Source organism: Molothrus aeneus, chromosome 13 (assembly GCF_037042795.1).
Source record: "Molothrus aeneus isolate 106 chromosome 13, BPBGC_Maene_1.0, whole genome shotgun sequence".
Taxonomy (NCBI): Eukaryota; Metazoa; Chordata; class Aves; order Passeriformes; family Icteridae; genus Molothrus; species Molothrus aeneus.
In genome coordinates, this window is record NC_089658.1 from 12,077,161 (window position 1) to 12,193,114 (window position 115,954).

The 115,954-nt window shown below is 41.8% G+C and overlaps 1 protein-coding gene across 4 annotated transcripts; it reads right to left on the reverse strand.

The window, feature by feature from the left end:
• Positions 1-12,676: 12,676 nt before the first annotated feature.
• On the reverse strand, positions 12,677-108,119 carry ARNT2 (aryl hydrocarbon receptor nuclear translocator 2). Of its 4 annotated transcripts, none has more exons than XM_066559182.1 (20): positions 108,008-108,119; positions 83,276-83,387; positions 77,578-77,625; positions 74,550-74,594; positions 71,833-72,046; positions 69,772-69,985; positions 53,476-53,578; positions 51,439-51,504; positions 50,969-51,054; positions 43,921-43,997; positions 41,816-41,950; positions 40,955-41,029; positions 36,854-37,005; positions 31,055-31,127; positions 30,774-30,897; positions 27,248-27,344; positions 24,569-24,707; positions 21,980-22,145; positions 19,569-19,705; positions 12,677-17,203 (listed from the first exon to the last, which is right to left on the reverse strand). In XM_066559182.1, exons 1-20 carry the CDS (start codon positions 108,036-108,038, stop codon positions 17,105-17,107), a joined length of 2,193 nt encoding a protein of 730 aa, XP_066415279.1. In that variant the 5' UTR covers positions 108,039-108,119; the 3' UTR covers positions 12,677-17,104. The 4 variants fall into 4 exon arrangements, with proteins under 4 accessions (XP_066415279.1, XP_066415277.1, XP_066415280.1 ...); XM_066559180.1 differs by having other exon boundaries at positions 27,248-27,347; XM_066559183.1 differs by lacking the exon at positions 108,008-108,119 and adding an exon at positions 89,348-89,494 and having other exon boundaries at positions 27,248-27,347.
• Positions 108,120-115,954: the final 7,835 nt, after the last annotated feature.

The following is a 115,954-nucleotide window of genomic DNA, read 5'->3' on the forward strand; positions in this document are numbered from 1 at the left end:
TTGAGAAAAATGCTACTTTCTTCCCAACCCCCCCACCCCAGGAAATGACTCAGTTCTAGAGAAACATCCAAAAAAAAAAAATCAGTTTGTCTGTTAGTGTAAAAATCAATTAAGAAACCCCAAAACACGATATGAGCAGCTGGCTTGGCTGAATGTGTCCCCTAGCTGTGGTCTTCCATTCTCTTGCCTGTTTCTCCTTTGGCCTCCTACCCCACAGCTGTATCTGCTCTGCTCCCTCTCCTTCCAAGTGCTACTTCTTCTAACAGATCGGTGCTACTGAGTCATGAAAAGGCCGGGCTCCTGCTCTTTCACCTCATCTCCTGCTGTCAGAAGCGCCTGTGGAAATGCCTCTCCCAGCTCTCCTCCTCCTTCCTCAGCCACAGCCCCCGGCACTCGACCTGCAGTCATCTCAGTCCTGCAGGAGTTCAGGACAGAGCCAGGGCTGCTGCCAGCAGACTACTGGGAACAGGATCTTCTTCCCAGTTTGCCCTGAGGCCATGATTTGCCTGTCCCAGCAGCAGGCTGCCTTAAGCAACTATTTGCTGGTTGTATTCCATGGACATATCCTTTAAGCCCCATGATTTTCATGGCCTGATAAACAATGCAAATATTTTCCATGATCACTACCCACCCAACATTTTCAGTCTTGGCCATCCATCAGCCCCACACAAGCCTGAGCAGGATCACACCAGTTCCTATGGATCACCATGCTCCCACACTGTGCTGTGGCTGGCTGTGCAGGGATAGCTGTGTGTAACTCATGTAGCCAGCACTGCTCCACATGGCTCCCTTGGGAAGGGGCTGCCCTGGCCCAAAAGAGACCTCTGGGAGCAGGCTGGGTCCATGCCAAGTTTGGCAGCTGCCCCAGCAGCTGTAGCTGTAGACCAGGGCAGCACATCAGGGTAATGGTCAGGGGTAATGAGCTCGTAGCAAAGTGTGAGTGTGCATCTGGTGAGGATCACAGGGCTGACTTCATTTCCTTCCTCCTGGCTCCCTTGCCGTGCTCTGCCCGGACATTTGTCCCAGGCCTGGCTCTTATCCAGCCAGTACCTAGTTTCATCAGGGCAGAGCCACAGATAGTACTGGCTTCCCAAGGTGTGGGACAGCTAGTAATCACTCCAGTGAGCCTTTGTGAGAACGTTTTCTTTCTCAGGAGCCACCAGGTCTCCTCAATGGCATCTGGAGAACATCCAGAGCTGACGGAGCAGTGAACAGGCGCTTCCCTGTTATACCTGCCTGAACTGGAGACCACAACCAGTAAAACAGAGAGGAAGATTTCCAGTCCCTTGGCCCATGAGGCTCTCTTAAAAGCTGGAGACAGGAAACATTATCTGTAAAGCACTGATCAGTATTTGTACTGTGGTGGCTCTGGAGGTTCCCACTGACATCCTGCTCCTGTTATTCTGGGCACAGCCACCAGATTGAAAACAGTCCTGACTGCAAAGCCTTTGCAGTTGAACTCCCCTATGTGAATAAACCAGACCTGCCCTACCAACAGACCTGCAGCTAAGGGCTTGGCTCTTCCTTTATAGCCAGGACCACCAGTGATCTGCGGACCCTGCCCAGCCTATTCCAAACCCAGTGTACCCATCCCCAACCTGGAGGATGCTGAGTACTTGGAAGGACAGCAGCAAAGCTGAAGGAAATGCAGTCACTTTTCCTCCCCAGTAGCTCCTCATTTGATGGATGGTTTTACCCTTAACCCCACCACCTTTAGTAATTACCACAGGTGACAATGTGAGACAAACACCAGAGCTGGGAGACAGACAAGGTCCTTGACTCAAGGTCACAGCAGGCAGGTCCACAGCACAGACAAGGGCTGTACCAGGTCATCTGAAACTCAACCCTGTGCCCAGTCAGCTGAGCAGCACCACCTTTCATGCTTTTTCTTCTTATGTTTAAATGACAGAAAAATTGTTTCATCAAAGTAATTTCAAGGGGTTTTCAACTTGGAATAAGACGCTTCCAAACAGTGCAGACCTGCCTGTCTGGAACAGAGTGCTTCTTGTTCTTGAATGGTAAAGATGAAGTTAATTGCCAGGAAATGGAAACTGTGCTTTAATATCTTGGCGAAAGCATATATGGTGAAGAGCTGTTTGCTCTGCTGGACTTGCAGTGTTAATAACACACATGTGTCTGCTGGACTCTGTGCCATCAGGAGTCAGCAGGAACTGGATGACCTGCGTGGTGTTGGATCAATCATTAATCAAAACCCAGCCGAGCCCAGGATGATGCAGTGAGGAGTTGGCCAGGACAGGCAGAGGGATGTGCAGAAGGATGTGCAGAGGAATATACAGAGGGATGTGCAAAGGGGTGTGCAGAAGGACATACAAAGGGATGTGCAGAGGCTCTCCCCAAACCAAATGCTGCCTTCCATCCCTGCAGGCAGCGTCAGTGTGAGGCAGATCCTGCACACACACAGACCTGGGACTGCCTGGATCTGGCATCTGGACTGAAGGAAGACACCAGGGCAGAAATACCTGACCTTGGGATCAGTCAAGTACATGCATTAATTAATAAACGTACCAAAGTGCTTATCAGTTCCTCATTAGTAAAGATTATTCTCCAATGTCTGCACCACTTGCAAACCTGGAACTGGCTGGGTTTGTTCCTCCCTTATTCTTCCCAGGAGGTATACGTGCAGTCAGCACTATTTAACCATTCCCAGGAAGAGATGAGCTTTCCTGAAAGGAAATCAGTGTTTCATCTCCACCCAGAAAAATCAGCAGGACTGGACAAAACCCACAGTCCTGTAAGTAAGCCCAGGGGCACAGCTAGTGAGCAAGGCTTGTACAAGCACTTTTGGTCCAGATGAAAGGTTCATGAAAAAAGACTTAAGCCTGTGAGTTTCCGTACTTCGAGTGTGAAACAGAGGACGCCCAGCCTGGTTCTGCTCCCCCTGATCTCTTTCTTTCCCCTTGGCTTCCTGCCATTGTCTTTGGCAGAGCTAGGATGGCTGTGGGAGCCCAGGGAAAAGGGGAGTTTTCTTTTCTTGCCCATCAGAGCAATTATTTGTAGCCCTTTTAGGTATTTTCCAGCTCAAGTGGAGCTCAAGTGTCCATATACACACAGACATATGTGTACACATTTATACATGCACACACACCTACTTTAGATATATATTCCTGCCTGTGCACGCATTTTTATGGTGACCTTGGTCCATCAGAAAGTGTGTCAGACTCATTTCTACCATGCTCATGTAATTCCATCAGCAAGCATTCAACTCCCAACCTTTTTCCTGCAAAATTATGACGCAGAAGGACAGGATGAACACACCATGGGAGTGTAGCCAGCGCAGTGCTGCCTTACACACTGACACCACCACATGAAACTGGGGGGTAATGGGTGGCCAAACTGGTTTGATGGCTGTGTAACACAGCTTGTCACAGCTCAGCTCCTAATGTCTGTCCCCATCCAGGAAGGACTTTGAACACCTACATGACTTTTGCAACAGTGTGCCTTTAGGCCAGGCTCTGGGCTCATCAGGGCTTTGCTTAGTGCACCTGAGTGCCCTGAAGCAGCTTTCAGCACCCCCCATCCCCTTCTGGCAAATCCTGGAAGAAGTTCAGCCCCTGGAAGCTGTTTCATTTTGTGGCAGCAGCTCCAGTCCCCTCCACTGCCTGTACACACCATGTTTTCATGTCACAAACACATGTCCTTCCTGGGCTTTTCTATTGCCTGGAACATGCTGGGTGCTGGAGCAGGTCCCTGTAACTGTAGACTTTTATTCTGCTGAGGTTGGTTTTTCCTCCCTTTCCCATTCCTGGGACAGGCCTAGGCACCTGGATTTCATTAGTTTTGGTGCTCTGCTCTGGATGTGCAAAAGCAAATTCTGGTTTGAGAAGAACTTTTTGCTTTTCACATCTTGCTTTGCAGAAACTACTGTTTAAAGAAAAATGTTTTCTCATCCAATGTCATCACCGGTAATGCTGAAAGGCTGCTTTCAGCCTGACGGAAAGTGGCCTCAGGGAGACCTCAACACCTGCTAAAATCCTGCCCTGAGCTGAGGCCTCTGCAAGACTCCTCCACCACAGTCCTCGTCAGCAGAATTCAGAGCCAGTCCATCACCTCGGACAGCTTACAAGGCATCTCCTCCTCCAGCCCCAGCATCAGAGAGAGTGGAGGAGCCCCGTGTGAGAAACTCAGGTCTGAGGGACCCACCTGCAGCCTCACACAGCTGCCAACAGCTGCCTGCTCAGGACAGGGCTGCTGGAGCAGCTCCTGGTGAGCCCAGCAGGATCCCCAGCTCACACACTCCATGCGGGGCTCCACTCCCATGCTCAGCTCATCCTCACTCTTGGAGTGTGGGAGAGACCCAGAGTTGCCCACCCAGGGAGGAGAACACCTCTGCTGGTGCACTGAGGCAAGGTAAGAGGTTAATCCACATCGTTGCTATCACTGTCATCTCCAAATCTCTATGCATGGGGCAGGTACCACACTCAACACATCCACAGAGGCATTTTCTCACCCACCGGGTGGGGTCATCCCCTGGAGAGAAACCCAGCCCAGAGAGGGCCAGGGATGGGAAAGGGAAGGGCAAGGAAGAAGGGGGAAATCGTGGAAGCAATGGTCCCAGCAGGAAACCCTGATAAGAAATAAGTCATGAGAACTCCCTAGCCATGATTTGCTCTGTGAGAAATATCCGCTCTCAGCATTGCCAACCCGGGCGTTTTCTTTAACATCCAACACTGAAACTTTCTTCCTGCCTTTACCAGGCATTCCTGCTTCATTAGAACACCTGGAATTTCTGAATCATCTGTGATTTCTTTCCCTGTGACAGAATGCCTTTTGATTTCTATTATCCACTGCCCAACATGATAGCATGAGTGGGGATTGCAGGCTCCAACATGGTCCCCTTGAACAAAGGATAAAATAATTCCTTGTCAATGCTCAGAACCCCAGCCTGAGATGAGCTGTACTTTTTGCAGTGCTTGGCTCATTACTTACTGCTGTCATTCAGACTCCAGCCTCAGAAAACCTCTGTGGACCTTGAAGACTGTCAGACAAGTTTGCTGCAGGTGACACAGCAGGTGAATGTTCCTCTTTCCTGTTGTCACCGTGCAGTCAGCAGCACAGGAACAGTGTTGGATCTCCAGCCCTGCATGGGTCCACCTTCCTGGGGAACCTGGCTCTGCATGCAATTGCTGGAGAGGAAGAGAAAGTACTACTGATAAACACTGCAGAAACAACATGATACATATGTGAAAGCAAAGCTGAGAGCCAGAGGCTGCTCCTGTGGTGAGAGTCATTCCCATCCTGTAGAACAGAGTGTGGAGCAGTGGGATCAGGGAAATGCTGTCACTTAGCAACTGCATTAACACAAGAACCAGAACCAAACTGTCTGAAGTGAAAAATGTCACTATTTTTTTGGTGCAGCTGTGCCCACATGCTGGAGCAAGGGAAGGGATTTGAGTCCTGGGATGCTGGTACCACCTACACAGCCAAGAGAAGGGCCCTTAACAGTGAACAAGGGACTGAGGACAGCAGTGGTGTTCCTCTTAAGATGTGAGTCCCACTACAAACTGAAACATTTTGTCAGAGGAATCAGCTCATTCAGGTTCTGAGGCACTTCACTTACCCAAACCTCTGCTTTTATTCTCAGAGTGGTAGTAGATGGCAACCCATCCTCTGTTCTTTCTAACAAAACACAGCAAAAATTTATTGTATTGGATGCTGCTACAACTGCATTTGGGAGGATGGGCCACATTAAATACATCCCTTGTTCTTCTGCACCCTGCAATGCACAGACAGAAAAGAGGCATTTTAATAAAAGAATAAAGATCACTTGTTGGGTGGCTGGCTATGTCCTACACCAGGCAAAGTTTTGTCTTGTCATGACACAGGCAGAATGAGAAAACACAACATTGAGCATTGTGGGTGCTCAGAGTCATTAACTGATAGCTTTGATTCTTACAGCAATATATTTTTAAGCAGGAGTAGGTGGTCATCAGCTGAGGAAATCTCATAAGGTGAAAAGAAGTGCCTTTCCTACCTGCCATATGGACACCAACCCATCTGCCCCCAAAACCAGCTCTCAAGTCAGGAACCAGGCTGGAAAGCAGAGTCTGGTAGAGAGGAAGAAACTCAGTGTTCCAGGGAAAATGAACTTGGTCATGTCATCCATAGCCCCAGACAGCAACATTTTCTGTAATGCTTTTGTTTTTCATTTCCTTACTTTTTGTTTGTGAAAATATCACGCTAGAGGAGGGATTTAGGATTTGTGCTTACAAATAAAATAGACTATAACTTGCCTAATGGGAGCAGTTCAGTTTTACACGGTTGTCTCTTGACATGTTTACACAGCTGGCCAGATACCATTAAAACATATTTTCTCAGGAGGCAGTGTGGTCTAGTGGAATGAGCATGGGCTGAGCAGTCAGGAACTCCCACGTTGTAATTTTGGGTCACCAGTGGTTTGGTTTGGTGCACAGAACCATCTAACCCCTGTGCATGTCAGTGTCCCAAAATGACACCTCATTTGGGAGCGTGGTGCTGAAGATCCACATGGGGATCTTAGGGAGAGGATAAGAGCCCTGATGTGGCACACAGAGTGAGAAACACACAATTAAAGACTCTGGAGGGATGGCTTGGAGATGCTTCTGCATCTTCACCTCTGGTGGGTTTGGCCTGGGCAGTCCCTGAATCAGAAAAGATGCACCTGACACGGTTCTGTGCAGGCTGTCCTGATCCAAACTGAGATCATCCATGAGCACTCATCCATGAGCACTCATCCATGAGCACTCTTCCCAGCAATGAGCAAAACCTTGGAGAGACCCCCAGAGTTTTGCAGATCCTTAGTGAAGTGAAAAAGTCAACAAGCAGCAGAGATGACTTTCAGCTCAGGAATATGAATGGCTAAAAACCATCAGTCTCCAAAAAGCTGATGAGCCTATCAAATACCACATCTGAACAGGAGCTTGCACAACAATAGGATTTTAACTACCATGGAATGACTGGCTCTAGTTCTAGATCAGGTGGTTAAAAATCAAATAAAACCTAAATTGATATAATTGATAGTTCAATGATACTGAACTAGGGCCTACACAGATAACACCACTGAACTTACGGCCTTCCTTCTTAGATTCCTTCAATCCAGGATATTTTTGCCACAGCATCAAGGTTACAGGCAGCCTTCACATCTGTCCTACAAACTGCATGGACACCAATCCACAGTTCTGGGTGATGATAATGGAATTAATCCTATAGGAAAACATTTTAGCTGGTAGCTAAATTGTGATCTTACCCATTAAAGATCCTCCTTGTTTACTTCTCCCACTGGTCACGTCTGGCAACTGCTGTGTTTGTGCTTGACTGCTGTTAAAAAGGGTTTTATTTGATGGGATATTGGAGATTCTCCAGAAAAAACAATGGTCCAAATGAGGTAACAACTATTGTACTACATCAAGATGGTCTCTCCTTTCTCGGTGTCTCAGGGCCTGTAATAAAAAGTTGCTTGCAGAATTCAGGGACTGGCAATGCTGACAGACTCTGTCTGGGCTTTTGTCAGCAACCTCAGGAGACTTTTGTCAACAGCTTGAATCATTTTAGAGGAGAACTGGTCTGCTCTTTAAAGGATGGGTGTGAGAACAGCTCAGCAGCAGAAGGTCTGACAGGTGATGTGGCACAGAGCACTTTCTCAGGGCTTCTGGATATGGGGAAAGGATGAGTCAGTGGGTGAGGAGGTGGTCACAGCCCGAGGCTTATGGCCATGGATGTTCAGTCCTGGGCCAGCTCTGCCTGCCTGAGGAGGCCACATGGACCTTTCAACTGGCCCAGGGTCAGTGACCACGTCTGGGTCCCTGTGCTTCTCTGACCCTGTGGCTGTGCTGAGGGCTGGAGCTGACCCCACTGAATCCCAGGAGCACTGGAGGTACAGCACCACATGGACCTCCAGGGAAAGCAGGGCTCTCCCCAGCTTGAGACCTGGCCAACCAAGGCTCTGTCCAGCCAAGGATGGAGACAGCAGGACCTTTTCTCACAAACTCTCTGATAGAAGATGTCCAACTTGCCCCTCCTGCACACTCACAGCTGTGCTGCAAAGCCCTGCTGTGACCTGTGTGATTCAGCAATCAGACCTGCTCCTCCTCCACTGCCCAGCTCCGAGTCTGGTGAGGAAACAGAGGAAGCTGGAAACCATTTCAGTGGCATTTCTGGGCACAGTTGAGAGAAGTACCATTTTTACCTCCATTTCATAGGTGACAGGGAATCAACAAATCTGACAAGCAGCATTTAGTTTCTCAGAGAAACATTTTCTCTTCTGGATGGCAGACTTAAACAGCAAAGAAATTTGTGCCTTCAGGGTATCTTTAACCCAATTTTAGAACCTCCTGGAAGTCAGAGCTATTAATGGACTTGTTGCTGGAAGCTCAGCTCCAGTGTTTTAAATGGCTGTGAAACATGCTCCTGATGGGAGAACAAGCACAAAACCAAGAGGAAAACAGGAATCTGTTATCTGATATTCCCACCCCTGCTCATAAAGTTCTCTTTTTCAATGCTGGAGTCTTGGCTGGTGTTAAAGAGAGTCTTGTAAAATTGCCTTGACACCTTATCAACATTAGTACAAAAATCCACCCACCCTTCACCTACATGGTGGTGCAAGGGACAAAATGGGGATTTTACAAACATGTCAAATGAAATCTCTTTCCAGGACTCAACAGTTCTGCAATGAAGTGTTGTGTATCTATAGTGATCTATAAATATCAAATGTCATCTTTCATTGAATTAAGATTTTTGCCTTTTAGTAGCCTTATTTATATAATTGACACTTGCTTCAGTGGGTTTGCTCCAGTATTTCATTACCAGCTGATATATCCAGGTCAGCCTTGGCAGGTTAGTGCAGAACCCCACTCCCTCAGCAGGATCTGAAAATTTAGGTCAATTCGCATAACTTTGATGAACCTTTAGAACTAAAATGATTAAAGTGACAACTTCCATTGATTCCCTGCTGAGGTCTCCAACTTTAAATCACAGAGGTCACAAAAAATATGTGAAGAATCTAAATAAACTCCTATTCAGAACTCCATTAGATTAAGCATCTCTGTGCAGTGGGGGGAACAATATGGCTTAAAGGAAGTGCACAATGCTTTAGAGTTTCTCAATAATTAAAACTTCTCATAGGAATTTCACAAATTTCACTGAATACTTTTTTTTTCTCAACCTCAACAAATGCAGTTTTTAAACAGACAAATGCAAAGATAAGCACTTCAAGCTACCAAAGTATCAATTCTGCAAATTTTTCACAAAACTGCAACCATCTACTTTCAGGGTTTCATAGATTAAAATTGTTCAGTCACAGGGCTTGGTAGTTTTCCATGCCATATCAGAATGGATGTAAACATTCAGTGCTTGAGCTTTGTGGGTACAATGACAAAGATCCCTTCGTACGTCACCAAATAAATCATCAGGCAGGAACTTCTCCTGACTACACAGGACAACCACGATGACACATGGGCTTGGTATTGAAGAGGCCATGACTCCCTGACACTGCACAAAATCACTGTCCCAGCCCAGACCTTCTTTCACTATAGCATCACTTTTTCCATTTTGGAACAGAAGCTGAGCAGTCACACACTGGAGAGCACTGGGAGGAGGCCCAGGAATGCAATCCCACCTCTGCAAGCTCTGCCAAGGGGACACTGTGGGAAGGTGACAAGCTGGTGTTTCCAGGTACCTCTTATGCAGATGAGCTCCATGTCATTCCCATTTCCCAGAGCAGAGCATGCTGGAGCAAGCTGACTCCATCTGTCCCTCACATGCAGGGACCAGCCTGAATTACCTCAACCAGCTCCAAATTTTCAGAGTACTCTGTGCTCTCTTGGAGGCTGGAGAAAGCAGCAGCAGCTAACATAAGAAGGAGAGGACACATCCACTAACAGTCCCATTTAAAAATGAAATACAATTTAAATCAGCAGCAGCAGCACTGCAGTGTTGCCTCCTGATGACTTTTGCTCCAAATTATGTGAACCAGAAACAATGTAACATTTGTTTGAGTGTGATTTGCATGAGGGAAGGAATCCCACAGCATTTACAATACCTCGGTGAGTCAGGCTTTCGTATCCCTGGTCCGTCACATCCAGGAGGTGCTGAGGAGAGAGGAGGGCTGCTTCTGAGACAATTCCACTGGACAAACTCCTCCACTGAGTGGGCAGTATTATCACTCAGCCTTTGCCCCCTGCTCTGTGCACTGCAGTGAAGGCAATGGGTTGTGTTTACAATTGCCAGGGCTTCTCTTGTGTGTTTATTTAGCAAATTGGAGGCCTCAGACAACAAAGCAAACTCAGGTCTTCAAAATCCTTGCTCCTCAGTGGCAATGGATCTGTCAGGCCACTAATTCCAGTGCTAAATGGAAAATAACTATCCTGTGATTTTATTTTGTAGACTGAAGCCGCTTCCCATCAGGGCCACACACAGAACTGCACTGAGCTCCAAGGGAAGGGTCATCAGCCACAGCACAGCCAAGGATGGACAGCGACTGGGGGAGGCTCTGAGAGCCACCCAAAACATGCTTGGGATGACAGAGTGCACCAAAGTAGTTCAACCTTGCACTGCTTCTTGTTTTTAAAAATGTTCCAAGTATTTAAAACTTCACCTTCCTAACTGGAAAGAGGTGCTTGTTATTTTTAACAGGCAGCAGCAGGACACCGAAGTGTTGGGGGTGTGTGTACTGGGGAAAGACCCAAAGCTGCAGTGGGGCTGTCCTCTGTCCCCAGGCTCTGTCTGCACAGCTGTCATTGCAGTGCTGTGGGTACAGCCCTTACCCTTTTGTCTGCAAAAGCCATGGCAATGCACTTCTGCATTGTCCAGGGTGAGCCTAGCAGTGACATTTTTTTCAACTGGGTCCCAAATGGCACATTTTGTATATCAGTATTTAGTGCCAGTCTATAATTAGAAGATAATTTTTTCCAGAGCTAATGAAAAGATGCCCTAGCAACCCCTGGATATGATCCCAAGTCCATTAATACAGCTCAAGTGATTCCATTTCATTTTATGTGGGACAGACCACAAAGTTTGAAGAGAGATGCTGCCAAGTATTTTCAACCAGGAATATGCTGAAACTTGGTAAAAAAGAATGGAAGAATTCATCCTGTATCTGTCCCTCTTATATACAACCTGTGGAGAGAAACTGGGAAAATTAAATGAGTAATACCTCCTGAACCATGATAGTATTTTGATAGAAATAAGGCTAAGAAATAGCTCCCATGTAAAAATAAAGAAAAATGTATTTCTATCACCATAATGAAGACCCAACCTGCTGTTATGATTCATTAGTGCCAGCTGATAGAGGCAAAGACGGTGAGCCTGAGCTGCATTTCATCCCTGCATGCAGCCTGGGCAGATTTCTGCCATGGTGTCCTGCTGAGACCATCAGTGACCATCAGCCACCAAACACGTGGCTCCATTCCACACCCAGCATCTCCAAACCCAGATTCTACACCAAAACCAGCACCTCTCAGCACTCCACACCCAGCTGTCACCACAGTGCCCAGAAGTACACTTGATTTAGCACGTGAGAGCACAGCTAATGATGACCCACATGAAAAGAGTGCTGGGAGGGATCTTAAAGCAGCCCAACCACACTGTACCCTGCTTGGCATGGGTGCAACACCCACTCTGTGTGTGCCTTTCTGTTTGGATAATGTTCTTCAAAAGCAACTGCAAGCCTATTAAACTGCACTGGAAAAGCAGCAAAGAGCTGCCAGGATGAAAGTGGCTGCACTTCCAAATGGGGCTCAAGGTCTGGCACATGCCTGTTCATCAGAGATGCTCACCAGCACCTGAGCAAATGCCAGGAGAACATCACTTCATTGAAAACTCAATTTTCACAGCAAAACAGCACGAATGGCCCATTTTCACTGAGCAACCTGTGTCTCTGGGATGAACACAGTGAGCAGAGCCCAGCAGAGCGGGGGGGCTGGTGGCTGCATCTGATTAATCCCATCCCAGTGCCCCAGTTCCCTGCCAGGTCCCAGCAGAGCCCTAAAAATGGAGTATGAGCTGTGGAAACACCACCTACCCCATGCCAGGAATGCAGGCCTTAGAGCAATGTCCTCAGCTCCTGCCATGGCACAGTCACCAGCTTCTTGGATTCATGAGCAAGGTAAGTCCTGCTCACAAAGCATCAAGTAGACAAAGAAATAACAATATAAATGCAATGAGGAACCACGCTGAAAAGCAAATGTGCCTTACATAGGCAATCTGAAAAGGTCACCAGAATGTTTGTGGCAAGGATACAAGTATTTTTTAACTTTGAACAATGGGACCAAAAGGTAGACAAGGAAACCACTGTGATACCACCCCAGGCAGTGAATAAATACTGCCCCAGACCATGAATTAGCTCCAAACCAATTGTGCTCTAATGAAATCCTCTACAATACAGCCACCAATTCACACACCTCAGCGTCATCAGTAGAACAGGCTGTTAATTAATGTTTTTCTGGAACACTTTTAAAAGTTGAGCTCTCAAACTATCATTCTTCTCCTGCTCCCTCTGGACAGCCTTTACAAGGCAGATAAAAGAGGAACATCTTGTCCCCAACCACACAGCACCGGAGGAGATTTCAAAGACAAAGATCAATGCCTCATCTTCTGATTTTTGGCATGGATCTTATAATCCAGGGTTATTTCTTACTTGACAATTCCCAACAGCACATTTTACTTATTTACAGAAAGACAGGAATTAACAACAGCTCATGACATTTTTATTTTAATGAAATTTAAAAAGGCAGTTATTAGTTATACATACACACAACTGATTCTGTACTTGTTAGTCATAAATATAGAACATTCAGAAGTACAAAATACACTTTATCCACAGCACAATTTCACATCAATATGAAGAGTTTAAACAGATACGTAACCAAGTGCCTAACAATGACAGAAGCCCATTTTTGGAGTTGTTTCCTTTTTTTCTTTCTTTTCCCTTTCTTTTTAAAAGACCATTAATCTACACAAAGTAATCAGTGCCCACAGTCATTAGTTTCATGAAATGCACTCTGGTTTAGAGTAGGAGAAGTCTGACCTTTTAAAGACAATTAGATGCCATCACCTTTTCTTTGCTCCATTAACAGCAACAAGCCCAAGCCCACATTCTCTTCTTCTCACAGTTAACAACTGTGAAAAATGGGGCTCTGGCAAAAATCACCTGAAGCCAAACTTGAGCACTGCCAGGAAAAGTGAAAATATCTGAACTAGAAATTAGTCCACTCGATACCTTGCAAACAAAGAGCAACAGCAGTATGACACCAATAAGGCATTAATGACAAAATGGCTGTATTATTCTTGAAAAAAGAGTACACCTATGTATAAAAATATATGTCATAGCAATTGGGTAAATCCAACACTATTTAACACTGTGCCAAAAGTAATTAAGAGTTAAAAAGGCAGTTCTGCAAGAAGTATTTACAGTTTCATACTGTACTTCAAAAGAAAAGAAAAGGCAACAAAGCTACAAATGGAACTATCTGGTTAAAGCATCACTGTAGGTACTGCCAGTAGCACTTGTACAAGTAATGTGATGGAGTCTTGGATTGTTCTTCTGAATAAATGAATATAAATATTTTAGTATCTAAAACTGTCTCAGTCTACATGTCTGCTCCTTGAAATAACTCACCCAGACCATCACTATTTGCAGTTTCCTGCTCCATGAGTTTAAAACCCAGAAAATTCAGTTTCAAGAAACACTGTGTTTGCAACAGTTCAATCAGAAATCACAGCTTTATCTCCAGCTTGGAAAAAAATCCACAAAAGGAATGAGAAATCCACCACCTATGAAATTCTGGAAATTAGAAGCCAAAGTGCCAACAAAGCTACACCGACAGCACGTAATAAAAACATCAGCATTCCCAATGCACCTTATAACTGCAGCTACAGGATAAGCTAAGTAAGGAAACACAAGATACAGCACAGCCAAGGCTACACAGCTCTGTCAGCCACAGCACCTGGAGGGCTGCTGGGGAGGAGCAGGCAGGACACAGAGGGGCCAGGGCAGAGCCCTGCAGCACGAGCAAAGCCTCACCTGCAGCAGCAAAGCCTCACCTGCAGCAGTTCTGCCTCAGAAGCACCAAACTGCCAAATTTGTGGATTGCTCCCTCCTCGTGGCTGGGAATGGCAGCCCCACACCTCCCACCTGGGCTGGGGGAGATGGGGTGGCCAGGAATGGCAGAGGAGCAGGGCAAGGGTGGAAATGCCAAGAGTAAAGGCCTGGCTTGGGATGGCACAATAGAAACAGCTGACAGGGAAAACCCAAACCTGGCACTGCTCACACTGCCCTGGACAGAGCAGCCATCACCTTCCCCAACCAGAAAGGAGCCCACAAGGTGAGGAGCAGTCCATGGTCTGATCCCTCAGGCATACTGACTTAAAAAAAAAAAAAACCAAGAAAAAGAGAGATGTGCTTACATTTCTTCTAACAGAGCACTTTGAACTGCACAACCAAAATCTGTACACGGGAAGCCTTCTTCAGTAGTAAAAAACCCACAACACACTGAGGAAGTTATCATTGCTGATGTCAGGAGAAAGAAAATGACTTTAAAAACCTTATTTTTGAATTGAATTCAGGAAGTAAAATAAACTATAAATATACTCAGAGCAGTTTGCTGGGTAAAATAAAACACAGGAACAGCACTTTCTTGCTGAATTCATGATTCACTTTATGGAGAAATTCATAAAAATTTCAGAAGAACTGACACTTTTCATGTCAAGCATCTTCTGTGGAGAGACACAAACTGCTCACCTACTGCTCCCTCCCTCATAAGCAGCCCCTTTCAAAACCCTGCACAGACAATGAGCACCTCACTCACTGGTGCAGCATCCAGGCACCTCTTAGAGACACCAGTGAACTTCACAGCAGAACTTCCTTTGCCTCTCCAATTCCATGAGCAGTCATTCATTTGAACAGCATGAGGGGAAAGGGGGATGGCTCCAAGAGAATAAACATCCATGTATTTAAAAGCAAAGTGCATAAGCACATGGCTTGCTCACCTAAGATGGTATTTTCCAGATCTCTGGGGGAGAAGAGATAGGAAGATTTTTGCTTGTTCTCAGCGTGATTTGGTGAGGCAAGTGCAGACCAGGAGATCTGAGGCCTCTCCAGTACCTCATCTAGAGATATACAAAACTGTCCTAAAAAAAAAGACTCCCTAGCCCCACTTGCACATAGGGTAAGAGATTGATCCCAGATTTAGTGAGAGAAATAGTAAGGAGGACTCTTCCTGGCTACTGAACACAACGTGCTGATCTGGGAGAAGGCTGGGACAGCAGTGTCAGATGGGCACAGCCCCATCTGTGCCAGCCCTGTCCCTGGGCCAGGCTCACCTGAACCCTGCCTGGCCAGAGAGGGCTGTGGGGCAGGGCCTGCCTGCTCCCCAGGATCTCACCCCAAAATATGGACTGTGGTGATGTGCACCCTGTCCCCACTCAGACACACCCCAGAATTCTAGAGGGGCTACGAGAAGGCAGAGCTTAATCTTGTGAAGTCTAAGAATGGCTGCACACACTGAGATCTTCTGGATGGGGGCTGTGCCCTGGGGCTGCTCTTTCCAGGTCCTTATTGGCCCCTGAACGTCCAAAAGCTGAGGAAAGCTGCCCCTTCCTCTTCTGCACCCAGCCTCAGAGGTTATGAACAACCTGCATGCAGGAACTTGGGGCTTTGTAAGTGATTCTTTGTGTTCCCATCCCAGAAGAAATGATCAGGATAAAATCCTTACAGTCCAACCTCTGTAACTCATCATGCATATAAAATACTGAACAAAAAGATTCCTACCACATCTCTCATGAAGACATATGGCAGGTGACTTGCCCAAGAGGAAGGTGATCAACTTACCTCTGTGGAAAAGCATACAGCATTCAGAGCAGTCAAGAGTCCTCAACAAACCTGGTACGCTGAAAATCCCATTTTTAACAGAACAGGGTTAACAGAAGCATTTGCTTGGGAATCCAAGCAAAAATTCAAGTTATCACTGTGTATGCAGTGGACAATAGTCCAATCAATACCTATTACCAACTCACTTTAAAAAAATTATACACTACAAAACCATCTCACTGCTTGCAGCAAATGAGCTTGAACAATTTCCTTGTAACAGGCCACCACCTTCCACTGTTAAAATGTGAGGTTTCACAGTATAAAAAGTACTTCACAGAAAGGAAATGCAGCTAATATAGAAAATGCAATCTCAATGTGTTTACAGTCATTTTTTAAGAGGCAATATTTTTGGGAAAGCAAGAACAATAATAATTAAAGCAGCCAGTGAGAAATGTACAAGGTTATAGGCCTCAATTCAGTGCAAAACCAGACCAATAGCTTATGTAAGAAAATGTTTGTTCTGAATAGAGAACCACCTGAATTAAAAGTAAGAACACCTATGTGAAGTGATGGAGAGTCTCAGGATATTCAAACCCTTCACATACATCATCAACCTTTCAGTACACTCCAGAATGGACCCTTTGTAAAGGCAAAAGAAACCAGTACAGGAAATCACTTCATACAGCACAACATATACATAAAGTACCAAAATGTACACACATTCAAGTTTAAGTTAGAAAAGGCAGAGCTGAATCTTCTGGTGAGAGAGGCCTACATTATGTTGCTTAATCTCAACATTTAAAGTGACCTAAAACCTACAAGACTCAAAGAAAACAGAATATTGTGTCTGCTTCCAGAAACTTAAGCTTAAAGCAAGGCATCAAAATGGAGCGGTAGGCACTGTAACGAGACATGACCTTACCTTTTCTCTGTTAGTCTTTGTTACTTTGTTATCTATTGAAAAATTACCATTCAAAGGAAATATTATGCATCATTCACATTCAAATATTTGAGACTCAGAGATTTAAAAAAAAAAAAACAAGCAAAATTTTTATCTCTGAGGTAGATGACAATAAAAAAAAAAAATAACGGAGCTATCAATGACCACTAACAAGTGCTGGAGCTCCTCTGTTGGCACTGGTGCACCCCAAGGAGGAGAGAGCAAGCCCTACACCACTATCTGAAACGTGAGAAATGTGTCCTCTGGTTTAGTAGCTTCTACAGAAATGCAACACAGAAAAAGCAGCGCCAAAATTACACTGAAATGGCCTTGGAGAAGAAGAACTTCCATTTCTGCTTCACAAGCTACTCGGAAAATGGTGGAAACATGCCCAGGTCAGCAAAATCTTCAATGTTGTAATTGCCAGTACCCTGTGTGGGATCCCCAGGCATCGGCAGCATGTCCTGCACGATAAGGAAAAATCAAAGTGAAGTCTCACTTGCCAACACATTATCCAGACACAAACTGTTTCCTGTTCATCTTCTCAGTGTAAAACCAGAAAAGGCCAAGTTTAGATAAATAAGGTGAAAACCAGACCTGTGCAGAGGGCTGGGCTAAGGTTTATGTGCTACTTATGTTTTGCTGGAGCATTTCTGAACAAGAGGTGGGACTTAAGCAGGTCAGAAGTTTCACTCCTCTGAAATAAAACACATTTGAACTGCCTCCTTCTCCTCCCAGACTGAAACAGCTCCTCTTGGAATGGGAGCTACATATGGAGAGAAGCAAACTCTCTTGGTTTCACTCCATGGGCAGTGTACAACATCTCACACACTGGAGGCTCCAGCTGTGTCAGGATGGGTTTGGGCAAGGTCTCACTTCCCACCAGCACTCTCTAGGTGAACACTGCTCTGTGGAACACTCAAGACTAACATCACCCCAGCTAACAAGGTGCCCAAGCAGCCTTCATGGATGTACAGAGGCAGAGGAAATAGCAGGAACTTCTCAGGAGAAATGGGATTTCGTGGTAATTGCTCTCACGTGTCTTGAGCCAAGTGAGGTCTCTGCAGGAGGCTTCAAAAAACACTCAACCTTTCCTCTCAGCTGGAGACTGCAGCCACAGGGAGAAGATATCCCTTGCTGGGAAAACCAGAGTTTACACTTGCTTTTCCTCAGTCCTTACAATAATAAACTCTTACCACAAACCCAAGTCTTGCCAGGGATGGCCCAGTATCCTCACAATAAAACAAAACCAAAAAACAAGTAAGAAAGCTCACAGGATCTGCTCTGTGAAAGAACTGAGAGCTGCTGCGTACTGGGAAGTTCCTCCAAAATAAAAACTGATTAAAATACATCCAAAATCTTCACAGCATCCTTGCCAATGTGGTGAGAGAGAGAGACTGTGAGCACAACTGGCAGTGTCTGAGCTGCCAGGGTCAGCCTTCATCTTCTGACCAAAACATGGATTTATTTGATGTTTTCCCACACTCTCTCCCAGCCAAGGGGAGGCTGTAGCTGCTCCCTCCCGTCTCCATTTCCATCTCTGAAGGCATTTCTGCTGCTGGGGCCTCTGTGGCAAAGTCTCCTCAGGCACAGATCCAGCAAGGTCTCCTCTTGAGTCTGCCTCTCTCCTTAAGCCCAGCTAACCCAGGGCTGACTTTGGGCACAATCCAAGCAACTTCTTGGAGGCCTTTAAACTCATCCAAGTTTCTTATTCCATCCAGCTATTTTCCTAATTTCCTCCAAACACACGCTCACCTCCAAGAGCTCTGCAGATGAGCCCAGCTCTCCTTTTATCCCATGGTCTTCCTTGCCACTAACTTCATGAGAAATTTGTAAAGAAACAAGCAAGACATTGCTTGGAGCCCCATGTCTCTGCTGGCCATCAAACCATGCTGCCATCAGCTCCACTGGAATTACCCTGAATATCCTCTTGGAGAGCAATTAACCTTTGCTAACACAAAGAGATGCAACAGACCAATCTTGCCTGGGCCCTGGGCTAAGAGCACACAGACATGCAGTTATTCCAGATGATGGGCTGTTGTTTGATCTTATGTGAAAGCAATGGTTCATCCACACAGGAATATTCCCATGCTCACAGCTCTTCTGCAGCATTCTTGCACACGAGCCCAGTCTTGCAGGTGAATTTACTTTCCAAAAGACAAGGAGGTGCCCCACTTCTAAACCTTGCTTGGGGCTTGAACTGTCTCTCCTGCATTTATCTGCATTGTTTTCTTGTAAACTGTCTTCTTCATCTAATTTAAAAACCAGTTATACAAGGACAGATATGTTATTAGTCAACTTACGAAGTCGTACTCTATAGTAGAGCTTTGCTATCTGTAGTCAAGACTCAGAATTATAGTTAATTAGATAGTTGAAGAGGATTGTTTACCCCCATCTGGTATCTGACTGGGTTTAACCTTAAAAAAATATTGTCCACTATCTTCTGTGCATTATCAGACTCCTTTCCTGCTTGAACTGTCAAAGAGAATGACATTGATATCTAATTGAACTTGAGCTGTCAGAGGCCAGCACCAGGATAAGAAAGACATTCCACTTGGGAATACTTCATGAGGTCTCTGCAAAAGATGAAAGCCCAAAGTATGGGGTGCAAAAGAGAAGGGAAAACAGCATTCTACTTCAACAAAGATGCTGCTGTGTGGCAGAAACCCAAACCACCTCAGTAGCTAAGGGCAGCTGGAAGCAGTGCAGGGTTACGGCAGCACGCAGCAGCAGGGAAGGGCTGCAGGCCCTGCTGCACCTGATCCTCAAGGGCCATGGCTCTAACTCAGACTGAGATGTGATCAGAGGGACCCTGGGCTCTCTGCTCACCTGGAACACCTCGGTCTGGTTGGGCTGTGGGTGTGAGTGCTGCTCGCTGCTCTGCTGGTTGTGGTGCTGGCTCTGCCACTGCGACCACACCTCGGACGGTCTGCCCTGGAACTGCCCGCTGCTCTGGCCTCCTTCAGCTGCAAGAAAAGGCACAAGTCAGGGAGCAGCTCCTCCAAAACACCTGCCTGCTTTGGGGCAGCATCCACCAGTGCCTGGATTTGTAAAGGAGCCTTGGAGAAAGGCCCTGGGTGACACCAGCCCTGCGAGGAGGAAGCTGGAGGGAGTTCTGAATTCTTGTGGAGCAGTGGCTGCACAGTTTGGTACTCATCTAAGAAGCATGTAAGCAGATCCAGGACTTTTTTAAGCAGATGTAGAAACAGTATGATCAACAGACAACAGACTTACTGATTAAATACAGGCATTGCTGGACTGTCCTGTCCTCCAGTGATACATCTGCAAAGTGATTCACTTAATATGCAGTTCATAGCAAATTATTATTCTGTCAATATGGTGATACTTTCCTAAAAGTCTCATGCCATTTAAATTTGACAGAGTAACATGAATAGCAAGGCTTCATTGTAAATACAGTTTAAATGATGATTTCAAGGAGATTAATTTCTTCTAAATGGTCCACCAGAAAAAAAGCATGCTGCCACACATTAATTTGGTTACCTATTACACATACATTTTTCATGAGTACAGTAACACTTAAGCTGGACTCATTTTACCCTGCATTTCTACAGACTGCCACTGAATTATATTTTTGGATAATTTTCCATTCCTTAGTTACAGTATCTCCTTCTAAGAACTAGCATTTTAGAAAGCTTGCCACCAGGCTTCTGCTTTTCCTCCAAATATTTCTTCCTCTTTTTTCTTGTTAATGTTTGTCTCTATAAGTGCTCCAGCTATTTTTGCCTGTTTCCCTCTCACAGCAGAGGATCAAGCTGTGCATGTCTGGTTCTTCCTGATCACCAGCATCCTCTGCCAAGGGTGCCAAATTTCCTGTGCCAAACTTCCACACCTGTGCTATGCCAAGTGTTTGATAGCCAGACTCCAAATCACGTCAAATCAGCCACTACTCACAGTCATGACTTCAGAAAATACAGACACACATATTTAACCCAATCCCTTTGGCAACTAGCTAAGCCATGCAAAACAGATAAAGGGAAGGTTTTACAGGAAAGTAAACAGGCTGCAGTGATGCATTTCTATCACATCCAAAGTAGATGATTACAGTTCTTCCCTCACTGACATTACCACAACCAGTAATTCAGCTGACTCAAAAACCCTGCGGACATTTTAAGAGCCAAAATAAAATTCATCTAAGTTCCCCTTTAAAAGCAAGCTGCAAGTTTGTTTTGTTTTATTTCCCCTCAGAACAACACATTGAAATTAAGTGAGTGAAGCAAATGATGCTTCTTTTCAGCAGAGCAGCTCCTGCCAGCCGGCCCTCGAAGCCGCTCGTCTCCGTCGAGGCTGGGTTATTAATAGCACCCAAACTGATGTAGGTCAGGAGATGTTTCTCATTAAGTGAAAGGGTTCTTGCCAAGTAGCTTAAGCCTGAAATACAAGACTGTCTCATAAACAAATGTACAATGCCTGGTGGAAAAGGAAATGGAGGGAGGAATAAGCTGTGTGGGAAGAGCTCCATCCCAATGTCCTTTTTCTAGGCACAGGTCTGTGCCAGGTCTGTTGCCCAGGGACAGGAGCACACAACACACACCAGCACACTGCTACCCGTGCCTTTTGGGATCGCACATTATTATCACCCTGTATATTTTCATGGAATCCATTATATATTTTGAATACTATTCTGGTGGAGTGCAGAAAACTTACCAAGAGGTTACCTACTGGGTCACGGTCTGAAAGCCACCAAATTGGCACATAATGGGAAAAGAAAACCATTTCAAAACATGGTACCTACTCTGATTAGGTTGGTAGCACTGGGGCTACAAAATAAATCCCATTTTCAGCCAAACTACAATGTGCAATTGTACAAGTGCAAGAGGAAACCACCATGAAGAAGATAAAAAATGAAAAAAAAAAGCAAATTGAACCAGTTGACTACAATTTGGGAGCATGGTTACTAGTCATATAAAAAAATTTTGAATCTTTCAGGACACCATTTACTGGGGGGGAAAAAAAAAGTTCCCTCATACCATAAAATGACAATATTTTGAAGTGTGTTGGATGTGGAGGAGATGGAGCATGGAGGGAAGAGGTCAGTTCTGTCCTCTCTACTCAGCAGCAGAAAGCAAAACCCTTTCACCACCTGGGCTTCTCAACTGACCCACCAGAAGAAAAATAAAAACCAATTTTTACTGATTAAATATTGGAAGATTTTTAATGGAGTTAATGCTGAAGAGTTTCATTTCTACGTGCATTTCTGTGTTACACCATTTAAAACTCACCAAAGCCTGCACCTCGGTTTGCTAAGCTGGAGTAGGCATTCCCACTTGGAGAAGAGGTGGCTGGGCTGGACAGGGGGCTGTAAGATGATGGGTCAGCTGGGTAGGTGTGACTTGTTCCAATGCCAAAGGGAGATGACTGAGCCTTGCCAGACTGAGATGGAATTTGCTGAGGAACAAAGCGTAAAAGAAGGAAAAAGTTTTATTGTTGGGGAACAGCACAGCAGAATCACTTTTTTCAACATAAAGCAAAGACTAAATAAACTCTATGGATGCCAACAGGCACGTTTCTCCTGTCTCAGCTGTATTTCATTTCTGTCCAAGCCAGGTTACTGCTGCAGAAGGAATACAACAGACTATAAACCAACACCTACAGCTCTCCTGCTCATTAGCTCACAGGTACTCTGTATCAGAGCTATTTGGAAAACCAGGATTTCTTTTACCAGTATTATGAGGATTAATCTCAAACTCAACAGGTATGAAGGGTTCATCTTTATTTTCCAGGGTTATTGATTTTGCAGTGCCACAGTGAAATCAGTTATCTGGATGTCCTGCAGGACACATGCAGGTCTCAGATGACCAGAGTCTCCAGTGCTTGGGACTAAATGACTGAAGAAGTTTCAAAGCTAATGAGCTGCTTTCTCTCCCTGCCTATGAAATACAGGCAGCAGTTACTTTGCTTTGTAAAGGGTGAATCACCAAGTCCTGGCAGAAGGGAAGAAACAGTCTAACAATTGCTTTAATTGGGCAGCTGAGTTAATTTAAAAGTACTAAAATCCAGCTTACTGCCATTTCACCTACGTAACAGCTCTATCAGAGGATCTCCCAGAATGTTACACAAATGGTTAAACACTGCAGAGGCTACTTTGAGACATGTACAACTGGTACACCGGGACTAAAGGGAATGAAGTGTTCCATCCAAAGTCAAGGTGCACAGGCAGAATCTGACTACAAACCATTTCCCATATGATAAGTAAGTCCAGCAGTCCCAAGAAAAACTCACTGCCTAACCAAGGCCACAAACAGAAATTGAATGGTGATTATATCTCTGGATATCTGCAATGATGTGCACTGTTACTGGCAATCAGTGCATGCAAAGGAAGCTGCTCTTCCCTGGAAGAGAGGGACAGGGAGCAGAATGAAGCCCCCACAATCCAAGAGGAAAAGGTCAGTGACCTGCTACACCCCTCAGACACACACACAAGTCCGTGGGCTGGGCAGGATCCATGCAAGGGCACTGAGGTAGCTGGCAGCAGTGCTCACTGAGCCACTTCCCATCACTTCTCAGCAGGAGAAATTCCTTCACCAAAAGGGCTGTCAAGAACAGGAAGAGGCTGCCCAAGGAAGAGACTGAGTCACCATCCCTGGAGGTGTTTAAAAGATGTGTGGATGTGGCACCTGGGGATGTGGGTTAGTGGTGAAATTGGCAGCAGTGGGTTAATGGATGGACTTGAGGACCATAAAGGTCCTTTCCAAACTTAATGATTCTGACTTTTGGTCAAATGCAGGGAAGCTGGGGGAGCGAAATATATCCCAACAGGCAAATAACATGTGGAAGATGCTATTAAGTCTTCAGTTCAGTTCCAAGCTAAGAAACTGTATATTTCTGAAGGTTTCCACAATGGCAGTGAGAGCTCAGCATCTCACTTTTGCAAGGCTTAGCTCCATTTTACTTTATTTAAGATGGAAGAATTAATTCCAATTTCCTTACACTCACATCCAAACTCGGTTGACTTGGACAGAATTTGCACAGTAAGAGGGATGAGTAATTTGTTTTAGTAATTTTCAGCACCTTCCATATCATTTGAAGAAATGTTGTGACTGGATTTCATTAACCAGGTGTGACAGAGAACCATGACACTCTGAGGGCCGGGAATAATCAGTGATTAATGTGGAAACAATTCACTTATTGGAAATTCATTTAGTGACCACCCTAACATGCCATTCCAGCCTGCCAAACATTGAGAACTCAGGAGGGATTAAGAGCAGCATTATTAAGATCAAATTAATTTCATATTACTTGTCTTTTAATAGAGTTTTGAACCATTTTTAACAGTTACACAGAACAAGTGGTGATTTGTGGGCTAACACTGACAAGCACAGTGCATCTGATGGAGGTATGTGCTGTTTCCTCCAGCACACAGCAGTGTGAGCTACACTGGCCAGTGCTATTGAAGGGGCACCAGGCTGAGCAGCCTCTGCTCCCAGTCCATGCCTGGGTTTGCACCTGCCCCTTCTGCCCACCCTGATAATGGTGGGTGACACTGCTGGGTGCAAGGTCCTGGCCCAAGAAAGATTTAATTCACAGGCTTAATACAACAGCAGAAGATCTGTCCTTCTTCCTTCATCCAGTGCACACATAAAACAAATGCAGGACAAGACCTTCCAGCGGGGTTTGGGTCAGTGCAGCCACTGCCATCATCCCAAACCAAGAGCAGCTACACATAGGGCAGCTGCTCACACTGCCACACCTCCACCCCAACCACACATTAATGCCCCTAAAATCAGAAATGGGTTGACTAACACTTCTGTAAACACCACAGAGATGCAAATCTTTAATGCCCATGACAATAAAGGACTAGAAATGAGTACCTGTCCTGGAAATGGTGGGCGGTTTCCCGTCCAGGCCACCTGGCCCTGGTTGAGCTGCCGCGATATCTGAGTCAGGTTCTGGCCTGTTGAGGAGGAGGACTGGATGTCGTTGACACCAGGCACATGCACTACAGATGAACTAAGGGTTCAGAACACACACAGAGCCTCATTTGTAGGGCCTATTCTCAATGCACAGATTGTATCTTAGATAAAGAAATACTGACAATACATTAAAGATAATTATTCAATCTGTCTTGGTAAGAAAAATGACTGAGAACTGTCACAAAACTATGAAACATACTGGCATTCTAAATGTCACTCCTAATAGACACAGCAGGCAAAATTATTTTGAATTAGACTTCAGTAATCTCTTGGAAAGGGCTTCTAAGAATACAGTCCCACACATGGTGCATACACACTTAGCCTGACACCAGTTTAACATTTAATGCATAAAAAAATCCAGCTTGCAGAGAGTACTGCAGGTATTTCATCACAAATTTGTGCTAAAAGTCAACAGTATTTAAGCATTTGCTTAAATGCCATTCTAAATGAAGATGGGCACAAAAGATGATACTTATAGGCACTTCCTTATTTGTTTCCTGCCTAGGAAATGAAGAATTATGTGCTACATATTAAAAATAAGGGCTTTTAATTCCTTTTTTCACCAACTGATGCTAAAGAAGAACAGGCAATTATATACCCAGACAAAAGAATAATCAAGACAGGAAGTTAAACTCATGGAGTAAATTTGGAACACTAATAATAATAAAAATAGAATTTTTAAGGAACTTTTTAATATGTTAGCTGTTTCCTACTTACTGAATTTCACTACAGAGAAATACCCAGAAATTAATTATAGGAAAAATTATATGAAGCAACTGCTCCACTTTACCATTTTATTTTCATGGAAGTCTTGAGCAATGGAATCTACACAACTACACATTGTGACTGTACTTTTATATATAAAACCATATTTTTTACACGTCATATATAAATGAATAGAAATGAAGACAGCACACAAAACCACTTTTGTGGATTCACTGAAACAGCTTGTTCTTTTCTCCAATCCCATCCCTATTGTTTATTTTCACAATCTTACAGAGAGAGAAGAACGCAGATTGGAAAAAGAAGTAAACAAGGCTGAGCAGAGAGAAAAGCAGGGATCTGAATCCTTGGAAAAGGCTGACAGAATCCCTCCCAGAGTGCAAGCAGAACGTGGCAGGCATTTGAATATGGGAATTGTTATTCTGAATTTCTTACTGCCTAAAAGCAAAGTGTATGTTTAGAAATTCTTTGTAGAGTTTTCTAATTTCTAAAAAAATCTGGTTTATTTTTATTTTGTACTTTCACAGAGTCTCCAAAGAGGGAAATGCAGACCAGAAAGTCCATCTAAATCTGGCTGGAGCACACAGCAGCTGCTGGGGAGGGCTGGCCCTACTGCCAACACCTCTCAGCTGGACTGGCAAGCCCCATCACCTAAGGAGCTTGGGCTGTATCTGGAACTGTACTTTGAAAGCAGATTTCTGCAGAATAGTGCCTAGAGGCTGCCCAGCTCAGTGACTGAACATGCCAGGCTGGAGATTATACAGAGGACAGTGCACTGAGGGTGGAAGTGCTGGCAGAAATGCAAGCCATTACTTGATGTAACAGAATAGCAGTAGGAGAAAAGCTACAGTTAAACATCAGGAATTAGCAAAGGAAATGAACAGAACACAAGCCAAACCCCCCAGATGGCAAGTCAGTTACCCAGTAATACACAATATCCAATTAAAAGACATTTTAATTTACTCTCATATCTCCCCAAGTTATACTTGATTTTAATTTGACAAACCACACTCACAGGGATCTTATTTCTCTTCACTGAGATTATTAGCAATTATGACTTTAAGAGCACATTGGTTTAAATAAAATCAGTGTTTGCCAATGTTTCCCAGTTCAAGGAACTGGCAGGTTCTGAGTGGCTGCTCCTTCAGTTTCACAGCCTTGGCTGGTTTGGACAGGAGAATGGAACTCCAGTAAGACAGTGGTGATACCACAAGGTGCTAAGGTCGACATGACTGCTGTTACCACACTCTCCAAAAGCAACTGGAACCTGTATGGCCAGCTGGTGGGCAATGACACACACTTACAAGAACTCAAAAATGCCTTGGAACATTCCAGAGCACCCCCTTACATGTATTTGGAAGCTGCCTTAGAAAAGTATTGATGCCCTTGTCCCAGTCCTCACCTGGGACTATGGATGCAGGATCCCTCTGTTCCCTTTGATACCCACATCAATGCCCTTCAGCAGGAGCAGTGACAGCTGAAGTGCAAAACAAATCTCTGTACCCTCCTAGCTTGGTTGAATGTTCCTCAGATCTCTGACCCTGTCCTGTCACCTCTCAGAGTTACTTCCCTCCAGAATTTGTTGCTGCTCCTTAGCTTTTTTCCAATTACAATATCACAGCAAAAAGCACCTACTTACCAGCCAATATTTTTAAGAGAGATACCCAAATCATCTCAGCTTGTAAGCCCAACCTAAGTGCTGAAACATCACCACAGTGAAGTGTACACAAAGTAAAATTCATTCATGTAAAGGAAGCTCTTGCACTTTGGGCTGATTTTGTTTCCACAGTACTGCAGGGGGACAGTTCCCCCTCTCAGACAGGAACTGACACATTCAGGATCTGCACCAAATACCTGAAAGTCTTTCCCGAGTGTCCTGGCTGAAATGGGCTTCCCTGGGAGTAAAGCTGCTGGTTCCCTGCTGTGGATGCAGAGGCCATCATTTTTTTATCTGCTACAAGAGAAAAACACATCACAGAAAAATAATTAATTTAGGGGCTGAGATAATGAAGGAAAAAATATTTAAAGACAATTGTAATGTATGTTTTCTTCCCTTCTTCAAGCTTCATGAAGAAGCCCTGTGGAACACATTAGCTTCAATGCCTGGTGGCACTGCCTGTTGATGTTGGGGTGACAACCTGCAGCCTCACCTGCATCCCAGGTGCCTGGAAGCACTTTGCTCCTAAGTGTCACAAGACCTGCACACCAGAGCTGTGGCAAGGCAAAACACAGGTCTGTTGTGGAATTTGCTGTCCTCATGTGGCTTGGGGGAGCCATGAAATAGGATGGGGAACCACGAAGTAGGATAGAAGTACCCCAGAGGGGTGGAAGACAAATGAGTGTAGTGAGTAAATTGCACAAAGAGATGCCATTAACTTTTACAGTATACCCTTAATGTGGCAACTGGAGACCAATCTCTAATTGAATGAAACAAGACTGGGTGAACAGCACCATTTGGTCCCTTAATTTAATTTTCTGGTACTGGATTATTCCAAAGCTCAGGGGAATATCACTTCTACTTCTCTTAAAATAATTTACAGGTCTGCTACACCACCCTTTATTCACCTTATCCATCTCCCCTCCAAGAGCAAAACATCCTGCAACTCACTGATGGTTTTGCACCCATATGTTGCCAGGTACTTGACAGGCCTAGAAATCAAGTCTGCCCCCTCATTTTCCCCTTTGCTCTTTTCAGATTCCCACTCATTTCACAAGATGCTCTCTCGGACAAAAGGCCCACTCAACTCACAAGTCACAGAAGTACTTTTTAGGTGTTTAAATTTTTTTTTAGCTTTCCCTAGCTTTTAGAGACCTCCTGAGTGTGACTCACCAAAGGCCTCCAACACACAGCAGCTTTTCTCTGTTACCTAAGTTGTTCTTACATTATGTTCCTAACAAGAACCTAAGCTCGCCTCTCAAAAGCAAAACGTCACCTCAAATTCCCTCACAGGAGCCTCGGAGTGTGGATGCCACTGATGCAAGCTAGCATTGCTTGTCTTTGTAATGTAGAAATCTGTAGAAATTCCTCCCTGGCTACATACTGCCCAGCACAGAAACCAAGGCTGGGCTGCAAGACTATGCTCTCATATTAAAAAGAAAACAACAAGGAGAAATGAGGACAAGGTGTAGAGGAGGTTGTGCATATGGCAGGAAGAATTGAGAGTGGATTGGCATATCTCTGATAAGAAGGACAGATGAATTTGTCTTTTTCTGCAGTAATGTCATTCTTGCATGAGAGAGATGCCCCATTTTCTCAGGCCACCCTCTGGAGAGAAACCAAACTCTCAGGGCTGGAAGAGACTGAGCCAAAATCCTGCGGGTGCTTTAGATATTTGAGAACAATTCACCAGAAAAATGGAGAGTGCCCCAAATGAACTGGAATTCCTCAAGTGGAGCAGAGTTGCCATGGCAGCTACCAGGGTCTGTGCCACAGGATGAGGCCAAGACAAAGGGAACAGCTAAACTAATAGCAAGCAGCTAATTCTCCTTCCTGAGTTACCCTGAATGCTCTTTAGCCTCTGAATCTGGCCCACATCTCTCCCAGCTGTATTCCTACCCAGGATTTTTCACACAATTCTCTGCTCTCACCTTTGGTATAACTCCACTGGTCAATGATGTCCCTTTCCCCAGCAGGACCAGTATTTCCAACATTTCTGCCTCTTCAATGAATCCCTCTGTAAGAACTGCATCATCCCATGCTTCAAATCACTTGCATGAATTGGTGAAGCCAGGCTTCCTCTCCCAACTTTTGGGGTTTTAATGGAATTTTTAATAGCAGCACTCTCCCTGTGTCAGCCCATGTTCTTACAGAACAAGATCAGGTATCAACATAAGGCAAATGTCTGGCAGGCAGCACACAGGCTTGTCAATATTGGTTTTGGACAAGGTACCTCATCCCTGACTGGGAACCATCCTTTATCATTCAGAGGAGACCTTGAGCACAGATCCCATGAGAAATTCAGAGAGGCAAAATGTCCCAAAAAAAGCACAGCCTGTAAATTGATAAGAATGAAAGGAGAAATGGCATTTCCAAGAACATAACCTCCCAGCTACCTCACAGCTTGTGACACCCTTAACCCTAACCCCTCCCCACAAACAGCTGAGAGCTGCCTGAAAAAGAGCCAGTAAGGCAGCCAAAAAGCAAGATGTTCTTGCTTGGAAAAACATATTCTGGTGTTTAGGGTTGGAGTCTTGCTACCTTCTAATGGACCCCTCTTTTATGGCCTCAGCTGTTGACTCCACTGTTCAAGCAAACAGAGAAGGATGAACAGGAATAGCAGAGCAGTCCTAGCAACAGGAGGACAGAATATCAAGTATATATTGCAGTTACAATGTCTTCACCTGAAAAAGCCAATCCAGACATAAGAAACCAACAGCGAGGTCACCTTCCAACACCCCTGCAGTCAAACCCTGTGGGTTGTTTCCTCCCTGCACTGCATGACACTTGCACATTGATTTATTTAAAACAAATGTAAAAATTCCTCTTTTTCAGTGAGGAGAGTTAAGAACAATAAACAATCAATGAGCTCTTCCACAAGCCATGGCATTGGCTGGTTTCCTACAAATATATTTCATATGATGCCTTCAGCTGCCAGTCTTAGTGGTTTCTGTCTGTTAGGGCAACAGGCAGCACAGGCTGGGGCTACTTTGGGACAGCTCCATCTGTCTGACTGACAATTTGGCTGTTACCTCTTACAACAGGGCTGGGAAATCCTTTGCTGAGGGCACCAGTAAGGACTTTGTCCTCACAGTAATTTCCAAGGAATATATTTCCAACAAATTGTTCCTGAGACTCCTAGCAACCTTAGAAGAACTTGCTGAAAATTTTAAAAGTTGTGGGAAAAAGAGGAAGGACTTCTCACAACCAGGTAGCATGGCTGGAGATGCCTCAACTGACCAGAGAACAATTATATTGCTGGCAGCATATGACTCTGAAAACATTGATACAGAAGCTGGTGATTTGATAAAAAACTGCAGCCTATCTCATGACTATTTGGTAACTTTCCTGTCCCTTTTTAAAGAAATGAATTTACCTATGCTGTTTAGGAAGGAAAATAAACACTTAGAAATGGAATGTTCTGCTCAGTATATTTAACATCTAGGAGCACTGCCTAAGTTGTCCCTGTGAAATGAAAAGAGAATCAAAACCAGGCAGCTCTGGTGACACTAAAGTCATCCTTCCCTCTCTGAATTTACTCCCTCATCTTTAGGAGAAACACCAACTAATGACAAAAGCTAGGAAATGTCCCAAAGACTGATGCTGCTTAGAAAATTCTCTGCCATGCAGCAATTTCTCTTCATTCTCTTGAAGCTGTGCTCTACACCATGTAACCAAGCTTATCACAGTATTATAAATTAAACATCAGGGACATTCACTTACAAGCAGTTATTCCAGCAAACATCTCAGCAAATCTAGGATCTCTCTCTTGGGAGAAGATAGCATCAGGCTTTTCCACAGACTTTCCACCCTCATGAACATTAGCTGGTATACTTGGAACAGGCACCTGTTGAGATACAGAGAGGAAGGTGATTCCCTCTACTGTATTTGACAAAACAGAATTCAGGGACAGTCACAATGTACTTTTAGTTTTGCTGAAATGTGCTGTTGTTTTACATCTTAAATGATCAGAGGCACAAAAAGAAAAATCTGAGAAATTTCACCTGAGATAAGTCATAGGATGACAGCCCATCTCTTTGATGTACTTCGAGTTCTGCTTGCTGTTGCTGAAGTTGTCTGCAAGGGAGACAAAATTACTTTCTTACAAAAACCAATTAAGATACAAAAAGGAATAGTCATGGTCTCCTACTTTACACTCCCAGTGAAACGTGTCTCAGATAATTTACAAAATCCTTTCCTGTGAGATCCATCTGTTTTTACAGCTTTCTCATTGAGAAAACCTGCACCACAGGAATGCAACAGGGCACAGGAAGAGTTTTGCTGTGATAGCACTGAAGTGTAGGTGGGTAAGTAATGGAGGATGGAAAAAAATCTCCTTCTAAAGGATTTAAAAATTCACTATTCTTAATTCATTGATGAAGTAAGATGATGAACACATGAAGACCTCCTCTCTGATTCTACTGAAGGAAACATTAAGCTTGCTCTCCAGGAAGATGCTTAATGACAGAACACCTCAGCAGCTGGGAAGTTATCCAGATGTTCTGCACCTCTCATTATCAGTTGCTTTCTGTTGCTTGGTCACAACAAGCAAGAATACTTCTAGCCTGGAGATGCACAGGTAGAACACTCATCTTTGTGAGGCTCTTGGCTCAGTTAGCAAAGATATGAAACCCAAAATTATGCTAGAGCTCAGAGATTACAACAGGAATGGACTTAAACTGACAAAATACTTGGATTTGATACTTGTAAATGATCCTTGAAAGTGCTTACAGTTCGTGTATGTTTCTGGCTTCCTTCTGAAGGAAAAAACGCCCAAAACCCAAAAAAGGAATTACACACCATGCATGTCTTTCCCCAGAGAGATGATGCTTGGGCAGGCAGGAATAGATGAGATTTGGCAAAACAGCAAAATCATGGATTTGAAATTCTGGAAAATTACAATGTATTTTTAGCCACAGGTTAAAATTTTAGCTTTTCATCGAAATCTTCTTTTAAATTTTGAAATAGATTCAAATGCCAAGGGACTGATAGACAAACTTGCAGACAAAGTCAAATGACAAATTAGACACAAACTGGTGGAAATGTGAGGAATCACTCAAACAAGCCACTGAAGTAAATGACACGTTTTGCTATCCCTTGAAGCTTTTCCAGGAGACACTTTGGTCAGTTTTTATGCTCCATGGCAAAAATCTGAGTCCTGCAACAAACAGCAGGTCAGAGTAAGTGGCCAAAAGCCTTCTGCAAGCCTTATAGTGTGAGAACACATAATACAGGGAATGACTTTGTCCTAGCAGTAACATGCAAAAAAAGGCAGTCCTCCAAACCATTAGAGGATTTTCCCTATTATTTTAGCAAACAGAAAATTCCTAAAAATTACCTCTGGAATGCAAAGGCATTCTTTGCTCACAAGCAGAAAATGCAAACTTCTCCAACAGAACTACGGGAGGCAATTGAATCGTGGGGAATCTATGGGGAAGTTTCTAAAAACCACCCCATGGACAATAAACACCCATTAAACCCCGTCGTTAACGTGAAAGCTAATTACACTCTTTCATTTGTTTTTATTACCACCAACTCAGTGCATGTGTCAATAAACAGCACATTAGGCTCTCCTCTGTTCCTTATAAAGAATGTTTTCTTGATTCAGCCATATACATACAAATGAGCCAAACCAAACAGCACGCTCACTCGTTATTTGTTTTGTAGGCACTTCTCTAACTTAGTGCTCCTTCTCCCCTCTCTATCTTTCATCTCTAATACTCATTAAGCTGCACTACAATATAAACACCACATTGTGCTAACAGCACTGAACTTTGGGAACAACCTCCCAAAATCCATTTCCTATAAAAACCAAATAGTTGGGTGTATCTTTACTGAACCCCGTGCAAGCTATGCTGCACTTAATTAAGACTGAAATGCAAAGCCAGGGTAGCATCTTCTGCTGTTGTTGGCTGCTACTGCATAAATAGTTTAAATGGTGCTTGAAACCTGAAAGAAAATGTGCAGCAATTAATGGAGCAGTCAACCAGGGAGAGCTCAGTGCTGCTGCTGTGGCTGCTTCAGACCCTGCCATGCCCTCTGACAGCCAACACAGGCAGGTCCCTTCAGCCACCCGACTGCTGGACAGTAAAAATGAAACACAACAAGGGGTTATCATCAGTTTGGGCAAAATTCAAAGCTACCCTCTAACTTTGAACCCAAAATTTGTCCTAGGTTTCACTTTCAACCTCAGGGGTTCCAAGGAGTAAATGAACAATTTCTTGGCTCTACAGTTTACCCCACACAGCAAGTGAGGCATTGACTAGGTCAGCAGAGGATTCTGTCTGTACTGACCCACAGGTTCAGTATGAAACTGGGAAAGCCCTTGGCTTGGACAAGAATGGTTCAGCAAATCTGAAGGCTTTGATAGTTACTTCAAATTTACTTTAGTAAATACACATGGAGGAAAAAGGAAGAGACAGTGTGGAAGTTCTCTTGACATTCAAGAGGATGTTAAGCTCTCTCTATGAAAACTTAAGTCACTGGTGCCCTTTCCAGGCATCAGAGCAAACAAAAAAGATTTGAACTTTACAATTAACAGGCTCTTTGGTGGGAGAGAAACAGGAATCCTGCATCCCTACCAAGCTATTTTTATGTAATACAGGCACATGTGTTTCCCGTGTCTGGTTTGGACAAAAGCAGAGTAGTAAAAGCCTTGGGGCTGTGGTTGTAAAATCCTCTTTCAGAAATTCTCAGAATCTCCCTCTTTTAGCCTAGAGCTTCAACTCAGCCCTGGGAAAGGGTCTAACAGCAGTGTCAGACAGACCACAGATGACACGAGAGCACGAGAAAGTTTTTACCACCGCTACCACCAACTGCAATTTTATCAGCATAGTTGATCTCTTTAGGGTTTTGGCCCAGGAGAAGCCAGAGCAGAAAGCATCTCTCCCACAGGCTGATGCTTCCAGCAGTGACCTGGGCCAGCTCACTCCAACACAACAAATCCCGAGACTCAGGGCAACCACAGGACTCATAAATTCACACAGTGCAGCACAGGACTTGTGGCTTCCAAAAATGAAACATCAGATATTCCACACTGGCCATAAAAATACATCTCTTCTCTTCTTTATTTTGATGTATATACATACCAATATATATACATGTAAGACCTTTATATAACCTGTAATCACAACATTATTTTATTCAAACACTGCTCTATCTGTATAATAAATAAATACTGATAGCAATTTTTTTTTCTCTTGGAAATCAAACAGTCCCAACTACACAGGAAGATGTGGTCAAACAGGGGACTCTTCTTCACAGCCCAACACAGCACAAATGTGAAATGTTAAATGCTTCATTTCTCCAGGAAGTTTCTCTTGGATGACTACACCCAAGTGAAACTGAGAGAAGTTTTCTTTTCTTTTTTTTTTTTTGCAAAGAACTAAGTGAACATTTGAACCTAATTATTTCCTTATCCTTCTGTACCAAAAGCAAGTTTGGACATTTCACTGTGTGAAGCTCCAAAGGAGTATCTTTATTTTAAAAAAGGGAAAAAAATAAAAAAAGAAAGAAAAAAGAAACAGAACAACCAAACCAAGCCAACAAATAACAGTAAAAATCAATGAATCCCTGCACAACTGGAATCATCACTGCCCTCTACAGTCTTTTGGGAAAATGTTGTTCACTGACCATCCTGAGCTATTCCATTAACAGACACACAGATCAGCTAAGAACTGATTTAAACCCCCTTTTTTGGCTACATTGTCCTTATGATTTTATGCTGAATTTTTAACCACTTCAAGTCAGTTTTTTATGGGGCTGCCTAGGTTACCACAGTGATAGGCATATCAAATCTGTCTCTGTGCCTTCAGCTGGGCAGAGCAAGGCATCCCTGCCTGGTCTCCATGGGAAGCACCTTCCAGGACCCAGAGCACCTTCCAGGATCATGCAAGGATGGCCACACACAGCAGGGCTGGTGCCAAACCACCAGTCCCAGCAGCAGCTTAATGAGCAGCTGGAAATCACCAGCTACACCATGACGTACAACTCTTCAGGGCAGCTGGAAATCAGAAGTCAAAACATGACCCCAAATGTAGGGGGGAAAAAAAAGCCAGAAACAGGCAGGAACTGCTGTACTTTACAGTAAGTCCTCTTTGGAAATCTGAGAACTGGGAGAGAATAAGGGGAAAACCAAAACCAGTCTGAATAATACATTCTTCCTACTATTCAAAAGCAGGAGTATAATGGGCTGTATCTTGCCCATTTCAGAACATTTTCAACATGACAGGAAAGAGGGAACATCCTCTGTCAAAGTAGCAGCAGGCAACTTCCATATTAGGTCAGCATTTCTGGGTTGTTATTCAAACCTAGCAAGAGAGATGGAAGCAGAGCCAGGAGCTGGCACAGTGCTATTCATCACAGGGAGGGCCGTGGCGCCAAGCTGAACTGTACAGTGCAGGCTCAGAAAAAAGCCTTCCCAGAGTCAACGCAACACAAGCCTCCAGCCCCACTTTTTCATCCGTGGCCTCTTAGGAATAAAGCACAATTAAGCCAGCCTGGGACAAACCTCAGAAGGTGTTTTTTACTGTGCAGGCCTGTTTTCACATATACAAATGTTTTGAAAAAGTATTATGGGACAGCAGAAATGTGGAAATAGCTATTTTGATGCACAGTGCAGACAAGCTGTCTGATTTCAAGACACATCTGCCTGTTTTCAATGAGCTTAACTATTCAATTTAAGCCCAACTTTTTTGGGTATGCAGAAAAACAAAAAGAGGAAAACAATTGTGATGCTGGGTTTCATGTAAGTGAATGCACAGCCCTTCCAGTCCAGGAATGTGCCAAGGCCAAAGAAGCAAGACAAGGAATGCCCAGAGGCACTTGCAAACTCCAGTGTCAAAGCCCCAGGGTTTTGCAGTGGAGCTCTCAGCAGGCACCTCCAGCAGCAGACTGCTCGTTCAGCATTTCTGATATATGGTCTAAGGCTGAGATCTCAAACTCAGTAATTTCCTCCCAGCTAAAGACTTGGCAAAAAAAATCTCTGGTCAGACCAGAAGCAGATTGAGTTTTAAGAATAGATTAAGTTTATATTGGAAAGAAGAAACATTTATTAAAAAAACCTCACAATATAAAGCAATCAAGGCCAGATTAGGTTCTGCAGTTACTGGCTGAGAACTCAGCAGGCTCCAAAAGCATCTCTGTTCAGTCCACAGAGACCAACCTCCACCATACTCTGAGTGTGACCTCCTCCCAAGAGGCCACGAAATGAAAGATTTTTGAAAATATTAATTCCAAGACAGGATGATTTCATTTTCCTCTTAAGATAAGGAGTTGGATCACCCCCATACTTGGGGATATTCCATCAAATCTAAACTATCAGGAACCCTTCCCAATCAAACCTACTAGGAAATAATTCTGCCAGCTTCATTAGGTCGTAAAATAGACACAGCTGAAGCAGAAGAGCCCAGAAGTACAGGATGGTATGAACATGGACATGGAATTTTCTCTTGGCTCAGGAGTCAGGCTAACCTTCCTCTAGTATCAGGACAGCTGTTGTGCTGCTGGAAGCTCTGCATTAGTTCAAGGCAGCCTGGACTGAGATCAATGGCCTTGTCTAATGACATAACAGATAAGTGACGTTTCCCCCCAGTGCAGCCAGGCCCTGGAAGCATCACAGGATAATGACACAGAGAAACAGCTACACTGGGAGATCTCCTGATGCAGCAAAACCCTGTTACAGCCTGCACTGTTAGAGAGAAACAAAAAGTATCTGTTAAAAAACTGGGATGTGCTTTACAGCAAAAAAGAATGGTTACAATTCCTTCAAATCCATGGAGGGGAGCACCCAGAAAGGCACATACTTGACATTAGTGTTGGTGCAGATGATGTATTCAATCTCATCAGAATAAGGGTTCTGAAACGTGAAGCTGCTGGTTCTGATCAGCATCCACTCCCGGTTCTTGGTGCGGAACCGATACATCACAGACAGGACCTGACCTTTCAGCTTCACAACCTGCAAAGCCATTTGGAAAGGTTAGTAACAGGAGATTGCTATCTGCTGTGCAAATGAACAGTCAACAGCAGCAACTGGTGCATTTTAAACTTGAATTCCAGAAAGCTACAGGGACAGCAGAGGAATTTTTAATTTGGAGAGAATACACAAAATCCTATCCATGTTTACAGCTATCTCCTTCAGGATGAAATCCTCATGCTTTGTCACATAAAATGCCAATTTCCAGCCTGCTCAGAAAAAGAATACAAACTCAGGACAATCATCAGGTTGTGCTGTTATCCCAACACAGAAACTTTAAGAATGCTTTAATGCAAAACACTTATCGAGAGATTGACAGAAATCAAACTGAGGATCTTTAAATGTTTATCTGTAAACTATAAACCAATCACTGCAGCTAAACAAAAGCCTACAAGAAAAGCCGTTTTGAGGTTGACTGCTTTTCTGCTTGGACACCCAGCTATACAATTAATAGATGTGATAAATCAGCAGCAAAATTTAGGACAATGCCTAAACACAGTGGTGTTTATTTTTTCTTTTTCTAGAAAACACCATGGATTGGTTCCCCCACCACCCCAAACATTATAAGACTCTCTAGGATGGCAAATTGCTAACAAGAATCACTTGCTTCTGGCTTAAAAGAGTGAGCCAGAGTTTGAATGGAGAGAACACTTAGAAGCCACTGTCAATTTTAACAGTATAAATTCCTTGCTTGCACAGGCTATGTGTTTGTATGAATTCAGATGTCTGGGTTTGGTAACTGAAGTTTTTTTCAAGTCAACAGTTGGGCACCAAGTGAGGATTAAGAAGCAGCCAACTAAAGTACATTCAAAGCAATCTTCTCACGTTGGCCCTGCAACTGCATTTCACAGGTTATCCAACAATCTGGGGTTAAGCCAGAAGAAAACTTCCACGGTTTCAAATCATTCAGCTGGCACTTACCTGGCCTATCTCTGTTTATATTTTACAGCTTTTCCAGCAGGCTATCTCAGGGTTGCCTCGAGGAAGGAAAGGGAAGGTCTATTGCAAATAAATGCCACATCTTGTGGATTCTTAATCATTAACATCTGGAATTTACTTTTTATTAGCTATCTGCAGCCTGTATTCTCTAAAAGTAGAAGTCCCACTATTTACCCTCTGTCTTCATTGACAAGCAATTAGATTAAGAAAAATGTTCCAATCCTGCTTTTTTCAGAGGTTTGCACTTCAAATTAATCAACTGGATATGGGACTAAATGGAAAGAATGCAAATAGAAGACACAACAAGCTTTAGCAAAGCCTAGGAAAGCTCAAAATCATATTGAAGTAAATGACTTTTGGTTGATTTTGTTGGGGTTTTTTTAAATGCTTTTACAGGGTTTTTCTGAGCTCACTGAGCAACATTCTTTTATCAGTAACTTTCTACTACCACACCCAGGGCAGAAACCACAGAGCTGGTGTAGAGTGTGCAATCTGAATAGTATTCTACTGGGTATCCAACAGCTGTATACTGGACCCTTTGATATTAACCTGTATTTGTTTGTCTTAGTCTTGAGACTATCTTATTCTGGCCTGATTTTTCCCACCCTGATGAATGAATTTATCTTCCCAAGGAAGTAAAGCTCTGAGATAGATACTGGCAATTGACCAAAAATTGCAAAACCCACCCTCCCTCCCTCCTCTGCTATGCACCAGCCTGGTTCTGATACTGTCAGCAAAAAAGAAGTGTCAAGCTTTCAGGTTTTAAGAAAAAAAGAAAAAAGGGTTCATCTGGAATCACAGTTACCTTTTTAATTAAGAGATTTCTAACAATAATAAAACAATATAAATATAACAAAAATAAAACAAATGGCAGTGATCTATTACCCTGAAACCCTGATTAAGCAAACAGTAATTCTGTAATAATATATAAAGCAGAGAGATTGCTGGTGGGAAAATCCTGAACTGTCTTAATGCAGAGCACACAAACAAACCAGCACAAAAAATTTCAAAGCTAATGATTAAATTTTCTTTCTTATGTTCTTCGGAAATAAAAACCACCTGGTGCAAAGCTTAACTGTTTACTTCAGTCTTTTATTCCATGATGGGAATGACAGCCCCAATCACACTGCTACTGTACTGAACAAAAATACACCCAAGAAGGCATTGCTAAGGAAACACCACACTATTTTCATAGATTGGACATAGATTGAGTGAGCAGGAACTTTAATTTCTATTTGCATTTTTTCCTGCTGTCTTTCTGTATGACCTTAAGCAAACCATGTAGGTCCCTGATCCAGGAAATCAGTTCTGCACATGCCCAGCAGTGAGTGGTGACAGTGGAGTCCCCAGCAGCCGAGTTCAGGGACACAGAGGCAGCCTGCCACAGCCTGATCTCTGCAGCGAACACGGGGAGGACCAGGTCACCAACTGCAATGTTCATTAGCCAGCCCTGCTGAGACCCAGGCAATCACTGCATGGATTCCCTGCAGAGCATGTTTGACAGGCCATTATCCAGCAGCTCTCTGTCACTGTCCCTTGGACAGATGAGTGGAATCAATCATTTGGGCACCACTGAAAAACAGCATATGTGTTCTCACTGCTCCTGCGCTGCTGATGCCATCAGGCAGCCGTTCCGGGAGCTGAACCAGCCCAAAGCTGGAAGTTCCATGCAAAAGGAATTAGGGCCTCAGCCCTCCCAGCAAGTCCATCCATGCCAGCACCAAGGCAGCAGGAAGGTGGGGAGGAGGGCAGGCAGGAGAGAAGAGCTGACTCCTGGTGACAGACCCCTATCAAGAGGATTCAGCTGCAGCATCACATCCCCAGCCAAGCTGGGGCAGAGGAGATGTTCTGGATGTGGTGACCTGCTTAAAGCACTGAACTCTCACAGCCTGTGAATCAACATCTTGAATTTAAAAAGGCTGCTGTTTGCACTCAGCCTGTGCAAGGAACTGGAGGCACACTTGGCCATGGGGCTGATAGTCCCTGTTGAAGGGGGGATGGTGAGAAACAGCTCAGGAGGATGAATATTTGACACCATCTCCAACACTTCTGCAGAGACCATAACCTCAGTTTCACAATCTGTTCTAGGGACACAGCATTTAGTTGTTTTTTCCCCCAGAGGCTCTGCCTGTGCATGCCATGCCTGAACAAACAGTTGGCTATACAAATTATTTAGAAGTCACTTCATATCCACATTTCACAGCTGAAAATACATCTCAGCATCCAATGCAAGATGGATCAACACAACCTGGTTGAGCTATTGGCTGCTGTTAGAAAATCTGGAACCACTTAGATCAACTGAGCCTCAGCAATAGGTTAAACATCCTGTGCTGGTGCAGCAGGAAAGGCACTGAAAAGCCCAGCAGTAAGGAGGCAGCTTGGGGAAAGACCAAGCTGAAACAGCAAGCTCTGCAATGGAATAAATGTCACTGATTCAGCTGATGTAAATGTAGCCCATGGTAAAAATGAACCCAAACCAGTAACTCCTCCTGTATGTTGTATTTCTTTTGTTACTTCCCTGTACATTTCAATTTCTAATAGAGGAAAAAGGGCCAAATTACATGTTGATGTAAAGTGGTGTAACTCCATTAAAGTACATGAAAAAGCAAATCATCTATGCTAACAGAGAACTCAGTTACAAACAATCCAGCATCACAGAGGGGTGTAACTACTTCCAAATCAACAGCCCATCTTGGAAGGGACATCATTTTGGTTACCACTTAACATAGGGAAATCAACACAGGCATCTCCAAAACCATTCACCCTGTGCAGCAAAAAACCAAATATATAACTAGAAGATTTATTTCTGAACATACTGTCAACCCATGCTGCAGTTTAAGCTGCCATTTATTATGCAGCTTAACCAACTGATAACTGACCAACAAATTGTTTTGTATCTTGCCACTTCTTCTCCTGCATAAAAAAAATAAGATAAAAACTACTTCTGTAGACAAATAATAAAGTGTGGAACAAAAGGAGTAGGACACAGCACCTGTTGGAAACTCTCTCGCAAATGGCTTTGGTCTTCAGGATGGCAGAATTCTAAAATATCTTTCCCCAGAAGATCCTAGAATAAAACATAAAGCTATGTAAAAAACCCAAACTACAACACAAATCCACATGTAGACCTCCAAGTCATTTTTGCAAACACAAGATCTATCACATTTAACGAGATTACTCTGTTAATTAGGGATGAACCATATAAACAAGGTTTGTAGGCATAATGCCTCATGTTTTTACACAAAAGTTTAAGTTATTTTCTAATACCTGTGAAACGGTGTCTTGAAAAGACTGACATCTGCTACTACAGCTCATTTTATGGCATTGATTTTTGTAAAAACACTTATTATAAAGCAATTTAAAATAAAAAATATATGAATAAGCAAATGAACAAGGAGCTACTTTTGCCTCTAAATTGCAACTGCTGGGAGTTATCTGAGGAAGAGCTGTGGTTCATTTACTATTCTACTCAGTCCTGTACTAGCCTCCTGTTCAGAGGAGCAGATGTAGCCTAAAGGAAAATAGATGCTGTAAATTATGTTTGCTTACTGTTCAAGAGATTGGCAGAATCAAAGGTCTACAGGACTAAAACTCTCTCCAAGCACTGTTAACTTTCTATCACAGAAATGTCTTCATTGGAAAGCTGTGCAAAGTTCAGAGCACTCTGCTGTTAGAATTTTAATCAGATCTAAAGGTATAAACAGATACCCCACACAGAGGCGTGGACAGCAAAGAAAAACGAACAGCATTCAGTGCCCGATGTATGAATTATCAGCTACAAATACTTCATGTTTGCAAATGGCATCTTCTGCATTAGCTCCACCCATTCTCCACATTCCCAGTGGCCACAGACCTGGGGCTGGTAGCCAATGACACTGATGCACCTTGGGTCCACAAAGGTGATGACTCCATCGGAGTTGTGCCGGGACAGGAACTCCGTGGGGACCGACATGCCGTTCATGTCCATGCACACAGGAGAGCTGGTCACCTAGGGCCAAGAGAGCCACACCAGTCACCTAAAGCCACGTCTGACCCACAGCTAAAGGACAGAATCTGCTGGCAGACTGCTAGCAGCTGAAGGAAGTAAAATAAAACAACAGCACAGATAAATGGCAGAACAGCTTTATCCGGTTTGAAGGGCAAATATCTCACCCCATGGCATCTATTGAGGATTAACAGCACAGTAAAGAAATAAACACACCAGAGGTTCCCAGGAAGGGGGGATATACTGAGGATGAAAGTCCGGCTAGATTAATCTCACTTTGCAGCACATCAAGCATCACGGTTCCTATCTCTGTCAACCAAGAATGAATGACTTGCAGAGGCCAATGCAGTCCACTCATCTTAGGACAGGAAACCAACCCATTATCTAACCAACAGCACTGCTCAGAATAAACACTCCTGTTTCAGGTGACATGAACCTCACCTGAAACACCTACAGAACCTGAACTAAGTCCTCCAGACACTGAGGTAGGGGATATTAGACCAGCAAGTGGCTGCTCATAATGAAAAATACTGTTCTCTAAATACTTCTCAAATCTCACCAGAGAGAATTGTGTGTTTTCAGCTCTCTGCCTGAAATCTGTGCTATCAGGCCACTTCATATCCATTCCATTTTTCAGTCTGAAATCTGTGCTATCAGGCCACTTCATATCCATTCTTTCCCACTGGAGGCATAAAGGAGACCACTGATTTTTTTACAACTTCCAGAGCTATCTCTGCCAACAATGCAAAATGAGCAAAATCTCTTTTTTTGGCTAACTCAGAGCTGATTAGCCAGTTAACCGTGTGCAAGATTTCAACTTGCTGTTAGAGAACGAGAGTTTTTAATCTGTGCACCCTGACTCCTTTCTGACTTAACCCACCACAGAGCTTTCTCCTGCCTGCCCTCACATACCACAACAGCTCCTCTAACGCAGCAGATGTCTTGACATTACTTGGAAATAATTTTTCTTTGGAAGTTGTAACACATGAATCCCCATAACGTCCTTCTTTCCATTAATGGAATATATTACTCTTAATTATGAAAGCATGATTAACCTGAAACCCGTGCTTCAGTGCTTGTGTAGCTCTGCCATGGCCATGGAGAGCCACTCTGCCGATGTGCTAACACCTGCAGGCTGCTCAACTCAGGTAAGATGGGTCTGGCCCCGTGAAAAGGTCATTCCACCTTGTCAGGAGCAGTGATCCCCTCCTAGCAGATGGCAGTGAGTGCAGGGGATCATGCAAGAGGCTCAGATATGATCACCCATGGCAGAACTCCCAGACCAGGAAGATAAAAACTGTCCTCCCTGCTGTGGGGAAGGAGATTCAACACGGCTGCTTTATCTCAGAGCTCTGGACTCTGCTCAGAAATGCACTACAACAATTGCAACCATCTGCACAAAAAGGAAGAAAAATTTTATTTTCCCAGTTCCTTCAGCTCACATCTCATCTGAATGCCTAACACAATACACACTGAGAATAAAGCTATGATTTCTGGAGTGCCTCTTGACTGTGCTTTATCTTTACCATTTTCAGAATTACTCCTGCAATCACAGTTTTTCAAGTAGTTGATTAGTCAGAGAGTGAATGACTGGAAAAATGGCAGGGAGCATATCACTGGCTCTGGGGGTCACTTTAACCCAGCACCTGCAGCACCTGCACTGCCACATTTCTCACTACCTCCAACAGCCCAGCCCTACATACCCTGAAGAGTGGCAGGTCAGTGCACACTCATCTTCAGGAGCATCTCTGCTGCTGTTACTGGATTAAGTGCATATATGCATGAAAATCACAGTTTCATTTTGCTCTGCTGGCAGAAGTCACTGACTGCACAGACATCAAGGCACTTTATGAACTGGAGGCATGTTAAAAGTTACAGTCTAGTAGCAAAACAGAGTGCAGATCTTTTATAACCACACCAAAACAATGATCATGCTTTCAGAAATAGTTTGTATATGGAAAGACTGGCATTACCTGAAGCCTTCCTATTGCCACGAGGCAGTATTTACTACCTTGTCCCACATCAGCATCTTCTTCTGGTATAGTCATTCCTGGAGTAAACAATGACAAATACTGTTATAATTAGGAAATTGGGATAAACAGAGATGCTGCTGTCCTGGCTCCGTACTTTCATTTCCTTCTCTATGATTCAGTCATTGTTTCTTGGTTCAGATCAGCTGATGCTTCTCAGTTGTGCTCAATCCTATATACCTCACATGTATAAACAGCACCCATAGCAGCAATTCTGGCTGCTGAAGACAAAGCAGATACTAAAATTCCATTATACACCAAGATGGACAGTAACATTTCCATGAGTGCTGCTCCACCAGCATGTTATGGAACCATGGGGTCACTTAACATGGTCAGTGAAGGCACACTATGTTCAGTTTTCTTTGTGAATAATATTTTACAATGAGCCTTAAAAACAAGGCACAGCCTAAATTAATCACTAATTCTGTGCTCATATTGAACAGCTGGTTTTACTTTTTTCTATAATGGACTAAACCTGCGTGGTTACGTTGAAAGACTGAAAAAAATGCGGATGCTTTGCTAACACTGCTTGTTCCAGCTCTGTAACAGGAGTAACTACTATAAACACAGGAACAGCTTCAAAACATACATGTGTACTATTTTCCATCTCAGTGTTTCACAAATAGGAACATTCAGATTAGCACTGTTTACTTGCTTGCTGGCTAAGCCTTGAGCTAAGGCTATTTCCCAACCCCAGCACTGAGATACCAAGTTCGTATAAAACACTTGAAAAAACGTCTTCCAGGAGTGACACCACTGACCTATTTTAAGTGATCTGTAAACTCTTTCACAAGGATTTTCAAGGAATTCAGTTATAACAGGCAGTGAATCATTTAAGAGGCACTTCAAAGCATTAACAAAATTAATTGCAAAGCAGCTACCATTTCTGAAACAACTTTATTTTTAAATTTTATAATCCCCAGTGTAAGCCAATCTTTGGACAGTCCAGAGGATGACAGCACACCACTTTCGTAAATGGCACCTCTGAAAAATAACTAAAAATTCTGCTGAATGGAGTCATCCCTGAGAATGTTATTTTGTATCAAAACAGTTGAATCTTATCTGACAATCAGCTTCCAAACAGCATTTTACAGGTATTTTTTTTGTCTTCACTGAACTATACAATAAAATAAAGTACACCAAGTATGAAGGAAATTGCCCCATCCCTTTGTACAGTATACTGAAACTTGTTCTGCAATAATTTCACAATCTGGGGTGCACAACATTATTTGCAGCCCCCAACTGATAACTAGAATTTTATCAAGGGGAGCTTTACAAAGGAGGAGCATTATTATCTCATCTAACAAGTTCTGTTTTAGGGACATAACTCTAAGCATTCCAGTTGGATAACCTTAACCAAAAGATCCCTTTCAAATGGAGTTTTCCATTTGAGAAGGACACATTTAAAGTATATTCCCTTGACCTCAGAAGCTTTTTCCAATCATTTCCTTAGTGGCAGAGAGTATTGCAAAGGACAGCAAAGATACAGCTGGACAGCTTCCACTTTGCATAATCTTTTTTTTCTCTGTAGCTTTCAACAGTGATTTCCTTTTTAGGAACTTGGTCCATGCTTGCTACTGCTCAAATAAAATCAAAGTAACATAAACAACCTCCAAAATTAAACCTAGCTAAGAAACATTATTTCTGATGTCACTCTGTTGACAAAGGGAGGCTGTTGTTCTAATTTTCATCTTTTTCTTTTTCCCTTTTGCCCAAGATGGATTAGATTTTGGTCTGTATAGCAAAATGGGAAATGTCTTAGTTGGGTTATGCCACAAGACACTCTATGAATAAAAATCAATCTGCCTGGAATTAATCAATACATGACCCAGTGGATTGTTAACCCCTTCCCAAAGTGCCTAGAGGAAAAAAAATGACAAAAAGATTTTCAGCTTCTCTGCAATGTAGGTACTATTACTGGCAGCATTCCACAGAGAGAGAGAAATTATTTTCTTTATTCTTCAGCTGATATTTTCAAAGATTCAGCTCTGGGTATCTTTATTTGTAGATGAGATTTACTTTTGCTTTAGCACATTTCCTACTGAACACACTCCAGTATGGACAGGTAAATAAAGATGTGCACTGCACTTTCTACCACTTTGTCCAGCTCTTAACACAATGTAATATTGCTACTTAGCACCACCAAGTACCATCATTATCTCTAAAAAATATTGTAAGAGCTTGGAGGAAAGCAGCCATGAAACTGACCTTTAGGGGGCATCAACAAAATAAACATCCTTCAGTTGTTCACGTTCTTCATGTGTAATCCTCGGAGAGGGTTTATTTCTCAACACCAAATATACACCCCTCTCAAATAATAAATACAGTGCTGTGCTTGCCTGAGTTCACATCAACAACTGGCACAGCTAAGCTGCAACTGAGCATCACAAATAGAATGCTGTGCCATCAGAGGTTATATTTAATTTCCAAGTGTCCTCTACACCAGCAGTTTCCCACAGGGCAACAGCATGTGTTGGTGTGGACACAAAGAACTTTTTAGTTTTCCCAATGAGCTTCCAGTTGGCTCTAACAACAGAAAAGCATATTCTGCTTTCTTCTGCATATTCATTTTCTGTTTTCTTTCTCTACCCTTCTGCCCCACATCTTCTTTGAGACACAAAACAGTGTTGGTACATTTATTTCACTACAGTAAAAAAGACATTATTTATAATTCTTTAAAAAGATGGAAGTGCCCAGTGGTCACTAGCAATCCCCTGATAATGGCTGTCTTCATTAGATGCATTTCTGATAGTTACTTGCCAGGGAAGGAACTACACTGTGTGACTTTATCTCTCACAGAAAACAATGGAAAAAGGCTTTCACAAAAAAGGCTGTGGATAGCATACTAAGGATAAAAATCCCGTGAAAAATCCCAATAAAAATAAATTAACCACTCTTGAAAAAAATAAATAAAGCCTTAAAAAATGACAGCACTGCACGGAATATTCAAGCAACTATTTTGTTTTGTATTGGAAGAGGGAGTACTTTGCACAAATGTCCAGATTCTGGCCAAAACTTTAAAATAACCTAACAGCTTTGGCATGCTGTGGTTAAGATATTACCGTAAGTCTGACTTGGAAGACTAAAATGTTTCTTTTTTAACTAAAGAGAAAAAAAAGATTTCAACATTATCTGAATTTAACATTATTTTGTGACTCTTTATTTGAAGTTTCAAAACATGTATCTATCTCTTTGCTTCACTATGTGCTTTTGTGCAAGATCCTGGCTTTGATTTACAGAAAACTTCGAAATTCCTGACAGACTTTATCTTCTCTCTCTACCAAATCTTATGCCACAAAAAGAAAGCAAAACAAACCTATTAGGAAAATATCATAAGGACCACAGAAGACTCATTTCCTTCCAGGAATGAGATATTCAGAGGGGAAAAAAAGAGAAGAAAAGCAAATCTTGCTTAAGTTGAAAACAGGAAAAAAACCCAGGAGAAGGTCAGCACTTCTCAGTTTTATGACTGGCAATGAACCTGAAGCACTGTCTAGGCTGAGGATCACAAGTTCCATCTGAGCTGCTTTGCTGGGAACAGAGGGACAAAGGCTGGGATTGCTGCTCAGCCAGCTTCAAACCAGGGGTCCTTTTACCTCATTCCAAATAACCCAACCCCACACTCTCATTATTTAACCAAACATACACCACAAGTGCCTAGAACATCCATCTGAGACATCTGGCTGCTTTTTCCTTTCACTTCCACACCAAGTTTACACCTGGTTATTTGAGGCCAGCAGATGGGGATACAAGTGTGTAGGTACCCACATGCCTGGTTTTGCACTTGATCTTAATTTTACCTGTCTTTTAGGTGGAGAAAATGAACAGACCATTAACACACAGCCTGAACTGAGGCTGTTTTGTCTCCCCTTTCTCAGTGAAGAAGGGGCTGAAGACAGTCTGCAGTACATGAGCCTTGCTGCTCCACACAAGTGAGAAAAACCACAAAGGCAGGCTGGATGTGCCAGTGTTGTCATGTTGAACACAGACCTGAGCCATAACAAACCCAGCCCTTAATTACACCAGCAGCTGTCTGTGGCTTATTCATTTTCACCTGTTTGAAGTACTCAGATTACTCCAGATTTGCACAGACTCCTCCCTGCAGCAGCACCGTCAAATAAGTCTATCCCACCAATAATGATCACAAAGCAGTTCTTCTCTTGATGCTTCTGTATCAACTGATTTATTCAGTGTGGGACCAAAAAAACTGAAGATTGGCCACAGACAACGCAATTCAACCCAGAAAGAGAAAATACCAAGTGCTAAACAAATGAGACTAAGTACAGATTAAAGGCATTTGATAATATTGGTTCTTTTGCTTGTGAAAGTAGACTTTGTACTGTATATTAGCTATATATGCACAAGCCACACTGCATGCTTTGAAAGAAAAGGATCTGGAGTTTATACCAGTGTCCACTTGGCAACTGAAAAATAAATGAAAATTATCTTTTTGATCACTGAATTTTTAAACAGCTGTGGTTTAGCACAAGCCCATTTATTCCCAAGAATCCAGAGACCATGGAGGGCTTGCTGATTTCAACAAAGTAATTTTATTACAGGGCAGAAAAACCTTGGCAAATTCCATTACTGCTGTAGTTATCTCATTTGCTTTGCAGATTATGGTTGGATTACCACTGGAAATGAGAACAAATGCAGTGATGCTGTCACTTATTTACTCAAACATATAGGGGAACAATTCAGCCCATGGATATCCCCATCAACTTTGAAAGTCAATGGATACAAGACAATCATCAACACAAAGTGGGGAAGACTGGGAAGGCAAATAAACACTCATGAAAAAGGCCCTGATTCAATTCTGTGTGCCCTGGAAAAGGCACCCAGACATGACTAATAGAAGTAACAATTTGGATGGTAACATAAAAGACCAATGAAATTCCACATAAGGCTGTCAAAATCAAAAACATCCCTAAGGATTAGTTTGGAGGCATTAACATTATGGAGGAGCACTGGGATATCATAAGGAGCACCATGTGATTTTGTGGAGTGGAGTAATAGAAATGGGATGAAATCCAACATTACTAAATGCATAAGCATGCACTTGGAGAACAGTAACAGTCATAAGCTAAACCAACAGAAATAGGATGGAACTTGATATTACTAATTGAAACATCACACAATTCAAAGCAAGATTTGTAGTTGACAAGTGAGAAAAAGGCAACATGGAAGACATAAAAATTTGTATCAGATGTATTAGGATGCCTGCAGGATGCACCACACAAAAGAGAAGGATGCTGTATCCTACACTGCCAGGCAAGACTGGAAATACTGTTTGTGTTATCCATCACTACAATCTCATCTGAAATAAGAATGTGTAGTGCCACTGACCTACATTTTGAGAAGTGAAGTGAAAACATGAACAATTGCACAGAAAAGCCACAAGGATAAAGAGAATGCACTCTGAGAATGGAAAGTAGAGGTGGTCTGGATTGTCTTTGCAAAGTCCAGGCTGACAGGATATAACCTCCTTACATATACACCAGAACTGGAGAGACACAGAGGCACTGGGCATGAAAACTCCCATCTGACCTCCAGTGAAATAAAAACTTCTCATGAAGTAATAAGCAGCAAAGTTTTGGAAGAGTTGAGATGGGAAAAAGACCTCACTAATGCCAACTGGGATTTGCAACATGATTGATACCTGGCCACTGGTATGAAGATCCTTTTAATCCCAAGCTGCTGTCGTGCATAACTGATGGCTGAAGGGCACACACTGTCATGAGTTCATGCATGTGTATTCTGTATCAGCAACATGCCCCCTGAAGAGTCAGATCTCTTTAAACATCCCATAACATGAGGCAAGATTCTCATTTAGGCTAAACAAAATCTTATTTGACCTACACCTTCCTGAGGAGACACCTCGTATATCAAGGTTGAATTCAATTGCATGTAGAACTACCAACAGAAAAGTAAATCTTGGTGTAGAAGAAAGCAAAACAGAAAAAAACATCAATTTTCAGAGCACTCTATAGACACTGTGCTCTCATACTTTTGAGAGAGAAGTAAAATTAGAACATCTCGACTCCTATTAAATCCTATTAGCAACAAGAGGGGCAGTTTTCCTCTGCTTCCGAAACTGCATTTCAGCAGAAAACCAACAAGAAGTTCACATCTGCATGCTGCTGTCTGCACTCCACTGCACACATTTGGCACAAACCACCTCTTAGGACTCATTATCCCTGGATCAATGTGATTTATGGCCACGGTGTACAGCCACAAAAGGGCAGGACAGCTCCTGGTTTGATTCTTTGATTCATGCCAGCAGGCGCTGTCACATCACAAACAATCTCTTCAACTCCTGCAAACGCCAAGGTCAGGTAACCCCACTCATCACGAGGTCTGGATGAGCTCCACTGTCTCCTCTTGGAATTTTTCAAAGGTAAATATTCCCATAGGTAATACTGAGTTCCAGCAGGTAAATGTTTTTCTCCGTAGATCAAAGCGGTATGGCAAAACTTGATTCCCAGAAAAACAGCCTCAAAACAGAGTTTATCCCAAATACTGAACATTCTCAAATAACACAATTACTGAGAACTTCCATGTGTCTAAAGTGAAATTACACATTTTCATACAAAGGTGCTTGCAATTCAGTACTTAAGTATAAAAGCATTAACTGCTGTTTTCTAGAGGTATACAGTCCTTTGCATCCACCTTCTTAAAATGAGACCATTTTTATATTGGTTTATCAACATAAGTTGAAAACTTTTGGCCCCAGTTTGTGGAATCCTGCATTACTGGCAGTTCCTACAGGTCCGCTGTGACAACAAAGTTGAGAAGGGTGTCACAGGGAAAACAGGGATGCCCTGAGTGAGTACAACAGCTGATTTCTTACCCAAAGCTTCTCAAGGTGAGCTTTACTCAGCCACCCCACTAAAATTCTCCCTGTTTTTCTAGCAGCAAGGAAACCTGAGCCAGGTTTTCAGCTGTCCTAAGGACAGTTTGGTGCACACTGTCTTCTATAAGGGATACAAACCTGCTGGTGGCCAAGCCTTGATATAGCCAGTGCAATGGACAACAGCATATTGTGCTTCACCTTCTTTCACCGGGCCCAGGCCATTCCTGAATGAGCAAGAAACACAAAAACATCACATTGACAGGCAAAACAGCTTTATGCTTTCAAACTATGGCTACTAATGATTTAACAGTATTTGTAAGTTATGCTGAAAACAGCTGAGAATCAACCTAGGGTTCCGTACTACCAGCTCTGTTATGCTGCCATTCAAGCTGTACCTGTTTTCTGTAATATTTCTCTGAGAAATTGAGAAATTTGAGATTGATTCAGAGCTGGAGCTGGTGTAAGACAAAGAATCTGAGTGACACATGCAAGAGATTTTGTTTGCAAAAGGATCCAGTGTGTGCAGGTAACACTCCTGCATTAACCCAGTGCAAATGAGAGGGCTTAGGGCAACTACAGCTGATTTGTGGTAAATTAAGTAATAGTACCTGTATCTTTTTCTCATGGTGGTTATTCTGTTCAGAGGTAAATGATCCAGAGGAGCATTTCCACACCTAAAAGTAAATTAATATTTTAAAGGGCTCAAAAATGAATATAAATACACATGATAAAAAGACATTTTGAGATCCTTACTACATATATAAGAAGACAATAATAGATGTTCCTGGCAAAAAGTTGCATATTCATGTTTATGTAGGACATGCTGCTTCCAAAGGCTGAGCTTTTTAGATGTGCTATAAAAATCTTCTTTATTTTAGAAAAATGAAAGAGACTAGAAAAAGAGTCCCTTCCACACTCCCCCAGTATAAAGACTGTTTGAAATTGATATCCCAAAGGAGGCTAAAGAATAGACACACTTCAAAATGCCATAAAACAGGGGTGAAAACTAGAGAAAAATATGTCAGGCCCAAATATCCACACAAACCTATCTCAGTGTTCCTGTAGCTTCCCTGGACAGAAAAATTCCATTGCCATACACCAGCTACAATATCTGTAGACATTAAGATAATGTTTGCAAGATCAAACTACTTACACTGTCAAGTAACTTTGTTTAACACTTGTTCATGTGTATTTTGTGATATTTGTAAGTATGCCTAACTGTAAAATTTCAACAATCCATCTGAAGCTGAGTAAATAGTTTGAAAGGTAAAAGCAGTTCATTTTTAATGGAAAAATAATAACAACACTGAAAGAAGAAACCACAAGGAAGGTTCACATTATCTGAGGCCCATTCTTCCCAGAAGGTTTTCTTTTTATTCCTTTATTTTTTTTTCTTATCACTCACTGCCAAGGAGAAGAAATGAACAACTAAAATAAGATTTAGAAATACAAAAACAGTGGGGTTAGGGGCATGAGTAAAATCACTCTGATGCACTGGAGTTTACAGAATCAGGGTGCTAGGAAATGACTGCAATCTGAACTGTTTCGAAAGGTGAAGAACAACTGCAAACAGGACACTAGGCCTGGTTTTCTTTGCACAAACAAGTCCTCCTAACATGATGTGCATCTTGGGAGGAAGAAAAAGCAATGTTCTCAGTGCTGCTCTGCTGGGCTGTATTTCTTCCCTCCCAGTTAAGGGTGAAAAAGGTTCTATACCTCTGAAGGCTGATCCTGCAGGTATAAACTCTATGAACACCCTACAAAAACACCCAAGAGCCATACATTCAGCACCCTCACAGGACTGGAAAAAATCCACCACATTACCAAAGTACATGTATCTGTATTTTAATGTGCTTTGTGTGTTTCATTCTGTAATGAATTTTGCAGTGCTGTTATCACCATTTATACTGGACATAGCCTACAGATACAATTATGTACTTTCCCCTCCTAACCACAGAAAAAATTTCTTGCAATAGCAACAAACATTTTAGCCTGTTAGCACTAAAACAAGAGAAGTGCTCACAAGCCTCCAAAAAAAAGCACTGGGCTGACAAATCTCTTTAAAGAAGCCCAAAAAATGCAGGAGAAGTTGGAAAATTGCAAATCAAAAACCCTCTAACAATTACTCATTTATCTAGCATCAGCCAGCTGACATCTGGTTAATTCATACCAGGCTTAGGCTAATTCCTACATAGCTGGCAGGTTTGCAACTGAATTCTTGTTTATCTTTAAGATTCTTTTAATATTCTTGGTTTGCTGAAAAAATACACAGAGCTGGGTGTTCATAACACTTGCGAAAGATTCGTTCCCAAGGTATCGATTTGAGTAACTTTACTAGAAAAGAATGGCTGAAATTCCAGGGGTCAAGCTGTTCTCTGGAAAAGTTCTCTGGAAAAAGGAACTTAGACTCCACACTTATAAGAATAACTACAACAGAAATGAGATGCTGTTTTGCTGGTTTGTCCTTAAGGAAGACTAGTTTCAGTTTCACTCCAGTTCCTAAAGCAAGTGTTCTAGAAATACTTCATGGCAGCTTGTCATTACAGCTTTAGTTTGTAATCAAGGCCAGATTAGTGCAACAAAATGTCTGAAGTCTAAGCTGAGACAGGACTGGAACCCTGCTGGAACACATGGTAAATGCGTACCTCATCCTGCAAATGAAGGAGCGCCTGGATCCCATGCACATTCTCATGGAGGACTGCTGGCCTTCCTTCTTTACTGTCCCTGTCTTCAAGTCCAGGATTCGTCCTAGAAAGGCCAGGGAGAGCAACTGGTGTTCAGTACATAAATTTAATTCCATTTACTAGAAACTAAGATAACAAGAAATTAATGAGCTGAATGCCACTAGCCCAGTTAGGGGGAAAAAACACCACCAAAAAAAATCTTGATCCTGGTCTCACAGGGGAGGACAAGTTATGTGCTGGTTTAACTGAAGACTTCAGCAAAGCTCACTCTGAGCCACAGGAGTGATGGCTCTTTTCTCAGCTGGCCCAAGATCAACTTCCAGGGCAGAGTCAAATGCCTGGAGGCAAACAAGGCAATGACAGCAGGCATAGCTTTTGACTTGATCTGCTTGCTCCACTCTTTACCAGAACTGTGGATAAAGCAACATTTATCAGTCCCCTGACAGCTGCTGCTCTTCCCCTGTGCTTGTGCCTATCCAGAACACTCTCACCACAGCACCACCTCAGTCACAGCTGCCAGGATGGTGAGATGCACCAAAGACCAAACTTTTCTCCTTGATGATGAGATGCAGGATTTGTCACAACAGCCCTTGTGCTGGGGCCCTTTTTAAGTTGTTAAAAACTGACATGCCAAGAGCCTTTCTAAAGTTTATTGTCAGACAGATCAGTGAGATGATCTGATTCACCACATAGCAACAGAAGGCTGTGCAAGGTCCAGGGCCAGACCCTGCTCTCTACAACCTTTAGAATCACACACCACAGGCACAGCCTGGCAAAGGGACAGGCTGTGCCTGTGACAGCCACCAAATCAATTCAAGAGAGGACAGGAGGGAAGGAATGCATGCAAAGGTATGAAGGGGGTAACAGATTAATTTTTTCATTTAAAACAGAATATTGATTACTAGAGACAGGTTCAGATCAGGGATTTGAGTATCACACAGAATCCTTCTGCTTATCACCAAAAAACTCACAGAATGGATTTTCACATCTACAGCTCAAGTGCTAAGAGATGACAACAAAACCTAGCACAGACTACAAATGAATCACTGGACCAGATCCACAATGCTCAAGGGCTGGATGCAGCCACAGAAGTGACAGTGGGCCACAGAAATGCAGAAGAACAGTTGCCAGGCATTAGATGACAGCCACCAGCGCTGACAACACATGGCCATGAGCAAAGTTGTCTTCTGTGCACTTTCTTTTTTCACTCCAATACAAATTCTTGAAGAGACACCAATATTAATCAAAAAGCACTGACACTGAATGTAACTCAAACAGCGAATAGAAATTTCTCTGGTTTTGTCATCCAAGAGCATCTATAGCAAAAAAAAAAAAAAAAAAATTACGTGGCCACTAAGCCTAAAATTGCTGACACATGTTCCTTTGGCATGTCTGGAACCCCCCACAACAAAAGCCAGAGATTTTAAATTTAGCTTTTTGTTTGGCAATGTCTTTGAAATATGTACCAGATAACAAATAGAGTTCTAAATTTTGCCCTGACTTACAAAATCACTGCAGGGGGTATGTGAGTCAGAGAAATGTTTGCTGTACTGATATTATGACAAAGCTCTCTCTGCAGCTTGTTTCAATAGTCCAGCATGCATATGTCAACCTTGTAGAGCTCCAAAAATACACTACAGATTCTGAAATAGAACAAGCAGTTTGTGTCTCATCTGTCATTAGAATCTTATGATCAAATTATATTAAAAAGAGGAAGAATTATAGATTAATCATAGCTAAATATCAATATATAGAATTATAATTAATCATAGATTAATAGACTAAATCAAGCAAACTGACATAAACTGCACCTTAGTCACACTGGCAGCTCAGCTGGCATGTCCTGATGATAGCTCAGTCACAGAATCATAAAGTATTCCTATCCCTGTTCCAGCATCCTTTGTGGTAAATGTTCATTTAGGTTCCTCCATGGGACAAACACAAAGCATATGTGATGCTGAACTTGGAAATTATTTTCTTATTAATAAGAAATATTCCAGGATGCTCTGACAACTTCTGTTAACTGAACAGGGCATGTGTATATATATTTTTTTAATTTCTCATTCTAGTTTCTTCAGAAAAGCCATTTAACAGCCCAGTGCCACCACCAGCTGGGTCCTTTACGAGCTTCCCCATAAACTGTTAATTGCATGTAGCTCATTTTCATGTTAAACTTTTCCCCTCTCCAGCTCCAGACACAACCCTGGCATGCAGCAAGTGCAGGAGCACTGCTGTGACTGACACTGCTGTCTTATTGCCCTTTACAGCAGCTGCACAACTCAGAGGAAACCAGAGTTTGCTCTGCTGAGAAGGAGAAAGCAAACAAATGAGCACAATGCTGATTAAAATAGGCACATAAATCTCTTTGGCTGGTCTAGGTATAGTTGATAATTTGTTGAAATCTCCCCACTACAGTCCCCATCCAGAAGACAGTATTGCTTCAACTTGTAATAAACCAGTTGTTCTCCAAGCAGGAGATCACTGTGTGATCCAGGAACCTGATGTCAGCTGCTGTGACAGGAAAGGGCTGGCACACAGGCACACGGAGCTGAGGACAATGGGCAAGTTCATTATTTGGGTAGAATTAGAGCAGCCACATAAAGCTCTTACCAGTGAAGAGATAACAGATTCAAGTACTGAGGACACATGCCAGAAACATTTCCTGCAGGGTGTTTTTCAGAGATGCTCTAAAAGCATTCTCATGATGATCAAGGGGCAAATGCTCACGTTGGCACTGATGTGTCCCTCGCCTGTGCCAACAGTGACTGGATTATGCACAAACCTTCTCCTTTTGGGTCTCCAATTGCTACTGAAAATGTTCAAACTTGTGTTCTGTGCTTGCAATGTTTTGAGATGAACCTAAGCCAAGGATTGGCGTGGGCCTACTGAAGTTCATGGGGTTTCAAATCTGGGAATTTGGCTCAAATCCACTTTCACACAATAGCACCAGCCTGCTAGAAAATTTTCCTCCATGTTTTTGCACTGTATGCTAAGGTTTATAGCCTGGTAATCAAACAGTCTGTTCTTTTCACATTTTTAAGATTGGGTTGGGTTTTTTGTTTTGTTTTGTTTTTTTATTCAAAACTTCATAAACTTCAACATCTAATTCTACTACAGATGCTTTTTTCTCTGCTGGATTCCCAGTTCCTAAGAATGCTGCAGTCTGTAACTAGAAAGAAGGGTTGTTACATAAGCAGATTCTTCTGCAAAGATTTCAGTGCAAGCTGAAATGGTTTGGTCTAAAACAACCCTACAGTGCCTACATCCAGTCTGCAACATGTTAAAACCCAGCTCATGGATCTCAGAAGAAATTTGGTTTGGCCTCATGTGCACAGAAATACTGCTGGCAAAGCACATGATACCATTTTCCATTTCCCTCTAACTCATCAGTAGATGGACTCCTGTCTTGCACAGAATCATGGATCTGACAGGGAAACAGTCTGAATTAATATATGGACTCTCACCTTGACCTCAATACCTTCAGCAACCCAGCAAGTTTCACCTTTCAGATGATATTGTCTTGTCTTACAAAGAAGAAGTTATATATTTCATAATTATTCTCAGCCACCGATTGTCCACATATTTCTTTTCAGGAAAAATAAAATAAAGGAAAAACTAAGTTTGGTTTGGACATGATAACAAAAGATGACTTTGTGTTCATCAAAAATACTCCACAGGCTGCTCAAGGAAGACAAACAGAACACAGGAATACTGCACCCAAAAATCCTTATAAAAACTAAAACCATCTTTATCTTACTATAAAACCGGAAAAAGCAAGACCAGGATGGAGGAAATAATTAAAAATAAAAACAAAGTGATGGTCAAGGTACTGTTGCTGCTGAACACAGCTCCAAATGTAAGCTCACCCTCAAACTGAAAGGTCAGAGAACAAAGGATTTCTGTGGTGATGTACTGTATTAGTACATTATGTTCTTAGAAATTAGCAGGAAAGATCAGCTTAAAAATCTTTGACTGCCCTAGAGTTTGTAGAGAATCAAGATCCAGGTCACTGTTTGAGATAAACACTCAAGTTAAAGAAGGTGAAACTCTTCTTGAACCTGCCATTTATCAGCTTACACATATGCACTGACTACAGCTGAGCATTCAGCTTTACAAACTGAGGTGCTCAGCTGACAGAGCTCTTCTTCAAAACAACAGATGCATTACAAATGCATAAACAAAACGTCTCCAATAAGGCTAAATAGCCTAAATTTGATCAATTTATATAAAATTACTCTTGATAAGCTTATGCCACAGCAATTCTTCTGCATTAATTCAACAATTAAAAAATAAATTTACAATGTACGCCTCACAACTGTAAGGGATATAATTTTGTCTTGTGTTTAGTGCAGCTCAGCAAGTGCTTTAAGCTCTATTAAGTGTAATAAATATACATCCACCCTGTGGATTTCAATATTAAAAAAATTACAGAACACATTAAGAATCACAACTGCTTTGCAAACACAGCATTTGAAGTCTCTCCTTCCAGGAACTCACATTTACATAAACCAGATGAAGTTTGCAATATACAAATAGAACAACATACAAATTTAAAAAACCCCAAAACATGGACAGCCTTTTTTCAGCATTCTGGGGTTTATTATTTACATAAAGGCAAGGCTCATAAAAGCAAAGACTTACCTACCACACAGATACCCATATCAGAGTACACACCAAACAACACAATCCTAATAAAACTGTACTGACAAAAAATGCATCCCTCTGCCCCCTCATCGAGAGGAAAGCAAACCCATGAGCAACAGGAACAGCATCAATACTCAAAACACAGCTGAACTTAACACCATCCTGACTTAAAATTACAAACTAAGGGCAGAAGCACCAGACTGGCATCAGTTACCCAGTGCACCCAGAACCTGTGCTGATTTTTAGAGCTTGCCTCTCTTGCTCACAGCAAGGTCACAGTGCAGCTCCCAAGGCAATAGCCACTAAGCTGCTGATTACTGTAACATTCCTGCTTCACATCTGTCAGAGAGTCAATGGTCTGCTCCCAGACTGTCTCCCCTGTGGTGCAGGAGCGCCTGGCTCTGCCTGGAAGGTGTCTGGTAGCACAGGTCATCCCCTGCTGGCACCACATCAGAGTCACCACTCCATCCCTGGCTTACAGGAAACTGAGGACATGGCAGGGGTGAGCTGGGGGGACAATGACAAAAATGGACATATTCCTGTTGTGTGGAGATGGTTGATGCAATCTAAATTTTCCATAATATTAATATTATGATCTTTTCAGAATTTTGAAGGACCAAGAAGCACTGCAGGTGGAAATAAGGTCTCTCCAGGTATACTTCCCACTCTTGCTTTCCAGCTGGTCTGACTGCAGAGGATGGGATGTGCCCACATGGGATTGCACCCTACCAGCCTCCTGTACAGCAGTACAACACTTACACCTCTCCTCTGCCACACAGGATTTTGTGCCTGGTAAATTCTCCACAAGAATGAAGCCAAGGGGACATTGCTGTACAAATATCCCTTGAGAATACAGCAGAAGTGTAAAATCAGGCTCACACTGCCTGGAACTGCATCAGGGACCACACAGGACTTCCCAGCTGTGATCATACTGCACACATACCAACCAAGAAACTTGTGGGATGGCAGGGATAAAATGCAGTTGCTCTTGCTCTTTGGCTCTTGCTCCAAAGCTGGCACTGCCTTCCACCCAAATGTTATGAGACTGCTTTAGATCCCCCAGGCTGGGACTTCCCTGTCCAGCTGGACTTCCCTGTCCCTGGCCTCAGTCCTTGTTTTATCCTGCAGGAAGAAGCAGCCCCATAGCCCTACCCCACTGCACACACCACTACAGTGCAGTACACTGATAAATAAATGTAATGACACAGAAAATAAATAATTGGTTTGGAGCATGGATTTGCTGTTAGCAGACATCACAGCAGCTCCCAGAGGACTTTGACACCTTTACTGTTATTTTAAAGGTGAGGAGAGTGAACCCAAATGAATGATTTCTCCTGCCTGCAGTCAGTCAGCAGCAGAGGAACAGGGTCCAAGCTCACATGACTGACAAGAATTCTCAAAATGCTGCAGATGTAGATAAAAATACTCAACAATATAATGCACAGTATTCTCAGTAAGTCTATATAAATCTCATGACGCCTATATGTTTAACAGGGCACAATCAGCTTAAATTTATGCTTCCAAGAGAAGACTACAGACTAAATGTCTTATTTACATGCAGTAGTAGCCTCTGGATATATCAGTATAAAACAAATTAGCCCAAAGGCCATGAAGATGCTCAGAGGGCAGGAGCACCTTTGCTATAAAGAGAGGCTGGGAGAGCTGGATTGTCCAGCCTGCAGAAGAGAAGGCTCTGGGGTGACCTTAGAGCCCCTGCCAGTGCCCAAAGGGAGCCTCCAAGACAGATGGAGAGAGACTTTCTACAAGGGCATGGAGTAAAAGGACAATGACAAATGGCCTTAAGCTGAAGAAGGGCAGGTTTAGATTAGACATGAGGAACAAATTCTTCACTCTGAGTGTGGCAAAGCCCTGGCACAGGTTGCCAAGAGAAGCTGTGGATGCCCCTTCCCTGGAGTGCTGGATGGAGCTCTGAGAAACTTGGTCTAGTGGAAGGTGTCCCTACCCATGGCAGGGGGGGAGCGTGGAATGAGACTTCAAGGTCCTTTCCAAGCAAAACTATTCCGTGGTTATAAATATAAACCATCAAAGCTCACTCTCCTCACTGGCCTAGCTTCTCAGGGGGATTACTTGAACCTCTCTAAATATGTTAAGGTTTACATCATCTAATTGCAAAAGGCGTTGTATAAGCATTAGAGTCAAGTTATGACATTCCTACAATAGAATGAAGAGTTGAACCAATCAACAGCAAAGTTTAAAAAAATGAAAAATAAGTAATGCAACTGAAATGCACCTATTTTTAAATATCTGTCTGGTCCCTACTTACCAACTGGAGACACTGACCCACAAGGGGAAAATTGAAAAGCTTTCTCACCTCCTCTTGTTTTTCAATAAGAAACCCCTCATGCTACACAGTTGTTTGCTTAATACAACTTGTTATTACAAAAGCTCACGAGGCTGAAAGGTCCCTGCTGTGCCTGCCTTCATGTTTGACTAACCAGTCTGCATCATGTCATTCTCCACAGTGTTGGGCAAATATGCATCATTTTAATTAAATTAAAAAGGAAACTATGTGGGCTTTTGAGCCTTGCTATTCAGTTAATTTTCAGGGACTATCTGAAGGGATAGTGTTACAGATCACATGGAAGTCTCTTTGCTGATGGACCTGGAAAAACTGGACTTGAAACTGGAGCAAATAATTCAAAGCATATGTTGAAAGTTAAGTTATAACACAAAAAAACCCTCAAAAAACCAACCCATAAAACACTTTAACCAAATGTATTTGAACTCTCAAGAATGGTTACTGAAAGTAAGGGGCACACTCAGAATATTAAGTAAAATAGCTTACTGAAGCCCATATAGATCTGTAGACATAAATACACAGCATCTATGTGATCTCTGCAGGTGTTTTCATTCCCCAAACAAGTACCTATGACGAAGTTCATGGCTCCATGATTTGGGCAGTCGAGGTACCCCTTCTGTGACAAATATCAGATGTACCTGAAGGAAAGACTGAGCTGGAGAAAACTATCACAGTAACACCTGTACAAACAGCTCCTCAAAAGACAGCTGGACTTTCTAGAAAAAGGGTTGGAAACCCCAGAAACTCCAAAGTACCATCAGCAGATACTCCCAGGACAGAACAGCTATCCAAAACAACACTGAAATACGTAATTTATTCTTTTACCATTCACAGCTGCATAATAAATCAATACACAACCGTTGTAAGTAGCTTCTAAACTAATCTATTTGCTTCACTTGGATGCTCAACAAGAAGCTTTACTGAAAAGCCCTTTTGCCAAAAAAGCTTCAGCTCCTGGCATTCTATATTATTTGTACTTCATTATCAAACTCAAGTAACTGGGATTTATGCTTTGTTAGTAAATACTAGTATTGTCTGAAATCTGGCTGTGGTGACACACCATGGAATAGTTCATTAGAGGAAATAATGACCACAAGATAACCTTGTAAGGTACATTGCTGTGGACAGAATTAAATTTAAACACATGAGAAGGGAAAGAGAGGGAGGAGAAAAAGGCTCAAGGATGCTGTCTGGTTGCTTTTACAGCCTACTTCTTTAGTTCAATTAAAATAAAGTGTGTGTGGCAAAACATCCATTATAGGTTTAAATTCTATTTTTGAACACTCCAGACACTTAAAAATCAAAAGCAAAAGTCTCCACACTATGAAAATAGAAAGAAGAATGTTTGGAGACATAAGTTCACATCCCAGGGACTGCAATAAAACAGATCAAACTAAAGAACTCTGCACATGGGCCATGCTGCCACTGGTTGTGAGCTGCCACATGGGAGGCTCTTCCCTCCACACAGCTCCAAGCAGGGCATCAGAGAGGATCCACAGTGGGAGCAAGCAAGCTGGGGGAGGCCAGGGCAGGACCAAAGACCAAGAAATGCTCTCTTTGCTGCCAGAGAGCTGAGCCTCAGCTAAGGATGGAGAGATGACAGCAGCACAGGATAAACCAATTTTACAGGTGGGATATTCCTACGCACAAGGCACACCTCCTCCCCACACCTCCCTAGGCTGCTACTATAGCTCATCATCAATAATAAAATATTTCAGTGCCTTATATTGACTTCATTGAGACAACACAACAGTGAAAGCTCCTGTTCCACAAGGCAGATGTCAAAGCTGCATTCTCCCAGCAGCTGTTGCCATCAAAGCACTGAAGAACCTGAGAGGGTTGCAGGTTTGCCAGTGCCAAAACCCTCCAGGCTCACTTGGACTGTTTTACTGCCAATGTGTTAACCAAGGAAGTTGTTCAGGTATTTGTAAAACTCCAGTATTTTTGAAAGGGAGGAAAACCCCACTAACTCCATATATCTCATCGCGTTTAACAAAACAGAGGAGGTTGAACAAATATTGAACATTAAAGAAGTACCCACCACCCTTGAAACCCAGCAAGTGAAAGTGATCCAGTCCAACATCTGTGATAACAGACCCAAGAATGCAGCAGTTTCCAAGTAGGAAATTCAAGGTGAAGACTGAATAGAAACAGCAACCACAAAACCCACTTGCATGTGCACGTCCAAACACATGAAAATTCACCCTAAAAGCATTCCCTAATGCTAATCAGGTGTAGTAAGTTTGTCTCAGGAGTACTAGGCTAAAGTTGTTTCCTTGTTTTGGTAAAAGCATGTACTGACCTCTTTAAACAACCATTATAATTACCAAAGTAATTTTTAAAAAATGCAATTTATTATCACTGGTTTTTCTTCCAGTACTATCCACCCAAATGGAATGTGTCAGCAGCAGGGAGACCACTGGGTCACTGTGTTTGTGTAAGAGTTGCTTTTGAACTGCTTTATACATAGTTGGCTTCTCCCAGCATTTGGGACTTCCCCCCCCAGAAACAGTCCTAAAGACCAAAGGAAAACAAAATTATCTTGGAATGTTTGAGAGATTAAATGTACCATACATTTAAAATATGATCATTTGAAAGTACCAATTTTTTGAGAGCAGACTGTTTCCTCTTATTTCTGTGTTACTCTCTAGTGTGCCAAAGGGCAGGAATGGTACTCTAGGATGCCCTACAGTCACAACTTCCTTTTTTCCTGCCCTAAATAATTTACTTGCAAACAGAATAGGGATGGAAGAAGCAAGACATTCATTTCCTCCATCCTGCATGTAAAAATCCTGCGGGCTAAACAGACTGAAGCTGAAAATCCACAAATTCCTGTGCTTGGCACTGCCCAAGTTCTAAGGCCATCTCTGGCTGGCACTGTGACCTTCCTGCTGTGAGAACAAGCAGTCCACAAAAATATGGGCAGGTCTTTTTCTCTGGAACAACAGCACAGCAATGGGCTGGTGTGGATGGAAAGTCTCACATCTGAAACATCCTCTTCACTCTCAGCAATGCAGCAATGCCAGTGGGACCACATAACTCTACTGAAAAACAGGTATCACATGATGATTTGGTAGTTGTCAACAACAAGGCAAATCTCTTTCCAGATTTCACACTTAAAAGACAAAAAGATGCCTTGCCAAAATGGGCTTTTCTACAGTAAAAACAGACTAGAACCCAAAATATGCTGTTCACATCAACCACTCATATACATTCTATACATGGCAGTAGTATGTTTCAAGAATTGTTCCTTCTTTTTCAGGGCAACCACAGTGCTGAAGCATCTATTTTCAGAAATCTGTTACCTTCCATTGCAGGTACAATAATCCTGACACAGCTGTCTCCAGCCTCCAACCCTCCAAGGAATAAAGTGGGGGCTGTGTGGGTATGTGTGGGTGGGTGGAAAATCCCATAAAAAACTGAGTCAAGTCTTGGACAGTTCTGCAGAGACATAAAAGAATTCAGGACATATCATGTCTACGGAAACTTTCTCTCCTCCCCATCCCACCAGCTCTGCTGTGTGTTGTTTACTGGGTGCCTGCTTGTCTTCACTCTACAGGTTGTGATGCTTCACAGACATTCAGTGAAAACCTCTGTTGTATCCTGGGATAAAAAGCACAAGTAGCTATTAACTCTCTATAAACAAAATATTATACAACTCACTCCCTACCTGCCCAGAGACAACAGTTTTACTAGGTCAGTCACCCTGTACTAACATGTTAAAATCAAAAATGCAGGGATCTGGTTTTAATTCTCTGTTCTCTGACTTTCCAATCTGCTGGGCTGGGCACGTTTCACAGACAGATGGTTCTTTAGGGTTCATGTACTTAAAAGAGCTCACAGACAGAAGTAAAAAAATAAATAAATAAGGAAACGAAATGCTGTCAGTTGAAACAGCCCTTCACACACAGAGTACCTTTCTGATGCATAAACCTCTGACAAATGTGCTCTTCAGAACCAAAGGCTACAGAACAAAGTCCCAAGGGAGCTCTAAGACAGCTTCTTGTTTAGTCAATTGTCTTAGCAAAAATACGCTTCCCCGAAAAAAGGGATTTTTTATTTATTTTCATTTTTTTTTCCCAGAGAGTATTAAGAGCTCTGAGTCTGAGTAGAAAAGTATCAATCTTTGACAAGTATCTTAATGTCTACAAATGACAGACCTTCTGACAACATATTTTTGGTATAGACCTTTCGGCACAAATACTTTTTACCCCTTTTTTTTTTTAAAATAAATAGACTGATCCAATTTTAAAGTGGATGTGGAGAAACTAATACAGTGGTTTGCCAATAGAGTGCAAAACTCAACCCATGCATTGTTTTGATAATATATTACTTTTCCATTAAGCATGAGTTTTACTATTACTGATGATGACATTCAAGGCAGAACAGGATTGTATTTGCCAGGACTGTGTTTCTTGTCATGGCTCAACTCAGTCTTTGAATTTCTTTGGAGAATTTCATATGTGAAGCCAAATGGGAGTCTCATCCAGCTCTTCTCTGTATCAGCTGGAGTTCTAAATAATTCATGGCAAGTCAGAGTTCAAAACACATTTGCATTCACTTGGCTGGCTGTCAATATGAGAACCATCCTCTTCCTTCTAAGAAAGATCATGCAGAAATCAGAGCTGGAAAACAGACATGGCAGGATAGGGCAGCTCACAGCACAAACAATCCTGCACTGATTTTCAGGAAGATTATGTGTTGAGGAGAAAAGTCATCCCAAATTTTCTCTTTCACATGGTTATTTATCATCTGTTCAGTGCTGTAGAATGCCTTACTCTGCCTCTCCACTGGTGAGCCGCTGGTCTCTGGCACTTCCCTCTTTCGAGCTGAACAGTTTTCTCATTTTTACTATTTTACTCTATCTGCAACATTTGGATTTTGTGGCTGTGTCTACAAACTGCTCAGTAACAAGGGTTTGCAGCTGGACAGAAAACTGCCTAAGCTGAAATCATCACTGCAAGACAACATGTTATGAGACAGGTTCCCCAGTCCAAATCTATGCTTGCATAGCATGGAGTGATGCTTCCATAATATACATGAACCACAGAAAATTGTCACACAATGCTTTTTTCTTCTCAAGGGATGCCTATCAGCTCAACTTTTGCTGTGGTCAGTCACCATTTCCATCATGAAGTTCTACTTTGTTGCACTTAAAAAATATGGCAATAAAACATCTTGCCAAGACTAAACTTGGCATACAAGTTCTGTCCAGAAGTAACCTCAACTAATCTTTGTCAGCTAGCAAGCAAAGTGACTTAGTCACTTTTAAATCACTTGAAAATGAAAGCTGTAGAGGTTCTGGTTCTCATAATTTTCACTGCTCTGCACTTTCAGCACCCCCTAACTGTTCAGCCGGAACAGTTTGCAAGGACTCCTGGAGAACCCAACTGTCCTGAGGAGCCTTTGTGTCATGGGTGGGATGGCAAACGCTGCTCCCTGCCTCACCTAGGCCCAGAGGCTGAGGCTGAAGGGAGATGTTATAGCTGATTTCTATGTGCTGTGCTGCCTGCAGCCCAGGATTGAAGGTAACAAACCTGGGTGTTTCCCATTTGCACCACTGGAGATGCTGGATGCAGGAACAGGGATCTTACATCTCAGACACATCATGGAATCACTGGGAATATTTCCAGGCAACCATAGAGAGTTGTCTGTGTTCATCACTCTATTCTTTCATGAACTACTTATGGAGAATTAGATTTGTAGAAATCAGTCTTGCAAAGTGCTCTGGAACACTGCATTTTAACAGAAGGACGGTCTACTACAGTACTTGCTCAGTCATTTTTTGGAAAGCTAATGTAGCAGAGGAATTCTTCAAAAGTGGCTTTGGTCTACACTTAAATCTAAGTTCTGTCTGTTCCCTGTACCATTAGATATTTGCTGTCTGCAGCTGAGAGGCTCTCACTTGCACTGGGACTGAGCCTGCACCTGAACCCAACATGCCCCAAGTTCCACAAGTGCACCCTGAGCACAAAGAGCTCTCTGCTAATGGATCCTCCCATGGGATCTGATCTTCATCCATATTTGAAGTGATTTATTTTGACATCTGCAGACTTTCAAGAACAAAGAGGGAAAATGAATTATCACTCTGAATATCTGCCCCATTCTGATTAATCACGCACATGACGCACATAAAAACTTCTTGGGAGCTCAATTTTTTGCCATCATCACGGCTCAGCTGCTCTTTTCTAGATTATTTGTAACTGTTCATACACTTGACAGTTCAGCTTTCCTGTTGCTACAATGTGTTAGCAATTAATGCACAATAAACAAGCAGACAATTGTTCTATTTCCAGGGAATAAAGTCTCCAAGGACACAAAATTAAATATAAACTATCCATCCTTCCCCATATCCTAAGATTTCAAGGAAGAGCAAGCAATTAACTCCCCAAACACACCACGTGGTTGAGGCCATGGTTAGCAGACACTTCAATTTGACACGTATTTTACACGTCCTGAAGTCCTGTCTGCTCCTAACTATTCACTTCCTGCTTCTCCTTGGTGTTAGCACTCACAAGAGTTTGAGAAACCCCATGATCAGGTGGGTCAAAGAGTTGTCTCTACCAAAACCAAGGGGTTTTAGCTTCCTTTAGCTTTTAGCAGGTCAACCCCTTGATGTGACTCATATGTAAGTACCACAGAAATGCCAAAGGAGGAGAGGGTGAAATGAGGTGAGGATTGCATAAGCTGTGTGGCTGCCAAAGAAATGCTCATGTGAGCACAGCCCCAGTCCCAGCCTTATTCCTGGGGGCAGAAATGTGAGCAGGAGCCTGCTTCCTCCACTGGCTTATTCTCAGTCCCTCCCCATTGGCAGTGGCAGCCTCCCAAGTTCTCAGGGTCTGGAACAGCATCTCTGGGTAGCAGGACTGCTAAGAGGTGCTGGGAAAATCCCAGCAATACCACACTAATGATCAGCACTTGTAATAAGACAATTACAACAATTACAAAGGGACAATTACAACAATTACAAAGGACACTGCTTGGATCTGCTGCAGGGCAAGTGAAGTTTCTCCTGAGTCAAAATGCTGTCATTGCCTTCCCAGCTCAAGGGCTGAAGGGGGAAGTTATAGCATTGAGAAAATGTACCCTGAGAAAATGAGGAAGAGAGCAAAATTAAAAATCAGAACTTTCACTTGTCCCTAAGCAGGGACAAGTGCTCAACAGCCAGACGTCACCACGAGATGAGGAAGTTCCTACTGCCTGTAGTGAACTTCACTCTGAGCAAAAAACACTCTAGATGCAGCTGACTGGCTTGTGGTTTCCATCACTTTCCAGCTCTACATTGCCCTTTGTACTGCATGAAACATGCCTTTGGAAAGCCAAGGAAAACTTGGTTTAATAAACACCAAATTAGAGGGAATGCATTTGCCTCCTTGACATCTTTTGAAATGTCACTAAGACACACGTTATTTCAGGTCACTGCAAGATTTCATTCAGTACTTGTTACAAAGCTTCTGCTCTCCATATGGCCTGTGCTACATCAAGGGAAGTGTAACTGGCTGAATGGACTCTAGAATCACCTTTCTCCTGGAAAGGTATCTCAAAGGAGCAAGAATGATGGTGCCTGATGTTTAGAAACAAATTGAGGCTGGACTGACAGTCCTTATAGAAGACTGCCTCTCTTATTTTACAGTACCTTGTGGAGTGAAGAAATACAAGTTTAAAATAATAAATCTAGAACTTTCTGGCGGTCTGTATGCTCCACAAACTGACAGACCTACTTGTAAACAAAATTACTGTACTTCACCAGCCACACCTTTAAAACAAAAGTATTTAAAAAGCTGAGCAGGCAACCCTGCTTTCCTCATGCTGGGCAAATGTTCAGCTGTCCATGTACACCAGATTTACAGGTCTTCTGTGTCAATCTGACAACTCCAAAAGATTCAGTCAGGGAAAAGATTTAGCTCTATAAATACTATTGAACTTCTCTTTCCACTGGCAACAGATCAATCCAGTGCAGAAGAAAAGCCCATAGCTAAGGCTGGAAAAAGTACAGAGTTGGGTTTTCAGAAGTGCTCTGCATTTGTCTAGCCCGGCTCTGGTTTGAGCAGGTTAAGTCCCATAACTGAGCACTTTTGGAAGTCAAAACATGACTGTTCACTGAGGCACTGGAGTAATTGCTTCTTGGACAAGATGGTATGAATGTTAAAATGTATTACAGGCTACATAATAAAAACAGAGGTTGTGCTCTTTTGCAAGTCTCGTGGTATGAAACTCAGCTGTTTTGCCCTGCACAGGTTTCCCTAACTGTTCACTTGGTTTCTTTCCATCTGGAGTTTCACCACAGAATTTTGCTTTGAGCTTCCCCTTTGAACAGACGAAAGCTCTGCCAAAACCACATCACATTCAAACCACAGGAAATCATGAATTTGGCACTGTTTTGACATGGAAGCTGTAAACAGTGTGCAGGTTCACTCAAAACTGGATCACTGTCCTTTGAGTTATGAAACACAACAAAACTTCCAGCAAACCAGGTCAGAAATCTTAACTACTAAAGCAAAGAGAAATTATGTGACTTCTGCAAGGATCAGGGGTTTTTTGAATATTATCCCCTACATTTTTTCCTTCAGCTATAAGCAGAATACTTGAAGAATAAAAAGAGAACTTTCCTCCTTTCCAAGTTTGAGTTACCACTGGATTTAGCTAATTCTCACAGCTGTACCATACACATATCCAGTTAAGACAAGGTAGGTTCCTATTGGCAGCTTTGAGCATGAATAACTGTAAAAGTCAGAGTTGTAGATATGAATATGGTTTAGTTTTACGTGCAACATGATAGGCAATCAACTTTCAGGTAACTTACACTACTGCACAGGAGCTTCATGATTAAAATCCAGTATATTTTTAGTTGCCAAACACTGGATTTTTTCCCTTCAAGATTCCAATTAGCAAACCACAAGGAACTTGTATGAAAACAGAAGTCTGAGGTATGATTTTTGACTTCGAATTAAACACTGCCTCAAAGAAACACATACTTGTAAAGAAGTCACAAGTTCATTGAGGATGAAATGAAAACAATCTAGATTTCCAGACCAAGCCTGAGAACAATCCAGATTCCAAACCAGAGTTTGAATGCAGAGCTACATGAAGGTGGTTTGACTGAAGTCAATGAATAGGAAGCAAAATGCAGTCACTCAAAAGAAGATTTACATTACTGTACTGCCTGCAAGAAAACACAATTTAATCTAGCCGAGTTTCACTTCAACCAGATTTTTACACCTGGCACTCTGAATGTCAGGAAAAGCTCTCCAGGGATCCTGAACACCCAGAGGCACACATCAGCCATTTCTGACCTGTCATGGAGTTTTCAGATGTACACAGTTGCTCTCGCAGCTTTTCCACATCATCTGGATGAACCTGCTCGTACAAAGTGCTGCCAAACCATTCCGACTGCGGCTGGTTCAGCACGGGAGTCACCGAGTCTGACACGTAGATCACTCTTCCCGTCTCAGCTGCAACTACAAACAGGAACCCATCTGCAGCCTCCAGGATAAGGTGTTTCAGTTCCTTCAAAAGAAGGGATTTGATTAGAATGCCAGCAAGGAAAGGGAATTAAATATAACGTCTGTCACTGTCAGAAAATATTGTTTTCTTGTGATCTTACTAGCTGATCAAAACTGAGAGAGAAATTTTCACTGATGTAACAACACAATCAAACTTGCAGCAAGGCATAAATTGCCCATCTCAATAACAAACAACGTTTTATTTTCTGTTATTGCCTTTCCTCTGGTGATCTCCATGCACTTAAGGAAAATAAACAACTAATACTCACTGCATAATCTGTGACAGGCATCTAACATTAAAAAATAAAAAGATATCTCAGAGTACAAACAGAGGAAATGAACAGCTCTAACTCATGGCAAACTCATCCCTTAATTAAAAATTCTAAATAATTTAGTTGGAAAGAAAGCAATAAGACTTTCTAGTTTGGTTCTCCCTGCTCCTGCTCAGGATGAGCTCTGTTTGTAAATTAAAGAGTCACCAGATAAAAGGCAGAAAGTGTAATGGAAATTAAGAAAGAATCCCCAGCCTCCTCTTCCATTAAGGGCCCTGAGCCACTACACAAGAAGGTTCTGGAGGTTTTCCAGCCTGTGAATGTGAAGCCCCAGCATCACCCAGAAATACTCCCTTTCCTTAACAGAGCTTGAAAATCTCTCATGGCAAAGGATGACAACTACCACTCCAATTCCTGCAAAAGAAGCCTGAACAGCCCTTGGTGGCTCCAGTGACCACCAGAGCTTGTTAAGATCCTGCACCTGGAACTCAAACATGGGAGTCCCATTCCAGGTGGGATGTCTCAGCAGGGTTAGTGTTCCAGTGGTAGGTATTAGCTGGTAAGGTGAGGATAAAAATCTGGCTAACTACTAAGAAATTGATAATTCATCTCAAGAAACACTCAACAGATTGTCAACTTCTGCTGCTTTGTTATAGAGAAAGCACATTGATCCTGAACTACTGACTAAACAAAAAACCTCATAGCACAGCTGGCCACACTATACTGTGGATGGTACAATCAGTTTTGCACATTATTAAAAATGATGAAAGCAAATTCTCTCTGCAAGATTAAAAAAAAAATTGCAACAAGAAGTGACTAGGGTGTGCTACCAGCAGAATGGCACAATCCCTCCAGAAACACAATCCAGGAGAGCTGGAATAAGCAGTCATGAGCACTGAGGGGTCAGCAGCAGCTGCTGTTTATCTAAGAGAAAGAAGCATTGCCTCCAGCCATAACTTCCATGTGTAAGTGCTTAAATCACTTCAGACCACAAAAATGAACACTACACCCATAGGACTTCGAAAATAATGGAGGTGGTAGGAAACACATGTGCTCAGTAAACACAGTTTTCCTTCAAGCACTGGGTGCATCTTCCTCCTTCCATCAAAAATGTAACCAAGAAGCACCTTGGCCAGGATTCATCTCTGCCCAGTTCAGCTGCTGGGAACTCCAGCATTAAGACTAAATGATGTTTTCAACCTTCCTCTAATCCCCAGAGAGAGGCAGGTCTTTCCAGACTGATTTTTACTTATTTTAGAGAATCTCTGTTAGGATGGGAAGAAGCCAGATCTGAAGGTGAAAATTCCTTTCTGCGAAGCAGCGAGTAACTTGTTTTTCAGATGGACAGATCTCAATGGTAAGAATGCCAATTTGCTTCTCCAAAAAGAAAGATCTGCCAGAGTGTTAAGATCAAGTCCAAACAGTCACCAGAAAACTGTCTGTATTCACACCTTGGATACAGGTAACTGGTGTAACTGGTACCAGCTGCTACACTACTGTGCAGGATCAAGCTGAGGCTCTATGCCTTTTAACACCAAAAAAAAAAACCAGGGAAAACCAACATTTTTGTAACTTCTACCTGTTCTGTAAGAAAGGAAGGCTTGTAAGCTCCATCAGTAGATTTGTTTCCAGTGCCCCTCATGGATTTCATGTGGGAAACAGCCATGCGAAGAATGGTCAGCTTGTCGGGCTTGCGAGCCAGGGCGCTGCATGTGGGCACCATGTCTGACAGCTCCGTGATGTATTGGGTCATCTTATTCCTCCTGCGCCTCTCAATCTCACTGTGATTCTCCCTGAGCATTTAAAGAAACACCAAAGCAACAGAAAGAGATGTGAGCAGTGTAAGAATCTCAATTGGAGGTAATGAATCATAATGCTTCGCACTTGTTTTGCTGTTTGCACCCCGGGAGAGCAAAGTGCTTTACAAAGCCAACCACTGTTATCCCTCCGTTTACAGACAGAAAATCCAGGCCACAGACAGATAAATATGATTTGCCCATAGCTGTGAAAAGAACCTGTATTTCTGTTTATTGGCTTGTGGCCTTAATCTCTTAAACAGTTTAATCTCCTTTGGTTTAAGGACAAAAATGAAGTAGAAATATGTGAGGAGCTAACATCTGCCAACTCCAATCAAACTCCCAGATTTGCTTGATGCATCTCTCAGCTTCTCATAAAAGGTGTCCTTTAGAGGAAACCTCTCACTAACAACTGCATCAGGTCAGCAGGAAACATCAGCATTGACTTATGAAAAAAGCCCACTCAGTGACAACACAGATCCCAAACGATGCTGTTTGGAACACCCCACATCCCTGCAGGGAGTTACTACATGCCTGCAGGATCAGACTGCAGCACTGGGACCATATATGGGATAACACTACATACAAAAAAAAAAAAAAAATTCTAATAAATAAATGAAGTACAAAAGACAGCAAGTAAACATCTGGCTTGTCAGACATAGACCGGAATTTATGTTCAGGGACAATTTAGCACAGCAGGGAAGCAACAATGACAGTACTTGATGCTGCCCCAAGTTGGGCTAGGCTGCAATGTTCTCATCCTTTAGAGAAATCATATGGCTGAGGTGGTGAGTCAAATTTGAGAAATCCCAAAATGGACACCCACCAGAATCTTTCAGAAATAAACATCTCAGAGTTCAGTTTTCACATTCTGGAAATCACCACTGCTTGATAAGCATTAATGAATCACACCCATATATACATCTGATATGGTCCAAATGGACCTAGAATGCTTCAGTGCCCAGCACTTATTCTTCTCATACTGTACCTGTCAGGTGGCAGCTAAATACAAGTACACGACAGGTAGATGATGCTTCAGTTGTCAAAGCAGCATCTTCCACTGATTTCAATGAGCTGTGCATGGCATTGTCTTGTGGGATCGCTGGCTGATCCAACAAGATGTGAGAGGTGATCACTTGGAGAGTCCACCAGCATTGACTGATGTGATAACACAACATTAAAAGAAACTGCAACATTCTTTGGAGCTGACTGCTATGAAGACTGACCATAAAAGCAGAAGCTAGGCTTGGCACACTTTCTGGATACTTTTAGGAATTAAGTCTTTTCTTAAAATGCAGGAAAGAATTGTATGCTGCTTCCTGAAATAGAGGAATGCAAGTGCTTGCCCTGCTTTTTCCTGCCCCTGCACATACAGGTGTTACATGCATGAGGCACAGTCTGCAGAAACAACACTTGTTAGGGCTACATGCAGAGTTATTATTCCTATGCTTACTGTGGGATGCAGAAAATCCAGCTATGCTCAGTAAATTACAGCCAAGCCTTGCCTGAGGTCACAGTCCAGGACACTGTAATAGTGAACCTTTCATTTCAGCTGGCTGAGGAACAGCCCCGGTGTGGGTCTGCACAGATGTAGGAGGGAACAGGGGGAGCTGGGTCACACACACAGCTGGTGTGACAGTGCACATGTACACAGAGCACATGTGTGTACATGCCAGCTGGTACATGCAGATAAATATGGACACAGGGAAGATAAAAGCATTTTTACATGATGAAAGCTTGCTCTAAGTTCAGCATTTTCACAGAAGCGGTGGTTAAGAAAAAAAGAGAGAGAGACAAAGAACAGACAGATTCAACATACATTTCACACTTATAAGTACATAATACATTGTCTACCACTCAAGTATTTTAGTACTTCTGGACACTGAAAACAACCATTATAGAGACTAAACAAAGAGACTGTAAAACTTCCTGAGAGAAAAGGAGTATCCCAATAGTCCACTTCATTTATGATCTTAAAAGCTAGAAAGTAATAGCATGTTAATCTACTGGCTGTGGAAATGTTCAAGCAGACAATACCCCAAAAGTTTCCTGAAACTAGCTCAAATTTAAAGCCTTAAAGGAAAAAGAGGGGCTGTGCTGCTCTTCCAAAGTGTACATCCTAGGAACCCTGGCATTCACAAACCTGTACAGAATGATGTCCTAATTCTGTCATTTCTAACCTTGTTTTTATACAGAAATTACAAAGGGACATTAAATTTTGGGGAACTGATCCAAAACCACTATGGGTTTGTACTTCAAGCAGTTTTGGAACAGCCAAAAGATCAGTATGAACAGCATCATATAAAAGAAAAAAGGGGGCAAACCATATTTGACTTCTCTTTTTCCTACCTTTCCTTTCTGTGTCAGCACTACTTTGATCATCATCCCACCTAAAACAGAATAACCATCTCTCTAAGCTAAGGCACACGTACTGAGGTTTTTTGGACACGAACATCCCCCTCTTTTCTCTCAGCAGAAGAGCTCTACAGGACACGCCTACCTTGCAAACTTTTCCTTATCACCAGTGATTTGATCACCATCATACCTAGAAACAAAAGATAGTACATCAATCAACAGGGGTTATGCATTGAGTGATAGCCAACACACAGCAGAAAGCAAAAAATTCACAACTGCAAACTATTACAAATAACAGCAAGAAAAACAAGGGAATGAGAATGATACAGCAAAGAAAACACAGAGCCTGATCCAAGCCATGCCAATTCAGAAACTTCATTTGTATCTTTAAAAAAAAGAAGACACATTTCAGTGGATTTAAGCAAACACTTTGACATACACTGATTTCTTGGGAAACTTAACAAGCAGCACCAGTACAGAAAACACCAGTGAGCTTTTATCCACAGCAGGCCATGAAATATTCATTGCTGTGCTGGAAGTGAAGGGGCTGTATCCGTTCCAGCTTGCAACCACAGCTCCCTCCATTCAGCAGAGGGCACTGATGGTCTACAGATAACACAGGAGGGCAGAGACATGGCTGAAGGGCGATGCCTTATGTAAGGGAAAAAGTTCTGTAGGTACAGACACTGCACTGGCTGGAGGCTGGCAAAAGGCAGGCAGGTGAAACTGCTGGGTAAATAGAAGTGAAATTTAAACTGGCTTAATTCCCTAGAAGTAAACAGGCACCTCACTCCTACTCAAATCAACAGAAGTTGGATGCCCAGGCAGGTATGTGTGGTGTTTGAGCAGCACCTTTATGGAGGAAACCCAGACCAATGGGACTTTTGTCCTGTGGGACTAAACCTTCACTGTTTCTGAAGCATTGTCCCAAAGACAGGCAGCAATGTGACAATTCAGTAAAAAATGATGTGCTGCTCTTCTTTCTCTTTCCTCAAAAATGCACTAATCATTTGAAATTGGATTTTGCTAGCGTAGTTATGGAAAGACTCATTTGTTTGAAACGAAACTGCTAGTTCCAAAACACAAAATGTAGGTTTTGGAAAACACAAAAATAAGGTAATGGCTTTTCTAGAAGTGAAGACTATAACTGCTCAAGAACAGTTAAATGAGATTTTGTATTAGAATTATGTCTTTCCAAAATGATGTAATTTGTTACAACAGCCAGCCTATGAAGGTCCCATGTATTAGCTATAAAAGTAATACAGCCTAAATGAGCATGCTTTCCTCTTCTAACAAATCAATAATGAACTTTTACTTTTTTTCTGTCAGAAATTAATTAAAACTAATTTTAAGGAATCCACCTATGCCAGTTCCTCATTCAAACAGTGAAGACAAAGCAAATCTTGAGCTGTATTTCTTTATGCTGTGTTCAACATCAGCACCTTCAGAACAGTCAAGTGACAGCACCACTTCATTCCCCTTGACTCTGCCTGGAGAACAGACTGAGGCCAAGTAATTTTCAGCAAAAAGACCAATTGAATGAGGAATGGGCACATTACAGGGGAAGCACATGCACAGGCTCTGTGTGAGATGGGGTGGCATGCAGGGATACCTGAGCTGAGCTGGAAGCCCTGAGAAGCAGAGTGTGTCACCTGCCATGGGGCACTGAGATAACACCACTACTCCTGTGCTCCCGCCAGCCTGGGCCTTGGCTACTCATCCTTCTCTGCAATAACTGAAGATGTTATTGCCTCCAACTACTGCTTTTTCCCTTCCAGTCTCCCAGCTGACCTCTGCACATGTGCTCCTTCAGGCACTTCTGTCAAAGCCAGCTGGGTAAGCTTCAACATTTAAACAGCAGCTCTTTGACAACTAAATATTTTTGACTGAAACAAGCTAGGAGTAAGTCATGTGAGCAATCTGGAGAAGGGAACAACTAGAAGAGGATGTCTGAATGTAGCCCTGGGTGTCTCAGCATGGTTTTTCTGTACTCTCTAAAAACAGAACAACCTGGGGTCTATACAGCATTTAAGACTTAAATATCAGATTTTGATCTGACACCTAAAATCAACTGAGTCTAAGCACAGCACAGCATACCTCTCCATTAAAAGCAATGGAATTATTGGCTCAACCCACCACCAAATTTTGAAAGGCCAAAAGCAGAATGGGGAAGGACCAGCACATGAGTATGAGTGTGCCCAGAAACCCGGATGCTTGTGCAGGCACAGATCAGGTCCCATTCCTCACAAATCTTGTTCCCTTAACATGTGTCTTCTAGCAAATATTAGGACCAAGCCCTCAAATCACCAGTTTTAACACAGGGACCGGTTCTGTAAATGACACCAACCAAACGAAAGCACTGCTGGTCTTGTCCAGTAAATGATGATATGGTGTCACAGTGGATTTTCAGCACACTTCTCTTTCAGACTGGAATGACCCTGTTAAACCCTACAGTGACAGCTGTGCTGCAACATGGCTGCTGCTACAGAGCTGCAATTACAATTTGGATAATCAGCAGTTACCCACAGGCCTCAAACTATCTACACCCCTCGCTGCATCTGCTTGGTTTCTAATGAAAAAATGCAAACAGTGTGACCAGGAAAAAAAAAAAGAAAAAGTGAAAAAATGGCAATGAGGCTTTACTGTTTATTTCTAGCTTTGAATATTCCATGTGAATTAACATTTTTGGTCAACTTTTACTATTCAATTATACCTAATGGTACATAACATAAAGCTCACTAATTTTTAAAAAACAATCCACCTCTATGATCTGTCAAATTGTCTTAACAAGCAATTAACATCTGAAATAAATTAGAAATGAAATTTCATTTTCAGTGGCCAAAAGACAACTTCAGCAATGTCAAACAACTGAAGTCCATCTACAGCAGTTGAAATAATAAGCTAAAAATCACAAGTTCTCATTTGATAAAGCTGCAGAGTGAAACTGTGACACACAGGCTGTCAGCTTTATAAGCCAATAACTACATTAGGCAGGTTTCTGCCAGAATGCCTAATTTTCAGAGGGAGCTGATAAAAAGAGTAACTAATATTTGAGTTGAGTTGTTGGCAAGTTCTTCACCTGTATTTATATTGATTTTCAAACATCAGCAATGAGCTGTCTTTCCCCACTGAAAGAAATCAGTGATTTAGCCAACTGCTTTGTAAATGCTCACCTTGAAAATTTGCTGGGCCCCTCCCCATCTTCATCATCAAAGTCCATTCTGTAAAAGCAAGATTTCCAAATCAGCAATCAAGGCATTGGCAATAGTGCCATGAACATTCAAGCCAGCTGCTCTCAGTGTTGTTAGATTTGTGTTTTGCCTAGAGGTGCTAAGGACTGAGGATTCCAGTCTTGCTCATCCCCTCCAGAGGTAAGAGCAGCTCATCAGCTGATTTATGTCCCAGACCTTCTCAAGGCTGTGGAAGAGCTGAGTTCTTCCTTGGGCCAAATCCCTTGAGCCAGTTTGGATCCTCCAGGGAGCCACGAAAAGCAGGAACCTCTTTCTTCACTTCTTACACAGACAGACCAGGAAAATTATCTTCTGAATTTAGACATCTAAATTAGATTCTGATTAGGCAGTGTGATTGTATCATAGTTATTATCACTACAAAGTTATACAATAGTATAATTTACAGAGCATTTTAGACATTTGTATACCTCTAAAAAGAGGTGGATAAATATTTATATCCCCAAATATAAGGATGTAACTCTGCTATTAAAGTAGACAGTCAAGCTGATACAAAGCTACCATATACAATTATTGTATTAGTGTATTTATTTTAATAAAAATACATTAGTATGATTTACAGACCTTGATCAATCACTTTTAATTTGTAGATAGGAAATTATAGTTTTGTTTTGCAAACATTTTCTCAGATTTCTTTAACATGCTACGCTTTCTAACCTTTCAGTGTAGTAAAACTTCATACAACTACAGATTCCATGTCTCTAATACTGTTCATATTAACAGGTATAAGTCCTATTAAGGGCAAAAACCCCTTCAAAGTGACAATGATATTTATCTCAGTATTAAAATGATTTCTACCAATGATAAATTGAGATTTGTATGTCCACAGTGTGGGAACAAAGATGCAAAAACAGTTTCTAAAACTACATCAGCAAAGAGAAGTGCCAGTCAGGCACTACCCTACTAAATTCTTCTAAATTCTTCCTTCTTAAATTCTGACAACCAAGAGAGACTGGCCCATAAAAGATGTGTCTGAGTCATAGCAACCTCTGTACAATTGGAATGAGGGCAGCAAGTCAGCACAGATATTGGACATGGCACTAGAAAAGTTACAATAATATTTTCCAGATGGTAACAGTGATTATTCATTTCTGGAGGAAGCAAAGAGAAAACCATTTTCCCCAAAGAGCTTTAAGAAAAGCTGTGTATTTAACTTGCTTAGCTTTGATGCAATCGTCATTTTCACCATAAATTACATCTTTGCTCACCTAATTAGCACCAAATCCAGTTCCAAGGTCTGTAATGATCCCTCAGCTGCCTCATGCAGAACAGCACTGACCCCCAGTGGCCTCAGCTCTGCCACAGGGCTGCAGCTAAGCCAGGACCCAGCTGCTGCTGGCACCTCAAATGTGACCTTCAAGGCTGGCACCAGCAGCCTGAATCCCCCTTGATTCCCTTGCAGCACTCCCAGAAATTTAACATCTACACATCTGGTATAGCCCAGGGTCGCCTCTCACCTACCTGCTTCCTCCCCATATGCAATAATGTGACATTCCAGAAAAACCTTCCCATTTATAGGAATTAGAATGTTTCTACCTGCACTGAAAATGCAGAAGTCAACGTTAAGGAGAGCTGTTTGTTTACAAGGGGAGGGCGGCACCGGGATGGCTCTCACAAAAGCATCACACCCTTACCTGGGTTTCACTGGCAGCTGAAACACATCTGAGAGAAACACCCAGTTTCAAACTGGGGGTAAAGGCTGCAGACAAAATTATACACCTGTGGGGGAAAGCCTTTTCTTGAGGGATTTTAAGAGACACTGCTTTAAACTGGGACAGATTAATTTTGTTACTCTTTTCCTTCCTCTCCAGTACACTGAGATCACACGCCTTGGTGGATATGATTCTATGATTTATTTAGCTTCCAGCCAAATACTCCAGCTGAGTGCTAAGGGATGGGCTTTCTCCAAAAATCAAATATTAGCTGTACTGCATTTAATCTAGTTTATTATTACTGGAATACAATGCCGGGAATTAGAGATGATGATAACATCATCTGCTACCTGCACTGTATCACCACCTCTGAGGGAATGAGGGCAACTAGCACACCTAGTTATTTAGATGGTTCGATATCTGCTGCTTCCTTTAGGAGATTCTTGATGGGTAAATATCCTCAGGTAACACCTCCCACATTTATAGTGGGCTCATCACAGCAGAATCTGAATGCATAGGGTGTAACATCAGTCTGCACCAGACTAAGTCATTAAATAATGCCTTTGCTTTGTTAAACTACCCAAACCATTTATTTCATATAGAAATTGAACATAAATTTCATTTAAAATATCAACACTTTCAAAAAATGCAACAGCAAATGTATCTCTGTTCCATCTTTGTTAATAACGCATTTCCTAATTTCACTGTGCAAAGTGAAAAACTCTTTGAAACATTAAGAAACCCCTTCAGATATAAAGTCATTGATTCCAGCGTCCTGCCTGATCCACTGTGCTTTACAGCAAGGCAGAAGGAAAGGCAGTGAATCAGTTGTAACCTTTAGCAGAACACAGCAGAACACGTAAAAATAATATTCCATCAACCTCCTCATACCATGACAGATAAGATCTTCTGTTTAGATAGAATATACTGCACATTAGCAAAACAGTAGAAGCAGCCTCCCAGAAGACAAATGACATCATTTCAGAAGATTCAGAAAGACTATCTTTTATCTTCATTTAAAATTCCCATTAAAAAGAGGCTTTAAAAAAGAGCTGCACTATGCTCTTTTGTTTTGAAGAGACAGCATAAATCTTGTTTTCCTCTTTCATACTGTTCACATCAATCGTGAAAAGGCCTGATGCATGAGGTACTTATTAAAACGTATTTTCCTTAGAAGATGTGTGGCTACCATAAATACAGTAATAAAAATACTTTAAAAAATTAATTGTTCTCAATTAGAAACATTTTCATTAAAAAAAACCTACAAACCAAAACGCCTCCAACAAGGTGGACCTGCGCAGCTTAAAAAGATTACCATGCAAGAGGATTTCAACACTGCAACAAAATTACTATGTAAAATTCCCAAGAAATGTCAAAAGATGCTTGCCATGATTACACAGCGTAGGAAGAGGGCAGGCAGGAATGGTCAGGAGCAAATGCACTGAGAAGCAGATGGGGATCTGTATTACAGCCTTTTATTGAGCACTATATTGAGGGGTAGAATGGTGGAGTGAGGTCTCTTTTCCCCAGATTTTCATAGTTTTGGTTCAGGGAAAAGGCAAGACTACACCATGAACCAAAACAAAACCAATGCAACTGAAACCAGCTCATCCAAAAATCCCCAACCCTCCCTGCCCAAGTACAGACAGCCCAGAAAGGTGAAAAAGCCCCTTATCCTCTAATACAGCAAAGCCCGAATTAAAACCACATTAAATAAAGAACTGAGGGTGCATTGATCTAAGATAGTCACTGGCCACTGCAGTGCATTATCTTATGCTGTCACTTTTTTCTGTGAAGTAGTTGGTATAATTTATAGAAAGGAAAAATATTTTTCCAAGCTGTCAACGAAGCCAAATGCCGACATGGCAGAAACACTTTCTGGACAGCCAATGAGTTTAAACTCATCTACATTCAAGTCCACACAGCAATTATTCTGCCAGCTTGCATCAGCAATTATGAAAAAAGAAACAATTTTCAGAGATAACCAAAACTGGGAAAGCTGGCTGTGTATGCTAGCTCCACTCCTTTATGTTAGGCACAGAACACTCCTAAAATGCCCAAGGACTGAGGTGTACCGAGATGTATCACCAGAACAGCAGAGAAAGGACCAAGTGTTAGCTGCAACTTTGTTCAAAGAGAAGCTCAGAGGAATTAGACACAGCAGGCATTCTTTCCCTCAAGGTCTGAATAAACACAGTGGGAACATTAAAAAAAAATATAACAATAATAATAATAATAAAAAAAGCACTCTCAGCTCAGGCTTGGAGAAAGGCAATTAGTTCAGAGCTATGGTGCACAGATGAAATAACATGATCCAGGTATAAATGTGAATCTATACTAATTTACTCAGTGAATTAACATGTTAAAGACATTTAAAATAATTTGATTTTATGTTCCTCCCACCCTCCCCTCACTTCACCTTCTCACAAATAGATGACAATACTTAAAATTCAACAGTTAAAGCATTTCAATTAATATCAAGTCAGTATTTAATGTCAGAATATTTCACAGTCAGCAGCATCAAACCTTGGCAACAGTAAATTGCAAACTGATATTCAGAGCTGACATGGTTTGTGATCAAAAAAGAGATCAAATATCCTGCAACTCAAGTACAAAACCTTATCTATGTTATGTAGCAATGAAAAAATGTTAATGCTTTGTCTTTTCTTTTGAGAGCAAGTTTAAAAAGGTTTTCTCATTGAACAGCTTGAAAATAAAAATGTGATACCTGTCAAAGAGATTTTAGGAGTTTCTCAAACCAATTTCATACAGTTAGCTCAGCATAAGAAGGGCACTCAGTGGGGGGAGATATTCAAAGTGTTCTGCCCAAAGGAACATCCCTCAGAACAACCATCCAGAGTGTTCCATCACACCAACCTCGCTCTGCATTCGAGGCAAGGTCAACCTTCCCCCTTGTTAATTCACTCCAAGACTGGGACTCCAGCCCTGTTACTGGAGCAGACACACAGAACTGGCAACATACCTTGGTGAACAATCCCTAGAGCAGCTCTTGCAAGGAATAATGTCCTCCTTAGGTGATCGCCAGTGAAGATTTCACTCACACTGTTGATCCTGTTAAGCCCCACCACTGCCTGATTTAGGACTAAACATAAGACTAATCAATCTCTTTTGAAGAGACTCTCAGATCAGTTATCTCTGAGAAAGCATCATCCAAAGACCATTACTATTTGTGATCAACCTTTGATAAAACCAGGAGGGAGTTGTTAACACTAGAGAGTAGTTTTCTGTTCTTCTCAAGCTCTTGCTACACTTTTCTTTTAACACAGAGAGTTACTATGAGTTGCCACAGAGCAATCTGATGTGGGCAACTACCCCTACACCACATCAGCCTCTGACACTAGATAAAACAAATTGTCTTCTTTAGCAGAGCCCTCAAGCTTGTGTAAGGGCTGAATTTGATTCAGGCCCTTCTCCCAGAGGAAGACTGGGCTGCTTCCAGTGAGACCTAGAAAATCATGGTCCACAATCTCTGAAGAGTAAGCTCTCATGCTATTTCTGTACCTGGAACTATAAAGAAAACATCTTTGACAGGCCTCTCTTTAAATGCTTCCAAGTGTAACCTTCAGATGAAGTTCAGTAAGTCCTCATGTGCAATCTTGCTACCTTTTTTCACTTGATAAATCACTGTAAGATTAAACAGATATAGGTAATATGCATTCATTATATCTACGGCAGCCATGGGATCCAAACTCCTTTCTGGATGCTTTGCCAAACCTGAAAATCTTTTGAAACAAGCCAAACAACAAGCCATATGCTTATCAGCAAGTTTGATCTTGCAGGAAGAACAGATGCATTGAAGAGAAAAACAAAACATCAGTGACTAATGTCATAATGCAGCTTACATAAATATAACATTACATAATAAATACACACATGTATCCAGGTGCATTTTGAGTTTTCTAATGCAGGTAATTTCCAGTTCCAGACCTGAAAAAATGGGGATGGCTTACCCAGAGCGACGCTTTCCTCCTCTGGAAGGCATGGATCCTGCCATCCTCACTTGTCCACTCGCCATGGGAGCCACTGGCAAGGCCACCGAGCCAGGAATATCTGAGGCCATTTCTGTAAGGCACAGGTAGGGGAAGAGGTGGGGGAAATCCCTTAATCCATTACCTTACAGGAGAAACCTCTGCTGATAACATTAGAGACAGGCCCTTCCCAAAACAAACAGAGAAAGCTTTCCTTTTGATTTCTAAGGAAAAGTAAAGTTCTCTACTAAAACCCAGCAGATTCACAGATCCTTTACAAAAAGCCCAGCTAGGTCAAGAGACCTTACAGTGCCCAGGAGACAGAGAGAATTGCAGGTAGGTATCTCTGTAATTCCACTGACCTAATGGTTCTCATTTCAAGTCTCAAAGAGGCTGTCATATGAAGGCCAACAACAACATCAGTTAAAGCCTTGTACAGAAATGCAGAGCCAAATCCCCAAGGCAAATGAAGCTGCTGATCATTTTCTTGGTACCTGGGTACCAAGAAAAATAAAAGTTCAAAAACTCAGTATGCCAGAGAGGCCAAGAGCTGAGAGCAGAGATGAATTATCAGGTGATTCTGGTTTTTATTATTTATATTCTGGAGGCATTCAGAGGGCCAGAGTGAACTTGGAAGAGTTCAAAGGCTTCCTGCATTTCTGTGTGTGTCTTGCAGAGCAGAATTGAGCCCAAAATCCAGGCTGATATTCATCCCTCTGCCAGGGCTCAAGGTATAGCCACAGGTTTAATCAAACCTCAAAACTCTGATGTGAGACACTGCAAAAGCTCACCTTATGCAATGGTTTTCAGACTGCTAATGGCAAGTATTTCTAAAGTCTATTAATAACAGTTCATTACACTTCAAAAAAGGAAAGTGGAATATAACATATTTATACTCTTTTCTTCTATCCCATATTAAGCATGGGATTAAGAATGTTTTTCCTCTGTATAACTCTTTAAAAACTATATGAGCAATTAAAACTTTTTTCTAATGCACATATACTTTATTCACTCTGGAGGAAAAATCTACAGTCAAAACATTTAATTATCTTGAAAGAAAATGCATCTTCCTTCCAACTTCAAAAAAAAAAAACAACTTGGCAAGGTATCTGGAGCTACAGCTAAATATAATTACTAATGGAAAGCAAATCTGTTTAAAAAATCCTGCTATTTTTTTCCCCAACAGATAAGTATGAAATAACTTCAATTATGGAAACAGGAATCCATGTTCTTTCATTATGTCTGGAGAGCACTTCCATCTCTGCCACACTTTATACACATCCATTATACAACATTATGCATTTCAAATAATAACATTTTATCTGTTCACTGATTTCATGGATTTCTTCTAGTACATTTAGTTTTATTAACTCCTTTTCAACTAAAAAGCAACAGAGCAATCCAATATTTTTTAACAAAGTCTGCAAGGCCAAACAATGAGACTGCTGCCTATGCCCCCACACCACAGAAAGGTCCACAGTGGCTAAAGCTGCAGCTATGTGGAAACACAACATTTATGCACATTAGCATATCTGCAGACAAATACAAGCATCAGCATGCAAACAACTGGTAAATCACTATTTCCAGAATAAGTACCCTTAGCTGTCTAATGCCCATAATTCACTCAGAACATTCAAACTCATCTCTCGCGGGTAGAACCGAAGGGCATTCTGAAATGCTCTGCTCATTTATTAAAGCAGATGGTAAAAACCATAATAAATCTACCTGCAAAGTGTCCCCATCACTCAGAAACACATTTCAGTACAGATCATCAAGGAGATCAGATTTTCTTAAAGTAGTAGCTGTAAGACAATTTCAGATGATCTCCGAGCAATATTTTAAGAGTAAGAACAATACTGTACTGTGATGAGAAACTCTTGTAACCTCATTTTCCTCAATCTAAACCAAAGATGATGAAAAAACACACCAAGGGTTGCATCCAAAAGACAAAACTAATTGTTTAAGGTAACCTTACAGCTCACCAAAAAAAGGAAACAAAGCCCCCTTGCTCTCCTGTATGCATTCCGTGCTTAGAGGTGCATCCAAAACAGGTTGAGCAAATCTCTGTAGAGCCCTTGCTCTCACCCTTGACAAGTCAAGGAGACCTAGACAGATAGTTTTGATCATTGTCCAATTTAGGTGGTTGTGGATAGGCAGAATGAGTTGTTTTTCTGCACTTATTTTCAGCCTTACATGTATGAAAATATGAGAGGCAAGGGCAGCTATCAAGATTCAAGTAGGAAGGACAAACAGAACTGTGTATTTTTTGTAAAGATGGAAAAAAGAGTAAAAGGAATGCCCAAACCAGAGGTTCAGTTATGTCAGTGTCCAAAAACATAAAACATGTGAAAGAAAGCATTTTACAACAAACAGATCATGTGTCTATCATGGTATAAGCTAAGAATTACTGTGCAGATATCTTGATTCTACAGAATTGCATGCACATCAAAGACAGTATAATACAGAAAGTAAGTTCGTAGACAAATCAGCCTTCAGATATGTCTTCACAGTCCTGGGAGAATGAAACCAAGCTCATTGTGTTCTAGAAGGAGGTCTTCAAAAATGTCCATTTCCAAGATATGAGCACAAGAAGAAAAAAAAAAATTCATCAGGGGATGCATTGACACTCAGCCACATGAAAGCTCAGCTAAGAGGGAGGAAAGGCTCAGGCCCTTCAAATCACAAGACTTTCCATTCTGCAGCACTATGAAGTTGTGACAGATCTGCACATGTATCAGTGTGTAAGACACCCAATTTACCCTTCCTTTTCAGAGCTTCCCATGTCAGAGACATCACCCACGGTGAGAGCTATTGCAGCCCTCGTGAGATGCTCAAGGTGCACATACACTGCTGAGAAAAGCAGTCAGCTTTCCAGGCTCTCTCTCCTGAAACAACAGAATTAAGAGTTCTGCTGATGGAGAAACCAAGAGGCTTTGGTCTCTTTCAAGCCACACAGCAAAGAAAGCAACTCCAAGGGAACAGCACCATGGAGCACAGAACACCCTGCACCTGACCCAGGCAAGGCAGCAGTGGAGCTCCTCACACACTACCCTGGTGTTTCAACAGTGACACCAGAGGACAAGAGGACTCCAGGGACACAGATGACAAAGTGATCTCAGTGCTCACCTGCAGCCAGCTGGGAGCTCTAAGTTGGATGGCTGTGCAGAAATGTAAACAATAGGGCGTGTCTGTGAGAACTTAACTCACAAGAGCTGAAGGCTGCAAGAACATATGGATAGAAGAAGGAAGGGATCTGAAATGCTTCCCAAACTACTTTCAGCTCTACTCATTCATGAGAATATAAAAAAGAAGCAGATCTTGATGATATTTTTACATTTATAAAATATGCCTGGGGAGAAAAGTAAAAACGTTGACATCTTATCTCAAAACCAAGAGCCAACCTGGGAAGGCAGAGCCAAAAGCAAAATCTGATGGAACAATCAGCTGCTTCTCTGACTAGACATCTGTGAAGTTACCTGTCTATGTATGCTCTGGAAAGAAAACAAGAGCGAGAAGAAAAAATGGCACTCATAAACTGGAGTCTCAGATAGAAATACTATGGTAGAGAAGCATTCCAAGAAGCCTATTAGCATAAACAAAACAAAAAAAGAAGCATGCATCAGACACAGACCAAAAGAAAAAAATAATGTAAGAAAGTCTTAAGAGTAGGTCACAATTCTTTAGAGTCACATAAATTTAGGGCAGTCCCAGTCACTCTGTTGGAAGCCCAGACCTGCAGCATCAAGTTGGTTACAGATATATATAAAAAACAAACAAAAACAACAAAAAGCCATGCTGAGTCAACAATCATAAAGATCATGTTTTCAGGCTTATCTAAACCCATGTCCAGATACACATTAACACTGATGCTCACAGAAGTGTTTCATCAGCAACAAGTGTTGGGAAACAAGGTGTTCTCTTTCTGAGACTGAATTTTCAAAGAATGGGCTTCCCTTCTGCCAATGGAAATAAAACAAGTGTTGCTTACTCTACTCAAAATTAAAGCACAAACATAATTCTCAGGAAGTGAAACAAGTCAAGCTGAACATTCATGAAAATCATCTGTAACCATCAAGGCAGAGTTCTGAACAAATTGCTTCATAATCTTTAAAAAGTGTTTCTTAGTGTCAAATAGAAATAATTTTTTTGCTGAAAAAATGCGTGGAATATTTCATTTGGAGGTTAGAGAGTTCGTAGAGATCTGCCAAAGAACACAGAAATGTTGTTAGAACAAAACCCAGCACAACACTGGCAATCTTTAGTGAACAATCCTCCAGCTGGACAACACTTTACAGCTCTTGTCTTATCACTGTCATGTCTGGGAGCAGGCCAGATCCTGCCACTAATATTTATGTTCATCTTGGGGATCCCTGAGGAGCACATTAATCCAGGAACAATGTAAAAGCAGAATTAGTCCCTCAATTTCTGTCCAGACTTAATTTCAGTGCTGGACATTCAAAGTTTGGGCATTACACTTTACTTCAGTGCCGCATTTAGGTCGACCCCAAAATATTCACGGATGTTTCTAAAATAAAAGATAACTTGCAATGCACATTAAAATACTGGGATAAAATACAGGGATTTATTCCCCCAAAAATCCATGTTTGTCTCAAGCTCTTACATAGATCTGCAAAAGAAATAGCTGCTGTGCACTTCACAAAGCAAAGCACAAAGAGCAACCTAAATGCTGCACAATGATGCCATGAAAGTGCACGAGAACCCCAATCAGACCAAGAATTACTGACAAGTGCAGCATGCCAGGATGAACCTGGACTTCTCTTTTTTGCTAGGAAATTATTAAACCACAGCTCTCAAACCCAAACTTTAAATCTTGAGCCCCACCCCAGATCCACTGCATGAAATGCAGCTCTGACTTTTTCTGACACAGATGTGTGACTTGCTGAGGTATCCCCCAGAGAAGGGCAGCTCTTGGCCAGGTGTCCTCACAGGGAGCATCACACAGCTCTGGAGATGGTGGCCCCTGCTCTGCTCCTCTCCACAAACCACAGCCGTGCATCCTGCTGGGGAGCTTTGGAACGCTGTGCATGACAAGACTTCCTAAGTCTATGTTACAAAAGGTCCTGTTAATTACACTATTTTCAGCTATACTCCCTTGCCTAAATACAGCAGACATGGACAGGGCCAGGTTTAAACCCAAAGTCTACTGGAGAAATGGTTTTGCTGACTCCCAGAGACTTTGAATCCCTGACATTAGCTGTGAGGACCAGCTCCAGGTTTGCTATTCCGTGCCAGGTACCACTGAGCATGCTCTCCACAGGGCTCCTTTATCCTTCAGCATCTACAGTAAAAAACACAACTAAAGGCAGGTACCAACATCTGACTAAACGAGAGGAAATTCTACTTTTATCAATACAAATGCGACAGATTCCAGCCACTAATCCACAGAATGGCTGAGATGTCAATCACTCCAAGTAAACGTGGATCTAAGGCTAAACACAGAATTATGAATGCTCCCAATCCCATCAACAGCATCGTACAGAGTGATTTCAAAATGTTCTTTTAAATATTCTCAGAAAGCAGATTTCAAAAACTTCTTTAGAAACTGTATTTTTCATCACCCTGAAGTCATACGGGAGTTAGATGCATCTCAGCTAAATGGTTTTGATTGCAGTCAATTGCAAGGGGGATTTTCTGCCTAGCACAGAGACATTTAAGAATAAACTATATCATAGCTCTTACTTTAGAATGTGCCAACAAAAATACGAAGCCATCATGTAGTCAAAAATATTTCACAGAAACACTAATGCTAAAAATCTAGCTGTATATTTAGTCATTGCTTTTATGTATTAACTACAGAGATTATAAAACAGAGCTCACTCTCAAAGAATATAAAAAAGAAACCCCATTTTCATTGTTCCTGATAACTCTGTTAATACTGTTTTACTTGCATTCCATTGCCAGACACTTTAAATAGACTTCACATCAAAAACATCTACTGTACAGAGAGGATATGCAGAAAAGCAAAAACATTCCTTGCCATGCTCTCGACAGAATTACAATTACAAATAAATCACAAAATACAAGAAATCCCACCTTTAAGGAAGACTCTTACAAAGATGCTATTTCTTTGCTGTGAACAAAACCTTCTTGGAGAGAAATTTTATCCGCATATAAGAAGAGTCAGAAACCTCTGGGAAGAAATGTAGCAGCATTGGTATTCTGCTCAGAAAATGTCATCACAGATCTGTTTACCTTAACTGTGGACCATGATTCAGCCGGTGACAACCGTCTTGCATACTGATCAATTTATTTGCAGCAAAATTACTAACATTTTCTACTTTAACCATTTAGGTTCTGGAAAGAGCTACTGAGACAGGAATAATATAAAAATCCTAATTAACTAAAAACTTTCCCCTCCACCACAATGCCCTGTGCTTTGGGGTGTGAGGGGGGCCCACCCCTAATCTTGAAGATAAATTAGGGCATACGGTGAGCAGTTGCTAGAGAAACGTTCTCTTTTTCAAAATGAAGATCAGAGCTTTATCCTCTGCCTGCATCACAGGTGAATGTTAAGCACACTCTAAGGGGGGGAGATGGTAAAACTGAGCTGCTCAGTTGAAGGGGCACTGTCTGTTCTCGGCAGAGACTGGGACCAAGCATTTTAGAGAGTGGCCTAACTGGTGTTCCAGAGGCCAAATCCAGTTACCTCTGCTGTGACTCTGCAGGAGATGCAGGGCCAGTGACACACCTGAGTAGACTGGAAGAGCAAGATTTGAAGTCAAAGACTGGTACCATATGCCCCACCAGTAGACTGCAAGAGCAAGTTTTGAAGTCAAAGCGGTGAAACCCTCTCTGGTACCCCCACACTTGACTGCTGTGTTCACACAAGCCATCCATGTGGGATGTCCTGGGATCTCACTGCAATCCACACCCTTTTGTGTGCCCCGCAGCTCAACAGCACCACATGTGCAAAAGAAGGTGGGATGCAGACAAAGAATGGGAAGTAAACTGTGACAAAAGAGACTTTTGATCTACTTTAGAGGAATTCTTGCTCCAAGTGCTCAGCTTGAGGGACAATGTGAGATCAATCACTGCAGGATGAGCAGCCAACACTCAAAACCAGGATCCTCTGAAGCACCCAAAATTAGATATGCCATGTAGAAACCACAGTACCCAAAAACTGCACTGTGGAAACATCAGTCTTATCATCTGTAAAGCCAAAAAATATTTCATACATTACCAGCTGATTTTGAATGTTATTTTGACAGCACTTCTTATTTTAATTTCCAATTTTCATGTTAATCACCTTATTCAGTCCAGTCACATTGGTAATTCCATTCATCCATATCTACCCCGTGGTCAAGGCACAAAAATTTACAAAGACATTGTGGAATAAGGAAAGGATGTGGATCACAATCATATTCACTGGCTAAATGATCAACACAACCCATATAAATGAATAAACTCAGAATCAATCAGCACTATCCAGAAGAAGACAGCAGTCACACCTCTGCACCCACTGCAGAAGATGTTATAGATTAAACCTTGAACTTGAAGCAACAGACAGAAGATGCACTTGCCTACTTAAAGTTAGGCTGGGAACAATGGAAAAGGTAGCTGCTTCTTCATTCCTCCTATCTTCCTGACAAATGACATTGCACTTTATGCCCCTGCATTTTCCCCTGGCCATTTTTCCACTTCTTATTAATAATTCCGTGTTATCTCTTCTTGACCTCTTCAGCCTCTGACTGAGGTGAACTATTCCTTGTACTCTCTTTAATAAGCCAATGCATCCAACTGCTGACAAATCCTGCCAAACTATGACCATTTACCTCAAGAGAGGTTGCTGAAATTCAGAGCAGGGAGCAAAGGTTAAAAAAGAAGCCTTAATGGCTCCTGTTCTGAAAGCACCTCTCTAGTACTGGAAAAACAAGAAACCCTCTCAGAATTAGAACAAGGCTTGTATCTGCACTGCAGAATGAAGGTGAAAACTGGCCTGAACCTAAGCACTTGGCCTGCCTCTTAAAATTTGATAATCCTTCCCCTTGCAGAAGTGGGGCTCTAACTCAAGCAGAAGAGCACCCAGGTCTCCACCATGATTATGATGGACTGACACATTAGAAGAAAAGTACTTCCTAAATCCTAAGTCTGGAAGTGCATGAAGGAGTGAGCCAGAAGCAAATCCAAGGACCTGAGGTAGACTCACATTGATAACACAACCTGAGCCTCCAACACTTGGCAAATGTCTCAGATATAAATAGTTACAAGTGGGAAAGTGCACATGCAAATCGGGCAGGGAAGTAGGGCAGCTACTAAAAGACCAGTTTACAGAGAGAATGAAAATCTGACTTGGAAAGGCTGCTCCAGGACTGATGTAAACATCATTAAAAGGAGAGAGGCAGGTGCTTAGCTTACATGAAGGGTCACAGTAAAACAGCAGACAACAGCAGCAGGACCATTTAAGGTGTCTGAATGTGACCCTACCTCATCTTCAGCAACTACAGACATGATAATGCAATCATACAACATAATTCCACACTTGATTGTCTCTGCATTAATGTGCCCTGGTTTTATTGACATTATTTTGGCTGATCTTACTGACATGTGGCAAAAGTGCCAAGCAAATCACCAAAAAACAAAGCTCCCCAAACTATGCATCATTTCCATTTGAAATGAATGGTGATGCTCCCTGCTTCTCTGACATTTTGTATTTGCCAAAAGTAACTGCATAATTATAAGTTATGTGCAAGAAACAGAAGGTAACATTCAGTGTTATTTTCCATACTTTTTACTGAGCATCAGACCTAGCAAATGGCATATATGGCCGTTCTGTTATGTACAACTGCCTACAGCTGACCCATTAATGAACTCAAACTGTGCAAGCACATACCCAGCCTGGGCAAACAAACATGAGGAAAAAATAATAAACTCCAAGGACTTTCTTTCAAGTTTCTCAGACACAGATCATGCTCAGTCCATTATTTCTTCATTTAACAAGTCTGTTTCATTTATCTTGTTTTGGTTGGCACTCAATTAGAAATTCATGTACAGGACAATTTTTTCCCTTTTTAAAATAGAACACTTGCTGTATTTCATCCAGTAAAACATCAGGAGGTAAAGTGGAAGCTGAAGACCAGCTAAAGCTACACTAAAGCCAGGCACAATAATCCTGAATTAGGCAAAACACCTGCATACAGCCCTGTCCACATGATTATCACTAATTGTTACAAGGGCCTGGTAAAATTTGTTGCTTAGTAAATAAGCAAAGAGAACAAATTGAGATTTACCCACTTGGCAAATGCAAGTTTAAAAAAAAAATAACCCACACGGCCACACTATCAGTTATACTGTAATTTCAGTTATGGATGTGTTTTGTCATATCTGCCTCTACATTCTTAGGATTTATTAAGATTGGACTCCTGTCTACACAGAAAGAAAAGCCCTCTCACCCAACCACTCCTCATCTCCTGCCTTGCACAGCAGCCCATTTTTGCTGGCCTCTCTCACGACCACATATACATACATACATATATATACACACACACAGAGCTATAGATATATATTTACACACATATATACATATATGTGTATATATACAAATATAAATTAAATATAAATATAAATACCAGAAGAGTTAAGCCTGGATTCCTTCTCCCACTGCACTGCTTGCCCCCTCTTGGGTGCCACCCCAAGCCACTGCACTCCTCAAAGGCCACGTCAAAGCATTTCAGCCACTGTCACACCATCCCACAACTTCCTCCTTCTCATCCTTCTTACCTTCCCTCACCCTTACTGTTTTTGCCAAGCTTTCCTGACCAATCACAACTCTCTCTGGATGCCCCAAACTCCCTACAATGGGCAGCTGTGGATGCCAAAAAAAAACCTATACAGGATTTATGTAGTGCCTATCTAAAACTGTGGAAAAGAAATTGAGCTCTATGAAACAAACATCACTGGCTGGCTGGAGGGTGGGACAGCAGCCAGGGAAGCACCACACATGGTTACTCTGATCTTATACTCCTTCAAGCATCTGCTTTTGGTCACTGCTAGAAAAGATATGCTGGGCTTAAAAAAATTTACTTTCAGGACAAGATGGCAAATTTTCACATCAGGAGCAGCAGAAGTAGCATTTCTTAAGTCTGTTTCTTCTACAAAGGTACAAAAGATAGGAAATTATCCAATTACTGCTATTACTTTATTTCATTAACCATAAAACCAAGCATTTTCCATTGTATGCCCTTGTTCTGGATCACTGATTATTAATTTTATACCATCACTGCTATTTGTTCTTTCCTAAGCTCATCTTGTTTCCTTTCCTTCTTTTATAATCATCAAAAAAATATTTCAAGGAAATTTCCTTTTATAAATTCCTACGTAACTGTTTTATGATAAAGAAATAATAGCAGTAACTGCTCAATAGTTTATTTGCACTATGTCATCCTTTGAAGCTTCATTTTTGTTCACTCAGCTTCAAACTATTTATTTAAAAATAGTATTTCCACAATCCTCTATCAGGTAGTCTGGCTTCTTACTATCTATCTAGCAATTATTTTCCAGCAAGAGAAGCTGGTTTATATTTCAAGCATTTTCAGTGCTTGATCACAAATCTATTTTGTTCATGTACAGGTTCAACTGCCAAATTGTGGAAATTATTTTGAAGCTTCTAATGAAATACTTGCAATGGTATAAATAAAAAATAAAACTGAGATCAATACCATGGCTCTCCAGAGTTTACATCATAACAAGATGACAGCACTCTAAACTCCTATCAGCTACATAAAACATAGTCAATAGCTGTATAAATGCAAAGAAATAAAGCTAATTGGTAATAAATCTGTCCAGAACATTCACCAGAATGGATTTTAACTAAATGCAGATCAGGGGCAGCCTAGCTTCCCCAGGAATCCAATGTCTTCTCTCAACTATTTCATTTTTTCCTCTAACCAGAAATGCATAGAATTCACATGAAAGTCGTTGCCAACATCATTTGTCCGTATTTTCTGTTAATTACAGAAGAAATCAGCTATCAGATTTCCTGAGCACGAGAGGCAGTATTTATGACTATAACTTTTGGTTCACATTCAAAGAAATTCGACAACATATTTCTTAAATAATGAGCAGAAACGTTCAAGTGAATTAATAAATTGTAGCTCTCCTCTTACAATTATTTCATAAAAATATTCTTATAACTAATTATATATAGCTAACTATATATAACTAATTAAATATATATAAATATTCTTATAACTAATTTTCTGAAGCTGAAGCACTGCTCTAAGTTCACAGGTGCAAGTAGTTATATAATTTATCCTAAATGCAGAAATCTGGAAATGCATGGAGCCAGACCAAAACAGAAGCGTTATCCTGACCCTGCCCCGCCTACAGCAGAGCACGGGGCCATCCCCAGCCGGGATCTCGGCAGTCACCCGGGGCTGGTGAGGAAGACCACGAAGGCTTTGTACCTCCTCCTTCTGAGGGAGTGGCGACTGTCAAACTCCATGCCACCAAAGCCAGCAGCACCGCTCCGGGCTGGCCCAAGAGCTGCCCTGCAAGCCCCGCTGTGGTCACGGGCTGAGATCTCTGTGCTGCTCCCGCCACACCACACTGAGACCTTCAGTCACTCCCCATCCGCTGCGGAAAGCTTGGGAGCAACGCAGCCCAGCGACAAAGGTGGAAATTGCGGAGCACTCTGATTCAAATTATCCACTGAAAATTACTGAGTCGTGTCCTTCAAATGCCTTTATTATTTATTACAAAGATCTTTAAGTGTGCCTCAGAAGGGTCTGTTAATTTTAAATTTCATTCAGAACAGCAACTTGGGTTACCAAATACTTAATTATCAGTAAATTTACAGTGTCCTTGGGCACTGTTGGGTAATCAGGATGCTATTGTTTTCATTAAACAGCATTCTATTGATAGCACTAATGACTTCAGTTCTGCCTGATCAACAAGCAAATGATGCTTATTTGATGTTATGATAATTAATTGGCCTTTCAGGTGTTTTCACACCCCAATTCATTACTAAGAATAAGAACTTTTATGTGAAACACCTCAAAAAGAATATCAGCATTGGTCAAAAACAAATTCTAAAAATAGAGTGTGGTTCAGTACTTCTTTCTTTTCTCACGATTTCTAATACTGTTTTCTGCCTAAAAACTGCAGGGGAAAAAACTCACATTTAACTCCTTTCAAAAACTCAGCCTGAGCCTGAGCATTGTAAATCCTCAGTTCATTTTATGCCTGTCTGAAATTCCTCTAAGTCAAAGGAGATTTTCTGATTAAAATTTCTTTTATTTTTTTTTTCTCTAAAGACTGAAGAAAACAGCTATCCTTACTTTCCCATAGTAGCAAGAAGGATCAAAAAACGTGACTCAAACAGGTGTAGAAGTGAACAGCCACTATTTCTCATTATTTTTCCTTGCTCAGTTTACAAAATACTGTAGTCCAGCCTTCAGACCATGGAAGAGGGATATGGCTAAGAAAATTCCAGATTCAAACTGAACTGAATCTGAAAAGCCACCTGAAAAGAGCGCACCAGTGATCCCACAATGTTCACCTGGCACCAATCTGGATGTGTTCAGTTTAACCTCCCAACAAGGACAACCTTCAGAACATCTGATGTCTTACCTTATCTGATACAACAACCCACATCAGCAGTTACCCTCCTCCTTGCAGATGAGTTTCCCAAACCCTGAATTTTTCTGCAAGCAAAAAACCCACAACATTTCAAATAAAGGTCTTAGTGATTTTTCTACTTTTCACTGCCCCTTTACTTCACTAAATGGTTTTTATAACATTATTCCTTTTAGGTAATTTCACATATTATATCTCTCATGTCTGCAAATAACGACAAAAAAAAAGTTCACAAGCTTTTGGGTGCTCTAAACAGCATTTGCTGTTGTTGTTGTTGCTTTCTAGAATTTTTCATTCCTACAAATATTCCAAATGGCACACCCCAATGTTATGGCATAAGGGAAACCTTCATAGGCATGTAGAAAATACAAAATACTAAAAAGCTCTGCTTCAGAATATTCCTTAGTGCTACTTTAAGTTTTCTACACTCCCAAGAATTTCTTATGAATTTTGGAGCACTTTTTTTCTGCTTAACTTCTTCCCAGAGCTACTTCCTGAACAGATTTCCTAAAACTGAATGCCATGCTTTCTTTTTAAAATTATCAGTTTTAACATAAGAGAAAATGCTGTTTTCAGGTAGGCTGTGCTAGACTTTCTGAAGTGATCAGCAGTAACAGCCATGCTCTTACTTGCTTTTTCAGAATTACAGAATACAAGATTTGTTGGATAGTCTACCAGTGAACCACAAAACAATAAAAAAAGAGCATATAACAACAAAGCATTATTTTTCTATGTCCCCATATTCACATTAAACATGATTTGACATCCATTACAAGCCACTTGTTCCCAAAAGCATACAGACAGTTCTGTGCATACATCAAATGCAGAAGTGAAGAATGATACTGAAAAAACCCTCACTGTAAACAAACTGGATGTTTGTCAAAAAACAAGCTGATTGTTTGTCTGTAAATATTGACCAAAGTAAGGTTTTAGCTTTGCTATTTGCTGACTGAAGAGCAGCACAGGCAAGTACACAGGACACACAAGATTATTCTGAATTCCAAACCTGGCAATCAGGTTCCAGCTACTACAGGGACTCCACGCAGCAAAGCAAACAACCAGTGGCAGCCACATGCATTTACCAGGAAATCACTACAAATACTTTATCCTTACATTTCAACATTAGAAAGAATCATTATTTCATTTTTGAAAATGTATTTACTTCCAGGGACAGCTCCCTGATTTGATTTAAAGAGCAGTTTGAATTAACCTACTAACCAAAGACCACCATATAACACATTCTCCTGCTTTTAAATTTAAACTTGCAAATGCACAACGAACACTTGAAAACTATCTCATAATTTTCACTCAGTGCAACTGTGTTTTTCATATAGTTTGATCATCTCTTTGGTGTATGAAGCAATGTACATTTTGCTCTCAATCTTAATACAAACTGTAACTGGATAAGAATAAACGAATGCATTTTCAAAGGCAAATTTAAGTGTCAAAAGCAACCACAAGACAACACGATGCAAGTTGTAAAACCTATATTAATACTTTAAAGCCAGTGGATTGTTGCTAATTCAGCACTGAAATAACTATCTATCATGTGTACATTCTGCCAATACACTTAAAAAAGCACATTATCCAAATATCCTACCTACTTTGTGAAGAAAATACAAAATAATGGTTATTCATGTGCCTGGAATAAATAATAACTGCTGTTTCCAGAGAGAAAGAAGCTGTATATTTTCCTTTTTCTCTCTCTGTTTCTTCCCAAAGGGAGGAAAATGTTTCAGTAATCCAACATAAACATTGTTGAAATAAAAGTCTATTAATAAAATGTTATCAATTAGTACATCACAATGAAACACATTCTCTGCTTGTCCCAGCATAGGCATGTTACAAATATGTCATTTTTACAATTAATACATACGAAAAAAGCATCTCAAATTATGCGGTCTTCCAAACAGGACTTGCAAACCGGTGGTAAGATAAATGAAAACAGAAGTCAGATGACTTAATTGTGGCATGTGAATGTTATTTGTCAGTGATTCAGTAGAAAGCCTGCAGTGAACTTGCACCCTGTCCAGGGCTGTACCACGAGCCTGCCTTCTTGCCCTGGTCGATTCTCAGACATGGGGCAGTCCGTGATACATGAGAAATGTGCAGCCAGGGTGCAGCAGCCAGGAATCTTCCTGCACAGTAACAATTTACTGATCTCTGAAATTCTTATTCCTAATTACCACATTCATTTTAAATTTAGCAATGACGAAAGAGTATTTTGTCCTTAGGACCATCCTGAAAAACCCAGAGAGGGGCGTGGGTGGAGACACGATGAACCCCAGAGCCAAGCTTGGATCCACCATCATTAACTCCACATGTAAAACTCAGAGATGGAGCCAAGGCTCCTCAAACCCTGAACCATTTACCACATGCGTGCCCTTCCTAGAGCAAAGTGAGGATTGGCATGTTGCCCATGTCTCACTCAGCTCTGCCAAGGGCAGAAAGGTTTTTTGCACATCAGTAGATGAGGCAGAACCAATTCCTTAATGTCATATCAACCTTTTCATCAAAGTCGTCAGATACTACTTTAGAGGAGGAATAAAGAGGCATGTGCCAGCTATGAGACTAATGAATGCCTTTCCTCCAGCAAAACATAATTCAGCATGAACTCCACGTTACTGTTCTTTCCACCCACTCACACATCTCCAGCTGATAGTACTCAACCAAAATGCCAACAAGTAAAACCACACACCTTTTAATTCAGCTGTTGTACAGCAGCACTAAGATTTCATTCCATCCCACAACTGCCTAACCTCAAACATTATTTACATATTTATGTGCCTCCTTTTTTTAAAACATGCATGAAACCTGGAGGGAGAAACACAGGTGACAAAAGGGAACACTTTGGAGAGCAAAGATATTGACACTGGCAGCTTCCCCTAAAACATTAAAGACCATTATAAGCCTCAGTTCCATTTACAGTTCAAAACCAAAGAGTTCTGAAGCAGAACAAGAACAACACTAAAACAAAATATGATTAAGTCTTGAGTCAGGAAACACTTAGGAAATGTATAATGTTAGCTTGTCTGAAAAGTGAAAGAGTACCAAGATATATTTAAGCAAAAGACTAATACATTTCAGAAAAGCACATGTTCATTGAGTGTATCAGAAACAGCTCAGAGAGTACAGAAAGTCCAGGAACACTCAGGTTTTACTTACAAGAAAAACAACCCAACATCTGTGATCATTCAAGAACCAAGTCTCAAGTATGAATAAACTACAAGAAGCCCAAAGACTCATATACACCCAAGTACTTCACAAAGAAGGAAGAAAATTCCCTATTGCTGTCTTATTCTGTAAGTATCCATAATGGTAATTTTATACTTAATTTTATAGTGTCTGTAATGGGCTATTTTTGGAAGGGGTTCCATGTAGTCTGATCTAGAACGTTTTGTTGTTAGTGAGAATCCAATTCCAGATAAATAGTTTCCCTTGGACCAACCCTAACTCACAGATGGCAGAAAATCCACAGAGACATTACACATTTTTAAGAACTTGTTTTGGAAAACTGGGAAATTTGGATCCTGTAGGCCTCAACACTTGGCATTTGGGGAAGATTGTTATGCTCTCTTAAGACATTCTTAATGCCAGAAGTCCACTGTCCCCTTTGCTGGAGATGCAGCTAGAAAATGAGGACAATTTTCCAGTCCTCATAAGAGGGCTTTAAAAGGCTCCTATGCTTTTCATAGTGGTCAGTCATTTATTTCAATTTCAACAATGAAAATGCGTATTTCAAACCTTCACTAGAGTAAGCAAAAAACCACTACAATTGCTGTTCCCACAATCCTTATTGCACACCATATAAACTTTTTGTTTTTTTCCCTTAAACCAGAAATATTTTAGATGAAAACATAAAAAACTTAGCAGAGGAACTCTTATCTCTGAAACACTGAAATCCTGACATAGCTCCAATAATTTGCCATTATAGTCCTACACTGAAAATCTCATTACAATAAAAGAAAGTTTTAATTATACAGCCTTTTTCTTCTATTGGTCAAACCACTACTTATTACAGAAAGTGCAAAACATTTTCAGGGTGAGACATCTAGATGCAGGGGGCCAGGGTATCTCTTAAAGATGCTTCGAAAAAATAAATTAAATCCAAGGAAAACACTGGTGTCCCAAATACTGTGACATGAATATGATTCACAGGAGTAGCCAAGAGACCGACCAGAGGGCAAACTCCATGGACTGATGCTAAATGAGCCACCTCTCAGTGACTGGGAACACAAGAATTCATCATTTCAAACCAAGCTTTTCTAGCTATCACTACTTTAAGTGTTTAAAGCTGGGCTCAAAATTGAGCTAGGAACTTTGCTAGCAACTTCACTGGACACAACCCAATGGAAATCCAGCTCAGGCATGGCCTGGCAGTACTAACAGCATACAATTTTTTGCCCATGAAGGGATGGAACAAGATGCAGAGGACAGTGACACACAGTAGCTAGTGCCTTTTAATAGCTAATTTTATGGCTATAATCCACTTCCCACAGCTACTGTTACAATCAGCACCTCATTTCAGGGGCTGACTTCTGCCAGGTGTGAGGGTTCCTGTGTGCTGGGCTGATTAACCACTTTCCATGTGGCAGAAGCTCAGCAGATTAAAATACCAGCCTCATACTCACTGGCTGGTCACAGCAAACTTGCCACATAACTTCAGCAGCCTGGCCCTCTTCAGGACACTACTGGATGAGTTGCAGACATACCAGACACAGCCTGTTTTTACTTATTGCAATAGGATGTTGAGACTGGGGATGCACTCTGCAAAGCACAGTCCAGAAAGGAGAAAACAATCTCTGCTCTCAAAAGAATTTAACAGTAAATTGAATAAAATCTGAGATTACTGCATAAGTTATTTTAACTCTTCTTGCATTCAAAATAATTAGTTCTATCCAAAGTTCTAAAAACACTTCCAGTTCAGTTCAAATTTTCCATCCAGATATTACAAGCAATACAGTTTCAAAATATATGCATTTCAAGGGCATTTAACAGCACCCAGATGTCCACCTAGCTTCACTAATAGGAACAGCCAGCAGTAACAAGTGCCTAAAACCACCTATTTGCATGGAATTGTGCTCTGGGTTAGTACTGGGAAAGTATTAGAGATAATTTTTCAAAATCAGGCCTGCAGGTTCCTCAGACACACAGGTTCCTTTGCTTTTACCTCTGAGGAATACAAATATGCAGTGTTTTTGTTCTTTGCAGCTCAGTGATTTACTGGCATGCCTCTTCCCATAAAATATTTGCATATATCTGAGAGTCAAACTGTTCTGATACATTCTGTGTTTGCCAGGAAGTGAACGCTTCACTTCAGTGTAACTGAGCATTTAAAGAACGACAGGCACCAGGACAAATGGCAGCATAATTAACATACCAATGAAGAGCCAGTTGTTAATTGCTATCCATTTTAGGCATTTTGTATAAGCAACTTACCTGAAAAGCCTTTCCATCTGCATGCTGGCAAAGCCAGTAATTAAACAATTCAACACCCCTTTTGCTTGATTAGAGAAAAAATTACAATTATTTTATATTATTCTACTTGTCACATGCAGTTGACATTTAGATGAGAAAAACCTGCAGCAGCCCAGATCTAAGCATTTGAAATTAATACTATGAGCTGTCCTTGAACAAAACAACACCACCCATCCAGGGCAGATGCAAGCTAATAGAGGCTCCTAATTTGACACAGCTGATTACACCTCCCAGTACCTGCTGGGCTGCAGGGAGGCAGCACAGAAAAAGTACCACTTTTCTCTAAGGGGGACTTCAGATGCTCCCCACAGAACAAATCTGAATTCATAAGCTGTTGAAAGACTTGGGAGTAGCACCAGCACAATGCCAGGATTCATTTACATTTCAACAACACTGAGAAGTCAATACAAAGCTGAGCACAGAGAAAATACAGTAGAATTGCAGGAGTTGTGAGAAAGGTAGAGACACCTAAGTGTGAAAAGCAAGGATGGAAACCACAGGACAGAAATACCAAAGATAAGCAAAATGGAAAGAAATGCTCACAAAAAAGAAAAAGGAAGCAGAAAGTTTAGAAACAGACATCAATATGTAGAGTATCCAAAAGAAAGGATTTCTCTTTCTCCCTGTGCAGATGGCTCTGCTCAAGGAAGACCAGCGTGCTTTGGGTACAAAAAAAAGGAAATTACATCTATCTTGAAAACAGCTTCTAATTCATCACACATCGCATGACTACGGCCACTAATCCATGCCAACAATAAAACTGAGATCCATTTGAAATTTTGACTATCCAAAATAAACTCTGAATCAGCTCTTGCTGAAAAACTGTCATTCTCCGTTTCATCCTGCATTTCCAAACCACGTAATTTCTGCATATTAAAGGCCAGATCTTGCCAAAATCCTGTAACATTTTGTGACAAAGTAGTTCTTCCCAGAACAGACAGAAAGTGCACGGTCCATGGGGGTTTATTCCATCTATTTATTTTCATGTGGATTTTTATTTGAAACAATGGAAGATAATGAAGGATTATTTTTCTCAAGTTATTTCTTTGCATCTATCTTACTTGAGTTATAATCAGAAGACAAATAAAATGTACAAATGCAGCCTCATAAAATTTTTCTTTTCCTCCTTGACAGAATGATTGATACAGATGGGGTGACAGGAAATGCTTTAGAGCTGAACAAAGAAAACACTGTTAGCAAGAAGTAAACTGTACCAATGGTTTCTAGAGCAAGCACCCACCCACAATCTTTGCAATGTCACATTTTTGCCTGTGTTGTCCAGCAAATGCAATGTTTTGCATGAAATAAGTTGCAGAATGGTGAAAGAGCAGCTCTGAATTTGCTGATTTCTTTTCCCACATAACCTTTATTGAGCACAGCCCTCCAGCCAGAGGCAGCTGGGGTTGGTATCTGCACACATCTCTGCTCTGCCCAGAGCTGGCCAGACAGAACAGCTCATCCTGAGCTGATTCATCCATCTCTAAGCACTGCTGGCCAGCCAAAGACACTTTGTTAGACTGGAAAATCTGCCAGAGATCTTCACCAAGAGCCGCGATCTAAATTCCCATCTCTTAAACTCGAGACCCCTCTTTCTCTTTCCTACTGCAAATTTTAATAACATTGTAATTTCTGCAGGTAGCACTGAATTAACACATTTTCCATTCCTGCTTGTCAGTTCTGAAGCAGTAAGCCCCCCAAAATTACTCTGAGCGACACACATATCTGATCTTCACAACCATTTAAGCATAATCTCTGAATACATCTTCATAATGACAGCCCCATTTCTGTCCTCTTAATAACAATAATCACTACATCAACAGGGTTATTTTGCCTTGACTATTTTGAAAAGGCTATTTTTTTTTCTTTTCTACCTAATCTCTATTGCAATTTTCCTTACTGCTAAGAAATATCAGGAACACCATATGGTATTACAGAAATCAGCAATATCTCTTTTGTTTTGCATTTTTATTAGAGGAATGGGAAAACATTATTCTATTGAAAAAAATATTTGGAACTAACCACAAGCTACATATGCAAGTTTCAAATAACTATTTTGTGATAGAAGAGATTAAATCTTTTGTATGCCCTATACCTATATATTAGAAATATAAAAATAAAATGGCATTTCTTCAATGCCAGTTACTGTTCAGTACACAGTCCTGAAGGACAAAACATTATCACAGAACAATTCAAGAGGCATTGGCATCTCATACCACAGTTTGACTGAATTAAGGACCAATTCTGCAGTACCAGAGTTATGAAAACACAAGAAGAAAATGATCTGCAATGTAAACCTCCCATTAGCTAATGAGTATTCTAATTTTGAAACCCTTTTTTAAAACTTTATCCTAGAATGATGACTACTTTTTTGCATACCAGAAACATCAGAGCTCATTATAACCTCCATCACTACAACACTCCATTTACTCCCCAGGATGCTGTTAAATTGATTTTTTAGTTTGCTGGATAGTCTGTGCTGTAATGAAGGGCAGAGCAGCAGCAATAAAACACAACTTTTGGGCTTTGAGTTGAATGTTTTTGAAATCTAAAACACTGAAGTAGATTCTTTTTTTTAATCATCAGTTTCAAAGCTGTTTGAAATCTAAAGAAAAGAATGGCCAGATTGTCAGAGAGCCAGTTCCTTTTGGGAATATGAGCTGGGCAGCATCAAAAAAATTCTTCCACAGCACTTAATATCTTAGTAACTTCAGCCCAAATGTAGGACTGGGTAACAAATGATTTGGTTCTCAGAATATCTAGTTCAAATAGTAGAATGATTTCTATCCACTTAACTCCCAAGTCAAAGAAACAGATAAACCCCAAAACCACTCCCAGAACCCAATGCACCCACCTAAACCAAGAGCCCAGATGCAGGGCTTACAAGTCTTCATGAATATGGCAGAAAATTTGCTGATAACTCATTACAAACTGAAAGCAGAAAGAGCTTATTTAATAGTATTTCTTTAAGTTAAAATGCCAATTTTTTATATTTTGGATTAGCCATGGGCTGAAAGGACCCCTCATGAGCTGCTGTGGTTGCAGCAGTAATGTCCTAAGCCCCAGCAACTCCTCTCTCCATTATCACAACATCTCTCTCTACACATTTCTAGTAGATGCCCTTTGGAGGATATGTTCTCCATACCTTTGTATTTGGGGCTCTCTGCTTAAAAAGAAATCACTAAAAGGAGCTCCAGGGATTACATGAACAACTCAGTTACTTTTTTCCCCCAATTAAATATAAAAATACAACCCTAAGGATTTATAAAATTGTAAAACATCACCAAAAATGCATCCTATGGGATCTTCCCTCTAAAGTAACTCTAGATAAACTGAAAAATCTCATGATTTCTCTTGACTTGACTTTTGAATTCATGGCATTTTGGCAATACATCTGTGTGTAGTACCTTCCATTCAGGGGTACCTCAGTGGGAAGAACTGAAAGGATGCCTTTCAGTTCATTTCTCACCACCTGACCACAGCAGAAAGTTGCTGCTCACCCAGCAGACTGAGCCAGACTAGAACTCATCACCAAAAACCAGCTGATGTCTCAGGAAAAAAAATTGCCTAAACTCATGAAGAATTTTATGTTTTCATCCCACCCCAGCTAATACAAGAATCACCACTTCAAGTTAAGTAAAATCTGGACCCAAAGCAGCAACAGTTATGGACAAAGTTTGCATTCCAAAAATAACACATTTAAAACAGACATGGCACTAAGTTACTCTGCTGCAAGCAGTAATATACAAAATGCTTGTAACACCTCCACAGCTTTTTTGTTCTTAAATCCCATTTAATATGCCAATCTTATTTCAGGAGGAAATAAATTAACTGTGATGCTTTGTGCCAATGCAGATGAGCTTCCCACACACCTGTATTGTTTCACACTTCAGTTTGTCACCCAGAGTACGAGAAACCAACCCAGCACTCCCAGCCAGACCCGTTCCAAGGCTGAGCCTGCAGCAAGAGGAAACAGCTTCTCCCACACAGCCCCTCAGCTGTGCCAGGGCGATGCCCAGCTGCAGCTATGCACCCTCACCAAAAAGAGCCATCAGTGTACATCTAACACAGCCCAGGGAGCCCACAGAGGTGGCCTTACTGCCACCACAAATTCGGTCCCTGACACTGCAGTTCCTGTGAGCCTCAGGTGGGAAAGGATGCAAACTGCTCCCACTTCTATGAACTTCCCTAAGTGAAACCCTCCATTAAAAAAAGATCAGTGGGAAAAAGGATAAATCTGCACCTCACACAGCAGAGAAGATGCTACTACAGAGCACTGCCTGGGTCTGCAGCAGGAGATCCCAAACTGAAAGACTTCCACATGGTTAGAGAACACCCAGCTTTTCTCTCTCTGCTAATCCCCATTCCACTATCTAGAATATGACTAAAACCACATGTATTTGTATTGTGGTATCTGCAAGTTAATGTCCTGCCTAAATTACCAACTGTTATTAGAACCCCAGACAATTGCTTAATAAAAATTTAATCATATTGTAATTTCTAATCATCATTAAAGATGCTTAACAAGTTAATCCTCTATTGTGCTCCCCTAACATTGCAGATCAGAAAGTCAACTGGCACAAGGTGGCACAGCTTCACCAATACTAATAGGGCTACTTTCATCTTACTGCAGCTGAGGATCTGTCCCCAAGAGAAAACAACAGGATTAAAATAATTTCACTACAGATTTTGACTGTTTCTCTGCATTGCTTTGCAGTTACTTACTAAAAAAAAAAAAAAAGAACAGCAAAAAATTATGATTTTTGAAAGTTTTTTTTCAAGTGCAGGTATTTCACACAGCTCTATCTTCTGCTGTCCATGGTAGAGCAAACAATGCTACAGATCAAGGGTCTCCTTTCCTCACAGCTCCCCACTTTGACTTCACCCCGGTGTCTGACAACAACACTTCTCAAGCACAGAAAACGTGGGAGGATCATTAATAAAGTTGTCTTTCAGCTCAGCCCTGCTCCAGCTGCCTAGACAGGAGCAGAACGATGCTCTGTAACCTCAGCCTTGCAGAAGGTGATCTAGGTTCCCTTCAGGAAACCAACACACTTCCTTAACCTTCCCATGGATCAGCAATCTGTGCTTCAGAGAGTTTGAGGACTACACTGCAGGTCAATTTTCACGGTGTCACATGCACAGAGATGCACACAGGCAACACACTTGGCCCTTCTTTCCTCTTTTCTTTATGTTTCCTCAATAATCCCATTACAATCCCTCAAGTCACCAAGTGGTCACAGGAGAACAATGGTGAAGCCCTACTCAGTTAGGAGCAGTCCATGCAGGCTGTGCCTCCTGCAACCACATCTTTTTGGGGGTTCAGCCTCAGGCAGGTGGGTACAGAGAGGTGGTGCCAAAGGTGCCCCGGGCTCTGCTGTAACTCAGCAGTTTCAGCACTGGCCTCTAAGCGGACAGGGCTGTTCCTTCAGTGTGCAGCTTGGAAAGCAGACAGGAGGATGGCAAACCAAACCCAAGTCAAAAAATGCTGTTTGTATCCTCCTCTGTCTGCAAAAGTGATTTCACTGAGTACATTCAGTGAAAATCTCTGTTATGATGGTACCCTGAAAGCTAAACTGTATAAATTTCATAACCTTCTCTTAAATATTAATTTTCATTTAATATGTAGAATTCTGATATTAAAACCTACTCTGACTGACAAATATCAGTTTCTGCTTACTGTACTGGCACTTATTGAACCAAATTCATTGTTTATATCATAATATTTACTTTCAGCATGACAACCACACTACCAACTATAGCAGGATTTAATCTAATGAACAAGTTTTAAACATTAGTTGGCATTTACTCAAGCAAGCCTTTAATTGTCAGAACTCAATCTGAGTCTACAAAAAATGACACAATACAAGCACAAATTAAAACAAGTAAAACTGAAATCGACCTTTAATAGCAATATTCTTCCTTAGTACTGAGCCCAGTGCAAGTTCCATCATCCCAATTATTTTCAGTGTCAGATACTTGTTGATCCACACCATGTTGACCCAAGTCCATCTCTAAAATACTACTCTGGCCTTTCATCCAAACTCACTTTATTCCATCAGGCACTGAACAAAACAGATGTTACATCTCACAGACACATAACAAAACGTCGGGGAATTTCTTCCCTCACGAAAAAATTGAATGGGAAAATGTTCGTAAGTTTCTTTAGTCAATAACTCTAGTACTAACAGCAAATATTGGCTGCATCCTTTGGAAAGGAAACAAACACAGGGCACACGCCGAGGTGCCCTTGGTCATTTTCAGCACCGTTTCGGCTCCACGAGCCGACAATGGAGCTGACAAACCAGGGGCAGGGAAAGCCAATGTTCCTACTCGTGCCCAGGGCAGGCACGGCTCCGCACTGCCCGTCCCCGCTGCTCTATGCCCGCAATGCTTATGCACCACTGTTCACGTCTGCAGCGCTGCACCGAGCCCGGCAGCCGGGGCCACAGGGGCGGCGTGTCCCGAGGAACCCCCACGGGCTCCCGGCTCCGCTGGCCCGGCTCTGCCCGGCCCGGGGCCCCGCGGGAGCAGCGGCGGGACCGCCCCGGGGCTGTGGGGACCGCGCCGGGCCGGGCGGGGGGAGCCGGCGGCGGGGGCGTGTTGTGCGGCGGGGCTACTTGGGGCGAGACGGCAGCTACTCACCGGGAGGGTTTACCGCCGCCGGCGTTGCCATCTTGTCTCTGAGAAGAATTAAGACAAATGCAAGAGGGGCGGAGGGATGCTCAGAGCAGCCCGGGGGAAACGCGGGAGGGGCAGGCAGCCGGCGCCAGGGCGGGCGGGCCGGGCGGCGCGGGGGCGGCGGCTGCTCCCGCCCCGGGACCGGCGGTGCTGCCCGCTCCGTGCGGGGCGGCCCAAGATGTCCGATGGCCCCGCGCCGCCTCTGCTCATGCGCCGCGCTCAGTGAGCATGTGCCGGGCGGCCGCACATGTGCGCTGGGCCCTCAGTCGCCGCTGCCCGGCCGGGACCCCCCGCAAGAACCGGCGGGAGCCGCCCCCGACACGGCTCCGGACCGGCCGCCCCCCTCGGGGCTCGAACCCGCGGCCCCGGGGCGCGAACTTCCCTGAGCCGGGGGCAGCCAGCGCAGCCCGCGGGCAGGGGGGGCGCGGGGCCGGGCGTGGGTGCGGCCCAACGGCCCCAAAACCAGCGGGGAGTGGGCGCTGACCTCCGGCTCTGAGGGGGAGGCTGGGGTGCTCTGTGTCACCCCTAAATTGAAGGAGGACCTTGGGGTGCTGACCTCCGGCTCTGAGCGGGAAGGTTGGGGTGCTCTGTGTCACCCTTAAATTGAGGGAGGAGGTTGGGGTGCTGTCCATGACCTCCGGCACTGAGCAGGAAAGTTGGAGTGCTCTGTGTCACCCTTAAATTGAGGGAGGAGGTTGGGGTGCTGTCCATGCCCTCCTAAACTTAAGGGGAGGATTGAGGTGCAGGTCACCACCACCCAAAGCCAAGTGGATGCTGAGGGGAGCTGTAGAACGATGGAGTAGATGTAAACGCCATCCATGTTGTCCCCAGATAATGACATCCCTTTTCCCCTGAGGTGACAAGATCCTCTTGAAGATGGAAGGGCAACAGAGCTCCATGAGTTCACACTCATCAAGTGTACAAAAGTGTCCAGGAATTCAGACATTTTGTGCCCCTCCAGGTGGAGTGTCTGAATGGTACCATATTCCTCTAAAAACCTTGCTTTGGCTCACAATGCACTTGCTTTCATGCTAAGTAGTGCAATTGAACAACTGATCCTTTGTAACTCAGCTCACATTTCAAGGCTTTGCATTGCAAGCACAAGGACAAAAAATACACTTTCAATGAAATTGGAGATTCTTCTCAATCTCCTAACTTGGGTCTTCAAGGGGAAAAACCCCCACTATCCCAGAATTAAACGGCAAGATTTCTGAAAAGCCACTGGGTGTAATAACTGCAGCAGTCACGTGTAATGTGTTTGAAATACTGGGGAAAAAATAATGAATTTTGATGGCTTTGTCATCCCCCTGGAATGCTGCAAAAGCCTGTTAATCTTTAAATGCCTGCCCATGGCTGTGCTCAGTTGCCCTGAACAGCCCTGCAGAAGTTGATGGGAGCAGTCAAGATGAAAAGTTGCAAATCAATCTCTTGCTTTGCCAAATGAGTAACCTGAACCAGTTTATCCATTAAGATGTAAATTGGCAGAAAGGCAAGGAAAGCATGGAGGCTGTGTTGACTCATTTCCTGTAGAGGAGTTTAATCAGAATGGCACTAAATGTTCCTGGTTATCTAGAAAGTTTGCTCTATCTTTGATTTATTGTGCTTTTCCCTATCAGATGTGGAAGCCGTTTTTCCAAGCATCTTACTGCTTTAGTGCCTGCTGATGCTGTAGGGTTTTGGATGCTCAGCAGGCAATCTTAATTCTTATCTCAAGGCATTTACCCTGCTAATACTAGACTGTTAATATCAGCAATTTTGTAAATGCAACTTATTTTTGTTCAGATAAAACATTGTGAATTGAGATAGTCTTGGTCACAGTTTTTCTGGACTCTTACCTTTTATGAGGAAGGCAAAATTTGGAGTGATTTTACCCTGCTGCAGAGTCATAGCTCAATTCCTTCAGGTTTCTGCAAAGTCTGGTGTTCAGGTTGCGCAGGTAATGCTGGTCATGAAAGCTTTTCCATGAGCCTCCATTATGTCAGGTTACATATGTGCATAAAGGTTAAAAGGTCAAGTTCCTAATGGCCTAATGATAGTAAAAAACCTTATAAAGCCAGAATTTATAGCATTAGGCGCTTCTGAAGTGTCCTCTGAACAAGTGTTCAGAGGTTAAACCTTATCTCTCTCTTACCAGAAACGCACTAATATTTCGTTCCTATTTTAGAGATAAGGAAGCCTCCCTAAAAAACTGAAGAGATCTGACAGAGCACTGTCGTAGCTTTCAACAGACAGATGGAATAAGTCCTACAAAGACTGAATATAAACCAAGGAAACCACTCAACTGCCTGTGCTGTCCCCTTGCGTGATATCCTGTGAGATGTTAGATTAGCCCAGAAAAAACACATTACAGGGTATTTAATACTGTGCTCTGCCTAAATAAGACCTTGGGGCTTAGAATGGAACAGGTTCTGTCAAATCTTCTGTGATTCAGGCACAATTATGCAAAATAAAGCTGCTTTTCTTTTTTTGTTTGGTGTGAGCTTTGTTGACACGCTCTGTTCAGTTTCACACGCAATTCTTTGTTCACTTAAATAGATTGAGAAATGAATTGATTTTCTCTCCTCCCCATCTTCTCTATCTTAATAGCCAGTATTAGCAGAGTCTTTCAGAATCCCTGAAACAATCCATAAATGAATGGAATTATTCTCTGTTTATCTGCAATACACTCCTTCCTTGCTATCTCGTCCTGAGCCTCTCCAGATCTGTGGGGAGATCCATAACACTGGCAACTGCTGCTCATAAAATTGTGTTCTACTTACAGTGGAAGTGCACGCTCTGTGTTTTACTTGCACTGTAATTTAAGGAACATGTACACAGCAAAGCAAGAAATCAATTTAGTTACAGAATGAATTCATGTTTTGTTAAGTCCATGCTGAGCTATGTACCTTGAAAGGCTAAATCCCGTGGAATGGGGCTCCTCACAACAAAAGCAGAGACAGAGCTGGACTCTACCCTGGTACTTGCAGAGAGATTAAGCAGGGCTGTATCAATAGCAAGCACAAAATATGATGGATGTGCAAGATAGCAAAATGCAAACTTTTCACTGTTCCTGCGTCACAACAGGGGGTGCATCACCATTTTAATAAAATTACAAACAAGTGTTGACATCATGTGTAGCAACAGGAAAATAAACGAATTAAGAAAAGTGATTTTTATCACAATCTTGTTATTACCTACCGGAGAATGTCGGTTAGGTGTCTTTACAACGATTGTTTCCAATTTAAAGGGCTATTACCACTGATAGCAGTGCTCAGCATTCATGTGTATTCTGTTTCTTGGCTGGAGAGGCAGAAATAGATCAGCTGAGCACTGCAGCACACAGAAACTGCTCCCCATTAACAGCTTTCCTTGAAAAGCTCAGCACTGCTCTGCCAGTTGGGAGAAACTGGACTTCTTACCTTTCTATGTGTTATCTCATTCATGTGTTCTTATTTCTTTTAAATAGAGGAAAAGTAGGGGGTTTTATTATTATTTCCTTTGAAAAACTGAAGTCTTTCCAAGATGGATAAGAATAAGCAAAAGACAGAAACAAAAATCACAAACGAAAAAGGATATAAATTGAAGCAAATGAGATTTTATATTCAGTGTCAGAAATGAATAAAAAAGATCTTTGGTGGTTTTTACCAATTTATGAAAAGTCCACTTTAATAACAACACTGCCAAACAGGTTCTGAAACTGTGAACTTACAGTTACCCAGCAGAATTTTCTTTTCAGGGGACATGAAGAAGTTAAGTGAAATTTCAGACACTTTAATCCAGTATAATCAAAACCAGTGACATTTCAATGAAGTCTCATACTTTAATAAGACCTCCCAGCTACATTCTTTGATCTGTGTTTCCATTGTAATTGAGTTAATATATTGCACCCAATTCATCCAAAGGTCTTTGATAGCTTGGAAGAGTATGATATATGTATATTAAAGCAACCCCTTCCACACAAGGACTTGAAACTGGAACATTATGTGCCCTTTTTAATTTGTTTCGTCACGTATGGGTGGCCACACTTGCCTAAATAAGCTATAGAGACAATGATGAAATTTAAAACATGAACTATCATAGGAAGGTCTTAAAAGCATTTGTTAAGGAAATTACAACCTTGTTCTTTAAACTATCCCATATAATTTAAGAGAAAATTGTATTCTTCCTATAAAATGCAATAAAATACCTCAATAGGAATGTGTAAGTTATATTAATCTCTATTCAGTCCTGCAGGTATAGAAATGTAATTTCCATGATGTTCTCTACAGCTATAGCTGTTAAATTCTGCAGTGGTTTTCCTTTAGGGAAAATGACTTTGAGTATTAGAGAAACCCTTCTAAAAGTGAAATGTGTGTGGCAGATGTCTCTTACCTAAGAAATTCAACTGAGATCAGACAAGTGTTCCTATGCTACTGGAAGTATGGACTAGGAGCCAAACACCTGACAGACATCTTTTATCTCTTAATTTCATCTCTATCATTTTGAGCTTCTTCAAAGTTTGTATAAATTTAACCATGTATGAACAACCAAAATTTAAACAACAAAACTTGAAAATGAAGCCTCAGAGAGGAATAGCTGGTGCAAGTACATTAACACATAACCTGTTTTCTTTGCAGTGTTTACTAAGCAGATTTTCTTTTATTTCCTGACATTAACCTCACTCTCTGGCAGAAGCACTGCCAACAGTAGGCATCATTAAGCTGAGAGAGGCTGTTGGTGGTTACCTCAGGCAGAACTGCCCAAAAAGCATCTGGGAATACACTTTTCACACTGCTTACCTAATTATATCCCTGAAACCATTCTGTAAAGCAAATGGGTAAAAACCCAAAATGGTATAGAGAATACTTGTCTACTTACCTAAACCCAAGACACGAGCAAAATGATAGATTCCAGGAGCAGCACTGAATCAGCAACTGAGATCAGAACTATGCAAGTCAAGCCTTTTTTCCCCAAATGCCATATATCTCATGTTGAACTAATAAAAGCTTTTCCTTCTGAAGGGATGTGTTGTTGGTGTAATTTAATCAGGATATAATGATTTAAAGCATGGAGACCTGTTGGATTGGAGACACAGAAATGGAGTTCCACATCAGTAGAGAGTCTTGAACATCTTTATCTCCTTTGACCTTCAGAAATAAGAAACGAAATTCTGCAGAAATAAAAACATTGCACATCACTAGTAGCTCCAATAAGGTGAAGGCTTTTTCTTCAACAATTTTGTGTGACATCACCTTACTCACTAGTGCTATAATACCAGCTGGAGTAAAAGATCAGTCAGTTTAGTAAAAGCAAGCAATAAAACCAGAGCTGGGCTTTTGCAGGGAAAGGGCCTTTTTCTCTAAGTGTGGGACCAAACTGCCATTTTCCCAGATTCCTACTGCCCCATCTGCTCTATTGCAAAGTCTGCAAATGTAGTAAAGTCTTAAGATTCAAGTAATGCAACATCCACACTACATGTCTTGAAAAAAGTTTTCATTTTTTCATTTCTTGGTCTGTGATTTCTAGTTTTTTAATACTTCTAGACTATTGACCTATTTGTAACCAACAAAAGATTGATATGTTCTGACATACAATAAAACCACTGGTAGAATGACAGGACACATTTACATTTATGGCAAAGCTGTTTGAAAAACATACTTTAAGAACATGGTACATTAGAAAAATACTGCTGCTAACTTATGGGACACCTTTGCCTTGTTTGAAATGAGAATTTATGAAGAGTGTTTCAGTAAGTTTTATAAACAACATTCTATCTTCTTTACAGGGTTTTCTTTATGTCATCAGAAAGATTTAATGGGTATCATAAGCTGCAAAGAGACTACAATGGCAGAAAATCTCTCACAGTTAATTGCAGCAAAACCATCTGAGTCCCATGAGATATAGAAAGTAACCTCTGTCCTAAGGAAAATAAGAAATTCTGAGGAATGTGGAGCATGCTGTGCTATTTCAGTTGAGCTCAGGACAGCTAGAAAAAACAAATATGTGAAGGAAGTGACTGTCTGATATTTTTCCTCTGTCCTAATGCTAATTCTATTCTAATTCTTCTCTGTTTTCTTTAGCCCCTTTTTCTCCAGCTACACAAGATAATGATTTCCAAGTACCATAAAAAAGAACAGAAACACATGCATTTAATTGTCTTATAAATTGAATTACGATTTATGACAGTTTTTACATTTCACAAGTAAGATATTATGCAAATTTTCAGCAGACCCTTTTATTTAAAGAGCTTGCACAAAATATTTTTGGTAGCTTGCTACTTGATTTTATTTCTGAAACAGAAAAACTGAGCACATGTACCTGTGCCTCAAAGACCAGGCAGTACTTGCTTAATTATGTTCAAAAATCTAATCCCTGAACTATGGAATGCAGCATAATTAATTTCTGCATTAGCTGAAGGGTTCTTTAAAAGTGATGGAGTATTCCTTACCATATGCTTTATGGTTCTTGCAGTTGCATTAACAAGAAGGAACTATCTTGAATAGCTGGATATACAGCCATGGGTATTTTTTCTTTCCTATCTATTCTTCCAGATCACCTTGCATATAATAAAATTCTTCTACCATATCTGCTACCATATATAAATAAGATTGTGTCAGTATATACTTGTATTAAAAACAGTTGCCAACATATAAAAACTAATCAGACCAAAGATACAGCTGGTTGAGCATTTTGTTTCTGACAATGTCCACTAACTCTGCAAAAATTGAGGAAAGAAGGCAGAGACAAGGCAAATACTGAGCTATACTTCCCTCTGCTGTACTCTTGCAGCTTCCAACAAACTGCAACTACAAGAATTCATGCAGGAGGGGGTTTCATTTGCAAAATAAATGCACTCTGAGCATTATCACAGTGCTCTGAATTCATTGTAAAATGTCACATCGATTAATTTCTATCCATCCAGGCCAGATCATGTATTGATTCCCCTCAAACAGGAGGCTGAGTGTCAGGATTTTAAACAGTGGAGTGATGGAGTTGGCACACAGATTCCTGTTTGGTAGCTGCATCTTTTGGAGTAGGAAGTAACAGTACAGTGCAAACAGCACTGCAAGGCAATGGAGATGAATGCTTATAAAGAAAAGACTGTGGAATAGCAATGCCTGAGGTGTATGCTTTGAACTGGACAAAAGAGTGAAAAAATTTGTCACTAAACATCCTGGGTATCCAGAGGTTGAAATGCATTTTTACTGTGTTCATCTCATCTGAATGCACAGTGTTAGTGTTCACAGCCACAGAGTTTTGAGGATAAGGCTCCCAGACAATATTAGGCAAATGAATTTTGGGTGTTTGGAAGCTGGGAAATCAGCATCTTCTTTCCTACTCATCCTGGTCTAAGAGAACAAGAATAAAAAGTAGAAAACAATAATAAAAAATAGTAAGCTGTTTCTCAATTGTCTCCATATTTCAAAATGGAATGTGATGAGGGTTGGGATATTATGTTGGGCTTCTGTTTGGCTTGTGGTACAATTCACACTTCTGGAAGAGCCACTTACTGCCACTTCAGAGCAACAGTTTTTCCTGAGTGCACATGGATTTCACTGCAGGGCTGCATGCTCACAGCTAACTTGGAAAGGACACAGCTTTAAAGGGGTAAGCAGGACACTGGTTTTTCATACTGCCTCTTTCATGGTGTGTTTTATTCTGCCCATTGGTGTGAGGCAGAAAGACAAAGCCAAAAAGATCAGAAGAATGGTGGGCTGGGGCCTGATTCCTCAGAGCCTGAGCTACCCTTTTGTAATGTGAGGTTTCCAGGTTTTGTCAGGGATTTCCCATTCTAAGCACGTTGTGCTTCACCTCAAAGTTCCCATCTATCAATTAGAGTATTGAACGGTGGTGGGAGGCAAAATCAGAGAACAGGATTTTCCAGAAATGCCCTTGGAGCATTGGAGCTACAGAGGAGCACAGAGATTATGCAAATTCCCAACCCCCAGGAGG

Bases quoted from the DNA above. Each gene is read 5' to 3' on its own strand.
- ARNT2 (XM_066559180.1), bottom strand. From the start codon at position 108,038: ATGGCAACGCCGGCGGCGGTAAACCCTCCCG. The intron at 77,626-83,275 runs GTAAGCCATCCC...TTGCTTTTACAG, and splicing joins GGAGGAAAGCGTCGCTCTGG to AATGGACTTTGATGATGAAG. The intron at 51,505-53,475 runs GTACGCATTTAC...ATTTACTTTTAG, and splicing joins TCCTTCATTTGCAGGATGAG to GTGTGGAAATGCTCCTCTGG.